At 28.6% G+C, this 127,596-nt stretch overlaps 1 protein-coding gene across 2 annotated transcripts; it reads right to left on the bottom strand.

Annotated features, from left to right (window-relative positions):
• Positions 1-3,003: 3,003 nt before the first annotated feature.
• LOC136987357 (eukaryotic translation initiation factor 4 gamma 3-like) lies at positions 3,004-115,123 on the bottom strand. 2 transcript variants are annotated; one of them, XM_067285099.1, is made up of 30 exons: positions 114,874-115,123; positions 91,204-91,232; positions 77,609-77,685; positions 73,268-73,501; positions 72,890-73,111; positions 68,545-68,671; positions 67,265-67,467; positions 63,970-64,690; positions 48,429-48,556; positions 44,078-44,312; positions 42,131-42,261; positions 40,794-40,910; positions 38,899-39,072; positions 36,186-36,383; positions 35,430-35,573; positions 35,035-35,114; positions 32,985-33,159; positions 25,044-25,142; positions 24,777-24,924; positions 24,586-24,677; positions 20,987-21,117; positions 20,588-20,793; positions 18,054-18,148; positions 15,627-15,799; positions 14,420-14,624; positions 11,251-11,346; positions 9,409-9,540; positions 8,018-8,099; positions 6,684-6,821; positions 3,004-4,232 (listed from the first exon to the last, which is right to left on the bottom strand). In XM_067285099.1, the coding sequence occupies exons 1-30, from the start codon at positions 114,942-114,944 to the stop codon at positions 4,045-4,047; spliced, it is 4,851 nt and encodes a 1,616-aa protein (XP_067141200.1). In that variant the 5' UTR covers positions 114,945-115,123; the 3' UTR covers positions 3,004-4,044. The 2 variants fall into 2 exon arrangements, with proteins under 2 accessions (XP_067141200.1, XP_067141193.1); XM_067285092.1 differs by having other exon boundaries at positions 77,585-77,685.
• Between the last annotated feature and the right edge of the window lie 12,473 nt (positions 115,124-127,596).

A 127,596-nucleotide genomic window follows, 5' to 3' on the forward strand; every position in this document is an offset into this window, starting at 1 on the left:
GGGGTCTTTTTAAGGGTAACTGGCCCCTATTTCGGAGTTACAGACAGGGCCGGATTTACATAAGGACATTTGGGGCCTGTGCCCAGGGCCCCCACAAAACTATGTTTAAACATAATTTTTTCCTATTACTGCGACAGCCTAGTGTGGCCTAATCATGAGAGCCACAGGCAAAGAAAACCAAACCCGGGAAAAAACCTATGAAACATCGGAAAATTTCGGGAAAAAATTTTACATAGGTATTTTTCAATTAAATTGAAATAATTCGTTTTACACAATAAAATATACATGTATGTTTACAATAACCTTATTTTTAAATGAAATTTACAACTTCCTAGTTGAAATCTAGTTGAAAGCACAGTACTTTGTGTAAATTTTCTAAATCATCAAATTTGCCTACTCTTAAAGGGGAGCCCCCACCGAATTTGTGCCCAGGGCCCCTGGATTGGTAAATCCGGCCCTGGTTACAGACGTGGAGAAAACCCGGTCGTGGATTCGCACTTCGTCAGGACGGGCTGGCCACGTGAACTCCCAGTGTTCAGGGAACGGAACCGCTTTGTCACTGGTGGGCCCCGGATGTCAGGCCCCATCCTTCGCCACCTGGTCGCTTCATTATGGGTCTGCCGAACCTACGATGTGCCTGGAAAAAGGGCTCAATCTTAGTGCTCACAAGGCAGAGAAAACAAGAAATAATCTTTAGTTTGAGATAATATTCCTCGAGAATATAAAATAAATCCTAAAAATTCTCAATTCACGGCATTCTTTAATCATTTTTGACGAGTTCCTAAATGCAATGTTTCGACACTACGACAAGGTTCGAATTGGTACGACAAGGAATGTCTAGAAACGTGTATGTGCCAAATCACATCCATTCGATAGCTATGACTTAGGCTAGATGTTGATTTTAAGAATGTATACAAATGGCAAGCACTTGCATAGTTCTAAAATTAATGCTGCAGTTCGCTTTATTCAGTAGTTGCAAACTTGGTAGACATTTGAAAGAATCGCACATAAACGACCAAAATATTTTTATTTTATCTTAAAATAACCACAAGTATAAGACTGTTGGAGACTAAACTTTATAAATCTTGAAATCAAATTTGACACTGCCACTCTCGTTTCTTCTTCGGCATCGATTTTCGCACATTGTCGATGGCCAAAAATCCTGCTTTGCAGATATGGCGTCGCAAGCGGAATTCGTTAAACTTTGCCCCAGCACCGGATATCCATCATTTACTGACATTCAAAACTCTGTTTCATGCTGCCGAATTTCGTTTTTAAAGTCTTACCTCAATGCGATCTCAGCGTTGAATAAATGTTGAATCTATACAAATTACTTTCCTAAAACGTATTTTCGAAACCAGTCATTAAGTTGTGTTAACACTCTTCAAAAACAGATTTAAGTTCGTAGGTCAAATTAACTTAATTTGATATAACAAGCTGTTGTAACAAAATAGAAAGCCTTTACTATTATCATTATTTATTTCTCTCCACAGCAGTAACTTTTTCTGAAGGCGGAGTCCTCTTCTCTAAGAGATTCAGAATGTGTACGTTGCTTCTCTGCAGATTTAATGGTGTTTTGAAGAGATCGCAACGTTATTTTTCTCGAAAATTTTCAGTTTGGGAAATGAGAAGATTGGATTAATGAAATAAGACAATGCAAAACACGGTCGCTCGGCCAGTGTTGCCTCTCGAGATTACTTTCTATGGGAAACTGACTCTTATTTAGGGGTTAGACACGTGAAGAAAACACGGGAAAACAAAAATGGTCAGTCAGCCCGCTGGTGAGACCTGAATCCGTAACTAACTAGCAGAATTCATTTAAATCTGTATCTTTCAAACAAATTATATATATTAAAATTTAATAGAAAATTAACCCGAAAACTATTGCTTCAATACTACTTTTAAAAAATTCCCGTTACTTTAGTACACGGTTTCGTTAGATATTGTAAAATTTCTTCTATACACATACTTGCATTCTTCGATAATGTAAAAATTCCTCGATAAAAAATATAATTCTATTCATGTACGAGTATTATTTCCTAACGTGCTTAATATATTTTCAATATCAATGTTAATCCAAGTTCGATATATAAAAACAGAGATTTTTACTTGCCTCTTTACGCAATAATATAAAAATAAAATTATAATTCACATTTAAATTAGAAAAACAAATCTGAGTTTAAATTTAACTTAATCTAACCAATCGCTTTTCTTTACACCTGCAACAGATAGACTTAAACAGAACAGAGAAATTTGCAGCACATGCATTAACTATTTATTTTCTTAAAAAGGATTTATGATATTAAGTTAAAAATAATTTAACATATTAACTTGCATCTTCTATTTTTGGTTAAAAAAAGATTAAGAATCAGTATTCTATTTTCATCACTGTATTATTTTTATTTTTTTCAATCACTGCATAAGATATGCTTATGAATGTACTTTTTTTTAATTTAAAAATTCGTGAATGTATTTAATATTTCATATTGCATTACCTTGAATTTCAATTCGTTTAGTCATTCTTTGCTGTAAATCCATGTTTTTGCCAAAATAAACAGTGTCATAATTATAAAAATAATTTTTTTCATAGAAATTTATAATTAAGAAATTAAAAACAAAGATAATAACTTGCTATGAACACTATAATGAAACTGAACTGAACATCAGGAATTGTATATACTGTAAATAGAGATTCTTTCTTAATAACTATTCATAATAATTTACAAGTAATAAAATAAAAACAAGCAAAAGAAAAAAACAGAAAACAAAAGAGAATGCAAACACTTAATCAAGTGTCATAAAAAAACATGTACAACTGTGCAGATTATGTACATTTCAATATGTAAACTTTTTACTTCAACTGATTAAATTTACAAATCACACTGTAGTTGGGTTAATATTTTATAATGTGTGTACATTTTTTTAAATGTATATATAAATAAAAATTGTGTACAAAAATTGTATTGGCATTAAGCAATCTTGCACACATTACATACCCTCGAATATTTCTTATTGTTTGTTTTATTTTTCCCTTATGTACAAGAGGAGTACACATTTTACATCTATTACACGCTTGTGACCCTCTCCGACAGGTAAGTCGGTTTCCACAGTCATTTTAAAGATTAGATGGAGAACTGAGAAGATGGCAGGTATTAAAAATAATGCAGTTCAGTCTCCTTTTAATGAATATAACTCCAAGTGGTCACAAAGAGTACAGTTGCATAACAGACCGTCTCAGGCATAATAATAACTGCTGCCCAGTTAGATGCGTAAATTTATAAACATTTTTTTATATGGAAACTGGACAATGCTTGCAATAATTTACACATCAGAATTAAATAACTACCTAACTTTCAATTTACAACAGAATGTATATAACTGTTTTATTTTTTCTTTGAATATTTATTCTCACAGGCAAGAAATTCATTTCCAACATTGTTTCTTTCTTCCTGGTCATGAAGAGAAGAAATATAAATATGTTCTAAATTTTACTCACGCAAAATTGCACTTCCTGCTGAACATCTGTTTGAATCTATAAACACAAGCATGTCTGGCAAGGAAGCATCAAAGGTCTCTCCTTCATGAGACAAAATACATTCAAAGTGAATACTAAGACAAACAGGAATGTTCTTGCAGAAAGAACATAAAGGTGATATATTTATATATATATATATAATTATTTATTTACTTATGTATATGTATATATATAAAGAATATCATAGCAACAATACAAGTTTTGGGTAAAAAAATTTAGGGGCTTGACCCATAACATAACAACCCCCCTTTGTCAAAAAAATTGTAGGTATACATGACCCATCTGGTCTGAAGTGAAAAAATTTCCATTTCTTCTGTTTATAATAACTAACAGATAAAATGGAATAAAGGAATAATAGCACTACACATTGCAAAGTACTAGAATGTGATCTCTGTGAGCAATACTTTTAACAAGGATAAATGAGTAAAATTGTTAAAACACAATAAATCCACATTCTCCCTCTTTGCTGTGTGCACTGCAGTTTTCTTATTTCTAATTTTCCTAATCAGTCAGTTCTCTTCTGAAAAATCTTCTCCATCTGCTTGTTTTAACCAAGAAAAGAAAGAAGATACGGATTTTAATGCTACGCCTTTGCCTTCTTGTTCAGCTGGATCAGTACTCTGTTCCCACTGTGTGAAAGCATCTTCTGATATTAGTTCTTCATCATACAGCAGATCAAACATAATCCTTAAAACATCTAAAAAAGTTAAAGAAAAAAATAATCATTTTTGTCATTTTCATGTACTTATACAAATCAACTGCTTTTTCATAAAAATATTTTTCCAAATGTAACAGAAATAAATTGATTCTTCAAAGGCCATAGTAGGAAAATGTAATTTTTGAACTTTTCTTTATATTACTGTTTCTTTGCCATGAATCACAAATAAAAAAATGACACGCATAAGATGATGTATATTAAAATATTTTTTGGCAAGTCATTAAAATGGAAAAAAAAATAAAAAAGTTTTCAGATGGTAATTTCACTAATTTAGAACAAGATGACAATTTCAAAAGTTTTTAAAAATCTTTATATTATGCTGTACTATCTATTAAAAAAAAATGGCTGATTTCATTTGCCAAATGCAATGTAATTAAAAAATAAAATAAAATCTGAAAATCGATGAAAATGACCCTAAATGAAAAAATTTGCAGTTAAATCACATGCAAAAATTACACAAGAAATTTTCCTGAATTATCCAATACATTATAATATGAATATACATATTTTATGTAAATATTAATCACATTCAAATACAGTATGAACTGCTCCTTGTCCTCACAGCTTGAACAATAACTTCTCTTGAATAGTAGCCATGTCTACTATTCAGGAGGTTATTGTTCAAGAGGATTTCTGAAAACTTAAGAAACAATTTCAGAACAAAAGTGATTATTAGAATTCTGTTTTTTTGGAGTGTATTTTTTTCTTGCTAAAAAGAATTGTTAAAATTTTGCTGTAAAATTTGGTATATTTATTTTATTCAAAACTAATGCATATAGGTAATAATGTTGTTAATAAAGCTTCTTAGCTACTATCCAATTTCCACTTAAATCTATTTATCTAATTTTATAAGAAGTAAAAATATATTTGTGATTTTTTATAATCAAACTAAATAAAAAATACAATGAAATGGGTTTAATACTATTTGTTGGCTTAGTTTAAAAACAAACTTTAAAAACAAAAAACTGAAATTAACATTTTTAATTTTCTGTTTTTTTCTTTTTAAAGCTTGTTTGTAAGCTAAAACCAACAAATAAACTAAAGTAAGCCATGTTATGGTACAAAAGATTTAAACCAAAATTGATTTTAAAAAATTTTAAAATTTAGTTCTTAACATCTACTGAAACTTAGCATAATAAATCTATTTTGTTTTAATGATTTTTCCTGAAATAATTAAAAAAATATTAATATCATCATCACTGTATGCATTAGTGTACAATAAAATAAATATAACAAATTTTAGTAACTCCTAGCAAAAACATGTATGTATATATATATACACATATATATATATGCGAGTAAATATAATAAATATATATGTATATATGTGTATATATATATACACACATACATACATATTGTATTTACTCGCATATAGGAGGATGAGGTGCAACTTTAAAGATCAAAATAAAGAAAATTAGATTTGTTAATACAATTCTAATTTTATTTTGTTTAATCACAAGTAAAATATCAAATGAACATAAATGCACACATTGCCCTGCAAAAATTACTGGCATACTAAACTTTAAGGAAAAATCTTGTAAAATGACAACATAATTTGTTCATGTAAAGCTGGACAATCAGGAACCTTTTTTTGCCAAGCAAATACAGCGTTCACAAAAATTATTTGCAAAAACACAAAGAATCTTTCACTCACGTGTATAGGATGACCTAGGAATTTGAAGCTGTGATAAATGAATAAAAATCTCATCTTATATGCAAGTAAATATGGTATATAAAATGGATTCTAATGACTTTTTGTTTTGAAAATTGTGTATCAATAAACTGGGTAAAAGAAAGCTGTGTTTTTAACAGATTTTTATTCATAAAAAGTAGATTTTACTTAAAATTCATAATAAATTTATTTAGCAATGATTTTACCTTTCATCAATACTAAATCACTGAAAACATTTATTGTCTACGATTAGTCATTGAAAAATTAATGAATATATGCCAAAATAAATCTTTTTAAATATATTAATACCAGTTATTGTTGTTATTATGATTATTTTTTCTGTTTGCACAGGTAAATATTGTTAGAATAGCAATATTTACTTGTGCAGGTTAAAATGAATGAATTAAGACAATTCCACAAATGAAAATAATATATAATTATAAAACTTAGAATTTCCCATGATAGTAAGAATAGTTTCAATATATCTGATACTATTATCAAATATTTTTCTGAATTTTTTTGTTATTTTAATGTTTATACACATTTGAGGGATGAAAATGTGCATTATTTAATAATATATTCATTGAAGGCAGGTTTTTATTTTGGATATATTTTATCAGGGTGAATAGAATGAATTTAAAACTTGAATACTATCAAATAAAAATTTAAAATAATTGCAAAAATATTCTTTAAGAACTTTTACACTTGTTTTAATAACCTAGGAATAAATCCATTTTTATCAGATAACAACTAACCTTTAGGATGAGATAATTGATTCATTAGAGCTTGTAAAGCATACACAGCTTGAAGCTCAAGATGCTCTTTATGATCTAAATATCGATTAAGAAGATCCACTCTTTCATGAACTTTATCTTCTATTAATTTGTTACGACCTAAATTGAAAATAATCTGTATTACTGGAAAACTATTGAAAAATGTAATTACAGTAAAGCCTCAATTTAACAGACTAATTCAGGCAAGGGAGTATCCATTAAAGCAGAAAGTCTCTTATATAATAAAAGTAGGTTTTCCAGATGCATAAAAAAATTGACAAATTAGTTATTTTATCTGTTTTTACTTATGTAGATACATTTGTGTCATTAAAAGTAAGTATGCACGAGAAGTTTAATTTCAGAGAAAATTTTTCTATATATATTATTGCTATATACTCATCATAGTTTTAAGAGTGTAATAAATGAGTATATGATCTAAACTGAAATAAATAAACAAACCTTTTATGTAAAATACACTTTAACTTTATTTATTTATTTAACTAAATATTTATTATTAAATTTTGTTTTCTTTTTAAGAACATTTATTTAACTAAATAAATAAATGTTTTTTAAAAAAAAACAAAATTCAATTTGGCAAAAAAAAAATTTTCTATTTATTTGTCTTTGAATGACATTATATCAAGACATTCCCATTGTGGCATAAATTAAGAGTGGTGACTCAAATTTGAAGAAAAAAAAAACATGTTAATTTAATTACATTTAAAACACGTTTTAAAAATAACAGGGTGTTAATTTTCACATATGACAATTTATCTGTTAAATCAAGGTTTTATTGTAATTTTAAAATATATATTATGTTATATTATGATATGTCTATCTAGTTTAGATATCTGTAAGAATTACAGTTTAACTTATTACACAAAAATGATGATTTTTAAAATTCTAAAATTTCACTGGTCACAGTTTCAGCAGTAATTCTCAATTTTAGACACGAATCGTGTTTTCTTGTTAGTTTTATACAGTAAAACATAGAACTTATCATCTTTCATTTTTTTTTAATCCTTAAATTATACTTTTGTAACAGCCACCTGCTAAAAACAAACTGAATTAATTTCAACAGTAAAATCTTTAGGGTAGCTTTATACTTCTATTGTTTAAGAAAATGAGTGTAAAGGATGCTTAACTTCTTCATTTTACTGCAGAATATTTCATTTTTATGGTATATTTATTAAAAATGACAAATTCCTTCAACTAAGCATTTTGTTTATGGAATATCTTTACAGTAATTTAACATTAAAAAAATCATTATCAAAATTCTAATAAATTTATAATTATTTATACTTAATAAAACTTACCATCAATAGCATTTTCCATTACTGATGTTACTAATGCTCGAACAAACTGAGGTTCTTTCATCCTTTTTCCTCCTACATTCGCCTTGAATTAAAAAATTATAAAGTTACAAATTATTTTTAACTTTGCAATTTTCAAATTACTACAAATTATTAAATAATTAATAAACAAAATTTCTTTTTAATATATAAAATTAGTCTTTGGAATTCTATCATATATTAATCTAGATACAAAAACACTGGCTTTAATAATTTATAAATAATGTGTAAATTAAATAGTTCTAAAAAGTAATGTAAATAATTATTTATTAGTATTTTTATTTAAATTACAGTTTATTGCTGCTTATATTAATAATATAAGCAATAATAAACTGTAATTATCAAATTTTTAAGAAAATAACTTTAAAATTTCACAATGATGCAATCAGAAAGAAAAAGTTTCTATTTTATTACCAATTCTTTCCATACATGCATATAATGGTCAAAATAGATCAACACAATAAACTTGAATCTTATATTCAACTTAAGAATGTACAAATTTAATTTGTAAAATATTATTTTTAAAATTTCTACAATATTTGTTTAATAATACATTTTAAATATACATTTACATAAAATAAAAAATTTTACATAAAATTAAACTATTAAGATCTCATATAATTAAAAATTACAGCTATACCCCAATTATGTAAGTCTGATGTGTTCATGAATAAGTTGAATATCAGAAATTCAAATAAAAGATTTTTTCATTTTTTATTATGGTAAATTAGAAATTCATTACCAGCCAGCACATCTGAATAATCCAACCAATTTCTCTAAATGACACTGAAACACTACAAAACATCTACTTATCTAACAACCCTTACTACAAACAAATTACCACATTAATAAGTAGTTACTGAGATCATTAAAAGCTATGTTTGTAAAAAATAACAAATAAGTTTTTGTATTACCCTTTATATGGAATTAATAAGTAGTAAATTACAATAAAAGTGTTGTATTAATGCTGTGCATTTTATATTAATGTATTAACATATAAAAATAGAACAATGAGCATAATCAAATAGGTAGTGAACCTACTGTACTATTAAGAATGTACCTAAAATTTTGTACTAAAAAAATGGCTAATTGCATTAAAATACATTATAATTCTACTGAAACAAATGAAAACAAACAGCAGTAATGGCATTACCCATATTTCCCACTTTTATCAGCCAAATGAAAACACTCAAACAAATTTGTAATACTGGGATTCTTTAATTCAGATATTGTAACAGATAGTAAAGAATATCATTCATTGTAGTAGGAATTTGGATATTAGGGTGCAGCTGTAATATGTTAAGAAAGTAAAAGAATAAAAAAAAAAAAAAACACAACAAACAGGAAAAACTAACTTCAATCCAATCAAATATCTGCTCATTGTTTACACATTTTTTCTGAAGTAAAAAATCTAATTCTCCTTTAATTTCACTAATTGAAAGAACAGATGTAGGTTCGGGTTCTGTCTGTACTGTAAATTCTAATTTCTGAAAATAAAAATATTCAGTATATTAGATTAATAAAGTATTTGTTTAAAAAAATTTAAAACTAATCTGCTTAATATAAATTAGCTTTTAATAAAAATATTAAAAATAACAGTATTATTAAAAATCTTTTAAAATATTTTTCTTATTTTAGATTTTGCAAAGTTACAATTATTAAATAAATTTTTAATTTTTTATTAAAAATATATGTTTATTTTTATCTAAATTATATTATTTCTGCTGATAATTTTTAAAAATTATTTACTTCATTTTTAAATATTCGAATTGCCAATTCTTGTAGATTAAACATAAAACTGAGGCAAGTCAGTGATTTGAGTGAACACTTTTAAACAATGTAAACATGCCATAATAAAAATCAAATTTATAAATTTACTGTATTATTTTGATAACTGAAGAGATTTTTTTTTGTCACTTACTATGCAATCCACTTAATACTAAGATATTAAAAATTTATTACTTTTAAATATTAAGTATAGATAATGAAATATTTCACTATTCTTACAATATTAATCTCTGAATTAATTTTTTCTGAAAATAAAAGAAATTTTACAATCCTTTCGCCTTCAAAATTTCTAAAACTTTTTTCTTTTTAATACCAATGTACATAAACTATTGTTGGCAAAACCAGAAATTCTCAGAACCAGTTAATTGGTTTTCAACAAAGCCAATTTCAAAATCACTTTCAATTTAGTAGCATTGATGTTTTATTATTGTATTTTATTGTTATTAATGAAGTACTATGGTAAATATTAGACAAGATTCATATATTATTCCTTTCAATAAAGAGGTTAGTGTTTCTTCAATGTTGGTAAATGCAGGGGTCTAAGTATTAATATATAACAAACAGCATTTGAAAACTTTATCATTTTAAAATAAATTCAAGTTAATTTTTAAAAAGTCAAGGATGTTTAATTAGTGCCATGTACAAATATTAATATAATGTTACACTGAAATTTTTTGGTAGTAACATCAGTTATGTAGAATCATCTTAAATACTTTACTGCCAACTAAAAGTAAAAAATGACAAGTAAATAAATACAATGATACTGTAATGATAATTTTATCAATTTCAATGGATGTTACAAACCTGTTAACCAGTTTTCCAAAACCTGGTTTCATTGCCAACATTAATTTAACCATATTAAATAAAATTACAAGACCACTAGAAAAGTAAAATTATTGATAGATAAAAAGAGCAATAGTAAAATATTACGAAATGTAACACTGAAATATTAATAATAAAAACATCTTTAGTCATAAAAGTGTTTATTAATTAATTAATTAATTAGATGAGTAACATTCCTAAGCTGCTAAGAAAATAAATGAGGGGTTGCAGGTGAGATGAGAATGGGAGAGAGAGAGACTAATAAGGGGAGATGACAGTTGGTAACAGTGCAAAAAGGACAAAAGATGTTATGAACACCAGATCATCATCATTCTATCCATAAGACAGTTGAAGATTTAGCTGAATGCTGGAAGATTATCGTTACTATTTCTATCATTATTCCTACATAAATTATGTCTTTTGTCAAAAATTTCTGAAATTTATTGTTTTATAGTCTATAGAATTACTCTAGAAGATTGATTGAATTATATTACTTTTAATATAAATATTAATTATGTATTCACATAAAATTAAAAATATCAGCATGTTTTAATTAATTTAAAAATTACACAAAAAAATATACTAACATTATCTTGAATAAACTTTTTGACATCTTCATTGGGACCAAGAAAATCTGTCCATTGCAGACCAGCTGCACGCCATAATTCTCCAACTTTACTTCCCTAAAAATTTATATCAAATTAAAATTAACAATAGGATCAACAAAGAACAAGCTATATATAGATTATACTATTAGATAGTAGAGAAAGTGTAGAAATCAAAGATATAAGCATAGTCAAGCATATAACTGTAAAAATATAAAAATCACATTAATTTGCATTATGTATCTTGTGGATACACATGCCTCAAGTGATGTCACAATATTCTACATGCCCAAAGCACAGTTAATGATTTTTTATGCAAAAAAGTAACTTATCAAATTTCAACTCATAATAAATATTCAACTTTCATTTATTGACATTGGATTTGTTAAATTTCACAGGATTGTATTATCTTGTAACTTCACCACAGTAAAGCTTTGTTCCTTTTCTCCCATGAAAGTAATAGACTCTGCCAGCTCCCCACTGTGAAAGGCAACAAACTGCTAATTGTTTCATTACTTTGTTTACAAAAAAAAACTCCCTTCTCTGTCAGTAGTGGATGAAATGACTAACAAATTGACTTGCTCTCAGGGGAATGTTTTCTTTAAGATTTAATAACTAGTATTGCCAGTAATAAATTCTATAATTTTATTTTTAATAAATTAAAAAATATTGATAAAATTACCAAATAAATGTTTGGGTCATAATTATTAAATGGTATTGCTATGTAATGAACATAAATTTTAATTGTTGCAAAATTGAAAGTATTAAATTTGTTATCATGCTCTGATTGTGAGAAAGCCAGGCAATAACACCAAAGCAAGAAAACTGCATTGTCAAAACAGTTGCAGTGGCCCATTTGAAATAAATTGGTATTGGTTCGGTCATTGAAATTAGGAGAAAAAGATAGAATGTGTAGCATTGAGGTGAAGTAACATTCTATATTGTTATTTTACTGAATTGCAATTGTTATATGCAACAATCAAGAGGACACCATTCTCAAGCTATGTGAGAATTTACTGCAGGTGGTAGTAAGGTATTGTTTTTCATAAAATTTCTCTGAAAAAAGGGTCATAAACTTGAAAACCACTGTAGGAATCGCTTCAGAACATATCAGTTGGGGAATACTACAAAGCCCGCAGTTCAACTGTTACTTACTTTTGAGAAATTCAATAAAAAAGGTCATGATACATGACCTTTTTTATTGAATTTTGGGGTGATGTATCAGCAGATACTGCTGGATACATCACCCCAAAATGCGAGTTAATTTTTATCTATTAAATCAGTTGATATTAAAAAAATCTATTAAAAAACAGCTAATATAATTATACATTTGCTGAACTTTAACAGATAATTTTTATTCCATAAATTAATATTCTATATCAGCAGCCTAACCTTTTTTGATTTGCATACTCCTTGGCAGCCCATTTTTCTAAATTGTACCCCTTACAATAAAAAAAAAATGCTTGTACTTTATATATATAGTTGTATTTTAAACTTGTTACAACTGTAAATAAATAGCAATGACATAGCAAGTTCGGTGCATAGGGCCACTGAATTGATGAAAATTAAAAAGAGTTATCTCTATAGGTACAAATGTTTAGTGTTTGGTGTTTATATCTACTTTTCTACTTACCACACCATTGCTTTTTGAAGTCAGTTAATAAAAAAGAAACTAATAATAAATGGTATGTATTTAAAACTCAAAAGATCAATTTCTTTATCTTCTAAGTGGAAATTAATTGTTCATGGTGATTGGACATAGCAAAAAGTGAAGACATTTTTAGTCTCTGTTACATATTTTTATTAAATCAATTTCTTGAATTAAAATTATATGATGTTGCCAAAGGTCTCAATGCAAAATCTGAATATCCTTATAGTACACCCACCATTATTAATTTTACTTTGCATACTCCTAGGGTTGGGAATCACTGTTCTATATGAATAAAAATTATTTTTCCTTCAAAGGCACTATAATAAATAACTTTAATTTACATCTTTTTTCAAAGTTAATTTTGTGAAAAGACCTTCTGATCAATCAATTAATGCTTTACTATTTAAGAATCTAAAATACTTCTAAGCCAAGAATTTCCAATAGAGTCAATATAGATCCCTTTGAGATCAAGGGAATTTTGAAAGGGGTTGATAGAACTCAAGGGGTCAACTGTGATCAATGAAAAAATCAGATACTTATTATTTGTACTTTTTGAGAATTTCAGATAATTTTCAAATAAGGATAGTAATCATGTGGGATTGATTAACTGATTTAATAATTTACTTGATATATGACACAAAATCTTGGAAAATAACAAAAATTTTAAGGGGGTTGATTGAAAAAATATTTTTCATATGGAATCAATGCTAAAAAAAAAGAAAAAAAGAAAAGAGAGTTAGGAATCACTTCTCTAAGCTTTTAATATTTTAATTTCATTTTCAGAATGCAGCTTCATTAAACAAAATATATTCAAAGCAGAAGACAAACATGTTCATGTTCCATTTAATTTATTTTTAGTATAATATAGTAAAATCTCACTAATTCAGATTACTATTTTAAATAGTGTATTTTTTAAAATAATGGTAAAATAAAATAAATTTGTCAAGTCTAATCTGGACTTTAACAACTATTACCTTCCTCTTAAATCAACATGTCAATATGTAATCAAAGAACAGTCAGAAAAAAATCACAAACAAAAATTAGTATATTTTTATACACTCAAATTAGTAAATGTTAGCAATGACAAGAACAATGCTACTACTTCTTTTGCACTGGAGAATTTTATCAAACAAGCTTGTGTTTGTTCATTTAAAGTGCACAAAATAATTTAACTTTAAAGAAAATGTACTTTTTGAACCATACAATACACATTTGGGTAAGAATCTCACTAATCTGAACTAGATTTTTACTCTGAATTACTAAGGTTCTACTGTAATTTTGTTTATAAATATCTTTTATATCTAATTAAATAAAATTGATATATAAATAATACTTTATAACATTAACATAAGATATCATCATAGACATCTTATGTTTTAATGCCCACTTAAGTAAATTAAAATTTGAATTAATATTTTTTCATAAAGCAGACAACGATAAAATAAAATGTGTTAAACTATAATTTAACAAAAATATTTATCATCAAATAGAAACACTAACCAGTTTTTTAGCTGCAGCTTGAAGAATATTAGCAACTAGTTTTCCAGCAGTTCCTGAAACAATGCAAGGAGCAGCTATTTTCTTAAGAAAAGTTAAAGGTACAGTACCATCTTGTATCATTGGAGCAATCATTTCCCCAAGATACTCCCAAAACCTAGGGATATCAATTGCTGAATCCTCTGCCATTTCTAATATTGGCATAAATCTAAAATAAAAAAATAAAAAATAGTTTTCAAATAAAAATCTTATATTTTATTTGAATATGAAAGCATATTAATATTGTAGGGATATAATTTTCATTGAGTAGTTTTATAAAATATTATAACAACTATAAACATCAGAAGACAATTCAAATTAGGTTTTTGAATAATGTGGTTTATTTTATTAAATAAAAGAGAAACATTTTAATTAAAAGTAAAATTTAGCTAGTTTGTATTCTATAAAATTTCATTTTTTATGTCAGCACTGTAAGCATTACAGAGAATTCTAAATTAACTACAAGTTCAATAACAGATGTTTCTAAAATATTTTAAAGCAAATTGAAAAATTGAAAGTATCACATAAGATTAAAATGGTTTTAATTTAAATAACTCTTTATATGCTTATATTTATTTAAGCACAAGATAAATAAATATAATTATTTTAAAAGAATATTCTTAACAGAATAACACTTTTTTTTTATTTCTTAACTGTTAGAAGGCAATTACATTGGGTGAACCAAAATATGAAGTGGCCAATATATCTGTCACTTCCTTACATAATCTACTTACAGTTTCTCTCTTAATGTAAGAGATCACAACAAATATTTTTGTTATTTTATTAATATTATCTAATTAATTGGCCAGATGGCTGAGCAGTCAAGGTGTCAGCCTACCACTCTGGGGGACCCGGGATCGAATCCAGAAGGGTCAAAAATTCCCAGGAATTTTTCGGGGGTGGTTTGTCCGAATATGTTGGGCCCCATCCCTCACCACCCAGTTGCCCCATTGTAGGCCTGGCCAAACTCATAATGGGCTTGCTAAAAGAGGCTCTCTTAGTGCCCACTGGGTGGAAAGAGTTAAAAAAAGAAAAAATATCTAATTACCTAAAATCCACAAAATTAAACATAATGTTGTTATAAATTACATTTAATCCAGGAAAAAATTTTAAAAATTTTCTGTATTTTTATTATATGTTAATTATTCTTTAATAAGTCAATTTAACATACCCTTTTATATAATGATCAATTGTAATTATCTTCTTAATGACTAAATCTTGAAGCAGCTGGCCAACCATATTACGAGCTTGATTTGAACGCTCTAGAACTTGATTAACAGCAGCCATAATAAAATGATGAACAGAATTTTCTGAAGCAATTTCCAATACACATTGTGTTGCCTCCTACAAAAAATATATAAATATTTCTATAAATTAAAAAAATAAATTTCAAATATCTTGTAAACATGATCAAATAATTAGTAAAAACACTTATTTAACATTTTATCTGATACATTTTGATTTGTTCACATTGAACACAATGAAATAAGATTTATTACATGATAAAAAATAATAATAATAGTAAAATTTAAAATTAATTAAATTTTACACTAAAATAATTTTAGATTTTAAAAATACAGAACCTTCCAAAATGAATGCTGCCATTTTAAATTACTGTAATAATATTAATTATTATCTGAGAAGTATGCAATGTACACCAATCAATAGAGTAACTGTTCAGGTTTCATCTCCCACCAGCACTCAAGCATCTTGTTTTTTTTATTACTACCATTTTTATTTAGGGAAGTGCCCTAAGTAAAAATGGCAACTCCACAATAGAAAAGGCATTTTGTGTTCTGTACTTTGCAAAATTGAAATATAATAGCAGTAATTTTCAGAAACTGTAAATTATGAATGCTGCAGATGAAATAATTATAAAAAAAAAAAAATAAATAATAATAATAATGTTGTAGTGAGTGTAGGAAGAATCTGAATATTGGTTGGGTGTTTGCCAGTTGACATGAGGTGCACATACTGAGAAACTAATGGGCAGATATAAAATTTGGGCAGTTTTCCATGTTTTAATGTACATAACAATGTTCTCAAACAGTAATTAACATAATTTAAAATGGTGGTAGCTTTTTTTTTGGAAGATGAAGCATACATAATAGCTTTGAAATATTAAAGCAAAAACTAAGTAAAAAATAACAATATTTGTTCCTTATTAATTTTATTTAATTTCAAGTATTAATTGCAAAAATTTTTAATGAGAATAAATTGCATTCTATAATAATTCATTATTCAATTTCAAAAATAACAAATATAAATAAACCAGCAACGAGTTGTTCAACTTTCCCAGTAACATTTAAAATTTTGGTGGTGCCATCTGTTATCATATTTTATTTAAAAACTTATATTTTAACTATTATAAAACAGCAAAAAACTTAGTTTTGAAGATGGGGATGAGTTTTATAAAAAATTGTAAATGCTAATAACAAATAAAATTGTCATTAAGTCCAACCCTACTGGAGAAACACAACCCCCATTATCTTCCCACCCCTAACCTTTAACCACCAAAATTTAATAGCATCAATCCCCCTAAAAAACAAACCTCCTTGCAAAATTTCAGAAATTTTCGACAAAAAGCACAGGAGTTATTATTATTATTAAGCTTCAAACGGTGAACAAATTTGTGCCCCTCACGCGCGCGCACACAAACATCCATACATACAGAAATTAACCCCAAATTTTTTTTTGCATTTCTGAACATTTCAAAGTGTTCTGAATCCAAAATGTAAAAATCTAAAAAGTTTTTTTTTTGCCATATCACTATACTTTCCCTCTGTTTTAACAGCTGGGAAAGTAAAAATTAGGTTTTATATAAATTAATAAAAATTTGAAATAAGGTAATGCTATTATCACAAAATAAGTTAAAAAATCTAGTTAAACTATGAAAAATTTTATCATGACTATTATGCAATCATAGTATGACAGAATAAAATGCCTAATGAGATTTAATTATTACATTATTCAGTTCCATCTTTATTTTCTGGCCAAAAGATTAAGTGTACGGACTAAATTATATTCTAAATTATTTCAAAACAAAATATTTTAAATATGTGCATCTATGAAAAATTTTAGGTTAGTAAAATTCCAGAAATTTCTTAAAAGTTTTGAGATTTCTTGATTTTCCATGCAAATACAAAGGGTATTTACACATCTTTAGAACAATTTTGAAAAAAAAAAATAAAATAATTCAAAAGAATATATCTGCAACAGATTATTATTTGAAAAAGTGGCCAACTAGACATACTTGGAAACCCATTATTACAGCCTAGTTGTGTCAGTCAAATTATTTATTGCATATGTATTGATGTAATATGATTTAACAAAAATATTTTAAACATTTTTAAAAGAGTATATAATGAAGCTATTTTAAATTTTTTACTCAAAATCTTTGAATGGTCAGATAAGTTTCATAAGTCATGTGCCGCTGATATCTAAGAACTATATGAGACTCAAAACCTGCAATTTGGCCAATCATCATTGCTATATAATATTTGTGAACTTTTTATTTTTTACAAACACTAATAAAAATAATAAATGGTATCATACAGTATATTTATTATAATCAACAATATATAAAATTTAATATTACCTTAAAATCGCCAATATGTAAAAATTCATCTATTAGAGGTTTTGTTTTATTTTCCATTTCCTCCATAGAAATATCATCACCTCTTAATAGTAATCCTGAAAAATATTTATATATATATATATATATATACACATTAATCACAATGCAATAATTAAAATTTATTTATTAAAAATTTTATGATTTAAAAATCAAAAGAACACTTTGCAATGTAAAAATAAAAAAAATATTGTTACAAAGATTTGATTTGATTTAGGCCTTCTTTTATCTACTGTATTTTACAGTATAAAAAATGCATTCCTATTTCTGCACAAAATATTTAAAAACAAGTATTTTGCATATTTAAGCCATCCTGCATAAGATAACTGCGGCAAGATATGACATTTAAATAAATAGTAACACACTAAAGTGTTGAGAAAGGGTTACTGTATGAATTTGAAGAACTGGATGCATATGGTAAATCAATAATTGTCTCATATTATCTAAATAATATTTACAATAATTTTAGTTTAAATAATTAATAATAATATGTTTAATCAAACAATAATATTTTTATTCAAGAGTTGGTCTAGTTAGAGATTGCATTATAGCCTACTAAGGACTATACATATGGAAAATTCATTAGAATATGGATTGCAACTTCACATATAAGATGTAAGGTGATTTTTTAGCCTTTTTTTGAACAAGAGTTGTATTTTATATGCCATAAAATACAGTATTTTTTAAAAATATATTTTTATCCAGAAATAATTTTTGCTATATTTAAATTCATCAATCATATGATATATGATAACCAAAAGAAATTTTAGTTAATAGTTAGAAAAATAACTTTTATTACTCAGAAATAATTTAATTAATAAACTACTTTTAATGTAAACACATCTTTTTAAGAAATTTAATTTAACTTGAATGTGAAATCTGGAAGTTAAAAACCTAGAAATTTCTGAATATTTTCACTCCAGTTATAAACGACTTAATCAACAACATTCCATACCGGGGAAATTGTTGACCCTCGACGGGCAACGATCGCCCCCTAACTATCAACAAGCTGTTATTCCCTCGGATGCAGGTAGATCATCTTGCACGATAGTTTACAGCAGGGGTGGCCAACTTTTGTGCACATAAGATCTACTTTTTATCGTAAAAATGTGTCGCGATCGACTTGTCGTCATAGGCATAGTCTAAGTGGGGAGGGGAAGTGTGAAATACATACTATGTTTATACACTGTTTCAGTACGAAGTGCACTCACTGCTTATGAGTCGAGTCATAACTGCATGCATACAGTTGCGTTCGGTTACAAATATAATACACTAAGTCAAGACATCGCTACCGATCGGCCAAAATTGGCTTGGCGATTGACCAAAATTGGCTTTGCGATCGACCGGTCGATCGCGATCGACTTGTTGGCCACCCCCGGTTTACAGTTAGCGTCCAAGCTAGTCGTTTATTTAAAGTCCGGGAACACCTATGGCCCAAATTGCGATCCGTTATCGATCACGTGATAGGTTTTCCCGTCAAGAAAAACTTATAAAAGACGCTTCCTTCCCCCCCTAAAGGGCTCTCCGATCGTCTCTCCATTACGAAGTGCACTGCGCCGTCGACCGAACCCGAAAGTTCTAAGTTTCTTAAGTTTTTAAGTGCCGTTGTCCAGTCTACAAATTCTAAGGTTCTACGTGCCATCATCCCATTAACTGATTCTCCGTCATCCCGAAAATCATCGTCACTTCTGAGAGAATATTTGTCTGTTACGGACTTGTTAAGAGGTATGAAAAATATTTGTAAACTCTCTCTCTCCGGACCCCTTTTTGTATATGAGGGTAGAAGTGTAGTTTTGTTCGTTTAGCTTTTAATAAATCTTGTTTTGTTATAAAATGGTGTCTTTCTTGACTGTCGGCTTCGCCTTATCGTCGACCCCATCCTTCCTCCTCCACTCGCGTAACACGTAACGCGCCTTCGACGTAACAGCCATCCTTGACAAGTGAGTCGCCGGAACGGAAGGTACGACACCTTCTTACCTCCCCGGGATCTCACATAAAAATTAAATAGAATTATAAATATTTTTTCACATAGCAAATTAAGTATGTATAAAATAACATTTCCGGTGAAATATTTTAAGTACTACATACTACAATGTGTCAATAGTAGTGCATAAAATTTTCATACAGTGCCACTATCCATGCAGTCAATTAAATTTAGATAGATGTATCATCTATCTATTTTTAAAAATTAACTAAACAAAAAAAAACTTTTTTTTAAAAATCTAACTATTGATTTGCTTATATTATTTTAAATTAATATTATAATATTAATGTTGTTGTTATATTAATTAATATTAATCAGTATATTAATGGATTTTCATCTGAAATCAACAAAAATTTAATATTAATTTCTTAATAAAATAGCAATCTCTATGATCATATAAAGAAATTCAACAAAATAGCCTGATTCAATGTATATTTGGATATACTTTACATAATAAATTTATGAAATTAAAAAACAAAATGCTGAATTCTGTATATAAAATAATTTAACAAACCTTGATCATTTACTTCTTTTGGTTGATTATTTTCTTGAATAGTAGTTTGTCTTTCTTCTGATGTTGATACCTTAGTTATGTCTTTTACTGCAGCAAGAACTTGTTCACGCTCTTTAAATGAAGTGGGAGATGGCGTTTGTCTTATAGAAGTTGATGAATATTGATTTCCTCGACCTCTGCTGGAATCTCTGTTAGATGCCGATGGCCTAAAAAATTCAATTTTAATATAATTATTCAACACAATAAAATATGTAAAGTTTTACCAAATAAAACAATTATGCATCATTAAATGAAATATTAAATATGACATTTAATAATAAAAGTTTATGTCAAAGTCTGTTTCTGAAAAATTAAACATTTAGATTCAATTAACATTTAACACACATTTTTATGTCATACCTATTTGTACCAGTAGACTTTGTTTCAGATTCTTGAGAGGGTAATTTATTTCCACCACTACTTCCTCTTCCCCAATTAGAAAATCCTCTTCCTCCTGGACCAAACTGTAGATTTTCCACCTCTGTAGATAACTGCAATGTAAAATATTAGTTATATAATGCTTCAACAAATATTTAAAAATTAAATTTTATTAATGAAATTGTGAAAAGATTTATTTAAAAAAAATAATAATAATAACAATAATAATAATTAAATATGAGTTCTTATGTAAACAAGATTAACATATTTCATTACAAAAGTTAAAATAAATCCTATTTATATTGTATTCCTTCAATTCTAATATACCACTGATATAAGATATTTTATAAATTAAAAATTGAAAGTTCATAGAAAAATTTTAATAACTTATAATTGCATAAATTTAAGAATTTTTCAATTGAACAAGCCTCAGAACAGAAAATGACTTCAAAATAAGTGAGAATAACTCCAAACAAGAAAAAAGTGACTAAACAGTGACTAAAATAAAATTAGTTGGCCATGATGATATACATTATTTGTAAGGAGTCGAGTCCAAATGTTATTTTATGTTTATGGGTTTCGTTTCATTTCACATTATAATTTAGTTTGAGAACATTTTCTTTTGTTTAAAGAATGATAACTTATTTTCATTATTAACTAATAATAATTATAAATAAAGAAGAAAATACAACTTCCGGCTATTGGCACTGTTTGCTGCAGCAGCATAATTTAGAACTAACGCTTGCACAGAGTCTAGACATTTGTGTGCATTTCTCACTTCTGCATAAATGATGTTGCAATTGCAAATTCTGGTCCAAAAAGTTCATTTTTGCATGTTTTTTCCGCTTCTCACATTTGCATATATGTAGTCTTAAAACAAAGATTCAAACAGACACCAGTCTCTGGTGAAACCAAAATCAGAATTCGGAAATTTCCAGTTTTGTTTTCGAGTGTGTTGTATCCAAGTTGGTTGACCAAAATTAGCAAAGGGGGTTGTTAATTATCCTTTGCTATATCTGTATTTTTGATCTGTTCTTTACTCAGTTTCTTTATTTTTTGTAGAACAAATCCTAGGCTAATAAGCACCAGGTTGGTCAGCCAGTTTGGTAATTAAACGCAGGAGGTGTCTATTAGAAGATATACAGCACCTCTCTCTTTAAAACAAATAATTGAGAAAAATCACCTGTATATTTACCATTCTTTCTAATTTTGTAAATTAAAACTTTTAATTAGTTAAAATTACTAATTAGAAAAAAAGTTTTCGGTCACAGAATTATTAAAACTGAAAACAAGACATTTTATTAAATAAAAAATCCAGAAACAAAATGCATAATTTTCCTTTCAAAAATTATGTTGACGTTAGACTGTGTGGTTTCAAATTTATGATATTGCATAACTAACATTTTTATGACCTGAAAAGTCATGTAATAACATGAAGGTTTCCATGTACAACAAGAGAAAGACATTATGGACATTGCAATTTAAGTATTTAAACATTAATTAATAAAGTAACATATGACAGTAAAGTAATGAAAGTAACATAACAAAAATGTCATTGCCCATAACGATAGAAAAAGTGAGAAACAGTGATATATTGTTGAAATAGTTGTGAAAAATTGATTAATTTAAAAAATAGTGAAAATAGTGATCTGTTCCAAGGCCTATCTACAACATTTATTTTCATTCAAAATGCTAAATATATACAATATATATTTTTTACATTCCCCAGCACTGCTTTAATGCTTTTTTGAATATGTTAATATATTTCTGTTTCAAAGCTTAAAACAATGTAAAAGAGTACCCATTCAAAACCTCAAAGTATTTCCTATATATTTCCTGTTCATTCTGAACTCTTCACAAGACCTTTAACAATCTTATAATTTGCACTTCTATTACAAAGTGAAATAAACAATTCATTTCAGTTTTAATTTCCATAAAAATTCAATAAAAAGCAATAATTAATAATAATAACAAATATCATATTACATCCTCAATTTAATGAATCACAATTCAGCAAACTTTAAATTTTACAAGCAAAGTTTTTTAGTTCCTAAGGTATGAATGCTTCAATATTTTCTGTAATTAAACAGATTTCAAAATTATTTAATTTATTCATTCTTGTGTGCAATGTTTATAATCATATAAGATATGATGTTACAATTACTACACTTTTATAACTATTGAATCAGAAAAAATGGATGCATTCACCTTACTAAATATTTTATAAAAATAAGATACTGCAAATTTATATTGTATCATCTATTAGTCATTGTAAAAAAATAAATTTTTATGTTTACAAAAATGTATGACTTAAATATACTCAATAAAAAAACTGCACTGGAATATATTCCACAGTATTTTACTTCATTCATACAAACAAAAATTTAATGAAAAGCAAATGTGTTTTCAAATGATAAGTAGCACTAGATGGCACAGGGACAAAATTTCTAATGTCTAAACTTTCTGAACAACAACAAATAACTTTTAATGATCATTAATATTTATGAAAATTTCACCAATATTAATGATCATTAAAAGATATTTGTTGTTGTTCAGAAAGTTTAGACATTATAAATTTATATATATATGTGTGTGTGTGTGTGTGTGTTCTAGTTAAAAATAAATCTTTACATTTTGACAACTTACTTTAAGTAATCCTCACTATAAAATAAAAAAATTCATGGTTGATAACAAAATTCCAGATTATTTCCTGGCCTTTTCCTGCTAGGTAGATAATCTATGCTTGTTTTGAAGTACACTCATCCCTCGATTTACACAGTAGATACGTTCCTAGAAAAATCATGCAAACCGAAACCGTGTAAAACGAGATGTAACATTTCGTTGCTCAAAATAATTCAAACAATGTTTATTTACATTTTATTGGATGTTTTTTATGACCTCAGCAAGTTTTGTAATTTTACACCCAATAGAAGTTTATGTTTTAGATCATTTTTTTTTGGTCCCTATCTATAGAGATAGTGTACTGGTTCGAAAAAATTGTGATGTATTTGAGTATTTACGGTAACTGATACAAATTTCAGGGGAAGACAGGTTTCTACGCAGATGTGCATGAGAATAACTCGCAAACGACTACCAACAGCTGTCCCAAAAACTTTTTGTTTTCATTTAAAAACTGGAAATTGAGTACCGTGGAAATCAAGGGATAGGTGTAATTTCAATTGACAAATAAACTTCAAATGTTAGTTGAATATAACACATTTAATATTATCAATGCACATACTTAAAATAATAGCAAAAGAATCAGATACGAAAAAGTTCATTCGTGTGCAAGTAATGAAGAGGGAAAGCATTTTGACATTATATACAAAACACATTCTAGTTTCAGAGACATTAAAATATAAAAAAAAATGTAATTAAAAATGCATATTAGACTAAAAAAATAAAGTATTTTCTACATTAAAAATTTCAAACTTCAAATTTTTTAAACAATCCTCGTTGAATTTAATATTATAAATTAAATGATTTTCAAATACTTTAATTAATAAACAAGCTTTTTCATTTATTAAAAAAATTCAGTTCATAACAGATGAAACAATTTATAAAATGTTGGTAAAATTTACCTTGGTTATTTTTATTTTACTAGGATCAACAAAGTTCCGACTTTGTTTGTTTACAGGAGTCCATTCTTCTGAATAAGGATTACCAGTTCTACCTAATATATGCAAATAAGATTAGTATAGAAAATAAATTTATAGAAAGTTAATAATTTAATCTATTATTAAGTAATTTAAAATTTTTTATGTAAATTTACTTTTCCTTCTTTCCCTATCATCAGATCTTTTTGGTGGTGCAGCATGCTGCAGTAATAACTGTTGCTCTTGCGCTTCTTTTTCTGCTTCACGATGAATCTGATCTATAGTTTTTGGATTATTTTCATCACGTCTTGGAACCCAATTTCTCTGAAATAAGAAATTAGCAAATGAGCACAATAATTAATATTTATTAATATTTTTAAAAAAGGAAAAATATTTTAGGAATATAAAATTATTAAATGGAAAAATTATACATTAGAAATTACCTTCCTTAGTTCAATAACATCTTGTAACATAAATCTCACTCTAGAATTTGTTCTTCTTTCATTAACAATTTTTTGCATGGATTCAAAATAGGAATCCATCTAAAATTGAAAAAATAAAATTATTATTCTAATTATTTAATGGTCATATAACTTTTTATTTAAAATTATTGAGCAAATATATAATATTAAGCTTTTATTAACAACATATCTTTCACAATAATATCTTTAATAAAATCAATAAAAAATGTTGAGGACATTAACAAATTAAAATCAAGCTGAGCTCTACACTCAACATTACACATATTTTTTATCAGTTGGTTTATTAAACATTCAGATAAATATATTCTTTTATTTTTCAAATAGAAAAACTTAATTTCAAATAAAATTAAATTATCTTTATTATAATTAATAGTAATAATAAAATTATATTTTACAACATTAACATCAGTTTATTATTTATTTAAAACAAAATTCTCCTTTTTTCACAGTACAGCAAAAATTAATGTGACAAAGTTTACAGAAATTGAAACTATATATTATTGCCATGTTAATAAATTAAATTTTAACAAGAATAAATTCGAATAAAGTTACAAACATCTTAGATGTGCACTAATATCTGTATTTTTTAATAGCATTATGATAAATACAAGAAAAGATATATTGACTGATATTGCTTCTAATAGAATTCAACTTGAGAAAACATGGTATTTTGGTATTATGCTTTTCATGCATAAGCTTTATGTCACATTTCAACCACATTTGTTTGATTTTGTACCTTTAATACAATACTTTTTTTTAGCTCCAAACATCAATGGTTTTCAATGTGTATCAAATAATAATAATAACCCTTTCTATGATGTAATTCCAGAACTTGTGTACATCAGGTCGCACTTGTGTATGTCAGACGCAGTCAGAACTTGTGTACATCAGGTCACACTTGTGTACGTCAGACGCAGTAAGAAGTGGCTCCAATCTAACAACATCACAATGGTCAAAACGGATAAAAGCAAGGCAATCATCATCATGCTAAGGGCAACCTATGTCAGTATATTACACCAATATATAGTTGATACTCAATGTCAACTATATATTAGTCACAGATCTCGTACACAACGAAGCTACAAAGTCGTGTCGGTAGATTCACCAGCACTGGCCTTGCCGCAATCTTAGGCCTTCAACATTCAATAGTTAGCTCCCCTGACACCCCCACCTTTTTGCTTTTGCCAAAACACACAAACCTGGGCAAAAATTAAGACCTGTAATCAATAAAGCCAGATCTCCCATGTTCTTGTTAGAGAAATGTATCCATTGCCTGTTAAAATGCCATCTTGATGCTTACAGCTTTACTGTCTCTAATTCCAAAGCACTAATTGCCGAACTCAATAATATAAAGTTAAATGGAAATGAATATCTTACTGTATTTGATTTTGTATCAATGTTCCCTTCCATTTGTTTGGAACCATGTTTCTGTACGCTAAGAGATTTTTTTCTCATTACTACACCTGACGCTCAGAGATTCCATTCCCAAATATTAGAACTTATGCATCTAATATGCTATTCTTCCTTTTTCTACTTTGATGGTCAAACTTACATCCAAAAAGAGGGGGTACCAACGGGTAGCCCCATCTCGGGGATCTGTGCAAACTCGGCTTACAAAAATTAGAAGAAAGAGTCATAACAAACTTACAAAACAATATCCTTAGCTATACACAGTTTGTAGATGATATTTTGATTATATGGAGAACCAAACCTGATATAGGGAGTGTTAAAAATTTTTTAACAACAACGCATACGGGCTAACACTAGAATTAGATCAGCAGAGTAGCACTGAAGTTTCTGAGACTCATCATGTAAAAATTATAGAGGAATAAAGTTGATGTCTCACACGATGAAGGTTTTGGAAAGGGTTTTGGAAGGAAGGTTGAGAGCAGAGGTGACCATCTCGGGAGAGCAGTTTGGATTCATGCCAGGACGATCAACAGTCGATGCCATTTTTGCCCTTCGGCAAATGATGGAAAAATATTGGGAGAAGCAAAGACAGCTGCATATGGCATTCATTGACCTGGAGAAAGCTTATGACACGGTGCCTAGACAAGAGCTCTGGAGGTGTCTAAGGGAAAAGCTGGTTCCTGAAAAGTATGTTAGATTGATCCAGGAACTATATAGGGATGTGGCCACAAAGGTTAGGAGCTGTGTTGGAGTGTCCCGGTGCTTCAAGGTGGGAGTTGGTTTACATCAAGGGTCAGCACTGAGCCCCTTTTTGTTTAACATGCTGATGGAGGTGATCACGGACAAGGCCAGAGAAGAGGCGCCTTGGACCATGTTGTATGCAGATGATATCGTTCTGTGCGCCGAGACAAAAGAGGAGCTGAGGGTTAAATTGGAAAGGTGGTTGGGAGTGTTGGAAGGGGGGCATGAGGGTGAGCAGGAGTAAAACAGAGTATATGTGTGGTGGAGAGGTGGATGGTGCCCGGGAGAGTGATCTGGAGTTGAGGGGAGACGTATTCCGCAGAGTCACGACCTTTAAGTACCTGGGGTCAACTATGGCTGAGGATGGAGGTGTGGATAAGGAGATGACAGGCAGGATTCTGGCTGGTTGGAGGAATTGGAGGGATATGTCAGGTGTGTTGTGTGATAAAAAGGTGCCACTTAGGTTGAAAGGGAAAGTTTATCGGATGGTGGTGAGACCAGCTATGCTGTATGCTATTGAGACTGTGAGCTTAAGGAAAACCCATGTCAAAAGGATGGAGGTGGCGGAGATGAGGATGCTCCGTTGGATGTGTGGGGTTACGAGATGGGATCACATCCGAAATGAATGTGTGAGGGGGACTGTGAAAGTTGCGAACATAGAAGCAAAGATACAGGAAGCAAGGTTGAAGTGGTTTGGTCATGTGGTACGAAGGGAAGAAGAGTATGTGGGAAGAAGGGTTATGCAGATGACAGTGGGGGGGAAGAGGAGGCGGGGACGGCCGCGGAAAAGGTGGATGGATCTTGTGGCGGAGGACTTGAGAGAAAGGCATCTGAATGTGGAGGCAGCCCAAGACAGGGAGCAGTGGAGACGACTCATCAGAAACAGCGACCATACATAGAGTGGGAAAAGCTGAGGAAGAAGAAGAAGAAGTAGCACTGAAGTTAATTACTTGGATGTCAAAATTAGTGTGATGAATAAAAATATAACCACAAATATTTACCGCAAACCAACATACTGTCCACACTTCATACCTGTTAACTCAGCAGGTATGAAGTGGTCCCTTGGCCCTTTAAAATAGCTGCATTCCGGGTCCTAGTCTCAAGGGCTTACTCCCATTGCTCGATACCTACAGTGAACTGAAACGAGCCAAGTGTATAGCATCTGCACACGGGTACCACCAGTCCTTAATAGACAGACTCGCTGACAACCAGCAATCGAAGATAACTAACTCCAACACAAGGGTTAAGGATACACAGCACAATCGGATGGTTATATCTTACAAACCATCCCTTTAACAAATTTATAATAGAATTGCTATGGATTTGAACTTGCATTTAACATATAAGAGAAAATGGAATATTTTCTGACTATTAACTAATGCTAAAGACAAGTCTGATAACAAGAAAGCACCAGAAGTGTACCGCATCCCATTGCATGACGAACGTTTCAATTGTCTGGTAACATACATCGGATCCACATATAGATCCCTTGAGGCTAGAATATGGGCCACAAATATGATGTGTCCAAGTGAAAGTATAATACTGCACTAGCCCAGTATGCTACCAAACGTGGGATTTCTCCAAGTTGGGATGAAGCTACTCTTTTACACAGGACCTTTGACTGACACGACTTATGCTTGTTGGAGGCTCTTGAGATCTATATAGAAATCATAAAGGGAGGTTGCATTAACTCCGATTATATTCCGGTTCCACAATCATGGAATTATTATTTACAATGCCATAACAATAATTTTATGTGTAATTAAATATTTGTCTTTCTGCTATGTAAAAGAAAACAATTTCCACATTGTTTACATTGCACTAATTTTTTTACAATACTATAATAATAATAATAATAACAATGAGTTTATTTATAGCTTTATTTAAAATATAATTTTATGTTTAAATGTAACGATTTTTGTATTGTACAGTACATCGTTAAATATTTTAAAAAATTGGAACATGACTGTATTCGACGATTAAAGAATTTTCAAATGATAGAACTGCTTTTTGAACATTCCTGAGGAGGGCCTCTAAAAGAAGCTGAAAACGTTCAAACATTAAAGTTTCTTGTTCATTTACTGCTGGAATTAGCATTTAGGTGTGAATTTTGTTAGTATAGTTCCAGTGTATGTGTGCTAGTTTTTTTTGTCTGGTTCCAAGTTTAATTATACATTATTCTGAGGACAAGTCTTTGAAAGAAATTTAAAAACTAGTTATGAAAACTCATTCAATTGGCCAAACAATCTAAAAAAATTATAAAAATACTGGTTTGAGATCTTCAGAACATCCAAAAATCTTTTCTGCCTATGAAAAAATATGATTGTTGATAAGAAAAGAAGTAAATCTGAATTTGAGTGCATCCTAAATACTGCTGAAATATTAGAGGAAATTAGAAAATAATGTGTTCCATTTTTTTAATTTTGAAACAAGCCATATCAATGCAAAAAATAAAATTAATCAGAATTTGCAAAAATCACACTTAAATACAACACAAAAATTTAGTCCAAGGTAATTTTTAACGACAAAGCACGTTTAAAGTATTAATATTTACTAATAATGGATATATAAAAGTATGGAGGAAGCCTAACACAACATTAGAAAAATGTACCATTAAATGTGGAAGAGAAAATGCTTCAATATAGGAGTGTATGTTTGTAGCTAGAGTAAGGAATCTAGTTTTTATTGAATCTACAACAAACAGATTTGATTTAAATAAATTAAAGTACAATTTTCAAAATAATGCTCAAAACTTGAAAGGCTTATGAATAAAAATTGTGAGACCGCGAATTTTAGCGGGAAAATCTGTGTAAATGAAAGAAAACTTTCATTTTTTTTCTCACAAATTAGTGTAAACAATCACCCTAGAAAAAAACTCCTCACAGAGAAACAGAGCAGAGGTCTCCAGTAACTATCAACAGTTAGGTGGGAAAGTTGACACTTAGCTGACAAGAATTTGCAAGTCATCGTCAACAACCGACAGCTTCCCACACTAACTCTATAAAAGCTCGCGCAACCGGAACTTGGCGTGCTCGCATAGGAAGTTATTATTGTACTTGTGTCTGTCTCCATGCCCAGGAACGAAGTCCCGTCGGAGAGGACCTACGAATAACTCTTCCACATTGTCCGCGACCGTCATACATCGAGTTATATCGTCCAATCTCACCCCAAGAGGTATTTTGTTAGGACCTTTGTAAACTTTCTCTCCTGCAACGACATTAGGCTTAACGCATAGCCGTCTTAGTTAGAATCTGTAACTTGCATATAGTTGCATTCAGGCGTATGTTAACCGCATTTACTCTCATAGTATATAGATAGAATAGCCTTGTAACCAATTTTGTAATAATCTAGTTAATCAATAAATGTTTTATTTGTTAACCTGTCTCCTGTCAATCAAAGACGCCTGTCGACTTAACGACGCACCTCCCCACTCACTTTTTTTTGCCCTCCTAGCCATCCAAAACGACAACGAGATCGGGTTTTGCCAACCCGTGCAGTGTAAGTGGTCAGCGAGGATAAACCCCTGACCCTCTGCTTATCTCACAAAATGTATCATTTTCCATACATTTTCATTTGTAAGAAAATTGCAATAATTCTTATTTTTTATCTTTGTTTCTTCATTTTATTTAGTAAATCATGCATTAAACCACACATTTCTGATTATAAAAACAATTTTAGCACTATTTAATTGTCAATTATAACAGTAACATAAGTAACAGCTTTAATTATAAAGAAATATGCATTTTACAGAACTAAACAATGTATTAAGTTTTTCAAAGATTGCTGTTGTGAATTGCTAATTTCAAGGAAAAGAAAGGCTGTTATAATTATAGTTTATTTCACACATTAAGTAATTTTGGTAACTTTAATACAGTAATATAAATGTTCACTCCACCACACATTGGTACTATTTCCAAAAAAGCCAAAGTCAATTTCAATTTCTTTGAGCAAAAGAAAGATTTTATTACAATGATTAAAACAATGTGGGGTTTCTAGAAAACCATCTGTAAAAGCTTATTGTATTCACATGACTGTTGTTTACATTATTAATTTAAAGTCAGGGTATCAACACTGACTTTAAATTAGTCTGGAGTAAATAACGTGTGCAATCACAAAGGCACAAAATCAGTTATCATAAGTGATAATACATGTTTGACTGTAATAGATTTGGAAAACTTGTTTCACTGTTATGGATTTGGATATTTAAACACACATTATATAATTTTTAATTATGTATATGTTATTTATATACACTTCAGTTTATAATTAAGATGTACACATGTAGAAATGTCTCAGTTCCACATAACATTAAAAAAAAACAAAGTTTCAAAAATATTCCAATAAGGTATGAAGCCTGATCTTTGATTTTACTGAATATATGACATCTCATAATCATAAATAAGCAAAATCCACCTACCAATATTTGACAATTCAAAAGTTACAGTTCATTAACTGCTTTAGTAGCATTGTTCACATTCTTTACAATGCAATGAGATGGCATTTGAAGCTTCATTCAACTCATTAAAATAAATATCAATCTTTCTCTAATTTGACTAAATATGAATAATTTATTTTGGAAAGTCATGTTTCATTCAGTTATTTTCAATTATTTCACATTTTATGTAAAAGGATAGGCTCAGACCAATCTGATCAAAGTGTTTACAACTAAGATACCACTGAAGCACTGATCAAACACTTTGCCACAATACTAATAGCATTTTATCTGGCCTACAGACTGACATAGATCAGATGTTACAGTGTTTCATCTGATCCACTGATATCCTCCTTGAGAGTATTACCAAAACACAAAATAAAATGGTACCTGCAAAGGTATTAAATCTCTTATGTTCAAAAAAAGTTGTGAAGAGTCCAATACAGAAGGGATGAAGGTAAGTTCTGTTGAAGATTGAACTTTAAACCATATTTTTTAGAATTTTTTAGAAAAGTATTTTTAAAAATATTTCTATTGGATGGAAAAGTTTAATTTGTGAAATAAAACCATTATTTCAATGATATATTATGTCTGGCTTTTTCTGAAATGGTACCACTGTGCACTAACTGAATGGTATGGCAGTTAAGGCATCAGTCTACTGCTCTAGGGACCTGAAATCAAATCCAGGTGGTCAAAAATTCCCAGGAATTTGTTTTTTGAGTAGTGGACCATCCTTCACCACCAAGCTTCTCTACTGTGGGCCTGACTAAACCTAGAATAGGCTCAGTACCCACATGGCAAAAAGAATTAAAAAAATGTTCATTCCATAGTCTGAAAATTTCTAAAAGCAAATTTTTTCAATAGGAATAATTTTATTAAAATGTAAAATACAGTAGAAAAGCTCGAATTTAGCAAATATTTGTGAGACTGAAGACTTTCTGCTGAGGACAGATTTCTACTTAAATCAAACATCTGTTAAAAATTGCAATATATTTTACAACACTTGATACATTTTCAACAGTCAATACATTATTGACTGTTGAAAATGTATCAATTATTCTGTTTTGTAAAAAAAACTGTTTAATAAGACTATAAATCAGAAACAACTGTTAAAATTTAAAGGACTATTTTTATATGATAATTAATTTAATTTGGCATTATAAGTGTTAAATGCCACTTTGTACTAAATTTAATAATAAAAAATTAATGACTGATTGGTTACTTTAGAAAAACACTAGAACAAAAATTATTATTAACCTCTTTCATCATTTTCTTTTTTGTCCTTTTGTTTTTAATATAAGCAATTCCTAAGTACTCACCCATTCTCTGTTCATTTTATTCTTCTCTTGATCTAATTCTTTTCCTATTGTTGTTAATAATCTACATAGACACTCTAGAGAATCCTCATCTCCTTGATTATGTAACAATTTCTTAATGCAATCATGCATAATTGGTGATGTTAGCATATTTAATTTGAATAATTCACCAATAAACCTAAAAAGCAGTAAATAATTTGATTTATTCAGCTGTAGACTATATAACATACTATTCACAATAATTATCCTTCACTGTTTTTAAATTTTAAATCAACTTAATATAACAACCATTAACTATTATACAACATCAAATAACTTTATATTTTAAATTAAATTTTATTTTTCTACAAGATTATAATATGGTATCTTATAACATTAAATATTATTGCTATGTATTTTATAACACAATTTTTGTTTTTAAAATGGATTAATTTATTATTATTAATCTTTTCCATACAAAAATTAAAATACTCAATTAATTCAAACAAATAATATAAAGTATTAATAAAAATTAAATTATATCAAAATTTAAATAAATAAAGACCTTGTTAAGTAAGTTAAATACATAGAATGGATGTCACGCCAACAATTGTACTGAATTAAGAGAAACATTCACATAAAAAGGCGTTAAAGAACATGTTTTAGAAACGTTGTTTTTGTTCCAATTTTAAAAAATTTGTTTGAAAATCTATTTGATTCCGTTTCTGTCTGAAGATGACATTTATATATACGTCGAAAGCGCTCACAGAAAATAAAATGTTTCTTAAAAAATCTTCTTTAACGCCTTTTTATGTAAATGTTTCTCTTAATTCAATAAAGACCTTATTATTTTAATTAACAATTTCATTTACAACTATTAAAGGGATAATATTTTTAAAGGTAAGTATTTTTTTTTTATTAATAATTTTAAAATTTTACAATATTTTCTTGAATTTGATATTCTAGAAGAAGCGTATTTTAACATAAACAGGAATAAAAGTATTTTTACATTCATGCAATTAACATAACAATACAACTAAGCATAGCTATACAAATAGTTAATAAATGTGTTCTAAAAATAATATTACATTTATTTGTTTCATATTTCAATAAAATATTAGAAACAATTATAGAAAAATAATTTTATATAATGAAACAGACTACTGATATTTTGGACTACATATTCTATAAAAATAATAAATAATGAATTCAGTATTTACTGAATCTTAAAAGAACTTGAATTCTACATGTTGGTTGCTACAAAAATGTATACAAATAAATTTGTGTAATACTTCATTGAAACACATTCAGAAAGCTTCAAACATTTCTTGGTGTTCATCTATTTGAAGTTTTCATATTCAGATTTGAATGCTTTCAATTTTAAAATGTGCATAAGTCTATTCAGAATAACAATTCACTATTAAGCAGAATTATGATTTACATAACTTTCCTATTTTAACATTTAGTATGCTTAAATTTCACAATTTTTAAAGTATATAATATTTTTTCCAATAAAATATTAATTTTTGTTACATAACTTTTCAATTTCTCAAAACCACTGAGATAATTATAATTATTTACTATATTAAAATTTTTGTTTTAATCATATCTCATTTAAAGTTTTTATACAGTAAATCAGAGAAAAATAAAAAAACATTCAGATAAATATATTGAATAACAAAGTTCACAAAAAAATTAAATATCAAAATTAGAGAAAAATATGAAAACTGATTTATTGAAAAAACTATCAAGTATTAAACATATTGGAACAGTTATTAGTATGGCTGGGACATCTAGGCACTAAAAAATAACAGGAACAACTATAAACATTTAAGTTATTCCTTTCATAAGTTATATAAGTGATAGAAATTATTACTCAACTCAGGTAAGGTATAATTTATAACTTATGAGATTTTTATAACTATTTATATGATTTTCAGTGCCTATATGTTCTAACCTTAATTATCACTAATCACATTTTCAATTTAGTGTGATTGTGATCTGAATTTATTCATATGGTTTTTTCTGTCAACTTTTTTCATTGACATTTCATCCATAATGCACTATTAGTTACCTGATATTGCCTAGTGATCTTCTCCTTGCTGTTCTTTCTTCTTCTTCTAATTCTTCTTGTAACTGTCTTTTTTTCTCATCCTATAAAATTAAAAAATTATCTGTTAACAAATTATTTCACATATATCTTGATGGTGATAAAGCAAATTCATTCAAAAATTGAATAAAGAAATAAAAAATACTCATATCAGTTTACAAATTGTTATAGATAAAATAAAACAATTAGCAATATTTAAAATTGGAAAAATTTACAAAACAACTAAAATTAGAAATCATTTTATTAAACAAAATAGAAATTAAATGGCCAAACAATAAATTTAATAGAATAAAAAATGACAAATTAGACAAAATAATAATCAGTTTATAAAATTATTTGATAAGCAAATTAAAACTTACCGTTTCAGCATTATCAATTTCTTTTAATCTTTCTTCTCTTTTCACTTCATCATTTACATCTTTCTCAAACTCCCTCTGGCATTTTGTTAACAATAATTTTCGAAAATTAACTTGCCCCTCTTGTCCTGCTAAAGGTACTTTCACCTAAAATAAAATAAAAACAGAATTTACATATAAATTTGAATAAAGTAATAAAATATTATCTCAAATAAGTTAGTACAAAACTATTCACTTAATAAAATTTCATATTTATTTCATTTATTAAAAGGCAAGAATAATTTGCATTCTTTATCAAAAATCATTAATACAATTTTTTTTTAATCTAGAAAAATAATTGCACTACACACCTACTAGTATATATATTACATATACTTACATTTTATATATACATATATAAAAATTATTGAAACATAAGGAAAGTGAAAAAGCTATTCCTATTGGATAAGTGGTCATTTATAATTTTTTTCATAATGTTGATTAATAATGTATAATTTTTTTAATCAGTAAAATAAATAATGCACATATCACGTAAATGTAATCAAACATAATTAAAACTGTTAAAACAAGATATAATGAACAATAAATTGTTTACTAAATTTAAATTTATATAAAAATTATCAAGTTATTAATAAATTAAAGTGAAAACATAGATAATGTTTCAATTTTTAAAATGAATTAGATTTACAGACAACTAAAAACTAACTTTATATAAAATCTTACTTTAATTAAGTATTATAACATAAAAAAATTACTTACCAAAGCAAGATGTTTGCACATGTTTGCATATGAAACACTAAAATTAGGTTCATCTATTGCTTTTTCAAATATCAAATCAATGACTCCTTTCAATTTTTCTTCAGTATTGATTGATAAAGATTTCACCTGCTCAATTAATGAATGAAACTTCTGAGGTGTTAACTTGTTTAATATTCCTCTAATTTTCTTCAATAATTCCTAAAAAAATTAAAAAATGTTGAGTTAAGTATCAAAATAAAACTATAGTACCTATAAGTAAGTATAATGATACTAAAATTCATTGAGGCTAGATAATTTTTGAGAAATTTCACATAACTTAAAATTACATAAAATTAAAATATTTAATGGGTATTCCCACTTGTTTCCAACTCAAACTTTGCCAGAACATTTAATACCTATAAAAATTCTTATAATAATAAAAAACTATATACAGTGGACTCTCAGTTAAATTAATTATTGGTAAGTATCATCAGTTTTTGGCATCATGGCAGAAACCTTATACTTTAGTGTACACTTAATTCTGTTTAAGGGAAACCTGGTTAATAATTATTATCCTTATTTCTAGTCTGCAGTTTATACAGTGTACTAAACAATATCGGTTAATATCTCTTCTGCTTATATGACAGAATTTACATCATTGCTTTCATAAAGTTTCAACAAAATATAAGTACATTTAGTATTCATTTTGTATTCAAAATTTGACAATTTTTTTTGCAGTTTTCACTATCTTTTCAAAAAATTTAAAGTTTTATCTGACAATACACACATCAAATGGAAGTAGTGTTCTTTTATTGTTCATTTATATTAAAAATTTTTGGTTTTAAAATATCAAAATCTAATTTAACAAGTATTAAAAGTAATGAGAATCAAGGGAGTAATAGTGAAGTTAAAAATTAACAATGTTATAATACAATAGTTCCTACTTCAAAAAAATACTACTTATTGTTGACTATCTTTATTGATTTATTTAAACCTAAAAAAATTCTGAACAGACATTTACTTATATCGATAAATTAGTGAAATATATTGACAAAACTATATTTAAGAAGAGTTTCTTCATAATAATTTTTAAATGACTCTTTTATATATACTCTTATAATTACTTTAACATTTTTTCATGGTCATTGGAATTTTATCAAAATAGATAAAATAATAGTGTATTTATTTTGTCAAACTATGAAATCAACTCCACTTATTCTTCAAGATAGAGACATTATCAAACACATCATTGGGTTGTGTACAAAATGTTATTATTTAAAAAATCTATACTGGAAGATAAATTAATAACATGAATATCTAAGAATATTTAAGTCTAAAAAATAATGTTTCTAAAAACAAATGCTTTCCCAATTATTTTTTAAGATCAAAATCATCAATATAAAAATTACAGAATGTATATCTTACTAGATATAAGAATAATATTTTCAAGCAATGTTACCTAACTAAAGCAACAATACAGTTTATCTCATTGAACAGCAGACTCTGCTCAAACAGACAACAAAGACATAAATAAAAGCAATCAGTGAAATTTATGCATTAAGTATAGATTTCCATCTCACATAAAACTATGTTCAGAGTTCCTACTCAAATTTTTGTTTTCATTTCCCTGACTTACTCTGACCAACTTTGTACAAATTCCCTGATCCTCACATCCCTTAAAGTATGGCACATTGGCAAAATAAAACAGCATTTGACTTCCTATGCACATGTTTTGCTTCTCCAATATTTTAGTTAGTTATTTTTTCTAATTAACAGTTATATATTTTTTATAATTGCTGAGTTATTAAAATTCTATTATTTATCTTATTATTAAAATTCTGTTATTAATCCACAACCATAAATTTACAAGGCTTTAAAAAGAAAAAAAAATTATTTTTTATTATTCATTAACAAATTCTATATAATCCATATACAGAAAGTATATATTTATTAAATTTATCTCTTAATAAATTTCCTGAACTTTATAAAAAATATTAATGAACTGAAAAAAAAATCAGAAATTGTTTTGTTATGCAATCAAAATTATTAAAATAAAAAATGATAAATAATACCATTTAAATTATTTATCATTTTGTGTACTTTGTAAATTTTTGGGACAATTTTGTGTAAGCTTGGGAAGAGAAATTTTGAGTCCTGAAAATATTCTGCACCCTTTTTCATAAGTTGTATTGCACCACATTACTTCTTGCTACCTGAAGATGGTTACACTTAGTCAAGCATATTGTCAGAAAAAATCAACAAAGCAGCCAAGGAAGCAAATTTCCTGACTTTTTGACAATTTTTAACAAATTCCCTGACATTCCATGACTTTTTCTGAACACTAATGAAAATCCCTGACTTTTCCTGATTTTCCACATGCATAGGAACCCTGTATATTATTAATACATCTCAAAATGTAGTCCATAAAACAAACCAAACAATACACACAATATATTGTAATAAAATAGATACAATACTGATTTATGAAAAACAAAAAACATCATTTACAAAATTCTTAACATTGACAATTTTTGAACCATGTGCCAAATATACAGATTTATATGCTAAAACCTAAAATCAAGAGAAAATAAGCAAGTTGATTTACAACTCATACACTATCATTAGCATTATTCCCAGAAGTGGTAAATATTGCATCAAATACAGATAGTAAATTTTAAAAAAACTTAATCAGTCAGATCAAATAGCAGATTAAAATTTAAAAAATATTTAATACCTGGGTTTTATAATCCTCTCCTTCAGAAAGTACTTTTTTGTGTGATGGCTTCCAAGCTTTTTCACATTCATGAAGCTTAACATCTTGTGACAAAGAGTTAGATATATTAATTATTTTTTTAGGTCTATTATCTCTACAAGGTTGACTTTGTCGTCGATTGAGAGCACCAGATGGCTATAACATTAACAAATTGCAAATGTAAAATAATCATAATATATAATAAATATTATTGTCCATATAAATCTGATTCATTGTTAAATATTTAATTAATAAAATCAAATTGTTAAATACTTACTATTCATACTCTTACTACATAATATCATTTGAAATCATATATTTGTAAAATTGTTCAAAAAAAAAAAAAAAAAAAAAAAAAAAAAAAAAAAAAAACACACACACTACACATACACACAGTCTTTTTCATTATTTAGTTTTCTTTTTTGGCTTAACTTTTGTTTACAATATTAATTATTTTAGTATTGTTTTATTTTTGTATCATCACTACATATTTATTTCAATACTAATTAAAATTAATATTTATTCTATGTTATTTATTATCTTAACCCTTTCCCTGCCGTTTGCCACGCCCCCTTATTTTGTAAAACGGCCAAGGTCAAAATAGGTAAATCAGGCAATATTATTTTAAAAATTCACCAAAAATTAAATTATTATTTGATTCATATGAAAAAAATCACATATATTTATCAATATAGTTAGTTTTAAATACGACATTTTTCAATAAAGTTTGTTTGAAAAATTTATGAGAAAAAAAAAATAATATATGATAATTGACAATCAAACTTGAAAATTTGTTACTTTTTGTCAAAATTAACATTGTCTGGTTACTTTATTCTTATTGTCACTGAGCCAGAATGACGTAGAATATTGTTCTGTACAATTTGATATTACATTTATGCACGTACGTTTATTCGTTGTGAAATTATCGCACATTATATCAAACATTTGTTTGAAATCTGAACTTCATTCTGCTTTCATCTAATATAATTAACTAATATACTTTATTCATTTCATATCAAACAAGACTATATATTTTTGTAATAAACATATGATTACCAATAGCAATAGATGTAACATTTGCTAATATTTTAGATTTAAAAAAAAATTAAAAATTAAAAAAAATTTATAAAATATCAGAACTGAAGGTCATAACTTAAATATTTACGATATATTAACATATTATAGCTGAATAAACTTATTATAGCATAAATCAACTTATTATAGTAATATTATTGCATGAATATGCTAAAAATAAAATAAAAAATTATCAGAAAATGAAAAATTAAGAAAAAATAACCGATAATTAAAATTTTTTAAGTCGACAAAACACCACCTGGACAAAAATATGTAGAATGAACGATAAACAAGACGATGCCGTCAAGTGCTGACATCTGTTGTCGATAAATTTTATACAAATCGATTGTTAACAGGGTAACGATCAATCGGTACCCTGGCCGTTTTGCTAAACGAATAGGGTAACGATAGATCGGTACCCTGGCTGGGAAAGGGTTAAGCTATTTCTATAAAACATGGTTTTGAAAATCTGACTTTTTTAAGGAAAACATTACAAAGTTGATACAAGTATCTTAAAAAGAAAGATTAGCAAACAATTAAGAAGTCTTTAAGTTTGCTAGACTATTAAATTTAGTTTGTTTTTTCCGCTTTAACAACATTCAAAAATTGAACAACTATTTATAAAATAATTAATAGATATAAAGCTATCTCAACTCATTTATGATTTAATGTGAATAGTTAAATCAATCAATCTTATAGATAAAACATGAGATTACTATTTTAAAAATCTGTTATTACTATTCACTATAAAGTCTTAAAAAGATTAAACTCTTATAATATAGTTATAAGTAAAATAAACTCACCAATCTAGAAATTCCAGTTCTAGTTGCATAATTTGGAATAAAAGGATCTGGATGATTTCTTGCATGAAGAGGCATTAAAGGTGATCGATTTATGTCAGGTAATTTATGTTGAATTGCCTAAAATATAAAAAAAATTTTATATATATTGTCACACAACATATTAAAAATATGTTAATCTTCATTTTATGTTAAAAATATTTTTAAATTCAATTTTCAAACATATTATTATTTAATTATTAATATTTTTGCAAAAGTATTTAATTTCTTAAGTTCATTAATATATAATAATTCTTAAGATTTAAGAAATTTATTACATGTACTGTACATATAATTAATTTCTTAAATCTTAATATATATATACACACACACACACACGATGGAACCTGATCCCGATTAACTTGAAACAGGATAACTGAAGTCATTTTCTTTCCCCAATTGTCTGGCATAAGATTTACATGTTAAATCGAACTGGTTAACTTGAATTAGGTTTTGACACAGTATTTTCATAAGCTGTCCAAAATTTTAATTTAAATAAAATTATTATTATTCATCTATTGAATAAACTAATCAAACACTTTCTATAAAGTGCAAGAACATGTACAGTACAACTAAAAAATAAACATCATGTCATGTGACTGGGCGGGGGTGGTGGCTTCCAGATAGAATGTATGACTTGGATACTGGAACTACCATTTGAACCTATTTGTCTTCAAACTTTTTTTTTTGTTTCATTTGATTGCTAATGGATTTCTTCAACTAGCTTATGTAATAAATAAATGAATTTTTGATAAATAAATTTTAAAAAATGATTATAGTCCAATTCCATGTATAAATATAAAATTTAACCATTGTAGCAAAATTTTAAAAATATAATAATTGTTTGTGATAAAAAAAAATAAAAAACAGATGGACCCTATGTTAAATTATTACAATTTAAAAAAATCTTTATTAAATGCTTGAGAGTGAATGGATCAACCATTTGGGAAAGCATTTCTCAGTAGCTTATTTAACCATTCAGTTAAACATTTTTGACTTTCTGGACAAGAAGTTTACATTTACATAACAATTCCACGTAATAAAACCTAAAAAAATATTGTATGGATAGTTTATTATGAATCACCAATAAACCAATGCCCAAAATCTTAAATTTTAGCTGAACCTGTATAACTTGAAACTTTTTAACTTAAAGTCTGAATTTTTTTCCCAACCAATTCAAGTTAACCAGATTCTACCTTTTATATAATATATATATATATATTTATTTATTTAACTGAAGATTTTCAAAATAATTATCAATTTCAAGTAGTAATAATAATTATTAAAGATGATCATCTTACTTTTTCTTTTACTACCTCCAATTCTGGTAAACCTGTAGGTTTTTTTAATGACAGAGGATCGTCCTGAAGTTGTAAAAGAAAAGACCGATCATACTGTTTTTTTCCCTCTCTGTTTAATGGACTCCATTGATCTATAAAAATAATTATTTTAAATTAATAAGAAAATAGCTAATAGCATAATAGCTTCTAGTTAATTGCAAACAATATTCCAACAATAATTCAGAGAAATTTAAAAATTTTAAAATGATTAATCAATCTCAACACATTCTTTTATAACCTGCAAAAATAATCAATTTACTAAGTATTTTTTTAATATCATTTAAATTTTAATATTTACTGTATTCCAGTGAAAATATAGTGGGATCTTATTTTATGCAGAACTGGCAAGAATTCATGTTTTCATGAAAGAAGAATGGTTAGGTTAACGTATTCCTACTTCCACTGAATCTCTAAGTCAACAAAATGTGCTTCTCCATCTTCTGACATTCCTAACACAGTAAATTAATGAATGCAACTTACTGATAAATATCTTAGTTTGCTTGTATTTTTCTCAAGTAGAGTACTCAAAGAGGAATAATAAAATTTTACTCTGCATATTTAAAAACAGTGAACTAGAATGTCATTCATTACAGTAAAAACATAAGTATAATGTTTTAAATGTATTTTAACATTTTTCTGTTAATTTTAAATAATTGCGTAAGTATCTAGGCCAGGAACCCATGGCCGATTTAATGTTTTTATGCGGCTCACTGCACCCTAATTTTTTTAGGTACATTTTCATTTATTTTCATAAAGTATATCATAAAAATTATTCTTGTTTCACTGGATAACTTTAATATCGTAATGAAGTAATTGGTGCTAGAAAACTGTATTACCCCACATGCATAACATACTGTATTGTGAACAATTCTTTTTGTTCATGAAAAACAAAACTGCTGAAAGAAATAGGTCGAGTGATTCCCATTTAACTAACATTCTAAGAATTAAGACTAGTACCATAAAAGCAGATATTGATAATAATATAAAATGAAGGCAATGTCAAAAATCATATTAAATTTATTTTTATTTTGCATGAGTATAATTTCTTTTTTTACTGTCAATAATATATATAATCACAAAAAATACTGTATTTGTTATTAAAATATGATACTAAAATTTTGAACTTTTTAAGAGCATATATTAATATAAAGTACCTTTGTGGCCCACTGAATGTACCTAAATTTCTAATTTGGCCCATTAGGAAAAAAGGTTAGACAACCCTGGTCTAGGCAATCATCTGAGATTACTTGAGGTAAAGCATAAATTTACATAAAATTTTGTTTTCTGCAGTACCTGGTTGTATGCAACTCCATGTGAAACATGACCATGCTACTTATTCAAAATAATAAATTTTAACATCAGTTCCTATAAAAAATATTTGCACAATTGTCATATTTTCATATGCACAAGTGTTCACTTTTGTCATATGATCTTTTTCTGTTTTAATTTTTTCTAGAAAATAATCATGAGAGATTGATTAAATGCTATTTTAAAGCTAATAAAATATTTTTTTGAGATGAACTAATAACGTAATAATAATCTCAAAATAAACAGTATATAATTACATTTAAAAAAATATATTTTTAGTAACTAAATTTAGTGAAAATACTTCATTTCAATAAGTATATAGTTATAGAAAAAAAGATTCGTAATTAAATTTAATATCAATTTAATAAAGATTTCTTGTTAAAATAAAAATAAAAATTTTGTTAATTTTCAATATGAAAAATTTGAAAACCTAACTAAGAATTTCAGAATTAATTCTTGATGGATATTTTAAAGTAAGTAAAATTTGTGAATAATATATCTATATATCTGTTAAAAGTTGCTGTGTTCATATACATGTTTTTAAAAGTAAATATTTTTCTGAATTCATTATTAATTAAAGATAAAAACATATTCTTATACCTTCTGTATAATTATATTTAAGTGTAATTTGCAGTAATTTATTATCTGCTACTGGAATCAATTCTTCAGAAGCTTCTTCATAAGTTTCATCATTTTCTTGTGTATCTTCCCTTTCTGAAGTTTGAGACTTTACTTCTTCTATCCTAGGTTCATTAGTTCTGTTGTCTGTGGCATCAGTATTTTGTACAATGGGTGGTGATAAAATTTTGGCAGCAGTGATATTTATTTGAATGAGCTACAAAAAACAAGCTCATTTTAATTAATAACCTAAATTTAAAGTTATTTGAAAACAAGATAGAAAGTTAATTAAAATTTACTATAAGTTAATAATTATTATTATATAACATTTAAAAAATATTGGAAGTAATTATTTTGAAAATTAGCTTATATACATATAAAACAAAATATAGAATGCAAAAAATAAGTTACTACTTGAAAAATTATTAACCAGAAACAAGTACAGAATTATGAGGACAAAATTTTTGCAACTGGGCTAGTTGTGAGTATAAATGTTTTTCTTATAGCTTCTATTTGCAATTGTTTGTTTTTCACATTGGATTTATGAAATAAAACATCAAACACAGAGGCAATCTGCCAAGAGGTGACTCCTCGGAAGACTTTTACAAAAAACTGGCCCCTATTTAAGTGTTAGTCACATAAAGAAAACCTGGAAAACTTCACACAGCTAGCTAGTTGGTACAGTGTGAACTGAAGACCAACTACCAGTGTTCAGTGGTTTTATCTATTCATTTTTTTTTAATATACTATAATTAATACCAAGTATTAAAACAGGCCAGAACAATAATTATATATTTAAAAATATTACAATATTTTGAAGAAGTTCTAAATCTTAATTTTGAAGAAACATTTTACCTTCTATCCAACTAAAACCAATTCATATTATTTATGATTATGTATACTTAAATAATAAGTACATATGGGTCACCTTACATGTATTTATTGAATTTGCATAAATGCCACCATTAGGTTTAATTTTGATTTATGTTCCAAATTTTTAAATTTAAATGCATTTAAAAAATGTTTGATTCCAAGAATTCCGTTTTTGAAATACGATTTGTTTAAGAACCTGAAGTAGACCTTAGGTAAGGTGGAAAGCATTAGTTTGATATTGTATTAAATGCTATGTTACCAGAATTAAAGGTTTAGTAATGGTGTTCAACTAAAACCTTCAGGAACAAACAATCTCCACAGGTGAAGTCAACCTTTTATGCCTCAATATTTTGGTAAAAATGTTTAAAAAGCAGTGCCTAGGTAGTAGCCCAATCATAGTAAATTATTTAAAAAAATATATTACAATTAATACAAAGTATTAAAACAGGCCAGGACAATAATTATATTTATATATATATTTAGTTCATTTTTTTTATTTAGTGTCAACCGTTAACAATTGCTTTCCATTCACTGTTGTCATAATGGAATTAATATTTAATTCAAAAATATTCACTAATTTTTCATGTTTGATAATAAAAAAAATAAAATGAATGATTTTACATGAAAGAACATCCTTGGGCTTTCAAAACAAATCATTCTGTGTAGAAAGTGACACTGCTACAAAATCATTTCAAAAACTATGAATTTTTACATTTAACTTTAACATGTCAAAATATTTTTTTACAGCTATGAATTAATTAATAAATATACCATCCAAAATGGCATTGAAAATACAGTAAATCATAAACATTCTAAAAATATGTTATTGTGAAAAGACAGACTAATTGAAGTTGAAGATGCTGCCGTGTGTTAATCTTGCAAAACATTTTTTTTGAGAATGAGAAGTGTATTTAATTTTGCAAAACAATCCGAAAAATCTAAATAAATTTTAAAACTTTTTTAATTTAATGAATATCATATTAAATAGTAAAGGTTATTCATTTTATTGAAAATTACCTGATTTTGATTAGATTATTTAAATTACACTACTTTATAGAGGAAAAACCACAACTTGAAAAAATGCTTGATATAAGACAAAACTTAAATACATAGACAAGTAGACTATGAATAAATGATTTTAATTTTGAGATTTTATAATGAATCTAATGGCCAAATATACAGAATAATTTGGCCTGACTCAATAGATTGTATTAATTTCATATCAGGAAATACATTTGACAACATTGCAATTAAATTGTGTCCTGAGAAAATACTAACCATGAGATATTAACTAGAGTCCACAATGCATCTTCATTTTGAGGGTGTAAGACAGAAACATTCACTCAATGGCCAATAGTGTCCCACATATTCTCAATTGAAGAGAGATCTTAAAATCATGCTGAACAAGAATCAGGATCAGTTAGGCAACTATATTATTTCCAGACTCTTGATTGGCAATCATCACTGTTTTGACAGAAGTGAGACTCATACTGAATATGACACTATCCTATTTATTTGTCATGTCAGGTAGTTCTAATAAAAATACCACCACAATCTTCCACAGGTAGGACTGCAAACCTGCCTCAACTAATGTATAAATCACATCTATGTTGATATTATAACATCGAAATCTTGTAAACTTCATTAAATATCAACAGCTATAAATAGTGGGTTACTACTGCATGATGTTGAATGCAGCAATCAATGTGTTCTGACATTTATCTATATGCTCCATTCCCTCTGACAATTCACGTTTCCATCTTCTAAATACTGCCTTGAAATTTGACCCACAGGTGTTACAATGCATTTCATTTCTGTCATGATACAACATAGAAACCAATCAGACATACTTGTCTATAATGAAACCTTTGGTATGTATTTGGTAAATGTATTTGTTTGATTAAAAGATTTTCTTTAGCATCTCAAAGACATTTTTTACTTCTTGAACTTTATCCAATACACAAGACAGTATAATTTTTCTATTTGCAGTCAAGGGAAAGTTGGTAAAGTTAGCATAACACTCATTTTCTTCCTTCATCTTGTTCCCTTATTAATTCAGAACTGAGATAACTTGCATAGCTCACCTGTCTAAATGTATGCTGCAATTTGCAAAGTATTTGTGACAAAATCTTAGTAGTGTGACATTTTCTTTGTCTAGTAATGTGTTTTACGATTTGAGAATTTAATGTTAAAAACACATATATTGTTATTTATATGCATCATTACTAATTAATAATCTGAAATAATTTAATTTCATTTATAAACTTTTCCAAACTTTCCTAAATCTAAACTGAATTATTTCAAATTTACTAATTTCCATCATTATCAATAAAAAATGATAATGTGAGAACCTGGACTTTATAAATGAAAGTTTAATCAACAAAAAAAAGGAGAAATTAGTCAATACAATATTGTCAGCAGTGATAATTCTCAACTTTTTTACCTGAGAGTGTCTCATCTCATCTTACGTGTTCTCAGTGCTGACAAGGACACTTTCCCGCAACCTTCTGCCCTCCTGGCTGTATTCTGTCACTTTAATATGACAAATAGTAGCCAGTTCAAGCAGTCGTCGCCAGTTCCTCCAAGAGTAAAAGTTGTTGCCAATTCCTTCCCAACACAAGAAGTCGTCACCAATTCCCCTACAACTCAAGAAGCTGTTGCCAGTTCCTCACTAGTTAAAGTTGCCGCCTGCTCCTCCAACAATATAGTCCGATCATCGCCTCCTCCGATAGAGGAATATCCTGACTCCAGAACTAGAAATCTCAATGCTGTGAGGCCCCAGAGATACTCGAGCTCACATGTTAAAAATATCATAAAAGTGTCAAATCAAGAAATCGGGCTTTGATTCTAACACTCATAAAATCAAAAAAGGCTGAAATATAATATTACATAAAAAAATTCTTTTTTAAAAAAGTATTTTTACATTCTGTCCTTTCTCACATCATAGTAACCAATAAAATCACTCAATTTGCAAATGGAAGTGAAGAGCCTCAAGAAAAAGGTTGACTCTTCTGTGTGTTTTTTTGTCCCATTCTTTTTAATGGGATGTGGATTAGGAGCCTGTATCAGAATTTCAAATCATGACTTGAAGTAAAGTTATTCTGCCATTGCAACTTTGTAAACCTAGAACTAGTTTATCGACAAACAATCATCTTAAATATTCAGGCTATAAATCCACTATTTTTAATAATTAATACTAAGTAATTATAAAGTAGATGATTCTAAATTATTTAAATTATAATTATTAACTTAGATAAGATATGGTGTCTAACATCTACCTTTAGTAGCAAATTACTTAGTATTAATTATTAAAAATAACAGATTTATAACCAGAGTATTTAAGGTGATCATTTGGCTATGTTTCTATATATATATTAGACTTAGGGTTGTTTAATGCACTAGAACTAGTTTATATATCTAAACATAAACATTAAGATAAAAATAGAAAATATTTTCTGACCTCTTTATCAGATTCTGATACATCTTCTTTATCCAGAAAAGCATCCATATCGCCACCCTCTTTACTTTCTCCTTTTTTATTCAATTCTTTTAATCTTTTCTTATTTTTATTGTTTTTCTTATTTTTTGCTGAAAAAATATAATTTTATAATTTAAATTTCTCTCTTCTCTCAATTAAAATTTATCATGTAGCCATTAACAATAAATAATATATAACAGATAAACTTCAATGAAATCAAACACAAATCAAATTGTACTTCCCATCAGTAGTTAATATGACATCAAAATATAGATAAATAATGAAATGTATTAGTCAATTACAATTAAATTGTACAGAATTATATAATCATTGAGTTTAAATCAATAAAAATATGGTTTAGTATAGGTGTATAAATCAACATATACATCTTATTTTTTTATTAATTTAAATATTTAATAAATTACATGAGTATCAAGAAATGACCTCAATATAGAGTAGAGATTAAACATATAAAACATAATAAAAATAAATTTGAACTTATCTATCTCTTAATAACTCGCACTCTCATTACAAGAATATACTGAGAATGAAAAACAACAATTGTTATTTAAAAGAAAAAAAAAGCTTTTAGAACCAAAAAAGATTAGAGAAAATTATAAGGAAACAGCAAAACTTTGTAATATAGTTTCTCATGAGGCTAATGCTCACAACTAGCAAAATACTCATCTCATACTTAAGAGAAAAATGTAGCTAATGAAGACAACAAACATGATTCACGCTAAAATATATAATAGTTTTGATACTAACCAATCACTAATAGGGTGATAAAATTATCATGCTCTTACATACATGTATAAAAAAAACCTGATGATTATGTTTTTTTTAGATCTAAATACTTCAAGTCTAAACAGCTGTAATGAATTTTGCATTCTAGTTTTGATGAACTAATAATCTGTTTGATGTTCTTACATTCACTTTTCATACTTTCTTTGTCAAGAATACTCAAGGGTTTTCATTTTAACTTTGTGATTTTTAAGCAAAACAAGATTGATTTATTTATTTTTAAAATGGAATCTGATTCAGTAAAATAAAATATAATTAAACAGAGCACAAATTATATTTTTTATCAATTAAAATTTATTTACAAATGTAAATTCATAATGAAATTATTTTCAAAACAATTCTTTTTTAGTCTCAAACTCAGTCATGGACTATATATCCAGGCTAAATTCAAGCTCACTAGATCTTATGTCTCAAACCACCGATTCTTTCCAAATTCTAATAATAATACAACACATTCAAATTAACATAACAAGGGTGCACAAATTATTGGACAATTTCATGACATAATTTCACTAATAATTAACAGAAATGCATGTTAACATCATTTGAAAGAGGAATATTTGAAGTTTTATACTGATCTTAAATGCATTTGATGTATTGCATTCAATATCTGTTTATATATGACAGCAGCAGTCATTGTGTAGAATAATTTAAAATTTTAGAAATAAATTAATAATTAATTAACTAGTTTTTACTTAAAGAGTTAATAGTTTAATTTACTGATTAATGAAGAAAACATGAAATAGCAGATAATATATTTATTAATATAAAACATGTTTAGTGACATTACTTAGATGATAATTATTCAGAATCTTGAGTATATTGATTAAAAAAAAATAACCTGCACACATTTATCTTATTATACAAATATAAATAAATCACCAGAATGGCAAATATAAACATCTTTACAAAACTTGATACATTACAATAACTCAACAACAACTGTTGTATGACATCAGGATTATTATAGCCATTATTTAGACTGATATCATATGGCAGTTGTAGAGTTACCAGAATGACAATTAATTATTGCATATGTTGAAGAAATATTTAAATTAAAAATATTTTGTTCTTCACATTTTGAAGATTCAACAGACTCTGGAATCATTTGTTGGACTATTTGCAGAAAAAAAAAGGTAATAAAAATGAATATCTAAAACAGGGGTTCTCAAAGTGGGCGTTACTGCCCCCCTGTGGGTGATGAGTAAATCTAGGGGGGTGCTGGAAGCAGGGTACTGAACAGTGACCAAAGGCAAAAGTTGGGGTCACTGATGGGTTAGGAGGCATTGGGTATAACTTTATGAAACAAAGGGGGCGGTGGATCAAAAAAGTTTGAAAACCCCTGATCTAAAAGAATATCATACTTTTATAAATTATTCTTGTATCCTCATTTGTCCCTTTGTTGTAAAAAAAACTACCATAATTTTGTGCTTGAAAGATAATTTGAAAGGGAAGCAGGTCATATGCTGATTTAAATTCCAATCACAAGTTAAAGTTGATTCACACTACAATTACTTTCTGTTTAATTGTTTCCAAATTTATTTTATTACTACTGCTGAGCAAAAAATATTTAATCATAAAATAAAAATGAAAAATCATATTTATTTATTTTTATACTTAATTTACATAATTGAGACAGTTCATAAACAGCTGTAATCAAATTACAGGGTGGCCAGTGAGTACTGGGGTGAATTTCTGTATTTCAGAGGGATTTCATTTTAAATCATTGCCTATAATTATTGAATAAATACAGTAGAGAGTCGTTAATCCGAAACCCCGGTTATCCAAACGTTTTCCAGTCGGACTGTGTTGTGCTTAATTGAACGTTTTTGATACTAGATTTACTTCTAAAGTATAATTTTTATGTTTTTATATTCTTCAATATATTTATTTTGTTTGTAACAAATAAAGAAATAATTTTTAACAATACAATAGCCTCGATTATTATTATAAAAATTTTCATTAGGCTTAAAATCGACAAAAATTCAACCCGAAGCAACACGCAACGGAGAAAAATTTGAACATCGGACAGGTTAATATATTTTTTCGTACATAATCGGATATCCAAACAAATCACTAATCCGAACAACCCCAGTCCCCAACTGATACGGATTAACGATTCTCTGCTGTAATGGAGAAAACTGAAATCTTCAATCTTCTTTAATCACAGTGCACAACAAATTCAATCTCATCAAAGAATATTTTGTTCTAATAAATACCAATTGATACACACTGTTCAGATATTTCATCCTTCTGTAAGAAAATAAAAGAAAACAACTCTCATATTACTAAACACCATAAATAGGGGTCACATTATATATCATTATTGAAAAATAACACTATCGTGAAACAATATTTCAAGTATATAATTTTATTACTACCTAGAGGTTATCTGTATTTAAAAGTCAATTTTAAAGCAGATATGATAATGTGGTGATGTAAATTTTTGCTGATTTTAACTTGTAATTATGAAATCATCAAATAGCTTTTCCTTTCTCTAAACTTAAAAAAATCTACACTTGTGAGCACTATGTTGGCCTCTTTATTCCTAGACTTATTACACCGTCACTGGACACAAGATCCTTTAGAAAATCAGTTTATTTTCCCAAAAAAGTATGCATTTCAGACCTTAAGACTTTTTTTTTACAAATATTTATGAAATTGATATATTCACATTAACAAAATGCACAATAAGATCTCAACGTTCAGTAAAATACCGATAACAAATCTATGAGAAGCTGGGGGTTAGAGAGTGATGCTCTAAATCCTTTTCCCCCGACATCAGGATGGTAAGTCCTGCTCAAGTGTCACTGGATGGCAGTTTAAATATACAGTACTTGTCTCAAGATCATTATATCTTGAGAACTGTTTTTTCTGACACCAGTTAAGATAGTAGTAGTTGCGTCCTAACTTACAATTATGCAAAATTATTGTTAAATAGGAGGGCTACATGTTGAGTGGGGAGATGCGATAAATCCATCAATAGGTTCCATTCTCCGCAGTAAGTCCACACAGAATCAAGTTAACAAATAAATAACAATTTAATGAACTAACATAAAGTGTACTATAACCAAATACTTTGGGTTATATACAGACATACACAACAATGTCTGGTACTATGACTAAGGACTAACATATATCAGTTATACAAATTTGAATCTTGGTCCCAAATGATAACGGGGAACTAACTACTTAAATCTAGGTTGACCAAGTGAGAGTTTACAATTCTAAATACACTATCTTGTACTCTACTTGTTTCCAGATCCAGTTTATCAAACATTGAGGAAACACTCTTGGATTGGCAGTTGGCAGTCAGTAGGGAAGTATCCGGGGAACAAGGAGATGTTCTGGACAATATGTCACAGTGTCACTATTCACAATGTAAAAGACACTTCTTGGTGAATGATCACCCCAAAGATAAGGTGTGTGGCCATTATATCCCCATCCAGTGTGGGAATTAGATCATGTGACCTTATGTTTTCTAGTGAAGACACTTCAAATGTGTCATTGATGGGCCGGTTTAGGGTGGTGGGAATTTGACTTGTCATTGGATTCACACTGAGAAATTGTTTAAGTTTCAACATTCTCACACATCAACAATTAGATATTGATAAATATCGTAAATCATCTAAAAACATTTTCTCCCACATTGTATTTAATTAATTACTTAACTCCCGGATCTCACAAATCCAATCATTATGTATATAATTAAATGTATTGATATGTCGTTTAGAGTAATACAATCATATACTTTTTTAAAATGCACAATGAAATCTCCACAATTGATAAATCATTGATTACAGATCCAAGTATTAGGTGTTTGATTAAACATACTGATATGATATTTAGAGCAGTATAATTAAAAAAAATATTACACAATGTTACAAGCCGGTCAACTGTTATATGTAATAAAAGACACTATTAAACCAATAAAATGTTTCACTGTATATTTACCCAAATGTACAGTGAAACATTTTATTGTTTTTTGCTCACAAGTATATATAAAGGCTAGATAAGAAGCATATTATGGTATTTATAAGAATCTCTTATAAAATGTGAAAACATTCTTTTTGCACTGCAGACAAATATCTATCATTATATTTTTCCTCAAGACCACCAAAGGTTTATATGAATGCCTTGTTCTTAGTTTTCTCCCTTCATATTTTATATGTCAATCTATATTATTATTAGATACTTCTAGCAATGAATTGAATCTTAAAAGAAATTCCAGGTTAATCAATTGCAAATTCTTTTAAGGTTCAATTCATTGCTATTTTGTATGATATATTTCAGGCTTGCAGAGTTGGAACTAGATACTTCTATTTAAACTTGTATCTTGAAAGCTAATAAGTTTCCAATAATTCTCCCTCTCTATGTGGTAAGTCTCAGTGTAAATTTAAGTCAAATTTTGCAACTTTTTGTTATATAAACATATGTTCTAGTCAAGCAATGTGTAAAACATGGCAAAAAGAATAATTTTCAGGGAAGAGACAAGTTTTTAAAAATGAACTAAATGCTAATAACAAAATCTCCATTACATCAGACTCCACACAAGATGTGACATGTGATTCCTCTTTATCTTCCACCCTCTCAACCTTTCAGAACCAAAATTTAACATCATCAATGTCCCTTACATACAAACTACCATGCCAAATTTCATATCATCATCATTACTCCATCTGAGATATTAATTGAAATTTCCCCCATTTTTGTTTTTTGGGAGGTTCACAAGGTCTGAAAACGTGAAGATTTGCAAAAAACTCAGAGTCAAATTTGACACAATTTCAATATTTTCCCGTTATATATACATAACAGCTGAAAAAGTAAAATACTTGTTAATTTGATTAAAATGAGTTTATCAATGAAACAAATTTAGTAATTAATTATATATTATTGTATAATATATAATAGCAAGGATCATTAAGAATATATTAATTGTATTCTTAATAATCCTTACTATTTAATATGTCTCATAAACAATCATATAAATACAAAATACTGAGCATCAAAAACCTCTTTAATAAACAAACACTGAAAAATAATACGAATAAAAAGATATACAGAGTCCACGGAGAAAAACATTGTTGGTTGTTCCAGCAAGGTATATTATATTAACATAAGGAATATGTTCCAGTTCAAGTACAATTACTAATTGTATAGGCTACATAGAAAATAGCAATAATGGGAAATGTATATAAATTTTAAATTTTATCTTAAAGATAAAATACCTGTTGTGTATAATCTCCTGATGATAGAATAGAAAATCTGGAGGTGTTTGAACAAGCCACGATATTTTATTCCCATTTTAAAACTTCATCTAAGGCTTTGCCTCTAAAAAAAATGGTCACCACATTTTCAAAACAATGACGTCATCACAATATAAATCACTATCCATATAGCATGTAGACTACAGAACAGTGTGAAGTCAAATTCAGTACTGAGGCAAAAAATTGAATATCGAAAAGAATCCTCCCATATTTCTGATCTCCTGCATCAAACTGTAATAATTTCAAATATAACATCCAGAATAATAATTATTTATGTCCTAAAGACAAGAAAAGGATAAAAAATTGTGGATAGTTTTGAAAATTTAATCATATTTTAAATAAAGTTGTCACTTACTTTTAAATATTTTCTTTAAAATAATTCCTGAAATTGAACAGTTTGGAAGATAAACTAAAATTTTAAACAGACTCTAAGAGTGTTAAAACCAGAATATTCTGTCACTGCCAACTGAAACTAACGCTTTACAAAGAAATTCTGAAAACAGACAACTCTAACTACCTGCATGTATACCCAAATTAAATCAAGACCGACACAGTACTTTATCCACACTTTCTGAAATTATTATGTTTCAATTGATTTGACTTTAATTTTATTTTAAATTAATTAATTAATTAATTTAAAATAAAATTAAAGTCAAAACTAAAATCAAATGTGGAACTGTGGCAGTGCAGAGTAGGGGCAGCAAATCATGGATGTGGGAACTGGCAACCTATGCCCACGGTGGCCAAACTGTGGCTCTTTTCTAGTATACTTGTGGCTCAATGCAAGATACTTAAATTTATACCAAATTTGTTTTTTATTTTAATCTTGCTTTTATTATTTTTTTTATGTATGTATCCTGAATAATATAAAATAAATAATATATTTTGTTTGAAATAAAAAAGTCAAAATATGGCATTCAATTCATTTCGAATAGTGCAAGAAGAATTGTTAGACATGATTGCTCTTAAAAATACTACACGTGGTGTTGATATAAAAAAAGCACTTGATGATGTTCTTAAAACAGTCCCAAAAAATAAGTTAGTTAGTGTTGCTACAGATGGAGCTGCCGCAATGGTGGGTCAAAACATAGGTTTAATTGGTCTTTTAAAAAAAAGATGAAACCATTCTGGACTTTATCCTTATTCATTGCATTTTACATTGCAAACATTTAATTGCAAAACACTTAAATTTTGAGCATGTATTTACACCAGTATTAAAAATTGTAAATTATATTGCACAAATGCAAAAAACCATTGTCAATTTCGAAATTTTACTGAAGACTGTAATTTAACTAAACCAATACAGATTTATCTTTGTACTGCGTAGTAAGGTGGTTGTCTACGTACGATGTTTTATATAAATTTGTTGCATTGATAGAACCCATATCTGAATTTTTGGATACAAAAAAACAATCATACTCACAACGGAAAGATAGTAATTGGAATCAGGACCTAATGTTCTTTTGTGATATTATGGAACATTTGAAAATTCTAAATGTATCATTGCAAGGTAAAAATAAAGATATTTCGGAATTGATGCAAAATATTTTTAGTTTTAAAAATAAATTAAAATTATTTGAAAGGGATATTACTGATAAAATTTTTAACCATTTTCCATGTCTAAAAGCTCATGCTGCAACATTTAATGTTTCATTTAATGCAATTGATAATTACAAAAACAAATTAAAATCTATGTTTGACGATTTTGAAGAGAGATTTGCTGATCTAGAAGAATTTAAACCATCTATTACATTTCTATTAAATCCATTCCAACATGACGTAGTCAACAATGGCTTACCACTTATAAAACAAATACTTCCAGAAACAGCTATAGAAATGGAATTGATTGAAATGCAAGAAGATGCAGGCCTGCAAATGGTTTACAAATCCGAAAAATCAATTAACGAGTTTTGGAACACTGTACCCACACAAAAATATGGACGTTTAAAAAATGGAGCATGTCGACTGTTATCATTATTTGGGTCAATGTATGAAGTTGAATCTCTATATTCTAATATGAAATTTATTAAATTGAAATTCCGTCCGCAGCTTACCAATTCCCATTTAAATGAATTGTTCAGAAGTGCCGTTACAAATTACACACCAAATTATCCAATATTAGTTTACAATTTACAAATTCCTCCTTCAACTAGTAAAGAATAAATATTAAATGATTTCATTTTGTATTTTTTTTTTTTTTTTTGTGTTAGTCAATCGATTTATTGTTATTATTTTTAATAGTGGTGCAATCTTTTAAAGCTTTATGTATCAATATGATTTTTTTTTATTGTCATGCAAGTTAATTAATAAATGTGATTTTTTCAAAATTGTGTTAGTACTGTTTATTTTACTATATAAAAACTGACCAAATTTGTCTTTAGCTGTGGAAAATATATATATATATATATGCGGATATGCGGCTCTTCAACGATTTCTGTTTTCAATATATGGCTCAAGTTCTAAAAAGTCTGGCCACTCCTGACCTATGCCACCCCATCTGGCTACATCCCTGATTATTCCTGACTATTATTTTTGATGGATTGTGTCCTACTTGGTTGATACCACTACCTAATACTTTCTCAATAAACAATTAAAAACCAATAAAACTTCAATTAAACTGAATATTTGAAATTTTCAATACAATACACAAATATTAAATTAAAACAGATTCTTTACACCTACTATCAGCATAAAATAATTAATTTTAATGATTATTCAGTATACAGTGTCAACTATCTTAAACAAATTTTGTAATTGAACTGATTAAAAATTAGCCTTACTTTAGCCTAAAGTAATTTAGCGTTCAGATATATGCTTGGATATATAATGAGCTACATGTATAATTACTATTTCTCCTATTTATTTACAATGATGTTGACAAACATGAACAATTAATGGCAAACAACATTCCCACTGATATATTCATGAGATAAATTAGTATTTAATTTACAAATCATTCAATATATTTTTGTTTAAAATTCTAAGAATAATTTTTTCACATATTTTTTACCTTAATATCAGAATTTATTAATTAAAAATAAACTAACAATTCATCAATGTATTCATATTGGAGAATATATATAATAATATAAATTTTTATGATTATTAAAATAAATTAATTATACCAAATGCATAAACATTCATCAATAAAATAAACTGTAATTGAATTAAATACATTTTTGTAACATAATATATATTACTTGTATACAATTATTAAGCTTCTAACCATCCTATTTTGTCAATCTCAATCTTTTAGTATCATATAATAGATATTTAAATTGCATCACTGTAAGAGTCTGATAAGAGATTTGTATCTGACCAATAATTACCTAACTGATAAGAGCCATTTTATTATATTCTAAGCCAAAATGCATTTTAGATGGATCAGAATAAAGTAATGAATATTTATCTAATACATTAGCAATATGAAAGTTTCAATGTGTGATAACCCTTTATAAATATATCTATTACAGGTATCCCTCATACAACACAGTTCAAAAATTGGGGAAATCCCCCATACAACCCTGTTTCCAGTTTCACTTTAACATTGTTCTTTGGTAAATTTCCCAAACTTAGTACAGCTCTTTTTGCTGCCTCTCGTCTTGTACAGGTATTCGGTAATTTCCAGGATTTTTTTTACTTTTATTTTTGTGTGTTTATAGTTAGTGTATTCATATTTGTACATTATCAGTCTGTAAATTTTATTTATCTATTCATGGACTTGTGCACTAGATGTTCAGAAAGTTTTAAAGTTAAAATTGTTCCAGTCAAATCAGTTTTGCTTGGTATAAATCAAAAGTTTTTTGATTCATTCCTGATGAAGGTCAATTAATTGACAAAAACATTTGATGCTATAATAAAATAGACTGCATTTTAAAGGTTTGTAAGGTTTAGTTATTTATTCATAAGTGCAGTTAGAGAAGAGGATATCAGCTAACTCAAGGACTTTTGAGTGGTCTTTTCAAGGTCTTAATGATGTTGAACAGGACATCATATAGCAGGCAAAAGCATGGTTCTATTCATATTGATGGGTACAGTGACTGAAAGTCACAAACAGCAAAATATGGTTTTTCTTATGATTAAATTGCAGAATGTCTCAACATTAGAGCCAGAAAGCACCACTCAAAAATTTAGCTTTTTTTTAATTTATATACTTTCCTATGAACCTAGAACCATTGTATTTTTATTTTAAAAAATTGGGAAAGACCACAAATTTATTTCAAATGACCATATAAGTTCATTTTCACAAATGAATCTGTGATCTCACTGCCAAAGCCAAATTTGTGCGCTTTGGTGTTTTTGGTGATAATCTGCTATTAAAAACACCATAACACATTGATTATTTCCATTTTGGATCCATTGTTTCCAAAATGGAAATAATCAATGTGTGCGTAACACCCTTACAGGAATAAATTTTTGAATTGAAATAACTTGATTTCTAGTTTGCATCAGAAGTTCATATACAGTTTATCAGGGCGTCCTGGCCCTAAGCTTCTTATATCTAGTCTTAGCTTTCATCTATCTAACTCTATTCTCAAGATTAAGGGAAGACAGACAGTTGGACAGACAGACAACAGTGGGAATTTATAGGTCTACAATTTTTTCAAATTGCAGCCCAACAATAAAATTTGTTGACACTATAATGGAAACAAGTATTCAATGTATATAGTCACCAAGTAACAAAAGTATATGTAGTTTTCAAACTTGTTCAATGTTTTCTTAAGAAAATCTGCACATTGCTAGATACCATATTTACTCTGGTATAAGACGATCTCGCATACAGGATGAAGTGTGACTTTAGAGATCAAAATAAAGAAAATTAGATTTATTAATACAATTCTAATTTTATTTCATTTAATCACAAATAAAATATTATGCACATAGTAAGGCACACAATCATGTTTGCCTTAATACATGATGAATGGAAAACAAAACCAAAACATTATAATGCACATGACCGAAAAAAGTTTATTTTTAATGATTCAGAATGTGCTAATATTCATTAAAAATAACAATTTAACTAACATAAAATAACTACATTTATAATCATTGATAAGTGACCTGTATTTCATTTATGTTTTAATAAATAACCAGAAACTATTTTCTGCGAACAAATGAGATGCAATATGGTTTTTAATTAATGGACATAGGATTAAACCAATAAACAAAGGAAAGTGTGTCTTAATTTGTTTAGAGTAGGTGCCAACTTATGATAAATAGACTGTAGACCTATAATGACAGCATGAAGTATACATGGTTCACAGAAATTATTGCAAAAACACAAAGAATCCTTTGCTTGTGTGTATAGGATGACCTAGGTTATTGAAGCAGTGAAAAATGAATAAAAACCTTGTCTTATATGCAAGTGAATATGGTATATCAGCTAGTTTGTCATAAAACATCAAAGAATTGCAATTATTAGTATATTTTAATCAAAATATTCTATATGCTCATTTCTTCTAGTTTTTGATCAAAGTATTTTAGGAATAATTAAATCTCTTAAAAAGATGATTATTCTCAATAAATTTTTATTAATTACTTTGATAAGATGTATTATTTTGGGATCATTATTTTAAAAAAAAAAGTTTCCAATTTGGTCACAAATTATCCCAAAAGAAAAATTAATTTATCTGAGAATTCATTTGAAGATCTATGGAATATCTAAATTTATCTTTATTATTATTTTTTATTATATTTTTAAATATAATATAAAATAGGGTCTTTCAAAAAGGATTACAGGATTTCAATTATTATACAATCATCATCTGTAGCCAATTTTTTTTTTTTTTTGGTAACATCTATCACATATATTATGATTAATGCTGCTTGTCATTTATTGTTAAGTATTGTAAAAAAACATTTACAAGAACTTTACTTCATTTATGGACTTGTTACATCAAGGAGAAGTGCATACAAAAACAATTGTCATCTTATAGTTTTTGTGTGCACTTCTTGATGTAACAAGTCGTTAAATGAAGATTCTTGTAAATTTCTGTCACATATAATTTGACAATTTCAGTCATGGCTACATATATACAAGAACATATTCTTATTGCAAAAAATTATCATGAAAATAAGTATTTCTTAAAAAATATTCATCAAAAATGACATAATGTGTTTGGCATACATAAGTGCCCAACAGAGCTCACAATTCATAACCTAATAACCAAAGGTTGAGAAGACATTGTGATTGGGACTGAATTCGAAATGGGCTCAATCGATAGCCCATAGTGACCCCCTACTAGTGCTAGAGTAAAATAAAAATTGATGTGTACAATTTTCCACAAAATGGAAAAAAGTCAATTTTCTTAACATTGGCCCTATGGGGAAAATCTGACTTTTAATTGCTTAGATGACCTTGGTCCCACCAATAGTTTTTGATGAAACTCACAGAGTAGAAAGAAGATCAGAATAGACGATTTCTGGCAAAGTTTGAAAATGCAATTAGTTATGGTTCGGCTGCTAGGAGGTGCGACATTTTTAAATTTTTTCTCAATGCCAAACAGTAGGCTGCTGTTAATATGTCTGTGCAATAGTCTAATTTCTTTCCTATGACACATATGAAAATATCAATCTAAAAAACTATCGTGATTTGACAAGGATTTTTGAAAATGATGAAGTTGAAGATGTCAGAAAATGAAGATGATATGTGAAAAAATAATATTTTATAACCTAATACTATTTATCACATCAATTATTTGTGTATTTTCTGTCATAACTCATTAAATAAAACTGATTCCTAGCTTGAAATTGAGAAAAAATGTAAAAAAAATGTCACATCTCCTAGTGGCCAATCCATAACTACTTGCATTTTCAAACTTCGTGAGAAATTGTCTATTCTGACCTTTCTAACCTGTGAGTTTCATCAAAAACTATTGGTGGGACCAAGGTCATCTTAGCGATCAAAAGTCAGATTTTCCCCATAGGGCCAATGTTAAGAAAATTGACCTTTTTCCATTTTGTGGAAAATTGTACACATCAATTTTTATTTTACTCTAGCATTAGTAAGAGGTCACTATGGGCTATTGATTGAGCCCATTTCAAATCCGGTCCCAATCACAATGTCTTGTGTCTTCTCAACCATTGAAGAGTCTAAGATAGTTTTTAATCATCCAATACTTAGTAGGCTGAGGAGTGTTAGAACAAATGAAAACATCAGTGAAGTGTGTGAAAGTGTTGAATGGGATCTAAGAATGCCAATTTTGCATTAATTACAAAGCTTACAACTAACACCATCAACTGTTGATGGATTTGGCTGCCACACAACTTGTGACAATCTCACCTTCCAGGGTAAATAATTTCTTGAAAAGGTGATGTCAACTGGTCTCCAAGATCATGTGATTTGATGTCAGTAAACTTCTTCCTTTGGTGTTTACTGAAAGGAAGCGTCTATGCTAACAATCTACAAACCATAGTCAATCTTAAACACAACATTTATCGCATTATTCAAGAAATCATATCAGAAACATCCCAAAACATTATTGAGAACTTTGATGACATCCAGTCATCAATAGATGTTTGTAGATGTAGTTATGGGGAATATTTGTATGATATCATCTTCAAAGTATAATTGTCATGGATCATTAGTTAAAATGAAATAAGTGAGCCACTCATATTAAACTGCATTTTATTCACATTTTGGAGACTCTCTGCTTAAAGTATATTATATAATAATGACTGATATATCTAAGTTTTAATAAAATAAAACACAGTTTTACATTTGGATTTATAATTAATAAATACATTATTAATTAATATTTAATTTTTATTTTATCTTATTTGTAATTTATTCTTACTTTTTATAAAGAGGTTGGCCTATTAAATCTAGTTCTGAAATGGTCAACAAACAAAAAATCTTGGAAAATCCCAATTTAAATAATATATATAATAAATGTTCAATAAAATATGTATAATTAATCTAGTTTATTAATAAATTATATTTTTAAAATTTATCATATTTATATTTTCTCTGTATTGAAACAGTGTCCTCTTTTATGTTATATTTTGAGACACCATGAAGTGTTGTCACTAGACACTGGACTTTCTCACATCCACTTTATTTTCTTATGTACTTTACAGTATTTAAAATAATTGTTCCAGTCCAGTAATAGTCCAGTGACTAGTGTCAACACTTTATGGTGTCTCAAAATATAATATTTATATTTATTAAGTATATTTATTTTTAATAATATAAAAGCAAATATGAAAAAAAGTAATATAATTTTTCATATGTTCCTGCATATTAATAATATTTTATAACAAAATTACCCAAAAAACTATTAAAGCATAAAAAATTTATACTAAATAATAACATTTATTTTTCGAGTTGCTATTCTAAAAAATATTTAATTTTTTTAATACAATTGATTATTAAACAAAACTATTAATTAGCATGTGAACAAATTTTTTTAAAAAACTTTTTAACAATTAATATGCAGGAAACATAATTTTTATTTGTAATAAATAAAAAATATCAATTACTTTTAAAAACATAATACTTCTTTTTGAGCTAATCCAGTGGTTCTTAACCAATGTTCTGTAAACTTGCCTTACATATTTGACAAAAAAAATTTTTAAAGATTTTTTACAAATGTATTTTGATGTATTACAACAAATTACATTATTCATAGATAATTCCTTGTTTCTATTTTATTCAATACAATAAAGTTTATTGCTTCATTGCTTTGTGAGAATAGTATCATTTGTTGATTTTTAAATATATTAATGCTAATGCTCTATGTAATAAAGAGTATATGAATGGTGTTCTAAGACATCAGAAAGGTTGAGAACCAATGATTTAATTATTATTGTAAAGCAGTGATGAGTAACCTTTTCTGGACGTAAGCTGCAACTACTCGGCTTCCAGCAGCAGTGTGGGTTTTTTTTCTCACAGAGTTGCAGGCCTTAAGCCTACTGAGTATCTGCATATTCCATAACCATCAGTAGACTAGGTTTTAATTTGTTTCAAAAACTGTTATTCAATACCAGATTGCAAAGCAGTTTGTGAATCCTTTTATGTATTACATCTTAAAGATGGTTGCTTAGATAGCTGCAAACATTTAATTAATGAATTTAATGACTAATTTGGCTAGTAAAGGTTTAAGATTGGTTTAATGACATACTAAATTCTAAAATATATGCTAGTGATAAGCAAATTAATAATATATAGTTTATTCTAATTTTTTCACTGGTCAAGTTTAGTTTGAATATTCCTTGTAATGGATAGCAGCTTAATTACAGTTGCATAATGACATGAATCAGAAAACAACAAAATAAAATTACATTTCCAATGCCCCAGGATCTGTATATTAAGACCTTGTGGGTCATGGATAGAAAAATTTTCAAAATATTATTCATTATAGATTAAAAAGAATGTTGAAAAGTAGTGATTTATATAATTTTAAAAAAGTATATCAAGCATAACATAACCTAATTACTATTCATTATCTTACCTTCTACAACTTCTTTGACTTCATTAGTTGTTGCTTCTCCTGCAATTTCGCCATTTTGAGGTGAAACACATTTTTGTTTTTCATCTATATCTGACTGAGTTTCAATGAACTGAAGTGTGTTTGACTTATTTTCATATATTTCTCGATTTAAACCAGGTGATTTTTCAATTATCTCTCTTTCATCAATTCTCCTACTTGATTTATTTGAAAGACTTATTTCATCTATATATTCATCAAAATTTTCATTCATCTGCAATTCATTATGAGGTTCTAACATTTTATTTGTGTTTATTATTAAATTTGATCTGCATAGTTCAATATCTACAGAAGAGGTAGACTGACTGTCTGGTATTAATTCAGATTTATCACAAACACACTTTTCTGGTCCAACACAATCTATTACCTGAGCCATCATTGATACATTTGTTTCAACATTAGGCCTATCAATTTCTTTTTTAATTTCTTCAATTGTGTCTATCCTATTATCAGGTGGTCCATTTTCATTTAATATCACATTTGTTTCAATAAAATCATCACTTTCTGATAACCGATTGTTGGAGTCAGTTTCTTGCTGTTCTACAATCACATTATTCACTAAAGAAGCTTGTTCTAGATTTACAGAAACATTCTGTAATGATGACTTAATAGAAGTTCCATTAGCAAGTGCTGCAACTTGAGCTGCAAACATGGCAGCAATATGATTGTCCTGGTGCCCAGAATCCTGTAAAATAAAAGTTTAAAGCATTTATTTATATTAAATTAATTTAATGTTTAATTTCAATATTCAAATTAAAGAATTACTATAAAATAATTTAATGTTCATAAAATTTTTACTGTAGCAACACAGGCACCAAAGTGTGATTTGAATTCCAATTAAAAACACAGGGCAGAACAAAAGTTTCTGGTACAGCTGTTCCTCTGAATCAATTGCATAAAAGTAAAAATAAATACCCATTCATTATTCCAAAATAGTATAACTGCATTAATAGCCAATGTGTCGTGTCCACTATTTCAACTCACTTTTCTAAATATTGTCCAAAACTTTCATTAAGATTACAAATTCATCTTGTATGACCAAGTTCTATTCTTCCAAATAAATATATAACAAATAACTAAATATAACAAAAGTTTCTAATAAGTACCAGTTACTTTTTACAAATTTTTCTATGCAAAATTCATGAGAACAACTAAGCTCACTTGTATTCAATTTTCTGTCAAGCAAAGCATCACTCAATAAAGATTATATGAACACAAGTTTCTTCATCAGAATCAACACCTTTTCATTAAAAAAATGATCTTGTCATAAATAGTCCAATAACATTCAGGAATTTAAGACACTTTTACAGAAATTATCATAAGAACAAAATTTACCAATACCAAATATTACCAATGTGGTTTTCCCACTAATTTTCACTTACTACATGGAATTTCATTCTAAACTATGATTCCACTTTAATGATAGAAAATTAAATATCATCTTAGATATCAATAAAAACTGAAAAAAAAAACAATCAAAATTGCTAATATACCAAAAACTCTTGTTACATTCTGCATCATCATCACAAATGATTTTTATATTAATACAAATTAATAATAAATAATGAAATACTTTGATTAATAACAATTTTTATGTTTAAATTATTATTAATCAGAACATTTCATTTATATCAAAAAAATTCATGTATAAAAATTTTAAAATGTATAAAAAATTTTTTGCATTATTTTATTTAAACAATTTTTACCAACCTTACATTTTTTATTGACAAAAAAATTCTTTTGTTGATATAAATTTTTGAATAAAACTTTCAAACATGGATTCTTTAATAAAGATTAAACCATCTACATATAATTAATTATACTTAACACATCAAATTAAGTAATTCTTAATTAGCACATTAATGTAAATTTTATTTATTACAGTGCTGAATTTTATGTATGGTAAATCAAAAGTAAAACATTTTATTTTACTGAAATAATGAAATTTCTTATTTCTTTAATACTGATTTTTTGTGTTCATTTATACAAAATTTGTTAGTTTATTAATAATATTCAACAACAGATAATATTACACATTTGACCGTATAAGCATGGCATTAGTAATATTTGCATTTGATGGTTGTCTTCATCAGAAAATTTATTTAATTTTACTTTAAAAATACGAATTTCAATGTGCTAAAATTTATTATATTAAATATTTCAAAATTATACTTCATTCTACCTTAACTGTCAATAACAAATGAACTTTTCAATGAAAGTTTGAATTTATAAATTTTATTTTAGCTGGATAATTGATAAATATATTAATCCACCTTACTACTATTTTAATCCATTAGAGACAATCCAAAGTTCACAAACTATATTACATTAATATGATATACAACCAGTTAGTTATCTCAATCTCACTAACTATTAAATCACCTTTATTTGATTTATATCTCGATTTTAAAATATGAGAAACTGAGCTCATTCAGAGATGAATCAGAACTTGCCCAGTTTATCACATTCCTAATTGTAATTGTAATTGCAATGAGAAATATAATAAATTATCAGTAAATAATCACCAATTAGTTTGACAAAAATGTAAATATATTTCAAGAATTCAGAAATTCTTTCATTTAAAATAAACAAAATATGATTTCAATTATTTATACATATATTTATAGTAATACTTTAAAATTTCACTGAGTGTTTTTTACTTCAAATATTCTGTTTAGAAAATAGAAAAAAAAGAATATATCAATTTTTTAACAACCTAACAGAAAATAATAAATTACTATAACAGTTACCTACTGTCTAAACATCTACCAATAATAACTGTAAAATATTTAAAAATATATATATATATATATATATCATTTGTAAAATATAATATACAGTATACTTAACTGTATTTAACAAAACACTATAAAACAAAAACAGTATATTTTCATTTTCTATTCAGAAATATAAAATAGTAACTTCTTTGCAAACTAACAGCCTTTTTTCCACTCTATTTTACAACTGATAAAACCATCTTTTAAGAATTTCATCAAATGAGATTAATTATTGTGATAACTGCTATTTCATTCTGATCAACTGTTTTCCTTGTCACAAAAAATAAATTTAATAAATGATAAATAACAATTTTAAAAAGTTAAAAGCAAATAAAAATTGCATAACAACAAATAAAAATAATGAAGATCACTATAAGAATAGTGAACTGTTTAAAACAATGTGATAATCACAATTTATCCACTTTCAAATCACACAAGAGTTAAGCAGTTATTCTGAAGTAATTTATTCAATTTAAACTTACAACAGGAGATGTCCCTCTGGCACTTGAATAACCAGAACTTCCAGCACTCATAATGTCTTCAGTTATATCCCTGAACGTTCCAGGTTCTTGAATGCGTATGAGTTTCCTTTCTTTTTTGAAAGCTGCAGAATTGTTCTGTCCCAAATTAGTCAGAGATGGTCGATTTGCAGTTGCAACAGGAATTTGCATTTGAGAATAATACACTAAATTATAACAAAAGTATAGAGAAAAATTAGAAAAAATGGTTTTCGTGAAAAATCAATTATTGAGCATTTGAAAGAGGAATAAACAAAGCCTGTAATTACTCACTTAAAAAAAAATAGTTCAAATCAATGCTTACATAAGATACTTTGAGCTTTTTTTGAACATATTGAAGATTTTTATTTTTCCTATAAATTTAGTTTATGGGTAATACTCAATAAATATTTTATTCCATTTGATTATAATAGAAGTTCATTAATCTGACACCTAATAATCTGCACCTCTTTATAGTAACCAATAATCTGAAATTGTCTGATAATTTGGCAACTAGTATTGTGCAAATTAAAATTTGTTTAGACACATGGTATGCGAAACACTCTGGGTAGAAATCAAGGTAAAAGTGGGAAAAAATGTTACATGTCAGAGATAACCAGAAAATTGAGAAAAATGGTTCATCTTGTTAAAATATCTGTTTGTGTTGGTTTGAATGCTTTCCTATGCCTAATACAGTTTTATACCACAAATGAAAATGTTAATCATGTCACACATCTTGTTTTCCTGTTTACTCAGGTTTAACCTCTGTATATAGTATTCCATTTCAGTATGTCATATTATTTGCCTGTCTCAAAACAAATGAATCAATACCAAAAGGCAGGAGATCAGGTCATTTGCTGGCTTTAGGCATGTATATACTCAGTAATTCAGTATGCTCATTAATCTGACACACATCTGTATAAGGAATGGCTGGATTAACAAAAGTATACTATATTACATTTTCATTATACAGTTAAGCTTTTAAAGCAAGTTTTTACCTTCATCAAATAACAAGTCAACAGACATTTTAATTTATATATCTTTATTATTTCATAACACAATTAATCCTGATATTTTTTCCAGTTCTTATTCATTTATTTTTTAATTACAGAAACTTAAAAATTTGTGATAAAATAGAAAAAATTAATCATTTAATGATTAACTTTTATGATAAATACTCAAAGAAACCAAAAAATTAAATATTTTATTACATTTAATAAATTTTTCTATTTCTATCAAAGCATAATAAAAATAATATAACTTACCATTTACACTCTGATGAGCAGGATTAGGTAAAAATGAAGGAGTTCCTGATGGGAGATACATATGTGGTTGAGTTGTTGTTACTGCATACTGTGCTGAAGGTCCATATTGGGGCCTTTGCGCTGTATACTAAAAATTAAACATAGAACAGATTAATAAAAATTCAATCATATTAAATCTAATTTTAATTTTGAACTATAAATGAAATAATTAAAATGACATGTCTAATAATTATATATTAACTTCTGCTTTACAAAAATAATGACTAAAAATAACATATATTAAATATTATTATTTATATAATTAGGTATTTACATTAAGTATATCAAACATTGCAAAGCCTTATATGTATACTGAAACATAACCAAACAATCGCCATAAATAATCAGGTTATAACTCCGCTAATGGGCTTCACAATGTTTGATATATATATCCAGCTGGGTAAAACATTAGCTGGCTGAGTGCTGTTGTGGAGTTGTACTTAGGCCATAGTCATAGAAGTCATCCCCAGCCAGTGCTGTGATTAACCATAAGGTTATATCTTAATTTAAATACATCTGGAAACAAAAGCTAGCTTGGGGTCCAGGTGATGCAACTGGCAAGCCAAACTGCATGGCAAACAGAGGTTGCAGTTCAAGCCCCACCCTGGGTCAGTTCTTTTCTTCCAAATGATTCTAAATTATTTATTAAATTATTAAAATTAAAATTATTAATTTAGTTAAGATATGGCATCTAACATCTATCTCTAGTAGCAAATTATTTAGTATTAATCATTAAATTAGCAGAGTTATAGCCTGATTATTTAAAGCAATCATTTGGTTATGTTTCGGTATTTACATTGTTAAATATTTTAAAATTATTAAGAATATAAAACTCATATAAAAATTATAAATTATATCAAAGTTATATTAGTTACATAATTAATTAATATATTTTAAACTTACTGTCATGAAAATATGTTAAACTTAGCAGTGTTGTAATTTTTTTAATTACAAACAATAAACTGCAAGTTCAGCAAACAAAGATTATTCTTTATACAGTAAAATTTACAGCCATTTTATGGTGAATCTTAGTTTGCAATGAATACAAAGAAATTGTATAGAACATAAAATTTAAAACTGATTCATAAAATTTAGAGAATACAGATGTTCCTTGTTTAATGCAGTGTTTGATTAATGTGCAAAATTAATTGCAGAAATCCCTTCATATATGCATCAGAAGTTTTAATGACTTTACTGGCTGTCTTTACCAGTAGGATCAAGGGATTAATTAACCATGTTAATCAAGGGATACCTGTACAGTTACAGTATTCTACATATTCTACAACAAATTAGAATAAAAATAAAAAATTATTAATTATGTTGTAACAATTGCAAAACAATTTTGTGAAATTAAATTGTTAATACTAAAATACATTCTATGTTAACAATTTCTTTTGTAAATGTATTTTGTGTCTACAGAAAATTTCTTTTCTAAATCCCATACAGTATATTTTCGATATCAAATGAAAACTATTTTCATTTCTGTTTATCTGTTTATATGAAGTAATTTACTTTTATTCTTTAATTTTATTTCTTGTCACATTTGACTTATATATATATATATATATATATATATCCTCTGTATAACACAATAATTATGTTCCAAAAAAAGTGTAGTATTATGTGAATCTGTACTATACTAAACAAATGACTAGTACAAAACATAAGGTTATGTTCCACAAGTATACTATTGTGAGATCAGGGGTTGTGAGACCTCACTCACTGTACAGGATGGCTAGATTTCATTCAAAGAGGAGCCAGAGTGGATCAGTGAAATCTGATTTTTCTCGTGTCAGGTCCTGACACCAGTTAAGAAGTAACACATCTTAACTCACAAAATGAAAATTATTTATCTGATCCGAGTGGCTGATCAAAACATCGAGTGATAACGTCGAGTGGTGGAGGGGATCATGTCAATTCAGAAAATGGAAGCAGAGTGAGACAAATCCACTAATAAACTAACTAGATTTATTTAGATTTATAGATTATATATACTAATGTGTACAAATATTATATTAAGCTAACAAGATTCAAAATTAAGGAATCTGAATATTGGCTAAATACTTTGGAATAAGATCCAAATGAGAGAGCTTACAATAATTTGCATAATACCTGGGAAGGTGAGGATCATCATCTTGTTAATGTAAACCTTTCTTAGGATAGACCAGTTTTTAGACAGGAACTAAAATGGCTAATAGTACTATAACAACTAAAAGCACAACTGGCTGTTAGGATGACTAAAAGCTTGGATGGAAGGAGGCTTCCACCTTTTATAGGAAATATGAAGACTAACTGGGTCTACTCTTGATGCAGTCACTCTATCATTAGCTTTCAATATAGCAGAAAGTTCAACATCCTCTGAATCACAGGAAACAAAAGAGATGTTGAACATAGATAAGAATTTATCTCTCTTTCCTTTTTGTAAAATAAACCTGATTTTCTACTAAATTTAAAAATCTTTTTAATGTTTAAAACTGTTCCCAAATCCAGGTTCTCACACTATTCTTTTTCATAATTAAGAAAAATATGTTTATTAAAGCAATCAATAATTAACTAATGATCACAATCAAAGATATTATATGTTAAAATTGATTTTTTCTTCACTACTAAACACTGTTAACATTTTCTTTTAGAGAAAATATCATGTTATGAGCTTTCCTGTCGACTCTAATCTGAAGTATCAGCAAAATCTTGATTTTTCTCATAAAATCTGATATTTTCATTTGCTTGTGTCTGCTTAAGAGAACTTTAAAAATTTAATCTTTTTATGTAGCAAAATTTTAATTTAATGTATAAAAACAAAACACAGTAACAGTCTTTTGGGTTCACTTAGAGACTGTCACCAGCAACAGCAACACCTGGTTTATAGGAAAGCTAGAATAGTAAGCCAGGATGAGGAAGAAGAAATATTGAACAATTAGTTATCATTACAGAAAATGGGACAAAAGCACAAAACAACATTGCCCATGAATTTTAGAATATTGAAATTTTCAAGTATGATACAACATCCATGCTTGTTTGAATAAAAAAAATATCGAATGATGGGGACCGCACTTAAAATTTTAACATTTTGTACAGGGACATCTCCAATTCTCAAACTGTGTTAGAGAAAAATCAAGCTGTAAAAACACTATGTTGTATGGAAGATATACCTTTTTACTCTAAAGTAACATACTGACATAATAAAATAATTTATTTATAATAATATGAATAAATTAAATGAATAAATCAAAACGTGATAATCTGCAGTTTAAACAGTGTAGGATATTGAAAAATAATAAAAGTGAGGCAAGCCCTGGATGTAAATGAAATTAATAATTGAAATAAAAATTTATACTATTTGTGCCTTTACAATTTACAAGCTTATGTACCTTTGAAGCCTTGCATGTTTTTGTTTTTATAATAAAATATTCAAAGTATTTTTAAGAACTTAATAGAAAAATGTCACCTCTCAAAAAAAAAAATTCAGCAACAAGTTGCATAACTACCCCAGCTGTTTGAGATTTTATTTAAAAAATAACTTTTATATTATTAATCATTATAAATAATATTGTGTGTGGTGTCATCTGTTATAAGAGATTTTGTTATATAAAAAACCTTTTATATTATTAATTATTAAAAAAAATGACAAAAAGCTTAATTTTGAGGGTAGTGATGAGTTTTGTAAATAAAATGTAAATGCTAATAACAATTAAAAGTGTCATTAAGTCTGATTCCTCTCAAGATATGATACATGACCTGCCTCTATCTTCCCACCCCTCAATCTTTACCACCAAAATTTAATAGCATCGATGTCCCTTATATACAAGTTACCATATCAAATTTTGTTTCTTAATCATTACTCAATCCTGAGATATTAAATGAAATAAGCACCAACAGACACACATGAAATTCTTTCCCTCATTTTTTTTCTTTACATTTTTGGGTTCAGGAATCTCAAAACATCAAAATTTGAAAAAAACCAAACAGGTCAAATTTGACACAATTGCAAAACTTGTATGATATATATGAATATATATGTAATGAAATTTATACACAACAATCACAAGTAATACTGCTGGGGGAAAGTCACCTAGCTATCTCATATCACCATCCAACTCATTTCTAATTATGAATTAGCATAATGTTTACAAGTAAATTATTAACTTTTAGAGTAAGCAAATTTAAATTAAAAAAAAATCTAAATTGACAAATATCTGTAACCCAAAGAATAAAATAATATGAAATATGAATAATATTAATTCAACTGTTTAATTCAACATATTTTAATTTTATTTTTAATAGTAAACAAATGATATTAACTTACAGAAACAGGAACTGCTGCAGCTGCAGAACCAACAAACAAATGTGGTTGCGGTGGCAATGAAGTAGCAAATGGTATTGGAGGAGGTGCACATATTATTCCTGGTACTTGACCAGCAAATTGAGAAGTTCCAGGTGAAGCATTTGCTGATCCAACATTTAAAGCACTTGGCAAGGCCATAGGGTGAGTTGCACGAGGTGTATTTGGACGTGGATTATAATACATCTGAAGATGAACACAGTAAATGTTATTAACACATATTAAAGTTTTTTCTAAATAAATAAATATTACTTAAGACTTTATTTAAATAAATTAAAAGAAACAATGTATATCTATTCATTTAATTTCATTATCAAGAGTTATTAAAGAATCTAATGTTACCATATTTCCCAATGGTCTAGCTGGCATATGTTGCCCTTGAGGTTGCTGTAATGTTCCTGGATTAGGATTTGGTCCTGATAATCCAGATTGAGGACCAGGTGCTTGAGCAGAAGGATACAATCCCGACGTCGGTGTAGCTGGTGACGACAAGGGAGATTGTTTGCTCATGTCATGTGGATTACAATTTGTTATTGATGGTACAGGACCTGTTGCCAACTGACGCAATGTTTGATGCTAAAATTTAAATGTTTATCAATCAAATTACATTGCTCATTATTATGGTAAAACATGACATCAATTCACATATTACTATAGATGATATATATACCATTATTTTGAAAAATTATAATCTAATTTTTTAATGCAAAAGTTTGTCTTAATAATATGATTTTGATCTTTTCATTATAAGAAAAACTATTTTAGGTCATTCCCTCTAATATACAGTAAATTACTTTGGCAGATAACCTTCAAAATTTCTTTTAGTTTAATATTTGACAGCTTCATTTTTATAAACAGTGTGTCATTTTCAACAGAAAATAAAAATTAAAATATACTTTTTGAATTCCTTTTTAAAATATCTATCATTTTATATAGGTAGTGAAATGCAATTATAAGAAAATGTTGGTAAAATGAAAATCAGTATACCGTATTTACTCACATATAAGATAATCTCTCATGTAGGACAAGGTATGACTTTAAAGATCAATTAATAATAATCAATTATAAAGAAAATTAGATATATTAATACAGTTCTAATTTTATTTCGTTTAATCACAAAGAAAATATCAAATGCACGCACTGTCCTGCAAAAATTACTGGCACAGAAAAATCTTTTAAAATCAACATAATTTGTTCATGTAAAGCTGGACAATTGGGTACCTTTTTTTTTGCCAATTCTTAACAGTCAAATCCACCCTCAGGCAATTATATTTATGAGTTTCTCCAAATTCTGATTTCCGAATAATCATCTGTATTCACATGGGAATGGATTAAAACGTATATCAGGCTCCCATGTGATTTTGGAATTTCAATTCAGAATTCAATTCAAAAGCTTTGCTCTTCCTATTGCTATTCATCTTTACTCCTGACAATACACAAGAATGATTAAATGACCCAGATAAAAAACCAGAGGGTTTTTAAACACTAGAGGGTAAGCATCTGGTAAAAAATTTGAATACACGGTTCACAAAAATTATTGCAAAAACACAAAGAATCCTTCGCTTGTGCATATAGGATGACCTAGGTTTTTGAAGCAGTGAAAAATACGCAAGTAAATACGGTAATTAATTTATATCAATACCATGCACAATTTACTATGCATCTTAGTGTAAAAATGTTTCAATTTAAAAAATATTGTTGTTAAGATCAGGAGTCCAATTTTGGAGACCTGATATGTTTGATATAGTTAATTTTTAGATCATTAGGCTTAGCATGATGTAGCATGATAATGATAAAATAAGAGCATTATATGAAAATTTTATGGAATGATTTTCCAAGTAACCAGAGTGGGGAATAACATCCTACAAGACTTATGAAATTAAAAACAGCACTTCAGAAAGAAATAAGTTTAAAGAAATGTCTACTGCATTCATAGAACAATTAGTGAAAATCTGGAGAACTTTTATTCAAATGGAGATCTGATAAATGCATCTGATATTTTTAATGCATAAAACTTTTGTACTGTACTGTACTGTACTGAAACAGAACTGAAAAAGTTTCTAGAATTCTATGATTCTCAAAAGAAGATAAATAATGAGACTATATCTTCACTAATCAATGCCATGGATTCAAAAATAGAATAGATGTCACTCAGGATTTTTATCAAGTAACATACTAAGATGAACTTTCAAGAATTTTATGCTACAGTGCTCAAAGAATCCTGTACATATTAGTGGCAATTGCTTTATCACCAGCAATAACAAGTGCAAATTGTGAAAGACAGGTTAGCAGGTATAATCAGATCAAAAATGATTATTGAAATGTTCTTAATGTAGCAAATGTGCAAGTTCTAATGATGCTTTCACTGGAAGTCTGATATTAAAGATTTAAACTTTGAAAAAAATTTATCAAATAGATCATAAGCAAAGAGAGAAGAAATAACAAATCACTAACAAGCAAAAAATAATGCTATAAAATTATTAAAGAGGTTGTCATATTATATATATATATCTTTGCTCTTATGTCCATATACATAACATAACTTATAATAAAGCAGTTTTGTTATTTACTAGAATAAATTCTTGGTTGTGAGTTATCATAATTAATTTTAATGTCAATAATAATTCACTTGAAACACATGCAAAAAAAAGTTGATTAACACTCTCCAAATCTGGCTAAAGATTATGATGTGTTAAATAGACTGGCTGATCATTAACAATTCCCAGTACAACACCTATCACATATAAATTTTAAAGTCTGCTTTTTTTTCAGCTGTAAAAAATACTTAATTTTTTGTACATTATATTGTGCCATTATTCAATATTTTTTTTATTCTAGCAATTCTTTTAGTTCAGTACTAAAATATCAAAAATAAAAAAGTAACTATATTTTCACTAAAACTATTCTAAAATTCAACTAATCTGTTAATTAAGCTACTAATATCACTTAATGATTTTTAGCTTGAAGCATAGTTAATATATGCATGCCATATGATTAATTTAGATTATTAGAAAATAATAATGAATTGTCATCTACATTCATAAAATATTTCAAGTATATATACTATTCTAAATCACCAAATACTTTTTACTTCTAATTTTATTCAATTAATATTGAATTCATGTTTGAATTAAAAATTTTAAGTATTATAGTATCATTAAATTTCTTTCTGAAGATTATTTTATATACATTCTTCATAGAATGATTATTCTGAAATATAGATAATATTGCTAAGTAGCATGCTTAGCAATATTATCTGAATTACAAGCTATTAAAATATTAATTTTAATAGCTTGTAATTCAGGCTATTTCAACTGATATATATTATACAGCCTAAGTTTGCTAATAATATTGCTAATTTAACCTAACAATAGAAAATTAATTTTATATATATATATATATATATATATATATATATATATAATTTATTTATAATTACTTTTTTTAAATTAATAACACTAATTAAAATTTTTAAAAATTGAATTAATCTTGAATTCCACTGATAATTTTGTTGGAACATTTGGCTCATATAAAGTTTTAGAAATCTTTCTCTTGCTGTTGAACTTTTAAACTAAATTTTATCTCAAAATTCAAATTATTATTTAATAAAAATAATTGCAACAATAAGAAAAAATAGAAAAGGTTACTTTTATATAATTTACAGTAACAGAAATAATTCCTATAGAAATTATTGATTTTCAAGTTTGTCCTGACCAACCAGATTTTATTGTTTCAAAACTTAAAAATCTGACATGATAATATCTTGAAATCAAATCATATGCTTAATCTTAAAAAAACTTCATCTCCTTTCCATAGCACTTTTATCAAAATTATTGAATAAAATATATTTTTGGATTTTTATTAATAATAAATTTTAGAAAAATAACTGTAAGATATATAAGTAACCTCTCTTTTTTTTTCTTCACATTTCAATGGTTTTCATTAAATAATATTTTGAATTTTGAGATAAAAATTAGCTTAGAAGTTCAATAGCAAGAGAAAGATTTCTAGTCTAATGTTTCAAGCCCATTTAGAGACTATCTTTGGGAAATATGGACATTCAAAATCAGAAGAAATTCAAAGATAATATTCAAATTAAAATATAAAAAATTTGAAATGATTAATATAAACAGTGACAAGTAATTGTCGTAAATATATATATTAAATTAAATATAACCTAGGATAAAACATTACCCTAGTAAATAACCCAAGTAAATATTTATTCATAAAATTATTCAAGGGTTGAATAAGGTTTAAAAAGCATTCATTACTTTAATTTACATTGGAAAGCACAAGGTTTCTTGTGCTTTCCAAATTTTTGTTTTGCTTCAATTATAAATAATTAACAAATATTTTTGCATTTGTACAAAATATTGTTTTTCATAATTATATAAATGACTAGAAAGTGAAACTCAATAAATATAATTACTAATACTGTAAATATAAAATCATTAAATTCATGGATATTACAAAATGTTGTGTTAAGTAACATAATTTAACTGTATTATTACACTATAAGTTGTAGATTAAAGTGCTGAAGAAGAATATATCTAATAGTTTAGAATATTTTTTAAATAAACCACATGACTGTCAAATTTTCATCATATTATTATTACAATAAGTCTGCTTAATATTTAGCCTACTTTAGCTAGGACATACATCACAATTTCCTGGTACACCTGCCTCAGAGCCAAGTATGAAGAAAAAGCTGCTTGCCTGTTGTGGATAACTTCCAATTTGTCTAGAAAAATCCTCAGGACCTGTAAATAATAATTTTCTAATATTATTTAATTATTTTTAAACAAAATTGTAATGTAAAATATGAATTTCTTTAAAAATACAATGTTTTAAGGTAAAACACTGTGTCCTTATCAATATCAATTTCAATAGAACAGACATAACTCATAAGATAAACAGATTTCTTTTATTTATTTATGTTACAATTATGCATTTTTGGCCAGTAGACCTAGCTGGCCCTTCTTCAGACTATTTGAATAAAATAAAAATATTATTACTATGATACATTTCTTGACTAGTTTTCTTAATGACTTGTGAGCACTAAGATTGGCCTTTCTTTACTGCTAGAAACAAAGCAACAAAGCAAAATACAAGTAAATAGTATAAAAATATAAAAAAGAAAAATTAAGAATTGTATAATAATCATTTAAAATTAAAATGTTGTCTAAATGTCATAATGTAACATAATTAGTAAGTAGTATTTATTGTAAATAATAATTTTTATATATTATATCATAATATTGTTTTATTTTATTTAAATAGTCTATAAAGGGACCAACTAGGTCTATTGGTCTAAAATGCATAATCTACTATATAAATCTGAAAAACTGGGTTCTGTCATGGTATGCCAAAAACAGCCGCTAGGAGCACCCCTGCTATTATTTAAATTAAGAATATAAATTATTTTATATTTTTACAGTATAATATTCAGTACAGGTAACCCCCATATAACATGGGAGTTATGTTCCAAAAAATTGCCATGTTATGCGAATCCATGTTATATGAAACAAAGAACTAGTACGAAAAGGGGGGTTAGATTCCAAAAATTAAAAAACATACTCAAATGAAAAATGTCAAATAAGGTATCTTTTGCACTTAAAAGCTTTATCACATTTATTGAACTGTTGTATGGGGATTTCCCTAATTTCAAATTAGATACAGTTTGCTTTTAATAGTTTTTATTACATTTCATGTTGTACGAGGGTTTTACCCAATTCTCAAACTGTGTTAGAGTGGATTGTGCTATAAAACAGCACCATGTTATACGGGGGTTACCTGTATATTATTATTTTTATTTGTAATTTAGTATGCTCCAATGCCTGCATTGAGCCTTTCAACTGGTTATAACATAAATGAATAAAGGAAGTCTGTTTATCTTTTGTCCATTTAAAATTGTTATTGATAAAAATCCTATACAGTATTTTACCTTAAAAAATTTTATATTTTTACATTTAAAAATTACCAATTTAGCAACTTAAAAATCTTTTCATGAAAGTTTTAAGAATATCATATCTTTCCAGTGGAAATAAATATATATGTACTACATTTTGGTTGTTATGAATGGTAAGAAAACTGCATTTGTTTGTATTTGAAATGAAACTCATTTAATATATTAAGTACCCTACTTGAGCTTTTGACTGACAAAAAAAATTAGCTTAGTCACTGTAATAGGCATCTCCATTTGCCTGAAAGCATTACTCCTCTAAAAAATTGGAGGCAATAAATTTACATGCACCCAACAATCATCAGACAGTGCTCAACTGGACATACAGATTTTTTGCTGTTTTGTGTATTGCTCAGTTGGCAATATGAAAATGAAGAAAACTATAAAATCTTGTGTAGTCTCTTCACTGTTCAAAATGCGAAAAATGGCAAGAAAGGCAAGGACTGCAAGTGTGCTATAAGAGCTTTCAGAAATGATAAAATGGAACAGCAATATAACAGATTGCTTTGAAATTGTGTTTGAACAAATCTACTGTCAGAGCCTTCCTCAGACACTATGAAACCAGTTCTATTGTGCCTGGATGCACTAATAGCAATCACCAACAACTACTGTCAGAGAAGATCAAATTTTGCATCAGCTTATGATGAAATACCAGCCTGAAATGTTTGTGGAAGCTGCAAAACTGGAATAAACAAATAGGCCAACTTACATCTTGATAAACTGCTAGCAAAAGGTTATATGATGTAAGTTACAGTTCATACAAGAGTAAGCAAAAGCCTCATTGACATCTATGTGAGCAGTTTACATTAGCTAGGGCCATTAGCTGTCTTGGACTGAAATTAAATGGTGGAGAGATATTTGGTATATCACGTTGCCCTCTGAAAATATTGGATGTGAGTCATCCATTGGCCAAACAAAGGACTCATCCAAAACTTGTGAAGCAGGAAGTCAAGTTTCCAAGCACAGTTCAAGTGTGGGTGTGTTTTTGGTATTCTGGCATTGGTGATTTGGTTTTATATGATGGGTATGTCAATGTGCATGCTACTAGGCAATTTTGCAACAGCATTTACTGCCTTCCATAATCCATCTTCAGCCACAGGGGGATGCAATCTTCCAGCAAGATCTTGGAAAGCTGCATACTGCATCTCCACTAGTGCTTTGCCTTTGCCAAAATTAAGTCCAAGCTCTAGACTAAGTTCCAAATTCCAACTGAAGACCTTTGATATTTCCTCAAGAAAAAATGTGAAAATGCAAGCACAAAATAAAAGATCAGCTGAAAACTGTTCTTCAGGAAGCATGGACAAACATTCCACAAGATCTTTGCTGTGCATACAACACATCAATGCTTATCAGAGTTGCTGATATGTATGCTGGACATATTGGCAACTCACCAATGTTGTAGAAAACCCATAATGTCATAATTGTACCAAATGCCCAGGTATACATAAATTTATTGCCTCAAATTTTTCAAAGGGGTAATGCTTTCAGGCATATATAGATATGCCTGTTATAATGATTGGATCCATTTTTTTTTTTATAAATCACAGCTCAAGTAGAGTACTTTATTTTTTAAATGAGTTTCATTTCAAATGCAAATAAGTCCAGTTTTCTTACTGTTTATAACAACCACAAATGGGGTGCAATTTTATATTTATTATCATGGAAAAAGTATTTCAAAATTATGATATAGTAAATATAGTAGATTTTATAATATAAATTTATTATAACAATAATATAAAAACTATAAAGAACTAAATTCTTCATGCAAATGACGGTTTATGAAATAAATAGTAATAACAATGTTAAACATAAAACTATTTACAGAAACAGTTAAAACATAAATATATTTGATTTTAATATACAGAGCTTCTTCAGTTAAAGATGTTTTATGTATTATAGGCAAAAGGACTTGTTTTTCAACAACTTTTATAAACATTTTTGGCACTGAACATCATTATTACTAATAATTTTTCAGTAGACAATTTAACTACACTATATATAACTTTTAGCAATTGGACTGAATTTTATGTATTATAGAAATACATAAAATTCAGACATCCTCTAAATTTTTATTGCATATTACATAACAATTAACTTATAAAAATACAAAATTTTAATTTTTCTACCATAAACATTAAATACCATGAATGCCTAAAGCAGTCACAAAATACATATGTATTTCATAATGTAATTATTAAAATTTCAATAAAATTTCCATAAATATTACACAATATTTTTAACAGTTCCTATAACAACTTTTGAATCAATAATTTTCAGCATATCAATCTATCAAACTTAAAGCAGAATTATTTTGTAATATAACATAAATAAATCAATATAATCTATATAACAACAGCATAATTATTTAATTAGTAATTATTAACAATACATATCAATACAAATTAATCTTTTTATCAGCACAAAATAGATTTAAAATAGATGTTTTTGAGTGCCTTAATCAGCCAACAAAAATGCTCTTGTAGTTCACATATCATTCCTAGTTTGTTTTTATAGCAGGTGTACATAAACAGTAGAGATGTCAATAATTAACTACTAATGTAATTAAACTGTATAGTTAACTGCTTTCAATATAGTTAACTAAATTCACTTTTAATTTCCTTTTCTGAATGTGCTTTGATGATTTTTTTCATAAATTGGCATTTTTTAATTTACTTTTTTTATCTATGAGATTATTATTATTTTTTTATATTTTTATGTTGGAAAGTTGGAAAGTTGGTCTGAAATCGTGCCTATATAGGCACAATTTCAGATTTAATTAATGTTTCATATTTTAGTACAATTTCTGCTTAATAGTTATCTGTGAGGAGATGGTATTTTAATTAATCATTCCAATAAGTTTCAAGTTCATATTTATCAATATCAAGACTTTATACTGTACTTGTTGTAAAGATACCATCTTTGTCCATTATCATAACAATAATCTATATATGTCATCCATTAAAATCATTAATATTTCATCATTTATAAAAATTTATTTTAAACTAGTGTACCCGGCCACATGTTGCTGTGGTTCAAAATGTATCTATTACAAATGTATAACACTTCCCCGTGGGAGGAATTTCGAAAAATCCCTTCTTAGTTTACATTCTCTTGACATACACTATTAAAACGCAATAAAAAACACAAAAACCGCATCTAAAATAGTATAATAGAAGTCCAGTTCTTCACGGTAAGCCTTAACTTTGTCCCTTTCCCCTGCGGGGGGAATTTTGACATCTATATTATATAAAAACATGCGCATATTCGAATGCAACTTTGTATCAAAATTTCAAAGCAATCAGTTAAGAACTTTTGGAGATTAGCTATTAGGAACAAATGAATATTTACATTTTTATTTATATAGATTATATTAATTCAAATGTATCAAAGACAATAATCTATAAACATTTTATTGTGTGTAGAGACTGTATCAAATATGTGTACTCTCTCTAATATTAGTGAAAATTTCTTTTTACCATCATATAATCTTGATGTTACCAAACTTTTCTTTTTAAATAATATTTATTACCGTATATCTCAGCAGATAAGACAATAGTTGAATCATAAAAAAGGCCTCCAAAATCCGAGGTCATCTTATAGAACAGATAAAAAAAAAAAATTACGATTGAAATTTATATAAATTAAAACCATTATTAAAAAAACGGACAAACTGTAATTATTTACTAGTAGAGAGTAGGGTATGTTGTAGCCCATAGGACGTTTTTGTCAATAATCAAGGAGCCCGAATCAATGCGAACGTTTGCAACAATCGCAAGGCAGAAAATAAAATTTGTTTATTCGAAAAGTTATGAATAGGACATAATTTCGTATACGCTATACAGTATTATTATCCAGATGATGATCGCCGATGTAAACTAAATTCATAGGCCATTGATAGTTTGGGGGTTGTCTTATAGGACAGATATACAGTATGCTAAAGCTATAAACCTTTGACGAAAATTTATACCTCGTCTTATCTGCGGAAATATACAGTATGTATTGGGTTTAAATCATGACGTTAATTTTCCTACAACAATAAATGCTTATCCTGATTTAGTTTTTGGACTTGATATTATGCCTTTAGCCTGTACTATACAGGCTTTGCTTCCAATGTTCTGGATATTTCCCTTAAAACTTTGTTTGGAATCAATTGTTCAGTTAAATCCTATAAAATTGCATCAGTTATGTTATGGTCTTCATTTAATTGGAATGAAGCTTTTAATTATCTGTATTTTGTTAATTGGCCTATTTTTAATAGACAATAGATTTCCTATCTCTACTGAAAATGATGTTTATGTACAATCTATGCCTTAATTTCATAATACTTTTTCTTAAGCATAAAAAACAAAATAAATATTGATTCAAAGTTATTCAAAGTAAATATTGTTTTAATAAAACATTCAGAACTTGCCAGAATTAAGAAATAATGGAAATATTGAAATCTTCTGAAATCCCTGCAGTTTATATATTCATAATTCTTTAAAAAAACATCATTATAAACAGTGTTAACAGCAATATTTTTCTTATTTTAAACAACCCACTAGAACCTTTTTTAACCCAGTAAAAATAAAATTTAGTTAAAATTTATTTTTACTCCTAAATTTTAGTTAGGAGTTCCAATTTCGAATTCTACTGGCCTAAACTTGATGATCATCATGAAAATGATCAAAAACATTAGTATTAACTAAAATTTATTTTTACTGGGATAAAAAAAGGATCTAGTGGTTTATTTATCCTTCCCAGTGATTTTGTGAAGAAATTGTTTTCTTATTTTAATTCAACCATTCAAAACTTTTTTGGAATTTTATATCTAAGTTAATCAAAATAAATAAAAAGAGGACTTTCCACATAAAGCTGAATGCTCTTTATTTTTTTACTTATGGTACATTATTTTCATATTCCTATGTAGATCCTGTTGCCAATATTGCTTTTTGTTTGGGCTAATTATATGTATTATATAAAATATATATAATATATAATATATATATATATTATATATCATATATATATATCATTTACTAAAAAGTAATATGCTTAGCATCTCAATAAAAGTGATGTGGCTATAAAGTAGCCATACCACTTTTTACTTTTTACACAGACTACTTTATACTGTATCTCAAATTTCAGTAGTAGCCTAATACCCCGTTCGCACCGAGCATTTCAATCTAGATTGTGACCAAGGTCAGCGACTATGTCTTGGTGCGAACACCCTCGACCGTTTCAATCTCGACTGAAACGACGTTCAATCGCGATTGACTGGAGAGAGTTCTTGAAACTAGATCCAGTCATAAGAGAGATCCCACAATCCCACGCGCGTGAGAAAATACAACATGGCTACAGAACACGTGTCGGGCTATCGGCAAAGAAATAAAAAAGATGTTTGGAGAGACGATGACATCTGTCTATTATTAGATATATGGCAAGATAAAGTATTTATTTCTAATCAAAACTTCCATTTTGTGTGTTGGTGTTTGTGACTTACCGAGTAGTTATGCCAGTTTTATCATCGCTTACAATAGCCGGGTTATTCTCAAGCGAATTACCTGTGCGAACGGCACGACGTTTGAATAGCGACAGTCACAATCCAGATTGTAGGTAAATCGAGATCGAAGTTAGTCGAGGATTGTGTGCGAACGTAGTATAACAGTAGTCTATTATATATTAGGGAGTCAATGTACTGTACTGTATATGGTAGATATATCATTTAAATCAAAATTTTGAATTGAAAAGCTTAAGGTTAAATTATGTGACAGAATATCTTTTAGGAGGCTAAAGTCTTTTATCAAATCATTCTGTTCCCTCTAATTAAAATGTTTAAGTTTCTTAGTAGTATTTCTGAATGAAAGTCGATGTCACTATTTTCCCAGTCAGAGATTTCAGAATCAGATAAAAGTGTAAAACAATCAAAATTTTCTTGTTACAATGGTTTCAAAAAATAGAATCCATGAGAAACAGGTAAAATGACTATATGACAAATGACTAAAATGACAAATACAGTGAAACCTGTCCAAAATAAAACCTGAATGAAATGGAAATCTGCCTAACAGAAAAATGTCTTTGTAACAAAGCAATTTTCTATGTTAAAAAAAAAAAACCTGTTCAAAATGGAAACCTGCCAAATCAGAAAAAATATTTGATGTGCAACTCTGGTTTACACAGATTTTCTGTATTTGGATATGTAGTTTCTTTTTTGTTTTTAGTGTTATATCCTTTCAAATTTCAAAAGCAAAAGTAGCAGTTGCTTCTTTGGTTTGAAAGTTAAAATTATACAATGGGTGTTTCAAAATGTAATGAATTTTTCTCACTATTAATTCATTGTCAGAGTTGTTTGTTACAAATTTTGTGAAGAGCCCAGGTTTTATCTTGATCATTAAGCTTTATTACAAAATTTGCATGATAATCTTTTTGAAAATGCCATAATATTCTGACTTTGTTTTATTAGTACAAATTTACTACAAATAAAACAAAAACAGTCAGAACTATTGATATAACCTCGATGTAACATATTTTGACTCAAAATCACTTATTTTAAGCTATCTTTACACATAAGAATGCCTTATTTACATGTAAATACTGCAATTCAAGGGTTTCCAGAAAAGCAAATAAAAAGTGGACAATGTTATCCAATCAAGTATGTAATCAGTGACAACATAGTATGGTACATGTCATGCATCCCATTTTGTATATCTTCTTTTTACTATACAATTCAGAAAACCCTGCCCATATTAATGATTCAAATCTCCACACATATTATAGAAATACAGATATCCCCAAACAACACAGTACTTCTACACGGTTTAAAAATTGGGAATATCCTATACAACAGGATTTCCGATTTTACTCTAATACAGTTTTGGAAATCCTTCATACAAAATTTTACAATTTTTAAGTGTAAACTTTATTATTCAATATTTTTTTTTTTTTATTCAAGTAAGCATGCATGTTGTCTCAACTTTGTGGACAAATTTGACACAACACTTTGGATTGCTATCGCTAACGAGAAATTATTTATTGTGACATTATCACAATGCCAGGCTGTAGTTTTTAATATTTTTAATTTATTTACTTTAAAATATATGCCCTCCACCTTAAATTAGTAGTGGCTAGCCCTTGTACTGTACATCATACTTTTCCTTTAACAATAGAGTCGTGTGAGTCATCTATCAAATACCTTTCAGGAAAAAATTTTTGAATTGAAATAACATGACTTCTGGTTTGCATCAGAAGTTCATATATAAATTGGGGTCTCCTGCCCCTAAGGTTTCCATATCTGGTCTTGTCTTTCATCTATCTAACTCCATTCTCAAGATTAAGGAAGGCCAGACAACAACAGTGGGAATTTATAGGTCTATGATTTTTTCAAATTACAACGTAAAAGCCTTATACAATTGTTAAGAAAATAGTGAAAGACTGTATCAAAGATATCTGAATGGAAATGCTTGATGAATTGAATTGACTGTGAAAAGATATAGTTCAGGAGTCACTTACAAATTACAACATAGCCAGATATATATGTAAATCTCAAGATAAAGACCGGTTTGTAGTCCTGATTAAATTAGTAAACTATCTTTATATTTTATTTTGTAGCTTGAATATATAAAAATGTTGCTAATTCAGCAATTCTTATGACTATGAACACTAAGCTTGTAGATGATATAAAGGGAAAGATTTTTTTCTAGTCTCCCTTCAAACAGGCACAACTGAAATTTTCAAAGATTTGAGAAACTACCTGACAAAATGTAAAAACAATTTACAAGTACTATCATTATATTTCTAACAGGAAATAAAAATATTAAGTGCATTGTGTATGTTTAAGGAAGTTCATAGGATCTCTAATTCTCTAATAATTCAGATTCTCTTATTCAGAGAATTAATAATTCTATTCAAGAAATCATCAATATTAATTATAGACTAAAAGACTACTGCATTGCCAAAAAATGTTTTATACTCCTCATTTCATTGGCAAAATACACACAAGGCTAATTTATAATTCCAATATTACAACAACACTTCCTATTAGATTATAAAGAATATTTATTATGCCTAAAATACAAATGATAATTGATTTCAATAATCAGTAAGCAATTCAGCCTTATATTTAATCTTGAAGAAGCCTTGTATAAATACTTAAATTCACTTTATCAAAAGATTGGGTCCTGAATCTTGTTTATACATTTCTCAGTTTATGTTTTTTGCAATTATACATTAAGTATTTTCTGCGTAGTACTTTCTCTATTATAAGACACTTCAGTTACACTTTTTTCATTTGTATAATCTTGGACTTATATGTCATTTTTCAGTATCTATATAGCACTTTTTTCACTTATGCATATATCATTTGTATTTTGGTACTTTTCCTATCTTTAAGAACTGTTTTGGGACTAAAAATAAATATTTACTTTGAAATGGTAAAATTTAAAGTAACTATTAAAAACAATAAAAAAGTAATGTTGGAATGGAAAAAAGGCAATGACAAAGGTTTTAACATTTTGTGAATGCTCTGTATTTTACATTTATTAAATGAAAAAGTAAATTATGTAATTCATTTCAGCTTGGTCCAGTCTGATAGCAAATGTAAAAAGTAGAGCAAATAATACACTAATAATCATGTTTTGCTAACAGTAAAATTCATTATTTTCCTGTTGAGCAAATTGTTTTTCCAGTCCAGCATGTAAAAAACTTTCCACATTTTGTAATGTAAATCAATTTTGCTAAGCAAATAAAACTTGCTTTCCAGTTTCTCATTTATTTTCACTATTCACTATCAGTGTGGGCTAACCTTTAGAATGACTTTTCATTTTTTTCACATGATTGAATCTTCAACAGAAGACAACTGTTACATAATGGTACATTATAAGGAAGATGAAAAAACCCCCAGAATTCTCTTCTGGATGATGAACTCTTTCTAGTACAAGCTCCCACACTCCCACACTAGACAAGTGTTCAATAAACCCATCTGCATCAGTTTACCAGATGATGATGATGTGAGAAGCTATACAGTAAACTTTTTGAGACTCTTTTAATGTGTTTTCCTATCTGTTTCTTTGAAATGAGAGCAATTGTTCATTCATAATTTGTTCCTCTGGATTAAACAATTAACCAGAGTTTTTTCTGGAAGTTTTGAGAATGTCGTATTAAGATTTGCAGAAAAAAACTCCCCAAATTATGGCAAACAGGTGACTGGGTTTTCCACCATGACAATGCTCCTGGCCAATACCACACTAAGTGTTCAGCAGTTTTAGGCCAGTATGACCCCCATGCTTCACCTTCCCTAGTCACCTGATCTTGTCTGTGCAAATTGTTTTTTTCCTGGATGAAAAAGTCCCCCAAAGGGAAGATTTTCCAATGGGGAAGAGGTGAAACAAAAAATGACAGCAGCAGTAAAGGGAATCAAAATTGATGAATTCAAAGACTGTTTTGAGCAGTCAAAAAAAAATGTCTTGATAAGTGTATTATATCAAATGGATAGTACTTTAAAGATGACTAAAGTCTGAACACAAAAATACTCAATCTTTTGTAAATAAATTCCAGTTTGGGTCCCCCTTGTACACGAAGAGTCCATCAAAAAAAAAGAAAAAACAAATTTGATCATTTTTTAAAAGTACATGACTTAATTTCACACTATTTTACTTTTCATTTTATATGTTCAAATGTATTATATACCCTGTGTGATCAGGAGAAAACCAGATTTTTCCAATATAAAGAAAACGACAAAAGATATTCAAATGAAATTTTTTGTTTTATTCAATGTAATCTTCTCCCATGTTGATACATTTTTTGAAATACTTGTATAGCCATTCAAACATTTTCAAATATTCTTCTGAAGTTATGGTGCTGAGGGTGCTTGTCACATTCTTCTGGATACCCACTAGGTCGACATTGTGCTGCTCCTTGAGCACCAGATTCAACTTAGCAAAGTCTGCAGGGGGGTCAAGTCCAATGAATGGGGGATTGATCGAGTACAGTTACCCCTCTTTTTGGCCAAAAACTGGCACACCTTCAGACAAGTGTGGGAAGGTGCATTATCATGCAGAAGGATCCAGCTTTCGGCAGAGTACATGGCAGGCCATACTCAGTAAATTCAGGTAAGACGACATTTCATAACACCAAGATAGTAGTTCACAGTCACTGTAGTGTCAGGCGGCACAAACTCAGGAAATAATTCACTAATGGTGAATTATTCCTTTCACATCGAAAAAGATGATGAGAAGCATCTTGACTTGCAATTTTCATAGCTTCAGTTTCTTAGGCTTTGATGAGTTGGGACCAAGCCATGCAGTGCTCTGTCGCTTCATCTGTGATCTGTACTCAAAACACCATGGGCTGTATTACTGGTCATTTGGATTAGCCAATCAGTGACAGACTTGTGAGAGACAAGAGATGGTGAAATGATTAGCCAATCAGCGACTGGCTTGTGAGAGATGAGAGACCAAGATGGTGACCAGAATACAGCCCCATGTTTCATCGCCTGTCAATTTTTTGCAGGATCTTGAAGTCTGCCTCAACTTCTGCAACAAAATTCTCAGAAGCAGGAATTCACAGCTCATTTTGCTCCACCGTAAGTTTGTGTGGAACAAACCACATACACATCTTTCACTTCCCCAAATCTCGATGAAGAATGTCCAGTATGACTGTCTTCAATACCCCAAGTCTCCGCAATGTACTGAGTGCTATGTGTCCTGTTCTCGGCCAGAAGCTGACAGACACAATGTTTCCGGGAGTTCGCACAGTTCAACTTGAACTTGGACAAAGATCATGTTCCACACCATGTCAGCCTTTGCAGAAGCACTTGTGCCACTGAAACACTTCCATGTGATTCAGAGATTCAGTCTCAAACAATTTCTGGACTTTTTCACTGTCTCTGTGTTTCTGACCTGCACTCAATCGCTGCAAATTTGATTAACAATCACTGATCTATTTTTGTAGATTCTATCTTATCAATAATGTATGACACGATAATATTACCACCTCTTAGAAACATGTTACAACACGCAAAAGAATTGTGATATTCAAATGCAGCAACTTCCATAGCAACGGCAAATATTCTCACTTCAAATGAACCAATCCACACATTTGTGCTGCCCTCTGTGGAGCAACAGTAACATTAATCCCCAGTATGTCTAAATAAATAAATAAACATTAATCCAGTTTTCTCTCGATCGCACAGGGTATATAGTAAATTGAAACTTCTTTGTTAAAAATTACACATACGTAGTACGATCCAAAAGTTCAGGGAATGCAGTAATCTACGACAACAAAAGCATGTATTTGAAGTTACAGCGTATGAAATGGATTCTACCAAACCACCTCTACGTGTTCAGGTTAATTTCACCCATGTCATGTGATTAAACCGCAAGCGCTGCTGTTTTTTTCCAGAGATAGTTACCTTTGTCCTGCAACGTAATCAAAGTGGAGTTTTAAGAACAACCTCCAACATTTCGACTTCACCGTGACCTTTCACCGTAGAATCATCGTACACCTTTCTTAGCAATTTTAAAATCTCCGTAGGTGTTTTACCTAAACGCTGACAAAATTTAATGTTGGAGGTTGTTCTTGAAACTCCACTTTGATTACGTCGCAGGACAAAGGTAACTATCTCCAGAAAAAAACAGCAGTGCTCGCAGTTTAATCACATGACATGGGTGAAATTAACCTGAACACGTAGAGGTGGTTTGGTAGAATCCATTTCATACGCTGTAACTTCAAATACATGCTTTTGTTGTCGTAGATTACTGCATTCCTCGAACTTTTGGATCGTACCACGTAAAAGTTCTGTTGTACAGTGTTAATTTGTACTGCACAGTATTTTGTGACGAATATATTCACTCTGAAGCAATTCAAAAATAGTCTTACTTATATGACATTTTCCTCATTTTCCTTGAAAAAAGTACAAATATGGTTCAAATGTATATAGTTCATATACAAATTTCATTCCTTTCGCAACTAGGAATAAAATTATCATCAGCCAAATAAAACAAGCAATGTTAGATTTGTTCTTATTCATATCAATAAAAATATTTATAAAATTTTTACAATGTTTATAAATAAGATTTTATACTTCTATTTTGTGCTGATGTAATAGTTTTATTATTTTAAATTATTTTTATATGAAATCCATTAACCATATGTCTCGTTTTTACTTTGAGCTTTGCTGATTTATATACACTTTTATTTTAAAAATAATTCAATTAATATTAATTTAATCTTCAATATTAATTACATATCAATACACTTATGAGAATGTTTGAAATCTTTCATTATAATTGTATGTAATAAATTACATGTAATTATTAATTAATATTCACATATGACTTACGTTGTGGCACTTGTCCTCTATTTGGAAGACTGAAATCTGTTAAGGAGTCAACCAACTTATAAAAGTATATAATGCAAGAATAGTAGATAAATAATTTGAATTTTACAAAAACAAATAATAAACTTTAAATAATTATTACTAATTATTTAAATTATATTAACTGAAAAAGGACACAAAAATCACAATGAAAACATCAGTAATGAAAACCTTTAACATCTTAAAATACACAATTATATCAAATAGTTATGGTACATTGTTTAAAACTTAATTTTTAAATATATTTACAATAAATAATAAAACAATTTTACCACTTCTATTTGTTTATGTAAATTCAAAATAGAATATTAAACTTCCATTATTTAAATTCTATCATCTATTTTCATAATATAAAACAGTCCATTTTTATATAGTCAAAATAATAAAAACCAAGTGCAAGAAATGAAAAAAATTTTACTTCAAAAATATAAACTTTAATGTTAAATGTAAATTATTTTATTCTTTAATAAAATAAAAATTTTTAATAATTAATATATATTACTAATGTTCAATTATTAAAATCTGAATAAATAAATAAAATATTTAAAACTAACATTATAGCATTTGTTGCATTTAAACCAAATATTTTCTTTGCAAGGAATAATTAGAAATTGGAAATTTAATCTTTTTTCAAGAACTCTTGACTCACTTTTTTGCCAAAACTTAAAATTAGAAAATTTTTGAATACTATATACTTTATAACTTCTAATTAGAGAAAACTGAAATTAAAATGCTAAATATTGTATTTAATCAAAGAAATACAACATATATAATTATAATTTAATTCATATGAACAAATTTATAATTAGAAAGACAATTTTAATGTTCCTTTATTGAAACTTGATTGATTAGTATTTATCACAAATTAAATATGCAAATATCACACAAAGTACTACTACTTACAAACCTGTAATAAAAATAATTCTTATTATTATCCATCTGATGTAATATACAATTTAGTTTCACCTGAGGATGATCAGTTAAATTGGTTGAAAACTTACTTAACTGCACAAACTTGCACAAACTTTTAATATCACACTGGTTGAAAACAGTCTGATATTAAAATACTGCATTGCTGGAAAGTCTAAGATGCTTTATTTTATTAATGATTTTAAATAATATGAAACAGAATTTAAAACATATAATTATTATTATAAATATGAAATAACACAGATAAAATAACAGAAACAGAACAAATGCAACATCTCTCAGAATAAATCTGAAAACATTGTGGCCTTGCATATTAATCTTACAAAAAATTAATTACAGAAAATAAGATGCAAAGTTAAAAATATTAAATTAGTTTTAAATTCATCTGTTACTTTAGTGATGAGATGATTAATCAAAATCAAACAAATCTTGTCAGGATTTCCGATTCTTAAAAACAATTATTCCATACTTAACAAGAAAATTATTTGTTTCAGTCCAACATTAAAAATTTCTTAAAATTACAATATTAACGATTAACTACTAATTTATTGGAAACTTTTACATCACCAAAGCAGAGAGCACATGACATCAATCTAGAGGTGGTCTATTACAGCCGACTTTTTAAATTCCTACTATTAGTTCACACTCTCCTATATATATATATATATAGGGAGAGTGTGAACAAGATATATATATATATATCTTGTTCAAATTTTCAATCGTTAATAAAATACTTTTTATTCATCCACTCAAGTTCAAATACATTTTTTTAAACTTGTAGTGGATGACACTTGATGTTAATACAGTTTTTTCAAATATTAATTCATTAATTAATTAAATTTAAACTGTGGCGCCTGTCAGCAATATGCCAATTCGGACCGATAGAGGGCACGAGGAGAAAAAAGTGAACTTTGTAATTATTTAATAAAAAGTAACTAAAATAAAATTTTTCTTTGTTGACCGAAGTAGGAATTGACTTTAAAAAAATTTTTTTATATTACTTGTTTTCTATGTAGTCAGAGCTATGAGAGATTTGAGAAGATTTGTTTATTAGGGGAATTGATGCTATTAAATTTTGGTGATTAAAAGTCGAGGAGATGGAGAGATAATGGGGGTCATGTGTATCTTGAGTAGGGTCAGACTTAATGACGACTTTACTCATTATTAGCATTTACAATTTTCTTTATAAATCTCATCCCTACCTTCAGCTCAAGCTTTTTGCCATTTGATAACAATTAAAAATATCAGACAGCCAGATGACCGAGCAGTGAAGGTGGTGGCCTACTGCTCTGGGAAACCCGAGTTCAAATCTGGAAAGGTCGATTAATCACTAGGAAATTTTCGAGGAGTGGTTTGTTTGGATATGTCAGGCTCCATCCCTCACCACCCAACTACCCCATTGTGGGCCTGGCTGAACCCATAATGGGCTTGTTAAAAGAGGTTCTCTTAGTGCCCACAGGAAAGTTTTAACAAATACAGTAGAGTCCCAATAGTCCAAACTAATTGCAACCAAGCCGTCAGATTAGCAAAATAATTGAAATAATGTAGAAGAAAGCAGTAAAACAGGGGCCATATTCCAGTCATCGTCTCTCATCTCTGAGACACATTGTCTACATCACAAGCCGGTCACTGACTGGCTAATCATTTGTTTACATCTCAAAAGATCATCGTGTCTCTCCAAATGCAATTCTGGATGATTTCTCTCGAAGATTCTCATCTCTCAGAGATGAGTGGATAGTTAGTTGTCTTTTGTCTCGATTATATCCAACATGGACAACTGTATGCTATTTGTGCTGTACAATCATATTAGAGAATGTTCTCTATCTTGGAAAAGAATATTTTGAGAGAGAAATTATCAAACATTATATCAAACACTTGTTTGAAATCAAAATTTTATAGCAGTTGATAGCAGATATCAACTAATATAATGAACTAATATACTTTATTCACTTCATATCAATCGAGATTATATATTTTTGTAATAAACATATGATTACCAGTAGCAATACATGTAACATTTGCTGATATTTTAGATTAAAATAAAAAATATATAAAATAAATCAACATGTTATAAATATTGCAAACTTTTTCAAATATATAAAATATCAAAACTGAAGTTGTGATCTTCAGTTCTGATATTTTATATATTTGAAAAAGTTTGCAATATTTATAACATGTTGACTTATTATAGCTAAATAAACTTATTATAGAATAAATGAACTTATTATAGTAATATTATTGCATGAATATGCTAAAAATGAAATAAAAAATTACCAGAAAAAAAAGCATTAATTAAAATTTTTTAAGGCAACAAAACACCACCTGGACAGGCATATATTTCATATGAAACAGATGATAGACAAGACAATGTCGTCAAGTGCTGACATCTGTTGTCGATAAATTTTACAAAAATCGATTTTTACCAGAGTAACGACGAATCGGTACCCTTGAAGTTTAGTTTAACAATCGGGGTACCTATCAATTCAGTACTTTCGGGGGAAAAGGGTTAAATATGACGGGATAATGCATTTATGAGGCATATCAATTGCAAGAAATATTTTTTTTAAAGTGTATCTTATCATTTACCTTCCCCCCTCCTCTGATCATGGCATTGGCCAATAAAGCAGTGTCCAAAGATGGCAATCCTAGATGACACAATGGGATAATTCTTTCAGTAAAAGGGAATTAAGTGCAATTTCTGTTACAATATTAACTTTATCTGAAATAAGATTACAAAGTTATTTTGTAGTACACAATAAAAGCATGCATATCCACATATAAATGGAGAATTTTCAGGTTTCTTTCAAAAGATGATTCTGAATTTCCCAATCATTTTCTATTCTTAAATTTGATGTTTATTAATTAATGAGTGGATCATGCTCGTAATGTAAATCTAATTTTTATAAACCGAAATAAGTTTTAGAAAATATTCAAAAGAATCAAAATCAAAATTGAGAGTTTTCAGCAAATCTGAATGGAAATTGGAATTGGAAGATATTTTGGTATTGTCCCATCATTAGTAATTATTAGAACTCACAAATATTATTCATATAATAATATATAACAAATTTTATTCCTTACTATTTTTAATAAAAGTATTATAATAAAATATAAAAAACGTCAACATATCATATATTAATATTATTGCAATGTAATAGAAAGTACAACGCGTAATATAAAACATCTGAGAGACCCTAGAAAAGAATATGACCCCATTTGTCAATTAAAAAATAAAATTTAATTTTATTGTGACATTGTCACAATGCAGGTCGCAATCTTTGGTCTTATTTTTAATTTATTTAATTTAAAATATATGCTCTCCACTCCAATTAGTAATGGCTTGCCCCTGTACATCACACTTTTCCTTTAACAACAAAGTCATGCTGGTCATCTATCTAACTGCTTACAGGGGAAAAGTTTTGAATTGAAATAATAACGATGTTGAGGCTAAAGTTTTAAACACGAGAATGTGTACGTCGAACGTTCAGCGCTGCTTTCCTATAAGCCTAGAAGTTTGACAATGGTGTTTGGAAAATCAGTGGAATCATGCTTGATATTCCAAACACCACTGTCAAACTTCTAGGCTTACAGGAAAGTGGCACTGAACATCCGACATACATGTTTTTGCGTTTAAAACTTTGGCCTCAACCTCGCTATTGTGATTTCTGGTTTGCATCAGAAATTCATATATAGTTAATCAGGGCTTCCTGCCACTAAGATTTCCATATCTGGTCTGATTTCATCTACCTAACTCCATTCTCAAGATTAAGGAAAAACAGATGGATGGACAACAGTGGGAATTTATAGATCTACAATTTTTTCAAATTGCAGCCCAATAATAAAAATGAGTACAGAATACAAGGGATGAAATAAAATGAATCATTCTATCTATAGCCAAGGTAACACACACACCAAAACTCAAGTTACACACACCAGTCAAATAACTTCTTTTGAAATCAGTAGTGAATAAGTGAAGTAATCAGTAGAGAATAAAATATCAAGAGATTAAATCTGTCTAATTAAATTTCATTGTAGTCTAAATATTTCCAAAAAAGTTTGCAAATTCTATTGTATTGCTGAAGCAAAATTCCAATAGAAACAAAACAATTTTTAAACAACAAATCCTTAAAAAATAAATAACTTTCAAACATCTTTAATTATTTGATATATATAATCCTATGTTAACATTATGTATTAAATATGGAGGAATCTTCAAGAAATCATTTATAACAGATTAGCTAGAAAGTACTACAGTAAACAGCAAAAGTCAGGAAACACCTAACTCATATTTTATAAAGAGAAAACAACACCTTTCTTAAATTCCAGCAAAAGTTTAACTATATAAAAACGTTTTCAACTGATTTCATCAGTCTTCTTGAGTTCTTCATCAGTCTTCAAAAAAAAAAAAAAAAAACCTGACCTGAAGAAGACTGATGAAATCAGTTGAAAACGTTTTTATATAGTTAAACTTTTGCTGGAATTTAAGAAAGGTGTTGTTTTCTCTTTATTACACCAGTTCCAGTAGGTTCGTTATTCATTTTTACTCATATTTTATGACGTATTAGCAATGGTAGGCATAAACTATTCTTTTTCTTAAACATTTTACATTCATCTCTTACTTTATGTAATTATTAGTGATAGACGATTAATCATAATCAACCAAATCTTTTCAGGTTTTCCGATTCTTAAAAACAATTCTTTCATATTTAACAAGAAAATTATTTGTTTCAGTCCAACATTAAAAATTTCTTAAAATTACAATATTAACAATTAACTATTAATTTATTGACCTGTTCAGATTACTCAATGATAATCAAATGAATTCACTTTCATTTGATTTCACAATACAAGTCCAAAATATTAGTTGCATATTTATTTATAATTTAGCAAATTTAAGGTACTCTTTTTAAATTTTGCACTTATAAAGATTTTCATTTCATTGTCTACTTTGACATCTTTGTCCTTGGAGTTGGTTAATTTGGAGTATTAAACACAATAATGTGTTATTTATTAAACACTTGGCTTTTTCCACCTTTATTTAGTTGATGAGCTGTATACTTAAACTTTCTCCTTCTTGATAGAATATGACCGTTTCTAATACTTATAGTTTATCTATTTTTGAAACCGTGTTTTGCTGTGTATGGTTGTTGGTGTTGGTTAATTTTCTAAATATCTTATTTGATATTTATTCTCTTCTATTATCTCTCATTTAAACAAATGACTATACCTTAAATAATTTTCACTTTAGAGTTATCATTGCTTTGAAAAGGTTTAGACTTTTTAGTTAATGTTACCTTAGGTGCCAAGATGACGTCTCATCTCTGATTCCAGCAAGGAAACAGTGGAACACATGTTCTAACCTAACCTAATCTATTCTAATAATTTGGTTGCTAATAATTATGGTAATTTATTAGAATAGGTTAGGTTAGATTAGATTAGAACGTGCGTTCCACTGTTTTCTTGCTGGAATCTGAGACGAGCCGCCATTTGGTACCTAAGTAACATTAACAAATTTTTTTTTAAATCAATGTGAGACAAATTATCATCATACATATATTTTCTTAGTATTTTAGTGCAATTTTTCAAGCATTATTCAACTGAAATTAGATACATTTTGCTAACTTATTCAAATAATAATTCTTCACATTTTCCTGTAATCTGTTCTCATAATAATTCACATACTTTTCATCATAATTATTTACCTAAATAAAACTAAAATAACTGAATGTCATTTGACAAAAGTTTTCCCCATTCAGCAATAATCTATTTCTATTAATATCAATATAATTCTGAAAAAAACTAAGTTTTTTTTTACTTGTTCAAATGAAAAAGAACAATTAGCCTATAACTACAAAATATTTGATAAATACAAAATAATTTGAATAAAATTTTTATAGAATATATCTTAATTTAAAAAGTCTTTGTCTGTAAATGTCAGAATAACATTTTTTTAGCTAAATATTTTTGAGATAGTAAGCTTAATTAATATATCCACTTGAATATATATGTTACTTTATTTTATGAGAATGTACTTCAATTATGTCATTCAAACACTAAAATTTTTTAGATATACAGTCAAACCTGTTTTTATGCGGGGGATAGGGACTGCATTAAAAAAAACGCATTAAAAAAAATCTCACGAAACTTCACGAATGGCTGTAAATAATAGTTTTCGCAACACAATTAAAAAATATTTTTTTTAATGCGGTCAACAGGGACCGCATAAAAAAAGTCTCACATAGAAAATAACTCAAAACCGTACGAAATAGAATTTATTGACAACAGATGTCAGCACTTGACTGCATCGTCTGGTCTATCGTCTGTTTTACATATTTTTGTCCAGGTGGTGTTTTGTTGACTTAAAAAGTAAATTATTTCATTTTTTGCATATTCATGCAATAATATTACTATAATAAGTGCATTTATGCTATAATAAGTTTATTTAGCTATAATAAGTCAACGTGAGACATGACGAATCGCACGAGACTAGTCGCCAACTATACCGCACAAATAAAAATCGCACAAAAAAAAACGCATAAATTAAAAATTCGCATTAAAAAAACCGCACAAATAAAAATCGCACATAAAAAGAGCGCATAAAAACAGGTTTGACTGTATATTTAATCTAACATGTAATCATTCTGTTTATTTGTCACTATTGACTGACAGCAATTCATTTTGTCTACATATTTCAAAAACTATCCATAATATTCTGAATTAACTTTAACAACATTGCATTTAAATCTGTTGGAATTGTGATTTATAACTTAAGAATATATAATTTAAAGATCACCCTAGCTTTACTATAATTATTTTAGAAAGATGGTTACAATGTAATAAAATGTCTACCAGGTAAAATATTTATTAATCAACAAGAATAATAAAATAGTTTGCTTATATTACTCCTCAAAATTATATAAATTCTTTTGAAAAAATTTTAATCACAACATTTTTTGAACTGATTTTCTTAACTTTGTATTTCTATATTATGAATATAAATGAAAATATTTGATAATATAAAACAACATACAAAAAAAAAATCATCACAAAATAATTTAACAGCATGATGAATTACTCATTTTATAAAGTTGTCATAAAAGTATTAATCTGTCTATAAACTTAAAATATAATCAAATTTTTTCAATTACATTAGTTTACATGCATGACATCCTACCATTTTAAATTTGCAAATAAGCCCAGAGACATTAAACTGCATTTACAGGACTTCAGACTAATTGAGATTTGTATCTGACTTACACTTTCCTAGATTGAAAATAATTATAAAAAAGTTAAATCACTTTTATTCAATTACAAAAAATTATCTATTAAAGTCATCAAAGATGCAAACTATTGCTAAAATATTACATAAACTGCTAAGAAAATAATTATAAATTTTTTTTCAATTTAAAAGACCAATTTAAATAATCTTTCATTAAATTATGTAAATATCATGAATATGAGAATATGTATGGTACCTGTATAAGAAATATTAAAAAAAAAAAACATTTTTAAACATAATTTATCAACTATAAAAAAAATAAAAATCTATTTTTAATAATATCATGTAGGCAACATATCAAGTGACATTTGTCATGATCTATTTCTGGTATTCTTACTTTCTCCTATCTTAAATTCTCACAATATTACATTATAAATAAAGTATATTTTTTTATTTTGTACATTAAATTGTTTAATAAATAGAAGTTCTATATGATTGTTGTATGTCTAATGACAGTAGATACAAGGTGTTTAGATGTAATAAATAAATGAATATACTAGTATTCATGTAAGAGGATTGTTTAGATGTAATAAGTTTAATATATTTAAGTTACTAGTATGTTAGAATTATGAATTGAAATTTCACTCTGCACTATTTTTTTTATGCTTTTCAAATTCATTTACTAAATTATATATTATAAAAATAATGAATATATAATGTTAACATTTTAATATATATATAAATAAAAGAGATGATTACACAATAATAATAAGACTAAATGCAATAACTTCTCCAAATTACTAAATTATTCTAAGTGTATGTTTATACTGTATATGACACTTATATATAATATTTATGGATTTTAACCTGTTTACATTTATATATAATAATATAAACAGGTTAAAATCCTCTCTTAGACAAATGTGTCATATATCATGTAATAAGTATCAACATAACAAAACTATTGTTGTAAACATCAGTTTTACTTAAGCTGAAATAGATCAAAAGAAATTTTAATTAACCTTCTTTTCTAAGTTTAGTAAAATTTATTAGAATATTTTTCCTACATATGTAAATCTGTTTTAAAAAATGATTAAAGTATAAAACTGAAGAATTTTTTCAATTTTTAAGAATCTAAACAAATTTTAAAGGATGTAAAAGTTTACAAATATAAAAACAAAAATTTATTGCTTTTAAGCTACATCAGTCTTCAACAAATGTTCAAAAAAATTAACTAAAAAACTCACAATCTAAAACTAGTTAAAAAATAAATTTAAAAACTACTGAAAAAATTCTGACTTGATCAAACTTTTTCTTCAAAATTACAATTATTAATAATTATAATATATGCTGCACATGTTTGCTATTTACATATCACACATCATGTCATACTACAGTCAATCCTGTCTATAACAAAATCCCACAGGACTGAGGAATTCTTCTTTAGTAGACAGGTTTCCGCTATATACCAGTTACCCACTACAGGTATTCCTTGATTAACATGATTAATTAATGAATTTTAGGTTATACAACCTGATTTTCATTTCTGTTTCCACATTAGACAGGTTTTACTTTATACAAATCAATTTACATTGATTTTTGCAAAAAATTCAAGGGATTGAATAAATCTTTTATTAATGACAAATTTTTGCTGTATATATATGTTATGGACAAAGTGATTAATACGGGCATTATGAATAATGACCCAGAAAATCGGGCATTGTAATAAATTTCAATAATTTATCAAATTGACCGGTCATTATGAATACTGCTATCACCTAGTCGGGCAAAGTGATAATAATAAGTTGAGGAGTGATCATACAACATACACTAGCCAATCAGCACTCAGTTGTGCGTGCGTATTGTGTTTAGTACTGAATTTGGCGGCAGTCACGACTGTTTGTGCTCTCGACAGATTCCTCCTGAAGGGCAGCCGCCAGCAGGTCGCCAATTGTTTAACGTCACTAGTTATTTATTCACAGTAGTTCTTGAACACACGTATCAATAACTAGTATGTATCAATATCTAGTAACGTTAAACAATCGGTGGCCTGCCGGCGACTCCCCTCCGGGAGAAATCCATAGAGAGCACAAACAGTTGCGATCACCGCCAAGATGATGCACATAGGTAAAATTTTGCCATTTAATTAATATAGTTAATAGTACTTAGTTTTAAAAGATTGCATGTTCTTTTTAAAATACTTTGAAATAATTCACAAAGAATAAATATTTCCTCATTATCATCACTTTGCCTGACTAGGTGATAGCAGTATTCATAATGATCAGTCAATTTGATAAATTAATCAATATTTATTACACTGCCACCCTTTTTGGTCATTATGAATAATGACTGGGCATAAGTATAATTTTTTTGTTTTTATATTTTTCACTAAAGAAATAATTTTTAATGATACAATAGCCATGATTATTATTATAAAAATTTTTGTTAGACTTAAAATTGACGAAAATTCAACACGAAGCGACACACAACGGAGAAAAATTTCAACATGGGATAGGTTAATATATTTTTTCGTATATAATTGGTTATCTGAACAACCCCAGTTCCCAATTGATTCGGATAAACAACGCTCTACTGTATACACACACACACTAAGCGTATCACAGTCAATGGATAACTTTAGTAACATGTCATGATTACCATATGAATAAAAATATAGTAAAGTCTTGATTAAGAGAGACCTGTTTAAGTGAAGTTCTGCATTATCTAAGAAAAATTGTGAAAAAGTACTTTGTCAACAAAGTCAAAAGAACATACATAGTACTGTACTATGTAAGTTCTTTTGACTTTTGACAAAATCCATGAAAAAACTGTATGTAGTACAGTTTTTTATGGATTTTGGCTGGACACTGCACAGTACTCAAAAAACCTCTACAGATCTTTAAAATAATTCATTCTAGTAGCTTCTCAAAAGATTTTAAAACATTGAAGAAATTTTAATCATAAGTTTGCTCTAATAAATACAGTTGTAAATAAAATTATAAGTTTTTTATTATATAATTTAATAGTCATTATATTCAATAAGTAAATTTAATCTAAAAATAGAATAAATTATACTTGTTCATGAATCCAAATCCAATTTGATTTTGATTCATAAATGTGCTTTTTATATTTAACGAACAATTATTTAAAAATTTACAAAATTTAGGAAAATTCTTAAATAGACAATACAAAAAAGTGTCTTCTCACTTGTCCTTTCACACGCACATGAGGAAAATAACAGTTCCACAGCAGAGTCAATCTTTAATTTGAGGCTACTTGTCTGCCTCAATATGTAAATATTACAAAATTCCTCTGATGATTATGCAAATGTTACAAAATTTTTAACAAGAGCAATTATTTATTGTGACATTATCACAATGCCAGGCTGCAATTTTTAATCATATTTTCTAATTTATTTAATTTAAAATATATGTCCTCCACCTCAAATTAGTAGTGTCTTGCCCCTGTACAACACAATTTCCTGCTAGCAATAGAGTCATGCTGGTCATCTATCTAACTCCTTTCAGAGGAAAATTTCCAAATTGAAATAATGTGACTTCCAGTGCAAACCAGAAGTTTGTATATAGTTAATCGAGACCTCCTGCTCCTAATCCATTTCCATATCTGGTCTTGGCTTTCATCTAACTCCATTGTCACGATTAAGAAGCCAAACAGGCAGACAACAGTGAAAATTTATAAATCTAAATTTTTTCAAATTGCAGCCCATAATTTACCTAACACTTCATGTTTTCTGAGTTTTTGATAATCTCAGGTGTCCCTGATCCACAGTATCTTGGATAGTATGGACTCCACTGTACTTGCATTTGGTAGATGAAAACAAACTAAGGAGTGTAGATAATTCATTTCGGTATCTAAAATGTACAGTTGTATCAATCAGAGGAGAATTAAAAAATATATAAATATATATATATTTTTAGTTTTCGTAATTACAGTAAAATCTCATTATTTTGATATTGAATAATTCTATGTATCACAAAATTTGAAGTCTAGTCTAGTCCCCGGCCAAGAGAATAGGAACAAACTTCATCAGCTAACCCGATATACATTAAAGCAATACATCAACCAAAGCTAAATTATCGGGCTAGAAACAGCTATAATAATATTGCTTAATAGAATAGTATTGCTTTAATGTATATCGGGTTACCTGATGAAGTTTGTTTATATATATATGCCTTGCCGAGGTTGCAATGGCAGTTGAGGGCCTTGGGAGATGTTTACAGGACATGGGCGCTTGATGTGTCCCCAGCTGGCATTGTAATGGTTGTCGATGGTCGTAATGTAAGCTTATATATACTGGAAGAGGAAATTTGACCGGAGGTCTAAGTAGCATAATTGGCAATGCATCTGCACAGTAAGCAGGAGTTGCGGGTTCAAGTCCCACTTCGGGCCGATTCTTTTCTTCCAGTTAGTTCTAAATTATTTAAATTATTTAATTAAAAAATTATAATTATTAAATTTAGCAAGAGATGGCACCTAATGCCTAACTCTAGTACCAAATTACCTTATAAATTATTATTATAGCTGTTTCTAGCCCATTAATTCAGCTTTGGTTGTGTATTGCTTTAAAGAGAATAGGATTCTGCATATGTTTTAATTCGGATAATTCAAAATATGTGTACAATTAAATTCCAAGTCACTATCTGATCTGGTGATGTGCAAAAAATAATGTTTCATTTGAAATCTTCTATCATATTATGTGTTTATAAGAAAGTTTCCACACCCAAGTGGCAGTTTTGGTTTTGGTTTTACCAATTATACATTGTTGACATCCATTTTAGGTCATTTGGATATTATACACAGTGCCAATGAAGACAGAATTTTTTCATTTTTATAGAAGAAATCTGTTTGGCATTTAATTATTTTGGACATTTTTTGCAAAAATATATTGTTTCTATAATTCTGAAGTCCATTAAATACATGTGCATATTTACAACAGAATGTGTACTTATAGCTTTATCCATTTGTAAAGCTTGTTTTCATCAGATCAGATAATTTTCATAATCTCAAATTCAAGACAAAATTTGTGGTAATTCTTAATGAAGTTTTAAGCTTCTTTTCTATATTATTATTAGGCCTTGCATTGAATGTAACTTGGTTATGTTTTCATTAAATACACACCAACTGATGGTTTTTTTCAAAATAGCTTAAATTACTAAGTAATAACTTGTAATATTAATGCATTTGTAAACAAACAAGTAAAATTATATACAATAACTCATAATTTTATTCAAGAATTACAAAAAAATTTTAGATAAAAAAATAGCTTGGATAATTCAAACCCATATAATTCAGTCATGTTTTTTTTGTCCCTAGAGTTTTGAAACAACAAGGTTTTATCGTATATATACATACATTTTGAATAACTGTCCATATTGTTTTCAAGAATATATATTAAAATGAGCTCATTATCTGATCAAGATAAAATAATCAAGTATTCAATATTTAACACAAAAGACATTGAAAAGTTTGAAGAAAATATAGAAATATAATGAAAAATACTTAATTAAAAGTAATACTATTTTCAATGTATTTCTGAAAGTTTGTAAATCATATAGTTATTTGTGGTATCATAAAAATAAAAAATTCTAACTTTAATAATAATATAATTTTTAAAAATTAAATATTAAATCCAAACAGATTATTACTGCAAACCAAATAATTGTATTATTTAGATCGTATCTGAAAAAGTTAAATCAATTCCTTGCCAAATTTAGATAGATATTGCAAAACATAACTGGAATCTTGTTTCTGCATACTTTTATTATATAGTTAGATAAATGATCAGCTTGATTTGTGAGAAAATGTGCTTATTGTTAATAATCATTATTAACTGATTAGTTTCGTTTTCATCCAAATATAGATTTAGCATCAATTACTAAAGTTTTCATTAAAAGGAAACATAAAAAATATAAAAGTACAGATGCAGAAGGAAAAAATGCAGTGGCGATATGATGATAATGATATAAATGACAATTTCTGTCAGATACTATATAAACAGTCAACTTGCATTAAAATGAACACTAAGAAAGCAAAGTTGCCCTAGCAAAAAGTCATTGTCATGTTAATTTTCATGTGATAAAGCAAACAAAAATTTTAACAGAATTCACTGTACTAAACTCAGAATTCTAGTTGAAACTGTAAATTATCTTTATACCCCCAAGAAACAACTGTATTTCCAATAATGGTTGCTTTTTACACTTTTTGACATGAACAATAGAAAGTGATACTGTAATAAATGTTCTATTTTGAGTAGAATAGATTTTCTTCTCCTAGTAGGCAAAAATGAGTTCAACCTTCAATTGTAAGCAAAAAGTTTAACATACTCCTCTTTAACAAAATATGATAATCAATTTACATACCATTTATCATCAACAAATAAAAAAGGATAACAAACCTCCAATATTAGAGCAATTAAACATCTGGTTTTAGAAGACTACTCTACTGTATTCAGAAAATAGATATTAAAATTTAAGGATGTCCACCCCTTTAAATGGATGTAGTACTATGCAAACACATGCTAGTTTGCATATCAGGAAATGCTTACAGTAATTTGAAAATCATTTAGAACATTAATTTGTTTTTGTAAATAAATTTTATTTTATTCAGTAAATTAATTCACAATATTATAATTTAGTGATTTCAATTGCCTACTAAGCCTTAACTCCCTAAATTATACAACCATGATCTTGACCTCAAAGTCATTAATATGGATTTTTGATAAAGTGAACTAACTACTGTTTCCCTAGCTATTCGTATCAATGCAAGTTGACTGTATATACATATATATACTCATACTCAACTCATATTGATACAAATAGCTATGAATATATATACACTGCATGACAAAGAAAATGCCAACCATGAAGATGTGAATACAAAGCCATGAAATTTGCAAGTCAGGTAAACAAGTATGAATTATGCAAATGATTGCATTTTCTGGAAAATCACACAAAAGGCACAAAGGATGTAAGCAGACAACCAGCCCGTAAAGCTATCAGCCAAAATGTCATAACAGCCAGGCGAAGTGAGTTGTTCTGATGTTATCGTGTATGGCAAAGCAATAAGGAATGCTAATGCTTTTAAGATATGATCATATGCAATTTCATCAAACAGATGAGTTAGGTTTCATTGTAGGCCTTCATACCACTGGTTAATCCTTGCACTGTATTACAAAAGAAATGCAATTTCATGCCACAACAGATGGTTGCATGTAGAGTAAGTGGTCCAAGGAAAGAAATTTCATAGGGAAACTGAGGCATGGAAATGGATGTCCAAGTATACTGATCATTGCATCTGACATTTTGCAGACTGTACAAGAACTTCGGATGCTGTTATATTAGGTTGGTGTATAATTATCAGGCATTTTTGTTGGCAGGTTATTTGTTAATAAAAATGCTCTTTTGTTTACTATTTTTTAATAAAAATATTATTTTATTTTTAGGTTATAAAAATGCGTTTCAATAATCATACTCATATTCATCATATTATGCTTTACCACTTCGAAAAAGGATGGAAAGCAGCGCAGTCATTTTGTGATCTCAATGAACTTTTTGGTGAAGGAACAATCAGTGAAAGTCGATGCAGGGAATGGTTTGTTCATTTCAAATCTGGCAAACTAGCTTGGAAGATAAGCCAGGAAGAGGTCAGCCATCGGTCTTTGAGACCAAGCACTTTTGGCAGCCATAGAAGAGGATGAAAGCTTGACAACTTGAATGCTGGCCAAAGATTTCAATGTGGACCATTCAACCATCATTCGTTGTCTCAAAAAGCTCGGAAAGGTATGGAAAGTAGCTGGATGGATCCCTACAAACTCAACGCAATGCACAAACACAAAAAAAAAACCATATCATCTTCCACTATGATAATGCGCGTCCACATGTTGAGTGTCGTGTTGTTGAATTTATCACCAATAAGGGCTGGAAACTGCTTCCACATCTGCCATATTCTCCCACAGAAATGCCTACGGACTACCATGTCAATCAATCGCTGAAAAATTGGCAGGTGAACAAAGTTTATGCTGATTTGGATAACTTGTTGGCCGATGTCAAAGAATGGATTACCTCCAAGAACCGTGACTTCTTTGCCCGTGGAATCAACTATCTTCCAAGCAAATGAGAAGCAGTTATTGGAGTAAATCATGACTATGCTCCAGAATAATCATTTTAAAATGTTATTGTTTAATTTTTATGTTTCTTTTTTCATAATAAATATTGTTTAAAAAATGCCTGATAATTATGCACCAACCTAATATCAACATTAGCAGTGTCATGCCAATTGGCTGCAGCAGGTTTACCATCCAGTTGTCTGTTGCAATGTCTACCCTTAACAGCAAGCCACTATCATCATCCCATGCAGCTCTTGGAATGCCAAATGGAACAGTGTGGTGTTCAGCAACAAATCATGATGATGACCATCACTGTGTAAGAGTCTGGAGGCCATCTGGTGTATTACCTCTGCCATTTTTGAGCACCCCACATAACCCGGCAATGTAGTCATGGTTTGAGATGCTATCAGCATCAATAGCTGCTCACTTCTAGTATGAATAATGAGCACATTGACAGCATACTGCTATGTTGAGGAGATGTTCCACTGTGGCACTATACATGCAGGACATCCCAAACACTCTTTTAACAGGTCACCACTTGGCCACATATAGATCATATACATCTGAATGCTTTGCAAGGTATGCAACTGTTTTCTTGGTCAAACGATCTTTCAATCTCTTACCAATATAGAATCTGTGGACACAATTGGATTTCAGGTGAACAACCTTCCACCCCTGCAAAATTAAGATGAACTGTGAACTCAAATCAACACCATAGGGTCCACAATATCACAAAACATTATTCAGACTCTCATTGAATTAATGCCATATAGAGTTCAATGATATATCACTCCTGGGTGAAGTGTGAACAGTAGATAATCTGTTCAGCACTTACTTGTCAATCTGTATGTGCAATGTTGTCTGTTTTCAAGCTTTCTTCATGATGTAGCATTTTCTCTGTCAGGCAGTGTATATGAATCAGATGTAAAGCTCAATCTTATGTGTATATATATAGTTGAACCTCTAAAACAATACATATTACAATGATAAACCCCAGTACAACAACAGCACTTCTGCAGTCCTGGTCAAAGTCCTATACAAATACTGTAACTGTAATTTATCACCAACTATGGGTGATAAATTACAGTATTTGTGATACAAGGATAAAACTATTAGGATGTGTTGTGTCACCCAGGATGACCAATGCAGGAAGAGCTAAGAGCTAGAATCACCTATTTGCTAATCATGTTACCTATGAGCCCTTCCTTACTATCCAGAATGGTTTGTCTACATCTAGCTAATTGACAGCACTGTAACAGTCATCACTGCTTCAGCCAACCCTATTGAGAGGAACTTCAAGTATCCAACCCATCATAAAGCATTTCCTTTTCCCATCAGACAAGATCTCAGGCTAGTGACCAAAAAGAAAGTATTAGTACTCATGCAGTGGAAAATAATGAAAAATCACAGAAACAGATAAGTTTGGGAACAAAGCTAAAAGCTTTCAAAGTTATTGATAATGGAATGAAACAAACAGAAGTTGCAAAGAAGAATGGCTTTGCTTAGTAAACTTTAACAATGTTTTTAAAAAAAATGGAAGGAAATCAAGTGCAGTATAACGTGTGGAAACTTAGATCCTTCTTGGAAACATCTGACGATATCTAATTGTGATGATGTTCTGCCAAGTTTTAGAACAGATTTACGATAGTACTTGGCCAGCAAAGCCATTTTCAATATATCTCCAAATCTGGGTTTGTATAAATACATCACACAAAACCAACACCAGCACTTTGAAAAAAAAATGAGTCATGTATATGGTTTTTATCATTTCTGATAAGAGAGAAGATTGTTGGATGATGTTGACAGTGCAACATTCCATCAGTTTACTGAGATGTGGGCACAGAATGTACCCAGTACCAATAAATGGGCAGTCTTGTGCCAAAAATCAACACATTTTGCAAGAATGATTGGGCACATGGAATTTAAAGCAAGCAAAGGATGGCTGCATCACTTCAAACAAAAACATGAAACCCAAGGCATTTTCAAGGTTGCTTCAGGGAAGGAAAAATCAGTGCCACTTAAAGAAGCAAATTCTTGTCATGAAAAAAATTCTTAAAAGGTATCAACTAGGGTTTCTCAAATGGGATCCCGGTTCTTTATAAAATTAATTCTTAATTTAAAAAAATTCTTGTTTATATGTTTTTAAATAATTCTTAAAAACATTCCATTTCCGCATTCCAGTTTAAAGAATCCTGAGGAAGATCTGTGAAGATTGTAAACATTAGACTTTGCAATAGATTATCCTGGAATTGCTTTTAAGGTTCAATTCATTGCTACTTTTTAAAGACAACTGCTTAATATTCTGGAAAAATCTCTTTATATGTATGGAAATGAGATAAAGGAGTACATACTAAACATATAAAATGTAATATGAAGAAATGAAATTCAGATTAAAAAATAAGGAATAAAACTAGATATATATTATTAAATGATAACAGATCCATAGAATAAAATTATCAAATTTTTGATAATTTTTATAGATTTCTTTTAATCTATTCTGTAAATTACTCAATCCATATATAAAGTTATCAGAAAAATTGTGAAGAATATGTGGAAAGAATAGTATCAAATGGTTGTTAAAAACAGATTATAATCTGTCCCATGACTATAAGAATATTGGAAAGCCAAGTAAAAATATGAACTTACAAACTTTAAAAACTATACGATCTAATATAGAACAAAAGATTATCATTTTATAATTTAATAAGTGTTGCAGAAGAAATCTTACTGCAAGTATCTTTTCTAAATATAAATACCAGAAAATTAATCACTCCGCAAGTTTTTAATCAATGTGTAAATAAATTTCAAATTTTGTTTATAATTTATAATTAAGAAAAAGTAAAAATGAGATACAAAACACTAGCTATTAATAAAGTGTATGAATTCTTAACCATATTTAATTCATTTATGCATTTTCAAATATCTATTCATCCTCAATATAATTAGAAGCAAACCTAGAATCTATTCCATCTGCCTATATTTGTAAGCTTGCACAATCCAATATGGAACAAAACAATCATTTATTTATATTTATATACATATGATATATTTATATAAACTATAATTAAATTACAATAAATAAATTAATATATACAGAGTCTCAAAAGTTGCCTACTTATGAATGTATTTTATTTTTCAGATACCCTTCAAGAATACCACGGTCAAAAGAAATGGCCAAAACAAAGAATATTTTGTAAATAAAAGTACATTTTGCTCAAATTGCTCATTTTCCCTATGCATGGTGATTTTTGGAATGTATGGTGACTTTACACCCTGTATATATATTATTGAATATATCATATATTTCATACATACAAATAATTCAACTGATGATGTAGGCAGATGCAATATCAATAAATGATATAAACTAACAATCCACTACAACTATATTAAGTAAGTAAGATTTTCCCCAAAAAATTGACCTGAAAAATATGCAATATCCAGTACAATAATGGTTCTATCTTATAAGGCAAAAATATCATAGTTAGTAGTAATTTTCACAACATTAATTGCATTTCAGTGATTAAATTTTAAAATGAATATATTTAATTCATGATAATTTGAATTTTTATAAATTTGTAACAAAAATATTCATATTTTAAAAGTCTGATTAATATCAATAAAAAATGAGATACAAATTATATTATTGAGATATGCTAATATAATGTAATAATCACTTTGCATAAAACATAATACAATTAACAAGTCAATCCAAAAGCCTTACTTATATACCAGCAAGAATTTAATTTGAAATAAAAATTTTTTTTAACTAATGTTTTCAATCTACAAAGGAGAACTTCTTCAGTTCTGTATATTCAATGATGAAATGATTGAATAGAATAATGACATCTTTTGAAAAATTAAACAAAATTATTTCAAATTAAATTCTCACTGGAATACAATTAAGGCTTTTGGATTGAGGTGTTTATTACATTATTCCAGTCTACCAATAGGTGTTGTAACTTCTTTAATACAATTTTTATAATAAATAAAAAACTATTATTTTGGGACATTTTATAATATTACATTAGAAATATCATTGTCAACGGTATTATTGCACTTGCAGAAAATATCGAGTTATTGAATGGCAACCTAATTAGAACTACACCATAATCACTAATATTTAAAGTGAGGTTTAGAACAGTTTCAGAAAAAATAATCAAAATTTTTTCAAAATTTTAAACTGTGTTTTATATATGACATAATGAGCAAAAACATTTTGGAAAATAAACTTATTTGTTATGAAATATATGAAAAAAACTAAAATCCTTCAATACAATTGAAACCTATCTTTTTCACTTTAATATTTTACTTTAAATTGTTAATTTTATAGAAAGTATTTCTGTAACAGAATCTAGGTATTTCATTGCTTTAGAGTTGTTAAAAATTTAAGCTATAATCTTTGAAATGGCTAATAATAATTACTATATTTTACGGCACATAAAACAACATCTTGTCCCAAAATATATATATATATATATATATTGCCTTGCATCTTATGTGAAGTTGCAATTTTTCACAGTCTAATGAATTGTTCAAATAGTCTTCAGTAGGCTTCAGGTAACTGTTACTCAGCCCTATTTCAATAAAATGTTATTGTTTAATTAAGCTTAGTGTTATCATTTGCTGTAGGTAAGCAGCTTTTTCATATATTCATGTTGAATATTTTAATGGAAAATCTTGTTAACAACTTTTTTTATACTCCTCTTTTACCCTGATAAATAAAAATATGCTAATTTACTTTTTTTGACCAAAATATAGTAAAAAATTTTTGGGGAAGTACTAAAGGTACAGAATGGCTTAGATACATAAATAATATTTTCCTAAATATTCTGTGCTAAAATGGAGATGCATCTTATATGCCATAAAATATGGTTACAAAAATTAGACTGCATTAATTTTTATTAAAGTTTAAATAGTATAATTATCTATACTTGAATTAGACTTTATTTCCATGATCTATTATAGAAAAAATTCTACAAATTATCTATAATGGTTAATTTAATTGGTCTTTTATTAGAATTAGAATTAAAAAGAAATACAATTTATCCTAGATAATAAGTTAATTTTCATAAACCAAAACAATGTTAAATCAAAAACAGGAAACCATAATCTAAATCCTATTCATATTAAATTCCTTGATAAAACTGAATGAATTCTATCTCATACCAAATCAAACAAAATCCGATAAATATCAAAATCATCTAAATCCATATCCATTCAATTTAAATTTTATAATCAATTTAATATAAATTAACAACCCTTGTAATGCTAACAAAAATGCTTTTTTTGAGTAAAGTTTATTCAAAGATCATGAAACTTCGATTTTCTTAATTTTTAGAAAGAAACACAATTCCAAAAACTAATAATAATAAATAAATATATTTTTTTAAAATTAGATTATTTTTAAATTGATTCCTTTCCTGCAAAATAAAATAAATAACTCAATTTTTAAAAGTTCAACTTTTTCATAACTTCATTTTCTGAAAATTTTAACTTTATAAAAATTTTTATTTAATAACAATCAATATACTTAAAAGCTTCTGATGTCCACCATTATTCATGATGTCTAACATTATTAAAATATCAATATTAATATATTTTAAATATTTGATTTTATTACACTATGTCTGTAAATCAAAAATATTATTCAAACATAGTATTGAGTATTTCTAAATGTCTCAAATTCAAAATTTATTACTGCTCTAACTAACTATTAAAAACTCAAAAAAAATGTAAAACTGAATTTTTATTTTTATTTCTATTTTAACTTTACATTATTCTATTACAAAAACAACATATTAATAATAAAAACAGTGTAAAAGTATATTAAAAAAATTAATAATGTCCAGAAATTTGCAAATACTTATAATGAGATTAAAATCTCTTATAAAGGAATATCAAAAAAAGAAAAATTTATTAAAATAGGAAAATTTATGATACTTTAGACAATGATAAAGGCTTGATAAGAAAACAAAATGGGAATTTACAAGCTACTTTAGCAAGTAAGAGACTGAAATAGTTAACAAATGAGTTCAACTAACAAGTTAGTAACATTATAAAAGTACTACCAATAAGACGTACAGAAATAACATTTAATATCGCATTACAATGTTTTGTATGAAAGAAACAGGATAAAAAATAAGAATGTATAAAATGAAAATACACTATGATAGACAACTTTATGAAAAATAACTCCAAAATTAGGAAATGTTTGTCAAAATTTAATAAATATAATGTAAATGACAGATATTCCAAATCACCATCCAGCAGTTAAGAAATATCTGGTAATAACTTAAGAGTACAGAAATATAGCGAGGACTTACAAAAGTTGATAAGATAATGGAAAATTCTGGTGTATCCCATTTTGGGACAGGTATATGTTGCAGGAGATACTGAACTATATTTATGCATTTTGAAACAGATTATCAATGTTTATTTATATATATATTTCTTATATATTACATTTTTTCTGTACACTCTACATACATATATTACTAAAATTACTTCATATAGTACAGAAAACGTATTCACTATTACTTCAAAGCAACCATCAATAAACCATGTGCAAATATGAAATAAATTATATCATTTACATTTGATTCACAATAAAAATTTACTTGTATATTCAATAAAAGAAATGATAGCACAACTTTCTTAATCAATCACAAATGTTTATTCATTTTTACAATTTTCAAATTATTTGCAATGCACTAAATATTCAATCAACTTGATGTCATTATGTCTGTAAATGGCTAATAAACAAACTACATTTTACAATTCATTTCTAGTTTACTTATTATTATATTTTTAAAAGTTATTTCACCAATAATATAGTATTTTAAAGAAAAAAACATTAATCAATCAACAAGATGTTACATATTATAAACACAACGTGAAGTAAAACCTAATCAACAGATGAACGTCTATGAAAACAGTATTATGGACATGTTTGTTTCTATATTCTATAATGCAGGATAGATTTTATCAGATCAGTCAAGAAGCAATTAAATTTTGAAAATGAAATAACGATTCGTATCGAATGAGATCAACTGTCTGTTCTTTTATTTATTTTGCCATTGAATTAAGAAGAAAAGAAATGTTATAAATAATCCTATTTCCGGCCATCGGCATAATAATTTAAACATCTCGCACTTTAAAAAAGTGATCTAGAAATATTTGTGAAATAAACTTTTACCTTTTTCCTTTGACGTCTCTGCATTCATCAATCCGTGCATAAACATACTTGAATGCGATTCGAAATCATTTAGATCTTGTCTATCTCGAATGTATTAATCACTCATCGGTATCACTAACATTTAAAGTTAATCAACAAGAAAATTAGTAAAAAAAAGGATACTTTTGAGGGACTCTTTGTTGTTGCGGAATTGTGTGGGATAGCGGTATATATTTCCCTTTCGGTAAACTCATTTCCAACTCACTTTTGTAACTGTAGTCTTCATTCGAACGTTTTGAATCTTAACCACTCTATATTAACCATAAAAAATATAAGCGAAAGGTGTTTGGACGACTGCATTCCTATCAATATCCAAGTTATTTCATCGGTGCCTGTACAATGAAAATCCAATATGGCCGCATCTTGTTAGCGAATCTAGTTTACAAAAGCGCCGTTGGGTGGGGCTTCATCATATTTGTTCTATTTTTTTCCCCCCTCCCCTTTTTCTTTCTTTTTCGTTTACGTTATGTTTAAGATAATTTTAAAGCTTGAACATAATATTCTCATTATTACTAATCAATTATATATTACGAGAGAATATGGTAAATAAAACTTCTCTTGTACTCCTATTATTAATTAAAACTTCCGTTAATTATTTGATTTCATTTATAAGAAAAAATCGATAGAGTATAATTCTGAAAGAAGTATGAAACATTTATGAATAATCTGATTAAAATCATATACAAGTTCGAGTTTCGTTTATGATAACCATGTTTTATAAACATCTTCGTCAATAAGAAATTTGAAATGAATGTTTTCCGCTCATCATATTATGTTTAAACATTCCAGCTCATTCATATTCTTGTATAATGTTTCGAAGGTATCCATTCTCTAAAACTGTTCAATTCGTGCTCTATGCGTAAAATAATCATTTGACATTCATACTTTTTCTTTTTCATTGGTTTTTATAGCGTCTATTCTATAATACAACTGTAGGCATTTTATAACGTCTATATTATTTTAAACCGTTGGTAAGTGAAATATATAAGATATATATATATATATTATATACTGTATATATGTTTGTATTGATATCTAATTACGTCGATTTCGCAAAGTTTCAACGATAACAAATCGTATGTAAATCAATCAGCAGGAAGACTGTAATACAAATGGGCAAATACGGGCTAAACAAATGAAAAATTATGAATGGAAAACAAATTCATAAGTTCTGAAAAAGAAAACATTACGGGTATATTTCAACAAAGGCGGTCATTTTTTAAAGTCAAATTGAAGAAAATGGTATATAATACTCAAGAAGAGGACATCTCCTCCTTTTGGAAAGACCTACATAAGGAGCGCGTCTAAAACTCTACATGACAAGAAACTAAGTAAGCAAGATAATTAACGTTTTGTTCCGCTTTATAATATAAAAGATAATATAATATAATATAAAACGAATGTGGCTTGGTTATTTAGCTACCTATCACCTAGACGCATCCATGGTAATAGGTAAGATAATTAGCTGAGTTTCAGTAAGTTTAATGGAACAAACGCAAAATTTTTTAAGAGCGAAAAAACGGATTTCGCGTTTTAGAATTTATAAATTTTTTAAATTAAAAATTTCAAACATTTTGTGAAAATACAAATATCAAGGATATTATTGACACTTTTGTAAACATAAAATATAATTTTATAAACGAAATAATATTTTAATTAATAAATACAATCTTTAAAAACATCTTTGTAAGCCTTACACGTACAGAACCTACCATCAAGTATGCGTAGATCAATGGTTTTCAAATTATCACTCTTATCTTAAATGTACACAAAACAACAAAATGTGAAACCATACAATTCGCTTGTGCCAGTAAATATAGGTGGCGTATGAGTCGACCAAAATGGCTGCCACAAAGGGTATAGCGTGCTTCACAACGTACGAGAGTTACTTGTGTGTTGTCTTTTTAATAACTTTTCTCTCTGTAGTCAAAACGTTTTATTCGCATTTGTATCCGACATTAATCCTAGTTGAGTTCGTAGTTGTTTATGTCACGATGACGATGTTTATGTCACTTTGTGACATTTTAGAATATGTGGCTGATCGAAAAAGATGTCTTACAGAAGGAGAGGAAATACTAAAACTGATAACTTCACATCTATCCAGCTCTTTTTCAGCAAACAATTCACTTCAGTTCCACCGCAGCTAATTTTGCTGAGCTTAAAATTCTTTTATACAAATGTTTTCACTCTATCTAATATAGGCCATCGTCAGGTTTAATATTATAAATGTTCCAAAATGGAACGTACCGTTTTCGAATATTTTACATATTTAAAATTCAAAAAAATAATTTAACTTTAAAATAAATTGAAAGAAGTGTGTATATTAAATAAATAAACAAACAAATAAAACAGAAAACAAAGCTAAGTAGAAAAAATGATTTAAAGGTTTTCAAGTGCCATTCTTTTTTCTATTATATATTTCCACGCTGTTGGAAGCGTATTAGCATCCATAGCATTTAGGTAACGGTTTTTCATTTCACTTTTATAAATTTCCACCTTTTCCATCTCCAACGCAATGGATGGAGAGTGTACCGTTTAAATGACTTTAGCCTCTTCCCATTTTACAATCGCTCCTTCTGTGCCGTAATTGCTAATCAGGGCCGGATTAAGCCTCTAGCGGGCCCTAGACAAAACTTAAATTGGGGCCTCATTTAAATAAGTTGCTTCTAAACAAATCTTATGTAATGTGACATTAGCGTAGCTAGCATGGGTGACACCCGGTGCGGATATTGTAGTGTCACCCCAAGTCACACCGTAGTGTCACCCTTTTTAACTCTTTTATAAAATACTATTCAATTGTAATATCTTCGCACTCGAGCAACTTGAACGCTATACCGAATATGCGATGTCGCGACGTATAAGTTTAGATTTAGAAACTAAATCATAACCATATATCAGGAATATTTCTAGATGGTGCGTACATTACTTCTGACGCACGGGTTGCTGTTGACCTTTTTTTTTTTTTTTTAGTCGGGCGGAGCTTAGTAGGAATTCTTAAATACAGTCTTTTGTGTCCTATCGAATTTCTTAAATAATTTTAACTCGTTTTGAAACAGAGAAATCTTCTGCACTGAAGCCGGGCCCCTCCGAATTACGGGCCCTAGACATTTGTCTACTTTGCCTATTCGATAATCCGGCCCTGTTGCTAATAGTGTTGTGTGCTTTGTCAAAATTGTATGTGTGTTCTCGCAGACGTACCGCCAGGTTTCTTCTAGTCACACCCACATAATTTTTTTCGATTCCTAACTGTTGATTTTCAAATGGAATTTTATATACCCCAGCTTTACCTTTCTTTTTTACGCTGTCTTTATCGTTCCGTAGCAAGCTACAGGCATTAGGTGCTCTTTTATAGATCATTCTCAATTTTTATAAGAAAAAGAGCATTTGATACAACGTTGACAAACGACACAACAACACAATATTATGAATTATAGCACAGACTGAAGGAACGATTGTAAAATGGGAAGAGGCTAGTCATTTAAACGGTGCACTCTCCATCCATTACGTTGGAGATGGAAAAGGTGGAAATTTATAAAAGTAAAATGAAAAACCGTTGCCTAAATGCTATGGATGCTAATGCGCTTCCAACAGCGTGGAAATATATAATAGAAAAAAGAATGGCACTTGAAAACCTTTAAATCATTTCTTTCTACTTAGCTTTGTTTTCTATGTTTTACTTGTTTATTTATTTATTTAATATACACACTTCTTTCAATTTATTTTAAAGTTAAATTATTTTTTTGAATTTTAAATATGTAAAATATTCGAAAACGGTATAGTACGTCCATTTTGGAACATTTATAATAATAAACCTGACGATGGCCTATATTAGATAGGGTGAACACTTTCTATTCTAACAAACTACTTTATACCCATAGCAGCCGCCATTATGTAGTTCGCGCTAATACCGCTAGGTGTCAGATCTATCGTTGGCACAAGCGAATAATTAGGCTACGTTTTACGTTCATAATACTTTCACCATAAAAGTTGTAATATTGGGGACGTCAAGTGATCATTCAGACGTCAAAAGCCGAAATAGTGGTGTAAAAAATACAGTTTCATTATACAGTGAAACCTCGCTTAACGAGCATAATTCGTTCTAGAACCTTACTCGTAACGCAAAACACTTGTTAAGCGAAACAATTTTTTCCATAGAAATTAATGTAAACTACGATAATGCGTTCCATGCCGAAAAAATACTCAAATACCGTATTTACTTGCGTATAAGACGATGTTTTTATTCATTTTTCACTGCTTCGAAAACCTAGGTCGTTCTATATGTGTGAGCGAATAATCCTTTGCGTTTTTGCAATAATTTTTGTGAACCGTGTAAAGTTCATGCTGCCGTTATAGCAGAGTGCTATCGAGGTCAAGGTAAATGTCGCTTTTAAAGAGATGATCCGAAAATAGCTGGTCACTTAGCAATTATTATAAATGTAGTTATTTCATATTTGTTAAATTAGTATTTTTAATGAATATTTGTACATTCTGGATCATTAAAAATAAACTTTTTCCTCTCAACTGCATTATAATCTTTTGGTTTTGTTACATGGGTATCAGGTGATAGCGTCAAGAAAACATGGTTGTTTGCCTTAATACGTGCATTTGATTATAATTTATTTGTGATTAAACGAAATAAAATTATAATTGTATTAATAAATCTAATTTTCTTTATTTTGATCTTTAAAGTCACACCTCGTCCTACATGCGAGATCGTCTTATACGCGAGTAAATACGGTATTTTACGTATAACGTTTATTCAAAGAAAATTATACAATATACATTGTTAAGGAGCGTGAATCATCATCTTTTCTTCTAGCACGGAATGAACCAACCTGGAATGAGAATTCGATTTGCAGAAACCAAAAAAATCACAGATAATAGCATGATGGAGCAAGCGCACAATCCGGGATTTCCCCTCTCCTCGTCACTCGTTATGCGAAACTTCGTTCGTTATGCGAGTTACATTAAAAATTGATTTGCTCGTTATGCGAAGCGCTCGTTAAGCAAGATTTCACTGTGTACAGTTTTGGTATCGGTGCCAATATCATTTTTAATAAAATAATATTTTGGTTTTCAAACGCACATTGGCAGTGCGTTCATTACAGTTAACAGTTCTTTTCACTGTATGCTTTAAACCAGGGGTGAGCAACCTTTTTAAATCAACGGGCCAATTTAAATTTTAAAATTTTTTGGCGGGCCGCACATAAAGTAACACTTATTAATAATTTACAAAACTTTATTTATAATAAACATTAGAATAAAAAATATAAAATTTTAAAAAAGTAAAGATTTCATATACAAATTTTAATGCAAAATAAAAACAAACAAGAAAAGAACAGAAAAACGAATTTATTTGAAATTTTTAATGAGAAATTTGGCACTGTTTTTTCGATACAAGCTGATCAATATCAGCCGGAATTGATGAGGTAGCTACACGTACGCAGCTTTCCAATCGTGCATCACTCAGTCTTGATAGGTGGTCATTTTTGATTAATTTCATGGTTGAAAATAATTGTTCGCAAACATACGTACTTCCGAACAGAGACATCATTTGCTTTGCAATTTTCGTCAAAAGCGGAAATTTCTCAGGGTTCACGTAAGATTTATAAAAATTTTCGATGTTTACTGAGAAAAATACATTTTTTAAATCGGTATTATTCTGCATGTCAATCACTTCCATTTGAAAGTCTTCGGAAACTGTATCCACATCGATATTAAATGGCGAGGAAACATTTTCATGGAAACCGCTGTCTTCTCAGCTTTGAACATTTGGAATCGTAATTGAAATTCGTTGATTAAAATGTCTATATATTGTGCGTATTTTTGAGAAGTAGTAACGTTTTCTTTTTCTAAATGTGGAAAGTGAGACACATTATTCTGCAAAAGATGCTGTTTCCACAATTTTTATTTGCGCTCAAAGCCCTGAATTTTATCATACAAATTGTGAATAAACTGTCCTTTGTCTTGAAGTTCCACATTAAGATCATTGAGATGCTGAGTCATGTCGATAAGAAACCCAAAATCGCACATCCATTCTTTATTACCAAACTGAGGAAAGGCATATCCCTTCATATCCAAGAACAATTGTATTTCGCTTTTTAAGTTGTATACTCTTTTTAGCATTGCACCTCTACTAAGCCAACGTACTTCGGTATTAAAAACCACGTCGCCATATTCAGTTTCTAAATCTTTCAGGAATTCTTTAAATTCACGGGGATTTAACGCGCGCGAATTTATAAAATTGATCAGTTTAATTATTGGTACTGTGACATTTGGCAAACTCAATCTTTTCGCACACAAATTTTCCTGGTGAATGATGCAGTGGTTAACGAATATTTCCCTTCCTGTGACCTTCTTAATGTCTTGAAATAGCCTTCCCGATACTCCTACCTCCGTGCTTGACATTGCTCGTGCTCCATCTGTCGATATACCAATAATCTTTTCTAATGAAATTGAAAAATTTTCCAACACAGACTTTAGTTCATCGTATAAGTCTTTGCCGGTTGTAGTTCCTTGCATTGGAATCAGTGAACACAATTCTTCGGTAATATTAAATTTGGTGTCAATACCACGTAAAAATATAGCCAGTTGTGCTGTATCGCTAATATCGCAACTCTCATCAAGTGCCAAAGAACAGTATTCGAATTTTGCAATGCGTTCACGAAGCGTTGTTGCTATGTTCTCGGACATATTGATGGGAGAAAGTCGATAAAATAAATTCAATTTTAGAAATGCTTGGCGGGCCGCATAAACATGTTTAACGGGCCGCGTGTTGCTCATCCCTGCTTTAAACTGTATATAATATGATAATAATTTCTTCAAACTGTTAATAATAAAATTAATTAATTACTAATGAAACAAATCTGTACTCCCCCGCCAAGTGCGCGTTTGAAAACCAAAATATTGTTTTATTAAAAATGATATTGGCACTGAGCAAGTGGCAAAGGTTTAACTTTTCCAACAACTCCTTTATGTCTAATTTTTTGTATCTCTTATAGTTAGGATACAAAAAATTAGATTGAAATTTATATAAATTAAAACCATTATAGTGAAACGGACAGACCATAATTATTTACTAGTAGAGAGTAGGGTATGTGCACAAAATAGAATAGCCCATACGACGTTTTTGTGAATAGTCAAGGTCATTACCCGAATGCCGAATCAGTGCGAATGCTTTGCAACAATCGCAAGGGAGTGCTGCAAGATGCAAGAAAATAAATTTGTTCATTTGAAAAATTACGAATAGGACATAATTCAGTATACGCTATACAGTATTATTATTCAGACGATGATCGCTGATCTAAAGTAAATTCATAGGCCGTTGATAGTTTGGGGGTCGTCTTATAGGACAGATATATGCTAAAACTATGAAACTTCGACAAAAATTTATACCTCGTCTTATCTGAAGGTCGTCTTATCCGCCGAGATATACGGTTTGTGAAAAAATAAAGCATCTAAATTCATTAGACCATATGCTATAAATTTTGGGGAAAAAATCTAGACAACATTAAAAGTACTTAGATCTAGATACGAAATATTTAGATTGGCAACAGTGAGTGTAACAGGGGTAATTGCCAAATCGCCTTTTTACTCCAGGCTGCACTATTGTTACTTCTTGTATATTTGGCACTTTTAAAATTTTACCAAATAACCGGCACAAAATGACAAACTGGCCGGGACGCTGGGACATCATCGTCAAACCGAGAAAGTCCCGGTCAAAATGGGACGTCTGGTAAGCCTAGACCTAGGGTACGTTCGTAAAACGAACGAATTAAACAAGAATGGCGTCATCGTTATTCTTATTTCGTTAGACTTTTCGAACGATTCGTTTATAACTAAATGGCTGTTTCTAAAATCGAAGATATGAATGTTGCTATTGCAGCCGTATTCGAAATATTTTTCTTATTTCAATCATTTCACTTTTTAATTCACAATTTAAACGCTCGAGTAGGTTTAGAAACATCGATATCGTCGGGCGCCATTTTATTAACGAAGTAAACTAACTCTTTCCTTCGTGAGCTTCGTTAGAGTTTTGTTCAAAACGTCACCACCGCAGAGCATGCACACTGAGCGAGACTACTTTTCGTTACTAACGTGTTTAACTCGTTTGTCTTTATGAACGTAACCCTACTCATTAATAACGCGTTTAACTCGTTCGACTTTACGAACGTATCCTTAGAGTGACCTTAGATACAGCGCTTTTGGGGGCAACGACGAGTACTATCGACCGCCATTTTACTTTAAGTCACAACTGAAGACTGTACCACTTGTTGTCCGTAATTGTCACTTTAGAATCTATGTTTCTCATCTGAGTCTAAATTGTTTTGTTTGCCCCAAGATTTGAGATTTACGCAATTAGATAAGTGATATAAATTTAGTTTGTTTCATCTCGAATTTAGTTATTTTCTAGATTTATTTAATTGTTATAAAGAAGGTAAGATTAGAATTTAAAGTGGTAAGTGTAGTACTTAACTCTCAATATAACAATATTTTTATAATTTATGTAAGATCCAGGTCTTAAAGGGCTTTGATCTCAGCCATATTATTGTTTATTTACAGCGTGCTTAGGTCAATCTCATCCGTACTAAACTCGGTACGTTGTTTTTTTTCGATCGGTGTTTTTTCTTTGAAGAATATAAGTAGTGTTCTTGTGTTTTTATTATAATTATAGTTTGTGAAAATTTTGGTTTCAACTTATGAAAATATTTATAATGAAAAACTACGTTTTGAATATTGTTGTGTTACGAACCACATTGTTGAAGTTAAAATCCTAAGAGGTAATAAAAAGCTAATAATTGTGGAAAATAGAAAAAGCGTTGCATTTGCCTATCAAAAATAGACAAAAAATACACTCCATTACGCGCAAGAGACTGATATGTATAAACTACACCATTAGATGTGTACAAATTGTGCAGTATATCCATCATTCTGGATAACAAAAGTATATCAATATAAACTAATCTTTTGTTCGTTACGTTGTAGACAACAACTTTAGACACTGGAGCCGTGAGCTCAAAGAAGAATTGGAAAATTACCAATCCTTTGATGTTATAAACAACAATGTAACGAAACGATGACGTCATCCATGTTTATATCAAAATATATTTTAAATTAGCATCATGTTACTGAACGCCGTTAGTAAAATCGTTATAAAAAGTTTTAATTGGCATAAATTTGAGCTGTTGTAATTTTGAGTAACATTTTGAATAAAATTCCTTTGTTTTCATGCAATTTTCTTTTTATAAGAATAAAATTAAGCCGTAAAACTGAATTAGTTCTATGGGACACCCCGTGAACTTTGACCTGTCGAATCGGAAGCTTCTCGAGACCTCACTGATAACGAGAAAGGCTTAAGTTTTAAAATTTTAGTTTTCTAAACCCAGTAGTTTTTCTCTACGAGCGTGTGCGGTACCGGATGAAGAAGAAAATACAGCTTTTTTAGCGACTGTCGCGCTTTTCAATTCCTTATATTTCGGCAACCGTTTTATAGAAAATCTTGAAATTTTGCACACTACTTAAGAGAACAATTTTCTTTCGAACGAGATGTTCGGAATTACTTCAGGTATTTGGGGGCGGGAAAATCGACTCCCGAAAATCGGCAACTCTGATTCCTGTATAGTCAGTAACTTTTTTACTTGGGGAGTGACGTAACTCTCCAACTCCCGATTTTATCGGAGCAAAGATCAATCTCTAAATATCCGTTTTCTTCACAGACAACGTCTTTCTTCATATAACAACTCTAGTAGATCAGCCATTTCTTCTCGATAGCCTTAAAGACTTGAAATACGATTGATATCAGGATTATGTGCTCATGTAATCCTTTAAAAGCTTTATATATCACCGAGAGCGTCACCTTACCTTGGCACTCGATAATCGTTTCATATTTGGCAGCGTCTAGTGACCGTGGACGTGAGCACGCTACCGAATAAAGCGGACAAACTGATACAAAAGAATTTGCATGTCCGGAGTAATCGCGTTAAGCATAGAGCGACAATCAGATGATGCCCATACACACGTATACAGGAAGCAGCTACCAAGCAAGTTTGATCAGCCCTTTCACTGCTCGCGCTTCCAAAGAACAGCTGGATCGTCTTTTATTTCACGATACAAATGGTGAAATTCACCAAACATACGACATTTCTTATAAATATCGTGTGTCTTTTGCTTACAATAAGTTACCATAATACAATGTAGAAAACTGTTTTCCATGGCATGCATTCGACGATGTTTTTTTCCACCATTTTGTAAATAACACGCATTCATTCCGCACAGTAGCAGCTCGGAGCTGGAAGCGCTTACAAAGATTCTTTCTGCCCGCGGGCGCTGGACGCTGTCACGTAAGATGTACCCTAAAGGAGGATGCACACATGCGGCGCGGCAAGGAAAAGCGGTGTCGCAAACGCGTCTTCGCCGCGCGGCAGCACGACCACACAAGCGGCAATCCGTTTACATTTCGGCGCATGCGTTCAGTATTCAAGATGGCGAACGATATCGACAGTCCGCTATTCACGTGTTTACAAATTATGTTTTGTACGGTTCGTTTTATTTAGCTAGAAGATTTCGTCGAAGATTCGAATGAATATTTTGGATTAGAGATATCGTATTGGCAAGAATCTTGCCGAGATATTTTGTTGGATCGATAAGGAACTGATGTACAAAATAGGCTAATTCTTCGATTAAGATCTCTCGATAAAGAATACTATTTCGAGTAAGATTCGGTTGTTTTGTTCTTTGAATTAAATAATATATGATTACTGTATCTGTGTAGAATTTGTGTTAAATTTATTATTCTTTCCTCTTTATTCTGATGTTAGTTATCTCGGTTAACCACGTCGAACTTTCCGCCATTAAAACACCACGTGATTTTATTTTCTCACGTGACTGCCAGACGAAATGTTATTGGCTGATAGAAACGCGTCTTGGCGGCGGCCGCCGCGAAAGATAGAATTCGACCAACTTTCGCGGCACGAGAAACACGGCACGAAATAGACCTCTGCGGCGAGAAAAAGTGACGTCATTCTGCCGCTTTTTCTTGCCGCGCCGCATGTATGCATCCGGCTTAAGACATCGGCCAAGAGTAAGGTGACAGACGTCCCGCTTTTGGCGGGACAGTCCCGATTTTTAACAATTTGCCCCGCGTCCCGCGGCGTTTTAAAAAAGTCCCGACTTTTTGGAAGGATTAAATTTTTGTCAATTACGTGTCATAATCTTGCGTCTTATATTTAAGATTCGGTAAAGATCGTTTCGTATTGTGCTGTATACGCCATATTAGATATAATATACTTTGTTCTAATTTTTGCATATTTTCCTTTCTTTCATCTATTGTTTGTCCCTTGTAGAAATATCCTTCCTAACCCTTCCTACTTGGATAGTGGTGACTAATCCCTTTAGAACAAAAGAGAGGAATGTGACCAGTGGCGTAGCTAGCATGGGTGACACCCGGTGCGGATATCGTGGTGTCACCCTTTTTAACTCTTTTATAAAACACTGTTGAATTGTAATATCTTCGCACTCGAGCAACTTGAACGCTATATTGAATATGCGATGTCGCGACGTATGAGTTTAGATTTATAGAATAAATCACAGTAAGATTTTCAGCTGGTGCGAGGTCTCGTGGCGTCTCTTCATAGCGAAGAAACTGTCGTGGGAGGCGAGCCGTTGACTTTTTTTTTAGGTACAGGCCTACCGGGTGTCACCCCTACACGGGTGACACCCGGGGCGGCCCCCCGCCCCCGTAGCTACGCCTATGAATGTGACTGAGGGCTGTGTTTGTGAACAACGGGCATTCTTTGCTGGGACATTACAATGATATTGAACATTTTCATTGGGTCATGTTAAAACAAGAACTTAATTGGGAAGATGTGCAAAAATCATTCGATCACATTAGTCAACATTTTCCAGATAGCAATATTTCCAAAAATGATCTTTTTAATGAAGTATCAGTATTAAAAAAATATATTGATAAGGAAAAGGTTAAATCTTGGGCATCAGCAAAGATCTCAACAGAAAACAAATGGTAAAGTGTGGACATCCGACAAATCACAATTAAGTGTTGAGACTATAAAAGCAATATTATGTGTAAAATATAATTTAACAAATTCTTGTGAAAAATTTTATGACATTTTAAACAACGACAGCAATTTATTAAAAAAAATTTCACTCAAATGAGAAATATGTAAAAGAATAAAGAGTTTTTAAAAATTTATAATAGTATATATATTTACTATATTTGTAAATTTTACATATGTTGAAATTTTAAAAAATACAATACAATTTGTGCGTTTTTTTATGATAAAATTTTGTTGCTCTAGAACAATTTTTTAACAAGACAACCCATTCCCTTCCCCGTGAATTTTGTCCCGCTTTACCAATGTTAAAATCTGGTCACCTTAGCCAAGAGGATAACATTACTGAACACTGGTGTAAAAGCCGCGAATTTACGCATTTGACGGAACTTCCAATTTGTCGGAAATTGTAACAAATCCGACGGAAGAACGCGCCAGGTGAGATATTATATCATCATCACCGTTTTGATAAGAATCTGATGAGAAAATTGACACGTCAGTGCCCACTCAGCGCTGTTGTGTCAACTTTTGACGGTCGTGTGACCCCCTTTCCCACGTTAAGGAGATAAAAAGCGAGAGTCGCCGGAACTCGAGGAGAGCGATTCAACGGGAAGTTATATCGGGACATCGTGTGCATCCCGTCTCCAGGGATGCGCCGATGTCCCGATATAATTTCCCGTTGGGACCTCCATACGTCGGACGGGACCCAAGAAGAGGAGAAGACACCCGTTGGAAGAACATCCACGACAATGACCCTTCCATACATCGAAGTTCGTCG

This window comes from Centruroides vittatus, unplaced genomic scaffold (genome assembly GCF_030686945.1).
Source record: "Centruroides vittatus isolate TY-2023 unplaced genomic scaffold, ASM3068694v2 contig_1218, whole genome shotgun sequence".
Taxonomy (NCBI): Eukaryota; Metazoa; Arthropoda; class Arachnida; order Scorpiones; family Buthidae; genus Centruroides; species Centruroides vittatus.

Coding starts and splice junctions, on each gene's coding strand:
- LOC136987357 (XM_067285092.1), bottom strand. CDS start 114,944: ATGAGTTTACCGAAAGGGAAATATATACCGCTATCCCACACAATTCCG. Junction 73,112..73,267: donor CTAGACCATTGGGAAATATG/GTAACATTAGAT, acceptor GTTCATCTTCAG/ATGTATTATAATCCACGTCC. Junction 4,233..6,683: donor TCAATTATCTCATCCTAAAG/GTTAGTTGTTAT, acceptor TAACTTTTTTAG/ATGTTTTAAGGATTATGTTT.